Source organism: Oryctolagus cuniculus, chromosome 7 (genome assembly GCF_964237555.1).
Source record: "Oryctolagus cuniculus chromosome 7, mOryCun1.1, whole genome shotgun sequence".
NCBI lineage: Eukaryota > Metazoa > Chordata > Mammalia > Lagomorpha > Leporidae > Oryctolagus > Oryctolagus cuniculus.
Genome location: NC_091438.1, coordinates 9,455,919 through 9,568,832, shown reverse-complemented (window position 1 = coordinate 9,568,832; position 112,914 = coordinate 9,455,919). Strand labels below are relative to the sequence as shown.

At 46.4% G+C, this 112,914-nt stretch overlaps 1 protein-coding gene across 5 annotated transcripts; it reads left to right on the top strand.

The window, feature by feature from the left end:
• The first annotated feature begins 8,418 nt into the window (after positions 1-8,418).
• Positions 8,419-92,304, top strand: DYNC2I1 (dynein 2 intermediate chain 1). Of its 5 annotated transcripts, none has more exons than XM_002715015.5 (25): positions 8,419-8,629; positions 12,525-12,578; positions 13,335-13,800; positions 17,645-17,736; positions 20,621-20,911; positions 26,302-26,357; positions 27,622-27,676; positions 32,485-32,550; positions 38,989-39,066; positions 39,554-39,770; positions 44,580-44,682; positions 51,052-51,181; positions 52,363-52,474; positions 53,854-53,942; positions 65,271-65,400; positions 66,786-66,958; positions 68,285-68,447; positions 72,365-72,478; positions 72,569-72,630; positions 74,019-74,070; positions 77,263-77,323; positions 81,604-81,703; positions 81,875-82,006; positions 85,693-85,916; positions 91,686-92,304. In XM_002715015.5, the coding sequence occupies exons 1-25, from the start codon at positions 8,615-8,617 to the stop codon at positions 91,882-91,884; spliced, it is 3,234 nt and encodes a 1,077-aa protein (XP_002715061.2). In that variant the 5' UTR covers positions 8,419-8,614; the 3' UTR covers positions 91,885-92,304. The 5 variants fall into 5 exon arrangements, 4 of the variants coding, with proteins under 4 accessions (XP_002715061.2, XP_051712997.2, XP_069933309.1 ...); XM_051857037.2 differs by lacking the exon at positions 91,686-92,304 and adding an exon at positions 86,471-86,690; XM_070077208.1 differs by lacking the exons at positions 8,419-8,629; positions 12,525-12,578; positions 13,335-13,800 and adding an exon at positions 17,152-17,320.
• The last annotated feature ends 20,610 nt before the right edge of the window (positions 92,305-112,914 follow it).

The window sequence follows — 112,914 nt, the reverse complement described above, 5'->3', positions numbered from 1 at the left end:
ATAAAATTGATAAACAACAGTTACTGAGTGCTTAGTTTGTGCTAGGTACTTTACATAAGGACTCATCTAATCCCCACAGCCCCTCTACAGAGTGATTCTCTTTTTATAGAAGAAACTGAAGCATACAGTGCTGAGGTTCACACGGCTCCTGAGAGGCTGAGCAGGGACAATTGGACACCACAGCCAGTATTAGGCAAGCTTATGAGCCTGCCACTTGGTGTGAAGATATTATTTAATACTGTAGGTAGTGCGCCGGCCGCAGCGCGCCGGCCACGGCGGCCATTGGAGGGTGAACCAACGGCAAAGGAAGACCTTTCTCTCTGTCTCTCTCTCTCACTGTCCACTCTGCCTGTCAAAAAATAAAAAATAAATAAATAAAAAATACTGTAGCTAGGCCTGGTGCACTACCTGTATATGCAGGCATTATGCTAACATAACTCTGTGATGACAAAACCTATAGGAGATGGGGGAGGAGGAAGAAGGAGTTATGTAATAAACTGCTCATTATTGTGAAAAATAGGTCTAAACTAACCTAAATCATAATCTAGTAGATAGTCTGGTGGGGGAGTTAGAAATTAATTGTCACCATGATCTAAAATAGGATACGGGAGAACAACAAATGAGTCAGATATGGACCCTGAGTAAGAGGACGGTTGATAGCGGTAACAGTGCTGGGCCAACAAGAGGGAATGAGTGTGAGCTGGATTGGATGCCTTGCTCTGGCTCCCGACTTCAGCTTTCTGCCCGTGCAGACCCTGGGAGGCAGCAAGTGATGGCTGAAGTATCTGGGTCCCTGTAACCCAAGGGGGAGACCCAGATTGAACTTCTGGTTCCTAACTTTGACTGTTGGCCTAACTTTGGCTTTTGTGGGAATTTAGGGACTGAGTCAATCGATGGGGTTCTTTGTGTCTCTTTGTCAAATAAATAAGAAAGTAATAGGGGCTGGTGTTGTGGCACAGTGGCTTGAGAAGTTGGCACGCCGTATCTACGTGCAGGTTTGAGACGCGGCTGTTGTGCTTTGGATCCAGCTCCCTGCTAATGCACCTAAGAACACAGTGGGAGAAGGCCTCTCCTGCTCTGTCATTCTGCCTTTCAAATGAGTAAAAACATATAAATTGAGCAAATAAAGCCCTTAAACGTCCTTTCTACTAAGAAAAAGAGGTTTCAGCCATCTATATAGGTAAACTTGTTCCATTTTCCAGATCCAGCTAGTGAATTCTGAATTTTAAGACCTGAGGCATAAATTTTAAAGAGAAAACTTTGAAATCTGTTTTTACCTGTGTATTTGTGACTGTCTATACATGTGCATGTTAAGTGTGTGATATTTTTCTACCATGGTTATAAGAGCTGCATTTTTAATTGTCTTAGAGAAAAGTGCATGCTCATAAATGAATACACGTACGTTTCCTAAAAGTGTGTAGTAATTAACCCAATGCTTTTTTTGTTCAAGTGACCCAGATAATTTTTTTGATAAGCTGGTTTTCATTTTGTTAATGGAACCAAAATGGAGATGTTGTCAGAATGGTTAGCATGTATTTTTGTCTGGGTTTGCTATCTGCTCTCCAGGCAGCGTTATATTTATCTCTGTGAGATGTTTAAGATCATAAAAGTGTATGTTTGGCCCAAGAACAATTATGCAGATGACAGTGCAATGCAGCGTCTATTGCTTCCTATGTATCAAGTACAGCAACTTAACTTCTAGGGTTTTTCTTTGACAAAGAAACAACCTGAAATGATGACTATGTTTGTCTATACCTCAGTTTTTGTAAGTCATCTAAATGTAATTGTTAAAAAAATTAGGTAGCTGGCGCCGCAGCTCAATAGGCTAATCCTCCACCTTGCGGTGCCGGCACACCGGGTTCTAGTCCCGGTCGGGGTGCCGGATTCTGTCCCAGTTGCCCCTCTTCCAGGCCAGCTCTCTGCTGTGGCCCGGGAGTGCAGTGGAGGATGGCCCAAGTACTTGGGCCCTGCACCCCATGGGAGACCAGGAGGAAGCACCTGGCTCCTGCCTTCGGATCAGTGCAGTGCGCCGGCCGTGGCGGCCATTGGAGGGTGAACCAACAGAAGGAAGACCTTTCTCTCTGTCTCTCTCACTATCCACTCTGCCTGTCAAAAAAAAAAAAAAAATAGGTATATGAAAAATGGGATAACACAAGTGGACTTTTCATGTGAATTTTAAAAATTATATCACGTTAAGTAATGGATACTTGTGAGATGTCTGAGTCATTCCTAAGTAAGTTAAAATAATGAAACACATTTGTATTTTGAGGAAACGTGTGTTGATGTTTGTGTTAATCTATAGAATACTGGTTCATATTGTGAAGAGTTAAATTCTTCTTTACTTAAAGACTTGTTTATTTGAAAGGCAGAGTTACAGAAGGAGGGAGAAACAAAGACAGAGATCTTTCATCTGCTGGTTCACTCACCAGATGGCCTGGCTGGGCCAGGTCAAAGCCAGGGGCTTCTTCTGGGTCTCTCACATGGGTTGTAGGTCACCAAGCACTGGGCCATTTTCCACTGCTTTTCCCCGGCTATTCACAGAGAGCTGGATTGGAAGCGGAGCAGCTGGGATTTGAACTGGCTGTATGGGATGCCGGCATCACACTCAGAGGCATTACCTGCTATTACCACAATGTTGACTAAATTCTAATATATGACTAAAACTACTAAACAGAATGGAAACAGTTCTGTATACAAAGAGTATAAGAACAGTAAGACACATTTTTGATAAGAGACTATAAGACATAATTTTTTTTAGAAAAATAACAATTTTGTTTAAATTCGGTTTGGTATAGGTTTTTTCTTTTTCTTAAGATTTTATTGACTTATTTGAGAGGTAGAGTTACAGTCAGTGAGAGGGACAGAGAGAAAGGTCTTCCATCCACTGATTCGCTCCCCAAATGGCCGCAGTGGCTGGAAGTGGGCCGATCTAGAGCCAGGAACCTCTTCCTGATCTCCCCTGCAGGTGCAGGGGCCCAAGCACTTGGGCTATCTTCCACTGCTTTCCCAGGACACAAAAAAGAGCTGGATCGGAAGAGGAGCAGCTGGGACTAGAACAGGTGCCCATATGGGGTGCCATATGGATTAGCCTACAGTGCCGGCCCCTAGGTTTTTTTAAAAATTGGAGCATTCATACAGTAATATAAAACCATGATTTAATGTTCTTTATTTAAATCAATAAGCTTCTCCTGAAATATTGATCTGCTACTAAAATTTATAAAAGCCTTGATTTTAAATTCTGAAGCCTGTTTTTATAATGGCCCATCATTTTATGAAGTATAGCTTTTCCTGTCTTATTGAATCCATTTAACGCGTGATTCTCAGCCTCAACTTATTAGTCAGCTCCTGTTAGCTTCTTTTCTTCATTTCTGACTCTGCTATTGTGGTCTGATGCTAAAAATGTTTGCCTTTAAAGGCCTTGCATGAATTGATTCTATACTTGGCTTCTCTTGGTGTACTTGAGTTTTTCCATATAACTGAGTATGTCATGTGCTTTTACTGTTTCCAAGTCCTGCATCCCCCTGCTGCAGATACTGGTTTTCTTGTTTTGCATCTTCTATGATGGGATATTCACCCATAACCTTGGACACATGCTCTTACGGTGCCTAATTCATATTCAAATATCCTTTCATTAGGGTTAGCTTCCAGCTTATCTGAACAGGTTTCCCACAAAAAGAAATCACACTACAGAAAACTTTTCTTTACCTTTTGGTAATTGACCTAGAAAATGAACGTTTTATACTTTATCAAGATAATTTCTTCCATCTTTTTAATTTGATACTTAGGAAAACTGAGACTCAAGAGTTTTTTTGTTTTTTTTTTGTTTTTTTTTTTTTTTTTAAACATCGATTTGCAGGGCCTTTGCTATGGAGTAGCTGGTAAAGCTGCCGTCTGCAGTGCCAGCATCCCATATGGGTGCCAGCAAGTACTGGCTGCTCCACTTCTGATCCAGCTCTCTGCTATGGCCTGGGAAAGCAGTAGAAGATGGCCCAAGTTCTTGCGCCCCTGCACCCACATGGGAGACCCGGAGAAAGCTCTTGGCTCCTGGCCTCATATCGGCACCATTGTGGCCAACTGAGGAGTGAATCAGCAGATGGAAGACCTCTTCTCTCTCTCTCTCTCTCTCTCTCTCTCCTTTCTCTGTGTAACTCTGTCTTTCAAATAAAAATAAATAATCTTTTAAAAAATTTTTATTATTATTTTTGACAGATGAGTTAGGGAGAGAGAGAGAGAGAAAGGTCTTCCTTCTGTTGGTTCACCCCCCCAAATGGCCGCTACAGCCCACGCTGTGTTGATCTGAAGCCAGGACCTCTCCCATGCGGGTCCAGGGCCCAAGCACTTGGGCCATCCTCCACTGCACTCCCAGGCCACAGCAGAGAGCTGGCCTGGAAGAGGAGCAACCGGGACTAGAACCCAGCGCCCATATGGGAAGCCAGGAGGATTAACCAAGTGAGCCATGGTGCTGGCCCAAAATAGCTAAATCTTTAAAAAATATATAGACATTGATTTGCTTTTAAAATATTTTAATCACTTGATAACTATGGTTAAATAACTTGTTAAATGAATGAATATTATTTCACAAGCATTTTTTAAAAAAGATTTATTTATTTGAAAGGCAGAGTTACAGAGAGAGAGGGGGAGATTTTCTGTCTACTGGTTCACTCCCCAAATGGTGGTAATGGCTGGAACTAGGCTGATCAAAAGCCAGGAACCAGTAGCTTCTTCCGGGTCTCCCACGTGGGTGTAGGGGCCCAAGGACTTGGGTCTTCTGCTGCTTTCCCAGGTGCATTTGCTGGGAGCTGGATCAGAAGTGGAGCTGCTGGCACTGGAACTGGCACCCAGATGGGATGTCGCTGCCACAGGTGGTTCTTTACTCACTATGCTACAGAGCTGGCCTTGATCAAGCACTTTTGTTTTTAGATTATTTATTTATTAGAAAGTCAGAGTTACACAGAGAGAGAAGGAAAGGCAGAGAGAGAGAGAGGTCCTCCATCCACTGGCCCATTCCCCATTTGGCTGTAACAGCTGGAGCAGCTGGAACTTGAACCGGAGCCCCAGTGGGATGCTTCACCCACTATACCACAGCACCCGCCCCTTGATCAAGTATGTTATTTTTGTCTTATTTGTGAACTTTCTATTTATATATTTGTTTTTTACATTTAAAAATTTATTTCTTTATTTCCCTCTCCCCAAATAAGACATTTATTTAAAGAATACAAACTTCGTGCATTTCATAAATACACCTTTAGGAAAATAGTGATTCTTCCCACCATACCCTCCCTCCCACTCACTCTTCCCACCTCTCCTCCTCCTTCCTCTCCCATTCCCAATCCCATTCTCCACTAGGATCTATTTTTGACCAACTTTATATACAGAAGACCAACTCTGTACTGAGTTCAACAATTTGCATGAATGCAAAACAAAACAAAACAAACTGTTCCTCAACAGTTGAGACAAGGGCTGTTCAAAGTCATCGCATCCTGAAGTTTATTTCACTTTAACTTTTTTTAGAAACTTAACTAACTTTAAAGAAGCACCCAAGAATTATAAGTCCTTTGCAAGCACTTAGACTTAATTATAATACAACTCAACTAACTCTGTCCTCAAAGGACAGAGGTCCTGCATGGGAAGTTAGTGCACACTGACTCCTGTTGTTAATTTAACAATTAACACTCTTATGTGTGATGTCAGTGATAACCCGAGGCTCTTGACATGAGCTGCCTAGGCTATGGAAGCCTTTTGAGTCCACAAACTCCGTCAGTATTTGGACAGGGCCATAAGCAAAGCGGAAATTCTCTCCTCCCTTCAGAGAAAAGCACCTCCTTCTTTTGAGCAAGCATTTTAAGCATTTGATATTTGGCAAACTTCACAAAAGCAAATTCTAAATTATGTCTTTTTGACCACAAACTTTGGACATTTCCAAGGGCTCCTGAAAATGCAAAGCAATATTAAACTAGGAGTATTTGATATATTGATGTATATGAGAAAAAGTGTCAACTAGGAAATGATGGTTAGTGTCCAGCATTGTGGCACAGCAGGTTAAGTTGCTGTTTGCAACTTTGCCAGCATCTCTTATCAGTTTGCTGGTTCAAGTCCCAGCTGTTCCTTGCTAGTGTGACTGGGAAGGCAGTGGATGATGGCCCAAGCACTTGGGCCTCTGCTACCCATGGGGGAAACTGAAGTGAAGTTCCTGGTTCCTGGCTTCAGCCTGGCCCAGACCTGGCTGTTACGGCCACTGAGGGAGTGAGTCAGTAGATGGAAGATCTCTTTGTCTTTCCCTTTCTTTTTGTTGCTCTTTCAATTAAATACATATCATTTTTTTTAAAAAAAAAATGAGATTTAATTGTTGCATGTTATATCTGTGTGAATGTATTATTAACATGGATTCCAAGATTGTATGAGGTTCCTAGAAATCTAGTATGTCTTGGTTTATGTTATAATTTATAAATGTTAAGACTGTATGCTGCAAAATAATGAAATATACTTGTCAATTCATATGAATTCTCATCACTTTTTTTTAAAAGATTTTTTATTTATTTATGACAGGTAGAGTTACAGTCAGTGAGAGAGAGAGAGAGACAGAGAGAAAGGTCTTCCTTTGCCGTTGGTTCACCCTCCAATGGCCGCTGCGGCTGGCGCACCGCGCTGATCCGAAAGCAGGAGCCAGGTGCTTCTCCTGGTCTCCCATGGGGTGCAGGGCCCAAGCACTTGGGCCATCCTCCACTGCACTCCCTGGCCACAGCAGAGAGCTGGCCTGGAAGAGGGGCAACCGGGACAGAATCCGGCACCCCGACCAGGACTAGCACCCAGTGTGCCGGCTCCACAAGGTGGAGGATTAGCCTAGTGAGCTGCGGCGCTGGCCTTTTTTTTTTTTTTTCCTTTGGCAATTAGCTATTGTCCAACATTGTTACTTCACAAAAAAGACTGACGTGTACTCTTAAGTTTCAGATAACTTCAGGATCACATCGTTGAACTGGGTAAAAATCTCCAGATCTCAAATGGAAAATGAGACTTGTAACACGGATGGCTTCATCAAGCAGAATAAGAGTTAGCAATACAAGACTGGAGTGATAAAGGATTACAATTTTTTGACTTTTTTGTTTAAATCATAGCTCATTCTTTTAGTTTTCCAGATTTAAGAGAACTTTTAAGTTTTCGACAATTTGGTGAAGTCTACCTTTTGGAATAGAATGCAAACATTTACATTTCTCCCAACCCGATCTCATCAGAAAGCTCACAGTGGCGTTTCCTTAATTTTATGGCAGTATCGTTATTTGCACGAGTTCAGTAAGAATCTCTTCTTCTAACTGGACACAACTGAAAATACTACGTTACAAGGGTTTGCCTAAAATGTTATTTTCTTCAGATATGACTAGACCACTTCAAAGGACTGAGTTACCGATTTAATGAAGTCCACAGGTGCACCCCGGACAATGTGACCGTTACCCTTGCCTACCCACTTCTCGGCCTTGCGGAAATTATAACGCAACGCTCCCCTTCGTTCCATGAAGTTCATGCTTGAGCCATCCTCTGCCAGGAGCCCTCCTCCCCCTCAGCTCCCGCGGCCACCAGGGCACTCCATAGTTCTGCACAGGACAGCCTACCTCGGACTAAGCTTTCTTAGCATCCAGGGATCCAGACGACTGGATCAATCAGAAATGCGTCTGACATCAGCCATTAAAACAGGCGGATGTGAGCAGAGGTCACAAATGGCTGCCCTTTGGGTCAGAGCCCCGGGAAAGGCAGGAATTAGGGAGTGGGGCCAATGCGCAGCCTCAACAGTCTTTGTGGACTGGGTGGAACCACAGGGACCTCAGCAGGCGGCCCTCACTTGCTCCTGCGGCACCTGTGATGACCGGCAGGCCCTTGTGCCCACGGGCTTGCACCGATCATCTCTGCGCGAGACAACTGCACACACCGCACAGCCGCGGTTCTTCTCTGGGAGGCAATCAGTAGCCGGGCCCTGGATCCGCCAGCATCGCAACTCCTTTGAGGGCCCTGAATAAATGCCTTCTGCCGCAGCCTATTTTTCTTTAAGATCTGTTGGCACTTTCGTGTTTTTAATCTCTAAATAAATGTGACGCAGAATAACTCTTGATATTTCGTTTCTCTTGTCCAGATACTCTGATTCCTTATGGGGTTTGCAAAGTGCAAACTCTTGCATACACGTAACGGTCGTTTTTTCTGTTTCTTTCTCCCTGGAGGGCCAAGTGAGGGCAAAGAGGCGCGGCCCTCGCAGCGACTAACGAAAACACCTACCTCTCCACTCACTGCGGCTGATGCCTAATTTGACACCATTCCGGTGTGCGCAGGCGCACTGAGAGCGGCCGCAGGGCTTGACGGATAGCGGTCGCTCGGCTCTCTGCTCTTCCTGCCTGCCTCAGCTTGGGCGTGGGTACGCGCAGGCGTACAGGGAGCGGCCGCGGGGCATGCCGGGTAGCTGTCGCTAGGCTCGCGGCTACTGCTGCCTGCCGGTTGCTAGGAGTCGAGGACGCAGGCCACGCAGCAGGCCCCTGGCCGGCCGAGGGGGCAGGCGCCAGCCAGGTGGTCTCCGGGGTGGCCGGAGCCTGGCCGGGGCCCCGGGTACTCCGGCCGCCCGGGCCTGCGAGGAGCTATGGAGCCTGGAAGGGTCAGTGCAGGCCGGGATCCGGGAGCGGGGAGGTGGGTGCCGGCCCTCACCTGCGGCCGGCTCGGCATGGCGGACATTCTCGGACTCCCGCGGGGTTCCCGGGCCAGCCGAGCGCGGCCTTCGCGCCTGCAGGCTTCGTGGGGGCTCGAGCGGTTCCCTGTCGGGAGCCGGGGCCGCGGGGCGGGGAGCTCGGAGGTCTGAGGCGCTGGGATTGGAGGGGTCGGAACGCAGCACTCGGGGGCCGCCTCTTAGTCTCCTCCGCCCCGCCCGAGCGGGCAGCCCCCTTCTCTCCGTCTTGGCTCTCGCCCGACGCGGGGGAAACTGAGGCAGGGCTAAGCAGTGTGTGTAGTAGGCGCCGGGAGCGCAGCTCGTGTCTGGTTTTCCGGCTCCAAACAGTATTGAACGGCACACAGAATAGCTTTTTAGGCTGTAGGACGATAACGACTGGTAGCCGGCTTTTACTCCTTGTCCGGTACCGGTAGGAGCCGGCCGCATGCGACTCCTGAGCTGTGTGGCTGATGTGACCGAGGAACAGAATTGCAATTTTTTTTTATACATTGCATACCTTTCCTCCCATTATTTTCCTTGTTTACCTTTATAATAAATAACATTTACTTTGTATTTAGAGAATGTTCCATGATACTCTCATCTGAGCTGGTGTTTTGTGTTCTTGCATCAACCGTAGGAGGCATCTTTAACTCCTCTTAGTTAAGTTCAGGGAGTGACGCTGCTCCCCACCTCTCGTTAAGCCCCACCCGAGCTCTGTCATCCTCTCTCATCATTCCCTTGACATTTCTGTAAGTCGTTCTGTACCTCAAGCCTTCCGTGATGTGTTCACAAGTGGATGCGTCGGCATTGTGTAAGTAGTGCCTACTGCAGAACCGAACAGGTGGAGATGCAGCCCCGACTCATTCTGCCTAGAGAACGGTGTCCCTGGGGCCGGATTCAAATAGATCATCTACTTTTACATTCAGTTAATGTAGTACACTGTGGTTTACTTTGTGCTTGGACTATGTCTTCCTTTTTTTTTTTTTTTTTTTTTTTTTTTTTTTTTTTTAGATTTACTTATTTATTTGAAAGGCACAGTTACAGAGAGGTAGAGGCAGAGAGAGAGAAAGAGAGAGAGGGAAGTCGGTCTTCCATCCGCTGGTTCACTCTCCAGATGGCCGCAACTGCCGGAGCTGTGCTGATCCAAAGTCAGGAGCGTCCTCTGGGTCTCCCACATGGGTGCAGGGGCCCACGGACTTGGTCCATCTTGTACTGCTTTCCCAGGCCATAGCAGAGAACTGGATTGGAAGTGGAGCAGCCGGGACTAGAACCGGTGCCCATATGGGATGCTGGCACTGCAGACTGGAGCTTTAACCTGCTGCGTCACAGCTCTGGTCCTGGACTATGTCTGTCTGTCTGTCTTTCAAGATTTATTTATTTATTTAGAGAGAGATAGAGCCAGAGCCAGAACTAGAACGAGAGAGAGAGAGAGAGGGAGGTAGAGGTCTTCCATCCGCTGGTTCACTCCCCAATTAGCCGCAACAGTCAGAACTGCGCTGATCTGGAGCCAGGAGCTTCTTCCAGGTCTTCCACGTGGGTGCAGGGGCCCAGGACTCGGGCCATCCTCTACTGCTTTCCCAGGCCATAGCAGAGAGCTGGGTAGGAAGTAGAGCAGCCAGGTCTTGAACTGGCACACATATGGAATGCCGGCACTGCAGGTGGCGGCTTTACTGGCTATGCAACAGTGCCAGTCCCATATGTTTCTCTTAAAGACTTTTTATTTTTTGACAGGCAGAGTGGACAGTGAGAGAGAGAAAGAGAGAAAGGTCTTCCTTTGCCATTGGTTCACCCTCCAATGGCCGCCGCGGCTGGCGCGCTGCGGCCGGCGCACCACGCTGATCCGATGGCAGGAGCCAGGTGCTTCTCCTGGTCTCCCATGGGGTGCAGGGCCCAAGGACTTGGGCCATCCTCCACTGCACTCCTGGGCCACAGCAGAGAGCTGGACTGGAAGAGGGGCAACTGGGACAGAACCGGTGCCCCAAGCAAGACTAGAACCCGGTGTGCCGGCGCTGCAGGCGGAGGATTAGCCTAGTGAGCTCTGGTGCTGGCCTCTTAAAGACTCTTTGATCTTCTACTTGTTTCTATTTGCTGCCTTTTGCGCAAAAAAGAATATATACTCTCTTACACCTTCTCACTATATATTCTAGTTTATTCATCAGTCATCTTACCTGTTTAATGAAGTCCACTTTGAAAAACCTCTTCCCAGAGCTTGCCTTCTCCCTTCTCTTCTCACCAGAACTGTTTGTTTTCTGGATCAGGGCAGAACTGTTGTCTGCAAGCTCGTTTACATTGTATTTCTGAGTTAGGCTTGCTGTGTCTGGGCCTACTGGGTTTTTTTAAAAATCTCCCTCTCCTGCCCTCGAGTATTTTCATGCCTTTTTCTTTATTTCTTTTTAAAAGACTTACTTATTTTTTTTGAAAGGCAAAGTGACAGAGATATAGAATGACGGAAAGATCTTCTATCCACTGGTTCACTCCCCAAATAGCTGTATCGGCTGGAGTTGGTCCTGTCTGAAGCCAGGAGCCAGGAACCTCTTCTGGGTCTCCCATGTGGGTACAGGGGCACAAGGACTTGGGCCATCTTCCACTGCTTTCCCAGGCCATAGCAGAGAGCTGGATTGGAAGTGGAGCAGCCGGGACTCAAACCAGTGCTCCATGGGATTCTGGCACTGCAGGCGTCGGCTTTACCCACTACGCCACAGCACCAGCCCTGCATTTTTTTTTGTTAGATACTAAACCATTGGTAACATGTAAGTTTGTTATTACTGAGATGTTTATTATTCATAGGTAGAAAAATGGAAAATCTTATGTATGTGTATTAAGGTTATCTTTAGGTTTGAAAAATTCCTTAAGCTTTAAATTTGATATGAATATGAACTAACGATACTGACTTGGCGTGGTACAGTGCTATTTCGTTCTATTTTTATAGAGGCCGGGTGGCCTCTCCAAGAGTTGATGAGCGCTAATCCACTTGTTGGGACTCTCAGCATGAACGTACATTCTGACCCCCGCAGCAAGAGGCTTGACCAGACTCCAGCATGCCTTCCAGCAGCCTAGGCTGGGTCTCTGGGACACCCCAGCCCCTCTTTGAACTCCTTGTTTGGAGAAACTCAGGGCTGCCAAAATAATTTACTGTGTGTCCTAGCCAACACCTGAGGATAGGCCTCTAACTTTGCTTTCCGAGGGTATTAGCTAAAAAGGCTGAATGGGAACCCTTCTCTTGGCTGAGATGTCTGTGTGTCTCCGACAACTCAGGCGTGTTTCCCAAGGGCCTCGGGGCCATTGTTCAGAGACGTGCTCATCAGGCGCAGTGGGCCTGTGTCTCCCATTGTCCACGGGGGCAGACTCCTAATTCCAGGAATTGTCAGCTAGAAGACAGAGCTCGTGCAGTCCCATTGACACTGATCAGCCTTTATAATCTTCGGGTTGCGTTTTCCCCTGGCTGCCTCCCTCCATTCTCTCTCTAAAATATCTAGACACCTCCGTGCCATTTGGAATGGAGCTTAGCTCTTTCCCCCACTGCCACTGTTACTGAATACAATCTGTGTTTACCACTGTAATGCGCAGCTTTCTTCATCTTTGACATCCTCCCCACATTTCTGTCAGGCAACTCTGGAGTGGACTGGTCAGCGTTTCACCTACAAAACAGACTCAGTGCTGTCGGAATCTTAGGCATCCACGTGCTTCGACATAGCATTTTATTCCAGTAGGTAGACAGATATTTTCTAACCTACCAAGAAGTAGTTACCATTGGTTTAAAGAGGGTAGTGGAAAAGCAGCCAACTGGAGCACACAGAATCAGTTATTTTAAACTTCAAAAATTCTTACTTTGTATTTTTCCTTTTAGAGAAGAACCAAAGATGATACTTGGAAAGCGGATGATCTCAGAAGACAGCTTTGGGTAATGCCTTCTAAAGCTTTAAGCTGAGATGTGTTTGGAGCCTGTGTGATTTCCTTGGACATTCACAACTTGGGTTCCCTGTGGCTGATTTCAGATATGCCTTTGACTGAAAGATGATGCCCTGTGGTTAGTACCTCAGGAACTGGGGTGGGATAGGGCCAGGGGCAGGGCAGGATGTGTTCCGTTTGTTAGGCCAGCCTGGCAACCCCACTGGGTCCCTGGGCCCTGTGCTGCTCCAGGTGTTTGTGTGTGTTTCCTCATTCATGGAAGCAGTGGCAAGGAGGTGGAAGAGAGGCTTGGGGACTGAGGTCATGTCCTCAGCTCCTGAGAGTTTTATAATGAGGGTCTTTGTTCCGTGTATAGAACCCTATCTCAGTTTTATAATGAGGGTCTTTGTTCTGTGGATAGAACCCAGGTAGTTCCTATCTCAGCAAGCTTAAAAACACTCTCGCATCTTTTTCTTTCTAATCTACATGGTGTTTTAGATTTGATTTGCCAATAAATGTGCAGGTCCCTGCCACCCAGCAGGCAGTTGGAGAAATGCTGGTTCTCACTTCAGTCACTTTAGTATTCTAGGAACACTCACCCGGGCCCCTACCCATCCTGCTAGGATTGGAAAGCTGTTGAATCCAGTGTGTTTTTAAGGTCCCTACGATGAGTATGATGATTCTCATATTCAGATGTCAAAAACGTAAGGGAAATGTGCCTTTCTGGTCAAAGAGGATTCTTTTTTTTTTGTTTTTCCTGTTGTTTTAGGCTGTGCAATCAGGTGCTTCCAAGGAAGAAAGGAAACACAAAGAGAAGAAGCTGCACCGGGAGTCTGAGACGGACCTTCCTGAGCACAAAGAGCATAAGTACAGGGATCCAGAGCGGGAGGCGAAGTACAGAGAACGGCTGACCGAGAGAGAGGCCCACGCCTCCAGGGAGCACCCTCGCGGGGAGAGGGACAGAGAGAAACAGAGGGAGAGGAAGAAGGACGCCAGAGATCGGGACAAGGAAAGGTCGAGAGAGAAGTACCGAGAGCAGGAGGCAGAGAAGGCTCACAGCAGGGGCAAGGACAGAGACAAGGACAAGGACAAGGACAGGAGGGCGAGGAAGGACGAGCTCCGGCAGACCGCTGCCCACCACAACCTCCTGGGCCGCGAGGCCCGCGAGGCCCGCGAGGCCCGCGAGGCCCGCGAGCGACAGCTTCTGGAGAGAGCAGAGAGGAAGGTCCGCTCAGGTGCGTCCCCCTCGTCTCGGGCGAGTGTGCTCCTGTCGAGGTGCCGCATGCCCATTTGTTAAAACCTTTTGTTAGGAGTGTTTCTTTTTATTTTTTAAGGATTAATTTGTTTATTTGAAAAGCAGAGCTACAGGGATGGAGGGGTGAGAGGGGGAAGAAAGAAAGAGATCAATCTTCCGTCTGCTGGGTCACTCCCCAAATGGCCGAGAGGACGGGGCTGGGCCAGGTGGAAGCCAGGAGCCAGCAGCTTCATCCAGGTCTCCCATGTGGGTGCAGGAGCCAAGCACTTGGGCCATCTTCTGCTGCTTTCCCAGGTGCATTAGCAGGGAGCTGGATTGGAAGTAGAGCAACCAGGGCTCCAACTGGTGCCCATACGGGGTCCCAGTGCTGCAGGTGGTGGTTTTTTTAATAAATCTTTTATTTATTTATTTATTTTTGACAGGCAGAGTGGACAGTGAGAGACAGAGAGAAAGGTCTTCCTTTTCCGTTGGTTCACCCCCCAATGGCCGCTGCAGCCAGTGCACTGTGTTCATCTGAAGGCAGGAGCCAGGTGCTTCCTCCTGGTCTCCCATGGGGTGCAGGGCCCAAGCACTTGGGCCATCCTCCACTGCACTCCTGGGCCACAGCAGAGAGCTGGCCTGGAAGAGGAGCAACCGGGACAGAATCCAGTGCCCCAACCAGGACTAGAATCTGGGGTGCCGGCGCCGCAGGCGGAGGATTAGCCTGGTGAGCTGCGGCGCCGGCCATGCAGGTGGTGGTTTAACCCGCCATGCCAGTCATTCTGTTTTCCCTGACATTTTTGTGAGTGGTTTAGCATTGTATTTGAAGTTACAGGTCCCTCTTCTGTGTGTCTATGTGTGTTGGGGTGTGTACTGTTTACTGTTCTTTTCTTTTTGATCTTTTTAAAACTTAGTCAATAAGGGTAGTAATAATTTCCTCATTTGCTAGAGTTTTACTGTTGGAAAGTATTTTAGGTTCATATTAATACATCTTAATTCTATTGTAAATAAGCAGAAATCATGTTCTTTGGTAGGAAGTATTCCTTACAAATGCCGGTTTTCTTTTAAGCAACGTTTAGATATTGTTTATGTAAATTCTGAGGTAAAGGTAATGGGCTTCTCCCCACCCCAAATGGAAGTTTCTTGATGATTTATTAGTTGTACAGACAGTGTACTCTTCTTATAAAAAAAGAGGCAACTTACGTGAAAAAATAGATTAGCAGAATATATCTTATAGTTATATAAGTTACATATATAACTTATAGTTAGCAGTAGTAACTCAGAATCAGCATAAGGGGTAGAGGAACTAGCTATGAAGTTATCTTACTAATGCCTCTCATTATTATTTTGGTGTTCTTGGTCCTTATTTCTAATAACATACTTTGTCCTCAGGTCGCTCTCTGTTGTCGCTGCTTGCCCTTGCCTTTTCAGTACGGTATTTAAATGAGTTATGTTAGGAAGGCAGATTGTATACTTGGGTTTGGTGAAGTTGTTTCCGTCATCGCGGATTGGCCTCTCGCATTTCTTTCTCCTCCTGCTTCTCCCTGTCTTACACGTGACCTTGCTCTGGGCCGTGGTCCTTGGAGCACTTCACAGCTGGCTGTCTCCCTCACTGGCTGGATCCAGTCTTGTAGTATTCAGTACCCTCTATCTATTCCAGATTTCCACATTCCCGCAGTGGGCCTCATCCCTGAACCCCGTGCGTCTACCTGCCTGTATTTGCTGTTGCTTAGGTTCTGTGAGTTGTGTCCCCGCTGCACTTCGGATCACTCTGCCGGACGCGGCTCCACCACCGCCCTCTCGTTTCTGGTGGCAGTTGCGTCCTTCTGTTCCGGAGTCAGGAAACCTGGAATCACCCTGACACATGCTTCTCTCCAGTCTCTTGGAGAATATGTGGTTCTACCTTCCAAATACGCTAGACCCTGACCCTCCCCGGCCTGTGTCCCTGGCTCCTAGCACGGTGGCTAGTGCTCCTGAAGATGTTTGTCTTAGTCATCTCTGAAAGTTTAATTTTGCCCCTTTTTGAAAGAATTTATTTTATTTATTTGAAAAACAGTTAGTGGGAGACACACACACACACACACAGAGACTTTCCCATCTGCTGGTTCACTCCCCACATGAACACAGTGGCCTGCAGTGGGCCAGGCTGAAGCCAGGAAGCTGGCATTCCATGTGAGTATACTATGTGGATGGCAGGGGCCCAAGCACTTCCACTCCCAGGTGTGTTACCAGGGAGCTGGATCTGAAGTGGAGCATCCTGGAGTCTAACTGGTACTCACATGAGATGCTGGTGATGCAGGCAGTGGCTTAATCTCTTACATCACGACACCAGCTCCTGCCTTTATTTATTTATTTATTTTTTAAGATTTATTTATTTATTTGAGAGTCAAAGTTACACAGAGAGAGAGAGAGAGAGAGAGGCAAAGAGAGTAAGAGAGAGGTCTTCCATTCGCTGGTTCACTCCCCAGTTGGCCGCAGTGGCCAGAGCTGTGCCGATTTGAAGCCAGGAGCCAGGAGCTTCCCTTGGGTCTCCCATGTGAGTCAAGAGGCCCAAGGACTTGGGCCACTTTCCACAACTTTCCCAGGCTATAGCAGAGAGCTGGATTGGAAGTGGAGCAGCCGGGACTTGAACTGGTGCCCACATGAGATGCTGGCACTGCAGACGGTGGCGCCACCTGCTATGCCAAGTGCTGGCCCCGCCCTAATTTGCTTTATAAGGTTTTATTTGAAAGGCAGAGTTACAGAGAGAAAAGGAGAGAGGGAGAGGGAGAGAGAGGGAGCACATACTCTTCCACCTGCTGGTTCACTCCCGAAAAGGATACAGTGACTGGCACTGGACCAGGCCAAAGCCAGGAGCCAGGAGCCAGGAACTCCATCCAGGTCTCCCACGTGGGTGGCAGGGATCTAGGCACTTGTGCCATCTTCTACTGCTGTCCCAGGTACATTAGCAGGGGGCTGGATCTATGGTGGACCAGCTAGGACTCAAACTGGTGCTCATTTGGGATGCCAGCATCACCGTTGGTGGTTTAACCTGCTGCGCCACAATGCCAGCTCCCGCCCTTATCTTTTAAAGTCAGTTTTCATAGCTGGGAGGCAGATGCCTTTTTTATCTGCAGTTTCAGAAGAGAAGATCCAGGTTTGCTTGCTCAGTGGTGCTTTGGGCGACGTCAGTAACTGTATGACTGTTTGGCCCACCCCTTCCTTCCCTGGGCCTCACTGCCAAGTTGTGCTGGGCGTTGGCTCAACACGCCCTGCCCCCAGGCACTGATCCTTCATGCTAGTGTGTGTGGGCTGTGCCTGCCTAACTTCCTTTTAGTTCGGGGACCTCTTGCCTCTTTTGTCTTCCCGGCATTGGGGGAGCCATCAGGCTGTGGGGGCCGGGCTAGTTCCTCAGCACCTCCATGAGGGCAGACGTATCCTCGGAGCGTCAAAGCTGGCTAGCATGTTTGGCCATCTGGGTGAAAGTCTCTCCTCAAACTGGGCTCTGCTTTCCCCTTTTACTGATACGTGGAAATCATGAGGTCAGTGTGTATCTGGGCTGGGGCTCCTCTTGAATGTCTCATGGAAGTGAGACATTTGCCTGGTTGCCAACTAGCAAACTGGGAGAGGGGAAGAATTCTGTCTGAGCCTTGGATTGCCATTTTGATCTCCCTCTTTGTTCCATTGTAGGTTTAGATGCTAGAACTTCCCCTCGAATTTGGAGAGTGTGTTTTATTCAAGAATATCTAAAAATACATGTTAATAAATGTTAATAAATGGAGGTGCAGTAAAGTCTGCATCAGGATGTTAGAATATCTGCTTTATGGCTAACATTTGGGAGTGTTAAAAATGTTTTATTTTTGTAGTAAGTAAAGTAAGAATTGAAGAGAAAGAACGGAGAGAAGAAGACTGTGAAAGAGCAGAAGATGAGAGAGAGAGGAGATACCGAGAGAGAAAGGTACCAAACCAGGCCAGCACGGGGCGTTCAGTGCTGCAGGGGAGGGCGGCTGAGGGCCGGGAGGGACGTTACTGGAAGCATTTGTGGAAAATTTCATACCTGAGGGTTCCAGGCCTGGAAACGTTTCAGGCTCTATGCATTACCAGTCTTTCCTCCTCGTGATTGCGTGTTTCTCTGGGTTCCAGGGTAGTGCGTCATTATTTTAGAAAATTTAGAACACACAGATAAATAGCAAGTAAACAAAGGCTGTCTGATCTCCACTCAGGTAATTAATTATTGATAATGTTTGTATTGATCATGTATGTATCTTACCAGGTTTTTTGTTTATATGTACAAACATGTATGCACATACACCCATACTCATATGTTTGTAGATATGTGTGTGTATGAGGGGACTTTCAAAAAGTTTGTGGAAAAATTGATTCTTAAGAGATGTTTATTTTGGCATAAACAATTTTTCAAGTCTGTGCATATTTTTTTTCCCCACAAACTTTTGGAAAACTCCTCATCAGAGGATAATTCCCCATGTCCTAAGTAGCTACTGGGCATTATTTTCATTTTCAGTCTTTGCTAATTTGAGAAGACAATGGCATTTCTGCACGTTTTCTTAAAAGGATGTACTGCCTTTCTGTTAGTTACTTATTGTGTACATTTTGTGTCTTACTGATTTGTAAGAGTCCTTAAAGGTTAACTCACAGCTAGTCTTTTTTTTAAGATTTATTTTATTTATTTGAAAGAGTTACAGAGAGAGATAGAGAAAGAGAGAGGTCTTCCTTTTGCTGGTTCACTCCTCAGATAGCCACAACAGCCGGAGCTGCGCCGATCTGAAGCCAGGAACTGGGAGCTTCTTCTGGGTCTCCTATGTGGGTGCAGGGGCCCAAGCACTTGGGCCATCTTCTACTGCTTTCTCAGGCCACACAGAGAACTGGATAGGAAGAGGAGCAGCCAGGACTAGAACCAGCGCCCATATGGGATGCTGGCTCTTCAGGCCAGGTCTTTAACCCGCTGTGCCACAGTGCTGGCCCCACAGCTAGTCTTTTATAGCATTGTTTTGTTTTGCTTTGAATTTGGTTTATGTGACCTTTAGTCAACTTGTTGTTGTGGAACTTTTGAGCCCCCTTTCCCCATAGGGAAACATCTGTTTTGTTTTTTTAAGATTTGTTTATTTGAAAGTTATTTGAAAGGCAGAGTCTCTCACACACACACACACACACACACACACACAGAAGGAGGGACCTTCCATCTGCTGATCTGCTGATTAACCATTGCACACACCCCCAAGCCCCTAGAACACACACACAGTCTTACAGTAATCATGCTGTAAAAGGCCAAGGCCAGGAGCCCAGAACTCCGTCTTTATCTTCCAGGGAGGTGGTGGGGACCCAAGTACTTGGGCTGTAACCTGCTGCCTTTCAGGCCCATTGATAGGAAGCTGGGTTAGCAGCAGAGTAGCCAGGACTTGCGCCAGGTCCTCCCACATGGATGCAGGTGTCCTAGGGGCAGCGTGGCCTGCTGTCCTGCAATGCCCACCCCCACGTGTTTATCTGTGTGGTCATCTGAAGTTTGATTTGGGTCTTTAACATTTGTTTTAAGGCTGAAATCTTTTTTTTTTAAAGATTTTATTTATTTATTTGACAGGTAGAGTTACAGTGAGAGAGATAGAGAGAGAGAGAGAGGTCTTCCTTCCATTGGTTCACCCCCCAAATGGCCGCTACGGCTGGTGCGCTGCGTCGATCTGAAGGCAGGAGCCGGGAGCTTCTTCCTGGTCTCCCATGTGGGTGCAGGGGCCCAAGCACTCGGGCCATCTTCTGCTTTCCCAGGCTATAGCAGAGAGCTGGATCGGAAGAGGGGCAGCCGAGACTAGAACCGGAGCCCATATAGGATGCCAGTGCCGCAGGCAGAGGATTAACCTAGTGCGCCGCGGCGTCGGCTCCAGCTGAAATCTTTTATTATCTTGGAGTTTATTTTGGTGAGCGACACAGGACGTAATCTCACTCTACATGGGAGCAGTTTGGTCAGGGAGATGTTCAGTGTGTTTGTCTTCAGGGTGGGTATCCTGGCACAGGTGAGAGTCAGGGTCTGTGGGAGGAGGGAAGGGGCCGCAGAGTGCAGCGATGAGCAGAAAGCTGTGGACTAGGAGTCTGCTCCCCCTGGTTGAGGTTGAGCTGAGAAGACCCTCTGTGAAGGATCAGGTCAGGCACACTTTGGGGTCTGGCGGCACGTTGGCTGTGCCCCTGGAACTGCGTCTGAGCCAAGAATATTCTGTCCTGATAACTTGGCATACAGTTCCTGAGGAACGTCACCAGTTGCTCACTGAGCGCCGCTCTGATCTTGGGGGATACAGAAGTGACCGAATGGTGGTCCCTGTTTCAAAGATCTCTATGTGGGTCGGACTGATAGAGTGGTGTGATGCATCTTTGTGAGAGAGGTAGCAGCGTGTGGGTGGTCAGTGAAGAGACCGTCTAGGGAGGTCACAGAGATTCCGTAGGGAAGATCTTCAGGGCCAGCGGAGCTCAGGATGTGGGCGGCAGGACGAGACTTGCAGGAGTCGGGAGAGGCTGGACTCTGATGCCGTATCTGCCTCCTGAGGAACTTGAACGTTGTCCTCCATACCTCAGTGAGGTCAGCTGGGCCGTGGTGTCTTTCTGATATTGTGTAGGCTTGAGTCATCAGAAGCATCAGCCGTAGAACAATGGTGTGAATAGGTTCTTTTGCTTTCCAAAAGGACAGCAGATTAAGTTGTTAGGACAACCCCTAACCTCGGGAGAGAGAAGAGGGCAGTATTAGTTGTGTGGTTTTCTCTGCATTTGTCATACTGTGTACATAAGGTAGACTGCTCTTGTTTCATGTGTTCATTCGTTTTTCAATATTTTGCATTTCAAAGTTGCAGTATGGTGACAGTAAAGACAATCCTCTTAAGTATTGGCTTTATAAAGAAGAAGGCGAGAGAAGACACAAGAAGGCAAGAGAACCAGATCGAGAAAAGAAACACCGGGAGAAAAGAGAGAAACATTCAAAGGAAAAAAGTAGTTCGTTCTTTGAGAAAGAAGGAGAAGAAAGACATAAAGAAAGACGACATAAAGAAAGCTCTCATTTTGATGATGAGAGGCACCGAAGTAACGTGGATAAAAAAGAAAGATCGTTGAAAGAGGAACACAAGAAAAGAGAATCCAAGGTATGAGTTTCCGATGCTTGCTTGCCTTCTGGTCATCCTCAGATCAGCATTCTTAGAGAAGAGTCGTAGCTGCATGTGGCCTGATGACGTTACTGTTTGTTATCTGATGCCTGTCATCTTGGGAAAAACGTAATTCAAGTCTCTGATTAGTATATGTATGGAGATTACTGAACTTACAAGAAACGAAGGCAAACTTTGGATTTTATGATGAATGTACTTTTTTTTTTTTTTTTAAGATTTATTTATTTGAAAGAGTTACACAGAGAGAGAAGGAGAGGCAGAGAGAGAGAGAGAGAGAGAGAGAGAGAGGCCTTCCATCCACTGGTTCACTCCCCAATTGGCCACAACAGCCAGAGCTGCACCAGTTTGAAGCTAGGAACCAGGAGCTTCCTCTGGGTTTCCCACGCGGGTGCAGGGGCCCAAGGACTTGGGCCATCCTTCATGGTCTTCCTAGGCCACAGCAGAGAGCTGGATCAGAAGTGGAACAGCCAGGACTCGAACCAGTGGCCAGGTGGAATGCTGGCACTGCAGGGAGTGGCTTTGCCCACTACACCACAGCGCCGGCCCCAATGAGTGTACTTTTTTTTTTTTAAAGGTTTATTTATTTTATTTGAAAGACTTAGACAGAGAGAGGTCTTCCATCCGCTGGTTCACTCCTCAATTTGCCGCAATGGCCAGAGCTGCGCCAATCCAGAGCCAGGAGCTTCTTCCAGGTCTCCCACGTGGGTGTAGGGGCCGAAGGACTTGGGCCATCTTCTACTGCTTACTCAGGCCATGGCAGAGAGCTCGATGGGGAGTGGAGCAGCTGGGTCTCAAACTGGCGCCCATATCGGATGTCGGTACTGCAGGCGCCGGCTTTAGCTGCTACACCACAGCGCCAGCCCCTAGGAATGTACTTTTAACTTATATTTGAGAACCTGTTATAAAATTTTGAGATTTAGCATTATAAAGGTAGCTGATGTTATTTAAAAATTTATTTATTTTAGAGATATACACACTCACACACGGTCAGATATTCACACAGGGAAGCAAAGAACTGACTAGCTCATTTCTCAGGTGCCTGCAGTGAGCAGGGCTGGACCAGGAGCTGGGAACTCAGTCTGAGTTTCCCACGTGGGTGGCAGGAACTCAGACACTTGAGCCGTCACTGCATCAGCTGGAGACTGAAGTCAGGAGCTGGAGCCAGATACTAAACCCGGGTCCTCTGAGATAGGACAGACGTGTCTTTACAGTGTCTTAATGGAAAGGCAAAAAGCCTGGCCCTGATATTTTACAGTGGAGACTAAGTGAGCAGCCAAGTAATCAGTGTTCAGCCAGAGTTGGTAGTGTAAGTGTACAGCAAACCAAACAAAACAGACCAAAAATATAAAACACTGGCTGCAAAGGATCTAATCTCTCCGTCGGTATTAATTTAATTACTGTACATGCTTAATATTTTCTTAGACTCATTTTAGTATCTTGTTCTGATGTGTACTTTTTGCTGCTCTTTACAGAATCTGTAGCTAGTATGGTTTTATTCTATTATTTCTTAGTGGGATCAGGGGGTCAGGGGCTGACTGAGGCTGAGAGAGATTCACACCTTCAAGGGCAAGATGGGGTTTTAGCCAAAGCCCAGGACTTGGCCTGCTGATGCAAGTATACATAGCTGAAGCCTACTGTATGCACATGTGTTTGTTGTAGGAACCAAAAGCCTTGGATTAAAACCAGGACCATTTAAGCTGAGAAACAGTTGAGTTAAGAGTAGGTTACTGGGGCAGGTTTTGTGGTACGGTGGGGTAAGCCACTTCTTGTCAGAGTGTTTGTTCTGGCTCCTCCCCTTCCTATCCAGCTTCCTGCTAATTCTCTTGGGAGGTACCAGATGGCTCAAGTATCTGGATTTCTGCCACACACATGGATGACCCAGGTGGAGCCCCAGGCTCCTGGCTTTGACCTGGCCCAGCCCTGGCTGTTGTGAGCATTTGGGGAGTGAACAGAGGATGGGATCTCTCTCTCACTCGCTTTCTCTCTGCCTTTGAAGTAAACTTATGAAAAAGGAATAGATTGCTGCCTGGTCTCATGTCACCAGTTTGCTCTTTTCACTGTCCTGTGGCATGAATCCGCGTCCTTTCTCCCCATTGTCTTCACCCTGGTGCCTTTCTTAGAGCTGTGTTGAAACCCACCGTCGCCTACCGCCCCTGCCTTCCTTTTGGAGCTAAATGGTGGTTATGTTTCTTAGCAGTCACAACACAGTCTCAAATTTTCCATGTGTGTATGTGCTGTCTAAGGCCCATGCACTTCCTCTCCAATCAGTCACTTGGAATGTGTGCATTCCTGGCCGTGGACTGGTTAGAAAGCTCGGTGAGACGCTAGTGGACAAACAGATCCCCAAGGACAGGTATGCATTTTTTATTTTTTAAAAGCTCTTCTCTAGATCACAACTTTTTCATTGCTTTTTTCTCTGACATTTTATTATGAACATTTTGAGCATGAAGTTGACAGAATTTTACAATAGACACCCTTATACTCTCCACTTGGATTCTGCCACTAACATTATATAGAACTTGCTGTTGTCCATTCCATAGGCCAGGCTCAGTTACTAGAAATGATATGCTTAGATTGCATTTGTTTAGTCCCTGTCTCTGAAACATCTTTCTGGATATCTTTTTTTTTTTTTTTTTTTTTAAGATTTATTTTCATTATTTGAAAGAGTTAGAGAGAGAGGGAAAAAGAGAGAGAGAGAGAGAGAGAGAGAGAGAGATCGATCTTCCATCTGCTGGTTCACTCCCCAAATGGCCACAAATGCTAGGGCTTGGTCAGACTGAAGCTGGGAACCAGGAGCAGCTCTGAGTCTTCCCAGATGGGTGCAGTAGCCCAAGTACTTGGGTCATCTTCTTTCTTATTTTTTAAAGATTTATTTATTTAGTTGAAAGTCAGAGTTACACAGAGAGAGAGGCAGAGGGAGAGAGAGGTCCTCCATCCGATGGTTCATTCCCCAGATGGCCACAACGGCTGGAGCTGCGTCAATCCGAAGCCAGGAGCCAGGAGCCTCCTCCAGGTCTTCCACGTGGGTGCAGGGGCCCAAGGACCTGGGCCATCTTCCACTGCCCTCCCAGGCCATAGCAGAGAGCTGGACTGGAAGTGGAGCAGCTGGGTCTTGAACTGGCGCCCATATGGGATGCCGGCACTGTAGACCAGGACTGTTATCCCACTGTACCACAGCACCATGGGCCATCGTCTGCTGCTAGCAGGGAGCTAGAAGAGAAGTGGGGCAGCCGGGACTTCAATCACTGCCTGCAGTGCCGGCATCCCACATAGGTGCCAGTTGGAGTGCTGGCTGCTCCACTGCCGATCTAGCTTCCTGCTAATGTGCCTTGGAAAGCAGTGGAGGATGACCCAAATGCCTAAGCCCCTGTGCCTATGTGGGAGACTTGGAAGAAGCTCCTGGTTCCTGGCTTCAGCTTGGCCCATCCCTGGCCATTGCAACCATTTGGAGAGTGAAGCAGGGGATGGAAGACCCCTCTCTGTCTCTCCTCTCTCTGTAACTCTGCCTCTCAAATAAATAAAACAGATCATAGGAAAAGAGACAAAACCTCTAGACTTTTATTCTAGATTTTGCCCTGTGCAGGCCGTGAGGGTTTAGCAGTGTTACCCATCTCCGTGAGCATTGTAGGTACTGAGATAAGGACTTGAAAGCAGTGGGTAATCCCTGGCCATCACCCATGTCGCCTGCCCACATGCAGCCCCTCGGGCCAGCATTACCCCAGGGCTCTTCCAGTGCTGGCTGCTTGATTCTTACAATTAACTTGGTCACTTTTTTCTTTTTCCTCATTTATGTCTAGTTAACCATTAAATTGTAGTTTTTTCCTACCTAGCTCTTAAGATTTCATTCCTTTTCCCTTCTAATCTCTTTTGTTCAACATATAATTATATTTATTGTCTCAATGATTTTAGAAATATTTTTAAGTACAGGGAAGTATTAGAAATTACAAGTTGCGCATGACCCTGGAGTCAGATAATCCATTTTGGTATTTTGTGTATATATATCCTTGCACTGCTTTTTCTGCACGCGTAAATGAACTTTGTGAAAACGAACGTTGGAATCGTGGTATTCTCTTCTCTTTGTTCTGGGGAATCCTTTTTAATACTAGGATTTTTAATAGCCATCTAGTATTCTGTCCTGTGGTCATAACTTCATTTATTTAGCTAATAACAATATTGAACATTCAGGTTACTAGCATTTTTTGGTATTATAAATTCTGTCATGAATAGGTTGAAAATTTTAATATATCTGATTATTTTCTTAGATTTTTTAAAAATATATATTTATTTCAAAGGCAGAGATGCAGAGAGAGAAGGAGAGAGAGACTGAAAGAGAGATCTTCCATCCACTGGTTCACTCCCCAAATCGCCACAACGGCCAGGGTTGGGCCAGGCCAAATCCAGGAGTTAGGAGCTTCATCTGGGTCTCCCACATGAGTGCTGGGGCCCAAGCACTTGGGCCATCTTCCACTGCTACCCCAGGCCATAGCAGAGAGCTGGGTTGGAAAAGGAACAGCCTGGTCACAAACCAGCACCCATATGTGGTGCCGGTGCTGCAGGACGAAGGATTAGCTCACTATACTACAGCGCCGGCCCCCTAATTTTATTTTTAAAAGTTCAGTTAATTCCAGAGAAGTTTTTTGAAGTTTTTTTTTCTCTGTAGTAACATACATCTGTGAAAAAGCGATATTCTAAATGCTTGAAACTGCAATTTTCAGCAATTTAAGGAACCAGTCATATTTATCCATAAATTATGTGTCGGTTATGTGAAATGGATGACTAGTACATCCATTATTATATATTATTATATGTACTGGGGTAATATATAATCACCATTTTAATATACTTTTATTTATTTTCCTTACATTGCCTAATTTATTAAAAATAGCTGAGGCTAACGCTGTGGCATAGTGGGTAAAGCTGCTGTCTGCAGTGTTGGCATCCCATATGGGCTCTAGTTCTAGTCCTGGTTGCTCCACTTCTGATCCAGCTCTCTGCTATGGTCTGGAAAAGCCCTGGAAGATGGCCCAAGCCCTTGGGCACCTACACCCATGTGGGAGACCCGGAGAATGTTCCTGTCTCCTGGCTTTGAATCAGCGCTGCTCCAGCTGTTACAGCCAATTGGAGAGTGAACCAGTGGATGGAAGGCCTCTCTTTCTCTGTGCCTCTGCCTCTGTAGCTCTGCCTTTAGATAAATCTTTAAAAACAATTTTTTTAAAAAAATATAAAGTAAAATAGTTATTTTTAAAAATGTTTGTAGATGCTATTGCTGAATTTTATATCCATACTTGTTTTATAGAGTTTACTGATTATCCTTAATTTGTTATGATGTATTACTTAATTAGGTTATGGAATTTTTTTCTCTTTGATAGAATGGTGAACATAGAAATCGAGGAACAAATTCAAAAAGAGATGGAACTGGCAGCCAGTAAGGAATCTACATCATTTCTTGATTGTTATATACAGCATAGATCTCATAGAATGCTATAAAAATGAATTTTTCTTTTTTTGCCTAATTATAACTAGTAAATGGGAATAAGTTATAGAAGTATTTAATTTTCTCTAGATTTAACGCCTGCAAGTCTTTTTGTTCATATAAAATTAGAGAATGAGTACTTACTATGGGAAGTAAGACATTTGGGAGTTTCTCACTGTGTGAGAGGTGGTCTTTCCTCTGTCTAGAGGAAAAGTGTCTCCAGGTAGATGGATTAGCTCCTTTCAGAGACTCGAGTAGACCATTCAGGGTCGCGTTCACTGATGCCATATTCTAGCAGCTGCCCCAGCTCAGCATTCACAAATCGTGAGCACCAGGACACTTCAGCTGGGCTGCGGCAGTCACCATGAGAGCAGTTGCTGGGACCGGCCTCGCCTCGAGTCTGGGGTCTGCCTCTCAATTATGCCATTGGGTGGCCTTCCGGTGAAATCTTGGTGATCATGCCTTGTGAAGATTGCAGGCTCGAGTTTATGTGTGAATGCTCATCTTGAACAGAAGCCCTGGATTCAGGTTTTTAGGACAGCTGCATTTTGTGATGATTTTCATAGATTAGGAGAACTCAGCTTTGCTATCTTACCCAAATTTTTACACATTTGAGCAAAAACATCACTTAAACCTGGGTGAGCTTCCTAGATTTTATATTATAAATCTGTTAGGATGTAAAGTAGGCTTTTATTCAGATCTGTATATCTATTAAGCCCCATGTTATATTGAATTACTGTGTCTTATAAGATCTAAAAATTGGGAATCAATTTGAAATTTTGTAAACCTTACTTTAGGTCCCAACTAAAGTGAAATATGATTGAAAAATAGAACATATTTCAAGTTAAATTTTGTTTTAGAAATATAAGTTTTATATGCCACATAAAATGGTATTTGGGATAGATTAATAAAATTATAGACAAACTCTAGAACTCTTAAAGGATAGATTTATGTACACACACAAAAGATTGTTAAAACACAGAATTTCCTCTCTCTGCCGAAGAGGTCTTCTATCTTGCGTTACTGTTGCAATAGTGAAAGTACTGGGAAGTCTTTAGCATTCATAATTCGAATAAAACATGCTTTGCTAACAGATAGCAGTTCTTAATCATAACAAAATATTGATAAGAACTTTTACTAAGAAGAAAAATGTTTCATTTTTCTTAAGGTCATGATTTAAAATTAAATTTTAATGTTGATCATGTTTACTTTCTAGGCATGCAGAGAATTTAGTCAAGAATATTGGAAAAGATAAAGATTCAAGAAGGAAGGTAAGAATCTGCACTGAGGTTGTTCATGCAGTGAGATTAGTCATGTGTCTTACTTTGTGTTTCCTCTTGAAAGCAGAGCTCAAGAAAGGATTTGTTTGCATGTGGTGCGAATGATCTTCCCAGAATGCTTACTAGAGACTCCCTTTATAATAAAAGACTCAGATTGAAAGTGAAAAGATGGGGCCAGCACTGTGGCCTAGCGGGTAAAGCCGCCTGCATCCCAGCATCCCAAGTGAGTGCAGGTTTGAGTTCCAGCTGCTCCTCTTCTGATCAAGCTCTCTGCTGTGGCCAGGGAGTGCAGTGGAGGATGGCCCAAGTGCTTGGGCCCTGCACCCCATGGGAGACCAGGAGAAGCACCTGGCTCCTGGCTTCGGATCAGCACAGATCCAGCCATTGTGGCCATCTGGGGAGTAAACCTGCAGATAGAAGACCTCTCTCTCTCTCTGTCTCTCTCTCTGCCTCTGCCTCTGCCCCTCTCTAACTCTGACTTTCGAATAAATAAATAAATCTTAGAAAAGAGAATGTGAAAAGATGGACAAGGGTAAACCATTGAACAACTGTAAGAGAGTCGGATTGACTGTACTAATACCAGACAAAGCAGATTTTGAGACAGAAAGAGAAACATTTCATAATGATCAAATAATTAGTTCAGCAGGAAATGTGACAGTTGTAAATGAATACATCCCTAACAAGAGAGCCCCCAAGTATAGTACAAGCAGTAAAACCTGACAGAATTGAAGGGAGAAACACAGTTAAAACATTAGAGATTTTCGATGATGGATAGAACAATATTTTATGCTAACATATTAGAGAAGTTAGATGAAAAGAACAAATTCCTGGAAACATAAATTACCAAACCTACTTCAAGAACAAGCTGGGGGCCAGCGCTGTGGCACAACAGGTTAACACCCTGGCCTGAAGCCCGGCATCCCATATGGGTACCGGTTCTATTCCTGGCTGCTCCACTTCTGATCCAGCTCTCTCCTATGGCCTGGGAAAGCAGTGAAGATGGTTCAAGTCCTTGGGCCCCTGCACCCATGTGGGAGACCCGGAGGAAGCTCCTGGCTCCTGGCTTTTGATTGGTGCAGCTACGGCCATTGCAGCCAACTGGGGAGTGAACCAGCGGATAGAAGACCTCTCTCTGTCTCTACCTTTTTCTGTAACTCTGTCTTTCAAATAAATAAAATAAATCTTAAAAAAAAAACAAAACAAAAACAAGCAGTCTAAATAGATTCATAAGTGAGGAAATTTCTGGGGGCCGGTGCTGTGGTGCAGCAGATTAAACCCCTGGCCTGAAGTGCCGGCATCCTATATGGGCACCGGTTCAAGTCCCGACTGCTCCTCTTCCGATCCAGCTCTCTGCTATGGCCTGGGAGAGCAGTGGAGGATGGCCCAAGTCCTTGGGCCCCTGCACTCACGTGGGAGATCCGGAGGAGGCTTCTGGCTCCTGGCATCAGATTGGCGCAGCTCCTGCCATTGCAGCCATCTCGGGGTGAACCAGCGTGGATGGAAGACCTCTTTCTTTGTCTCTATCTCTCTCTGTAACTCTGTCTTTCAGATAAATAAAATAAATCTTTAAAAGAAAATAAGGAAATTTCTTCAGTATTAAGAATCTTCCCACAAAGAAGCCCAGGCTCAGGTGGCTTCTCTGGCAAATTCTTTTGTTTTTAAAGATTGATTTATTTATTAATTATTTGAAATACAGAGTTAGAGAGAGAAGGAGAGAGAGAGAAAGAGAAAGAGAAAGAGAAAGAGAAAGAGAGATCTTCCATCTGCTGGCTCACCCCCTAAATGGCTGCAGCAACCAGGGCTGGGCCAGGCCAAAGTCAGGAGCCAAGAGCTGCTTCCAGGTCTTCCACATGGGTGCAGGGGCCCAAGCATTTGGGTCGTCTTCCGCTGTTTTCCCAGCCACATTATTAGGGAGCTGGATTGGAAGTGGATCAGCCGAGACTTGAACAGGCTCCCATATGGGATGCTGATGCTGCAGGCCGTGGCTTACCCTGGAGTGCCACAGTGTTGGCCCTTCTCTGGCAAATTCTATCAAGTACTTAAAATTTTAAAAAATTAAAAAAAACTTTCACAAATTTATTTGAGAGGCAAAGGGGACTGAAATAGACAGAAACACAGAGAGAGCTCTCATCTGCTGGTTCCTTCCCAAATGTCTACAATGGTTGGAGCTGTGCTGGGACCAAAGCCAGAAACCAGGAATTAAGTGTAGGTATCCCAGAAGGGTGGGCTTGATTACCTGAAGTATTACCAGGGCCTCCCAGTGTCTACATTAGAAGGAAGCTGAAGTCAGCCACCGCAGCTAGGTAGCCAGCCCAGGTACTCCAGTGTAGCGTGCAGTGTCTTAATGCCTAGGCTCAGTGCTTGCTCCCTAAACACTTGTCACTGATAGCAATGTGCACTCGCAATGTCTCTCCTTGCATAGTTATTCTTGTCTTGTAAACTGCCTTGTCTATACGTATGTATGCAGGGTGGGAGTAGTGATGTATGCTGCTGTTTCGCTTAGTGTATCAGCATTTCTCCACACGCTTCTTTTCACTGCCGTCTTCCTAGTTATCACAAGAATAGTCTTCCTAGTGATTATGCAATAACTATAAAATGTTACATTGTAGAGTTCGTATCAAACCATATTTTTAGTTCCTTTTGTGGTTATTTCAGGTAACGTGGCGAGATTATTTGTCTTCTGAATTATTTCTGAAGAATAATTATTTCTTTGCAGTTACCTAAAACCCGTCATATTTAACAATTAGATGCCGTAGTTTTATGTAACTTTATTCCACATACATATGCAAACACATAATTTTATATAAATTAGTTCTTATGGCATGTATTGTTTTGATGTGGCTATGATCATTGAATTTTGGGGGATGCTGGTTGGGTCAACTACTGTCTGGCTAAAGCTATACCCCTTACCATAGGAAAATGTTAGCCTTACAAATATTTCTCCTCATTATCTTTTACAATCACATATTGATATGCATGTATGTATATATTATATATAATATATATTATATATTAAAATTTATTTATTTGAAAGGTTGAGCAGTTGAGAGGGAGGGAGAAACAGAGAGAAGACCCCTTCCATCCACTGGTTCACTGCCCACATGCCTATAACAGCCAGAACTGGGACAGGCCAAAGCCAGGAGCCAGGAGCTTCACCCCGGTCTCCCATGGGAGGCCATGACTCAAGCACTTGGGCTATCTTCCACTGCTTTCCCAGGCATGTTAGCAGGAAGCTGGAGCAGAAGCAGAGTGGCTGGGATCAGAATCAGTGCACCAGCATGGGAGGCCGGCAAGTGGCTGCCCAGCGTGCGCGTGCTCGTCCCAATATGTTTATTTTTCTTTTATTGTTTACATATTCACACATACACACATAAACACACATACTGTGCAGCCCACTGTTCTTCCCCAGTTGGTTGTGGAAATCTATTTACCCCTCTTTTTTGGAAAAAAAAATTTTTTATTTTTATTCAAAAGGCAGAGAGACAGAGATCTTCCATCTGCGGGTTTACTCTCCAAGTGCCTGCAGCAGCCGGGTGCCCAGCATTTGACCTGGGTCTCCCATGTAGGTGGTAGTGACTGAAGTGCTTAAGCTGTGATCTCCCACCTCCCAGGGTGTACGTGAGCTGGATACTGGATCAGAAGTAGAATAGCCACAACTCCAAGCAGGCCCTCCAGTATGGGATGCAGTGTTCCAAACAGTGACTTAACCGTTGTGCTGAACATCACCTCACATTCTTTTTGTGGATGAATTTCTTGAACTGAAGTTGTGGAATTAGTGAATGAAAATGTATCTATTTTTTATGCTTTTTCTCATGTCTCCCAATATTTTTTCTCTAAAATTCAGATTAGTATTGTTTACTAGAATTATTATGTGAGCCACATTTTAAATTATAAGTTTTCTAGTAGTCACATTAGGGAAGTAAAAAAAAAAAAACCACTAATTTTAGTAACATATGTAATCCAGTGCTCCTAAAGTAGTATTCTTTCAACATGTAATCAGTATGAAAAATCACCAATGAGATATTTTATACTTTTTTTTTTTTTGCCACAAAAGTGAAATGTGTGATGGTTTTGTTCCCAGAAACATTTCAGAAGTGATTTTGAAACTTAGCTTTTTTTTTGGCTTATGACTAGTCTCATATATATTTTTTTAAATTAAATTTATTTATTGGAGAGAGAATGAGAGAATGTGTGCCCATTTGTTGGTTCATTCCCCAAATGTCCACAATGGCCAAGACTGGGCCTGGCTGAGGGTGGGAGTGTGGAACTAGATCCAGGTCTTCCATAAGGGTGCTGGGAACCCAGCTACTTGTGACATTTGGTCATATATTTTATAGTCTCAACACTGAATTTATGTTGCTTCAATTCTTCAGAACATGGATAGCCTACTATGTGCCACGAAAGTTCTTTGGACACATAGTAAATTCTTTTTATTTTCTTCATGAATAATACATTTACTGTCACCAGTTTCATATACTGAATAGTTTGGGTAAGTGTCATACCTTCCTTGTATGAGTAACAATAGGTAACATTTATCAGGATTTTCCTATCTCAAGCATTGTTTTATCCACTCCTTTCACTGGTACCATTGTAATCTAATTTTTCAGGTATGACTATGGCACAGAGTTTAAGCTAATCTCCCTAGTCACATAGTTCATACACCACAAAGCTAGGACCAGGTTCCCAGAGTTTGAGCTTTGCTGTCTGTGCGCTGAAGTGCAAGGGTGGCACCTGCGTGGGAGGAGCTGGGATGGCATCGTGTTACTCCCTGGACTGATGGTGGCTTTCCTCTCCTGAAGCATGGCCACGAGGAAGCCTCATTGATGTGGAAGCTGTCTCAGAGGCAAGAAAGTGAAGAAACTGTGGTAAGCAGTGTGTCCGTATACACGTGGCAGTCTGTCCGGACATGTACTGTGCCTCCTGCTTCCTTGCCTTCGTGTTACCATGTTATTGGTGTAACTCTTATTCCTTTCAGACATCAGGGCGTTAATATAAAGGATGCATGAGATTTGCATGTGAAATTTTATTTTCTCTTGTTTGAAAGTCTGGTCCTGTTGAAGGCAGTCTCGGTCGTGGGGCAAGAGGTAGCCAGACTGCTGTTTGCAGCCTCAGTGTTCTTTGTGGAAGGGTGAGGGAGAGGTTTTGGAAAGATGTTTGCGGGGAAGAGGATTAGGTCGGGCGAACAGCCAGCCTTCTCACTGTGGCTCTGCCTTCAAATGGGAGAAGACTGGGAAAATCTGAAGAAAGAGAAGTCACAAAAGACATGATTCAGGCCATTGTTGGGAGAAACAGAGAAGCTCACATAATTTTCAGAAACGTGAAATCAGAGAGATCAAGGAACCACGGTACCCTGCTCTCCGCCCCCCGCCGTATCGCCCCTTCACCTAGCTGAGTGCCTGGCGCGTGGAGTGTGCTGCCATGTTTACTGAGTGGGTGAGTTGCAGTTTCAAAATGCTGGCCAGACACAGGATGTGGTATAGAGTCCCGATCATCCTGAGTTTGAACATGAATATAAAGTGTGATGTTTACTAGTTTTTGTTTAAGACTCCTGTGGTAGCTAAGATATGGAGCGAACCTAGGTGTCTCCATACGTGGATGAACAGATGGACAAAAATGTGGATGTTATACACAATGGAATATATTCAGTAACAACAACAAAATGAAATCCTATCATTTATGGCAAAAAGGGTGGAACCAGAGGACATTCTGTTAAGTGAAATAGGCCAGACACAGAAGACAGATACCACATGTTCTCTCTTGCTCATACATGGAAACTGCCAAAGTGGATTCAGACAAGTAGAGAGTAGAATGGTGGTCCCTCGAGGCTACCAGGGGACTAGTGGTGGGAGGGATGGAGGAGGTTGTCTCAGGGGTACCAATACACAAATAGGAGTGCAGGTTCCGGTCTTCTCAGCACAGGAGGTGATGGTCGGTCCCAACAGCTTATTGTATGATTTATAAAGAACTAGAAGAGAGAGATCTTGAATGTTCCCAGCACAGAGAAATGATACATGTTTAAGGAGATAGAAATACTAATTACTTTGACTTGTTCATTATACATATTGCATTATAGTGTATCACATAAATGTTACATTTCAATAAAAAGATTTCTTTACAGGTGAAAGTATATAACATTTGTTTTTGTTTTTCTTATCAGTAGATATTATTTGTACAACAAATACAGTATTTTCATTCAATGTAATGTGTCATGACTTGATAGAAAAGTATGCCAAAAGAATTTGCATTAATTTTTTTTAAGATTTATTTATTTATTTGAAAGGCAGAGTTATGGAGAGGCAGAGACAGAGAGAGAGAGAGAGAGAGAGAGAGAGAGAGAAGTCTTCTATCCGTTGATTGACTCCCTAGGTTGCTGCAATGGCTAGAGCTGCACCAATACAAAGCCAGGAGCCAGGAGCTTCCTCTGGGTCTCTCACACGAATTTGCTGGGGGCCCAAGGACTTGGGCCATCTTCCACTGTTTTCCCAGGCTACAGCTGGATTGAGAGCTGGATTGGAAGCGGAGCAGCTGGGACTCGAACTGGTGCCCTAATAGGATGTCGGCACTGCAAGCAGTGGCTTTACCTGCTACGCCACACTGTCAGCCCCCCTTTGATTTGTATTTTATGACATGTTTAAAGAACATTTCTAAATTTACAACAAGACTGAGAGAAAGGTACATTTCTCTTGTTCCACTTTGTCCTCACTCATGCATAGCTTCTCCCATTATCAGTATCCCTCATTAGACTGATACTCTTTGTTTCAGTTGAAAAACATAAATTGACACATCATCACTCAAAGTCCGTGGTTTGCATTAGGATTTACTTTTTGGTGTTGTAGATTCTATGGTTTTGGACAAGTGTATAATGGCGTGAATTACTAGGAAATGAATCTAGCTTTAGCACTAATGTTCCTTCGTCAGCAAGAGGAGCATATGTTGGAAGTGATGGTAATAAAATCATACTTGCAAGTTTGGGTCCAGATGAGGAGAGTGCTTATCGTATTTAAGGAGAACACAGTGGGTGCAAGTGTCTGAATGTGTTCTAGCCATGATTTTCAATGTAGTTTCAGTTTTGCTGAATTGGTTAAGCTAGGATTATAGGAATGTAAAATTGTGACCCACATTCTCATTTTCTCTGCTTATGTGTTTCTTGCTGGAATGCAGGGTAAAGCACCTTCGCATAGCAAAGATGACTCAAAACTGTGCTCTTTTTCTTTTATCTTTTATTTAATAAATTTCCAAAGTACAGCTTTTGGATTACAGTGGCTTTTTCCCCCCATAACCTCCCTCCCACCCGCAAAAACTGTTCTTTTGCAGTTACCGCTGCCTCTTTTTCTTTGCTCCATTCCCTAGTGTTTTTTTTTTTTTTTCAAGATTTATTAATTTTGTGAAAGAGCAGCAGAGGAGGGAGGGAGAGCCTTTTGTCCACTGGCTCATCCCAGTTGGCTGTAGTAGCTGGGGCCGAGCCAGCCCAAAGGCAGTAGCCAGAAACTCCATCCAGGTCTCCCTTTGTGGGTGGCAGGGGCCCAAGTACTTTGGCCATCTTCCTGTGTTTTCCTGGGCGCGTTAGCAGGAAGCTGGATTGGAAGCAGAGCAAGTGGGACTTGTGCTTTGAAATGAATGCCGGTTGCTGGTGTTGTGAGTGGCAGTTTAAACCACTGCAGCGCAACACCAACCCCACAATTTAAAAATAATATTTTATTTGAGAAAGTATGTGGGGGGTGGGGAGAGAAAGAAAGAAAGCCAAGAAAATGAAGGAAAGAAAGAAAAGAAAAGAAACAGAGCTCCTTTCTAGTGGTTCCCTCCCCGTATGCTACCAGTAGCCTAGGCTGGGGCTGGAGCCCGGAGCAGGCAAGCAGTACAGCCCCTCTGTGTGAGCGGCAGGAGCCCCATGACTTGAGCTGTCACCGGTGCTTCCTAGGGTCAGCCTTGGCAAGAAGCTGGGATCGGGAGCTGGAGCTGCACTCCAGGGTCGGGTGCAGGCGTCCTAACCGCTGGGCTGGTTGCCAGCTGCCCTGTATCTGAATTCCTGACCTACACTGTTGTCTTGTTCTCTGAAGAACGTACGGCCTGGCAGAGCAGAGTCTGTTTTCCCTCTTCCCGTTAAGTGCACGTCACCACCCCAGATTCTCGTGGTGGCCTCTGCACGACTACTGCTCAGTGTTCTGCCAGCCTCCTGGTCCTTGGTTTGGTGTCCAACAGACACCAAATTTGGGGAGATTTCCAGTCATTGCTTGAGACTTCTCTTTTGTTCCTTTCTCTGTTGTTCCTCTGATACTCCCGTTACACACGTGTTACCCCTTTTGTAGGAATCGCACAGTTTTGGTCCGTTTTGTCCTCTTTAAGGCTTTGTTCATTCACTTGCGTTTCCGTTCTGAAGGTTTCAGCCGAGATACCCTCACGCTCGGAGGTTTTTCTCCCTCAGCTGTCCCTGAGCTGCTTCTTCCCGTTCTGCTCCTGAGCCCGTCAAAGGCACTCCTCGTTTGTGTTGCAGTGTCTTTGATCCCTGACTTGAGGTTATTCCCTGTAGTCTCTCTCTCTCTATCGATCTGTTATTGTGTGCTGTCCATACACTCCTGGTCTCATATTCCGGTATCTTTGCCGTGTCAGGAACTCATGCTGCGGCTGTCTCTTCAAGCTGGACGTTGTCCCTTTCAGTGTGCCCTGTAGTGTTTTCTCGGTAGCGGGCTATGTTGTCACGGGCAACAGGAGGTGGGTGGTGAGGTGTGGGGGAGGGGAAGCACTGTCGTCCTGCCTGCGTCTCCTAGTAGTGTGTTTCTTGGTCCCCTCGTGCCCCCCAGAAGCACAAGGGGCTTCCCTCCTGCAGTCACGTATAAAGTTCACAAGCACGTGCCGTGCATCCGTGATTGGGCCCCCGGCATTTTCAGCTCTCGGTCTTGCCTGCCCTGGGCCACACCTGCTGAGCAGTTTCAGCTGAGGTTTTCCTGCACTGGCGCTGGCTCCAGCAGCAGGGACTCCCTGCACTTTGCCTGCTGTCTCTCCACGCTTGGGGGCAGCAGTTTGCGCTGCGCCTGCTCCTCTCTTACAGATCCTAGTCAAGTCTTGTGTATTTCTTCATTTTATTTCCTAAGCTGTTCGCCCATGAAACTAGAAACTGAAAGTCTCAAAAAAAGTACACTGAGGGCTGGCGCTGTGGTGTAATGGGAAAAGCTGCTTCCTGCAGTGCCAGCATCCCATGTGGACACGGTTTAAGTCTCTGCTGCCCCACTTCTGATCCAGCTCTCTGCTTTGGCCTGGGAAAGCAGTGGAAGATGACCCAAGTCCTTGGGCCCCTGCACCCATGTGGGAGAACCAGAAGAAGCTCCTGGCTCCTGGTTTTAGATCAGCACAGCTTCACCTTTGTGGCCGTCTGGGGAGTGAACCACTGGATGAAGACTCTCTCTCTCTCTCTCTCTCTGCCTCTGCCTCTATGTAACTCTGCCTTTCAAATAAATAAATAAATAAATCTTAAAAAAAAAAAAAAAAAACCTTGTAGGTCCATTTTTCCTGCAAAGTATTTGCTCACAGTAAAACTTCACCTTCCACCCTCCCGTAGCAAGGTGTCCTTGGCCATCCTCGTAGATACGTAGGCGTACAGGAACTTCTCATGCTGGAAGGTCAGAATTGAATATCCAGACGTGAGTGACACCACAGCTGCTTGGTGGTATAATCGATTGATGGTGTTGCTTACTGCCGTCAGTTTGGTGCTGGAGACGAGCATTCCCCTCCTAGGTGACAGATGGTGCAGCCGAGCGCTCCGCCAGCCTCCTGCCTGAGTCCCAGGCCTGCGCGTGCATCTTCTGCCCCTCGCCCTCGCTATGTTCAGGCCGCCCTGACTTCCCTCTTCCCTCCGCCCCCTCTGAGTGTGCTCGCGCTCTCACGTCCATGTGTTGGCTGATGACACTGGTGTAGTCCAGGTTCTGAATATGGAAGCCCGGGAGAGCAGGATCATTTTCCCTTCTTCCCCTTAAGTCCAAGTCACCCTTGTTACAGCTTCTTGTGGCGGCCGCTCCACTCTCCTTGTTCTAGTCCTTCCCTCTGTGTTCCGTGTCCGTCTTTCTTCAGGAACCAGAATGATCCCATGGTGGGGTTCTTGCCTCCTGCGGATGGACATGCGGGTTCTGTGAGCGGTCTGTGGCGTGTTCTGATGGTCTGCAGGAGGGACGGGGTGTTCAGGTCCACGTGCGGGTTCTGTGACCTGTCTGTGGCGTGTTCTGATGGTCTGCAGGAGGGGTGGGTTCTGTGAGTGGTCTGTGGCCTGTTCTGATGGTTTGCAGGAGGGGTGGGTTCTGTGAGTGGTCTGTGGCGTGTTCTGATGGTCTGCAGGAGGGGTGGGGTGTTCAGGTCCCTTTCCTAGAAGGGTGCTTGTGAACCCCCCGTGAGTCCAGGGACACAGGAGGGATAGCAGATGCTGACCTGAGGGTGACAGTCGTGACAGGAGGGGAAGGGGCCAGGAGACACGTGGGAGCCGACTGTCAGGTTGGCATGGGCAGGGCAGAGCCTGGAGGATTCCTGGGGTTTGGGTAGGTGGATGATACCAGTACGTAGGAAGTGGAAGAGCAGATGTAAATAAAGGGAGGGACAGCTTTTGAGGGAAAGCCTGAATTCTCCAGATGTTTACTGCATTTCTGCCATCCTCTTAGCCTGGAAACCTGCACCCATATTTCTACTCCGTTTCCCTGACAAACTCTCACCTAGCAGACCAAGATGGTGTGCAGCCTCCCACCCCTCCAGGCCTGGCCCAGCATGCGCGCCTCCATCTTACCCCCTGGTGGAGTGGAAGGTGATTAGCCCGGTGCTCTCTGACCCAGTGCCTGGCAGGATCTGGGCAGCCTGTCCGTGGAAAGGAAGGGGCCGTGGTGCCGTGAGACTTCTCAGTCAACGTTTCCATCCTTTGGGAGGTCTGACAGTTCAGGCGGGACTGGGCTGACTGTGGTTCTTGAGCATGCGTTTCTGTGTATGTGTTCCTAACACTGCAGATGAAACCATCAGTAGGGAATGCATTCATGGGTGAGAAATGGATTGCTGCACACTTAGATTTCTGTGTATAACACATTATTTTTGCTCCTCAAAATTATAGTTTTCTTAAAAGGCTGTTTGTTAACCATTTTCTTCTTTTAGTCATATCTGTAAATTAACAAAGGTATTTCTTGCAAGAATTCAGTTAGCCTTTGTTGGTTTTATAAATACTTATATTTTAAAATTTTCAAAGTCAAGTGAATCTCAGAAAGCATATAGTTTCCCAGCCTATTTACAAATTTCAAGTTTATGATTGATTTTTTTTCATGCTTTATTTTTACCTCTAGGAAATTGAAAAAGAAGACATTGATTTAGAAAATACTGAAGCTGATGAGTATACACCCAGTTTTGAAGGTGATTTTGAAGTATGTATAAAAGTTAAAGTTTTTCTGCTTAAACATAATTCATTCTTAAAAGTTAGCATATGTGAAGTATTATAGCTTTTTTCTCTCTTAATATTTTTAATATCCAGTATCTGACTAGATTTGCTTTAGGTCTGTCTGTAACTTTTGAAAAATTGACTGTACTTATGGAAATGCTTACTAATATGATATAAATAAGGGACTTTAAAATTTAGTCCATTTTTATGTGTACAGCATTCAAATATGTGTGTGTGTAACTGTATGCAAATAAACACTTTTCAGATTCTTGGCACAGCGGTTGTATATTGTGCAGTTCATTTTTAGAGAAATAAGTGCAGTTTATAGAACTATATAATTCAATGATATTAAAATCAGTGAACTATAAAAGTCTGTCTTAGCCATAATAAGGACTCTATTTTAAATTAGAAATTGTAATGTTTTCTTCAGTACAAGTGCTACTTAAAGTGTTCCAAAAATGTTGTTATTATAGGACTATGAAGATGACTTTGAGGTTTGTGATGGAGATGACGATAGTAATAATGAGACTGAATCAAAAGAAAACATCGAAGAACTTCCTCCGGCCCGCAAAAAGGAAATCCAAGAAATTCAGAAAGCCATTAATGCAGAAAATGAAAGGGTTGGCGAGTTGTCCTTGAAACTGTCTCAGAAGCAAGGTCGAGTGGATTGTACCAGGGAGTCCAGGGCAGGTAAATGATGGTGTCCATGCTCATATGTCTGTGTAGGACCTGTTACAGACAGGGTCCCTGTAATCAGGTGGGCAGATAAGTAGCATTTTGTCCATTGGGGTGATGCTGTGCCCTTTTGATCTGTGAGACGTTGAAGAGCCTTGAATCATGTGGGTGTTAGGGACCGTCTAATGGAAGAAGTTTCTCTCTGGCACCCGAGGCCTGAGGGTGGCCGTGAGCACGTGTCAGGTGCCCGTCAGTGTGCAGTGTACTCATTTTTCCAACGTAATCAGTTCTTGCTCAGTCTGTGAGTGTAAGCTCTTGTTTTCCCGATTGGCCTGAGTTTTCACTAAGGGAGCAGTCGTGGTTACCAGCAGGAGACTCAGAGATGCCAGCAAATGAGAGTCATTGTGAGCAGGCCGCAGACCGAGGGGGCAGCATGGCCGTGAAGGCTCAGCAGCGCGGCTCGGCAACGCTGGTCACGAAGAACGTTTCTCACTGAGCCTTTTGTCCCCCCAGAGGTTTTGGTTAGGAGTTTAGAAATACGTTTCAACCCCCAGATCTTGGCATCTGGGTATGATAAGTTACTTGTGCGAATAGAACAGGAAACAGTCGAATGATGCATAACAACATTTTGATCAGTGACATATTGAATGTACGACGGTGGCACCGTAATTCTGTCACTTAGTGATGCATTGTTGAGGTTGTAGCTGTCACGTTTGTGTCAGTGCACTCTCTGATGTCTGCCCAGAGATGAAATCGCCTGAAGAGGCAGTTCTTAGAATACGTCTTCATCACTGAGTGACGATGGCTGTGACTGTTTTAGAGTGACTGAAGGAAAAACAGCTAAAAAAACCTAGCACTGAAAGTAAAATAAAATAATAGTATAGGGGTACACTACTTTTATTCATCTAGTAAAATAATGATGAAAACAATGAATCACGATTAGTAATTATGAGTGTAATGTAACTGCAGGAGGAGCACCAACAGGGAGATCAGTATTCTGATTTTGTGTCTGCTACAGAGGTAGTGAAACCCCATGGCAAGCGCTGAATTTAGACTATTCTGTAAACTTACAGCTGAAAGCCTCTGAAGCCAGGGGTGCCTGTCCTGGCAGCGTTAAGGATCTGCCTTCGTTTTGTCTGTATTGTGTTCATTAGCCTGTCCTGGGCAGGTGTCCAGGCCTGGCTGCCTGCCTCTGCTGTGGAGGAGCATGTGCAGAGGAGTGTGCAGCAGGATGTCAGGACCGCGTTCCGGTCCTGCCGGAGCTCAGAAGTTGCTGAGAAGGTGGCGTCTGGGTGCACAGGTTCAGCTGCCACCTGCGACTCCCGCATCGTGTACTCGAGAGCTGGTGTGCGTCCCGGCTGCCTCACTTCCCATCCAGCTCCCTGCAGATGCACCAGCGAAGGCAGCAGAAGGTGGCCAAAGTGCACGGGCCCCTGGCACCGTGTGGGAGACCTGGATGGAGCTCCTGGCTCCTGGTTTTGCCTGGCCCAGCTCAAGCCATTGCAGCCATTTGGGGAGTGGACCAGTGGATAGAAGATGTCTCTCTTCCTTCTGTAACTCTGCTTTTCAAATACTTATACACATACATTAAGTCTTTTTTTAAAAGTTTATTACTTTAAAAAAAGTTTTTAAAGTCTGAGATGTGAGCAAGATGTTTTTTAAAGTTCTCAATTTTCTTAGCAGATCTGTTTAGTTCATCAAATTATTGCTGAAGAGGTTATGATCACATGAGTGACTTTAATATTGTGTTCCTGTGCTGGATTGTATTTCATAATTTTGTCCTTTTAATGTCTGCAATTCTAAACCCTTTGACAAGTTTTAGTAATATCTAGGTTGCTAGTTCTGCTTCAGTTTCCTTTTCATCATCTTCCTTTTCTTCTTGAGATGACTCAGCAAATTTTTTTGTTTGAAAGGCAAAGGTACAGAGAGAGAGAGAGAAAGATATTGAGGGAGATCTTCATCCATGGATTCACTCTCCAGATGGCTACAGTGGCTGGGCTGGACCAGGTGAAAGCCAGGAGCCCCTAACTCCATCCAGGTCTCCCCCGGGGTGCAGGGGCCCAAGCACTTGAGCCATCTTCTCTGTCTTCCCAGGCGCACTAGCAGGAACTGGATTGGAAGTGCAGAAGTTCAGATTCCAGCTGGCACTCCTACGGGGTGCTGGTGATACAGGTAGCAACTTAACCTGTTGCACTTCAACACCAGACCCAGCAAATTCTTTAACTTCCTCATTGGCTAACACTTCCTGATGGCCTTCAATAGGTTGTCCACTTCTCTGTCACCCCTGTTGACAGACTTTTTCCCACCAGCTTGTCTTGCTGCACACAGGGTTTTCCTGACTTCTCTGTCAGTCCCCAGCAGCCTTTAAAACTCAATTATACTCTTTAAGTTCTTCCAGTAGGAATTTAGTTTCTGATTTTCATTTATCCATTGAAGCTTTGATGAATGGCATTGCATCAGCCGTAGAGAATATTCCAGCACTGTTTTGTGTTTAAATTGAAATCTGCATCAAGTGTTGATCCAATGTGATGAGATACAAGTATGTGTATGTGTCCATGACAAATCAAACAGGGTCCTGGTCATGGAGCTGCAACAGTGGGGTAAAAATGCAACCTTGACGTTTTTATTCTCATAGCAGATAGTTTCAGGATGGCCAGGTGCAGTGACTTTTATTAAGAAGACTTTAAATCCTAACCCTTCTAAGCAGTACTTGCTTCTAGGATAAAGTATTGACGAAACCATTCCATCAACAAGATGGCTGTCATTCTTGATTTGTGATTATGTCGCCAGGACACAGTGAAATAATCACGTTGGTGTTTCTGAGAGTGGTGTGTCCTTCACTCAGTACCCTGTGCCTGGCTTTATCATACGCCCTGTGGGGTTACCACATGTTTTATGCTCTCATTGCCTCTTTTGCAGTTTTGTGAATTTTTTTTTGCACTTTGGTGGGTTCTGTTTTGCATCTTCTTCCAGTGCAGTTAAAGACCAGCTTTGGATGGCATTCTCCTTAACCAGCTTGTTCAGTCTGTTAGAAGTGTGGCAGCAGCTTCCGCACTGAGATAGCCTCTCCAGGAATTGTTATATTTTTAGTCCATCCCTGTTCCTGAGTCTGTTGTAACCATCCCTCACTTGCAGTCAATGGCTTGCAGTCACTTCTTTCTGGGCATCTCTCACTGACGTCATACGTACGCTCAGTTCTGTTCTGTTCTTTTCTTTCTTTTTTTTTTTTTGACAGGCAGAGTTAGACAGTGGGAGAGAGAGACAGAGAGAAAGGTCTTCCTTCCATTGGTTCACCCCCTAAATGGCCGCTATGGTCGGTGAGCTGCGCTGATCCGAAGCCAGGAAGCAGGTGCTTCCTCCTGGTCTCCCATGGGGTGCAGGGCCCAAGGACTTGGGCCATCCTCCACTGCACTCCCTGGCCACAGCAGAGAGCTGGCCTGGAAGAGGGGCAACCAGGACAGAATCCGGCGCCCCAACCAGGACTAGAACCCGGTGTGCCGGCGCCGCAGGCGGAGGATTAGCTTAGTGAGCCGCGGCGCCGGCCTGCTCAGTTCTTTCTGCTGTGTGTTGCTGTCCATGTCCATGCCTACACACAAATTTAATGCCTTCTCCGTATTAACTAAGCTCTTACCATGTACTGTGGGTATAATTTTCGCAGTTTGAGGAGTCACAGCAAAACCAGCAGTTTTTTTTTCTTCACAATTTCATGGGTAGACTTGTTCCTACTGTAGATCCGAGCAGCCTCAGCATATGATTTTTTCCCCTTGTAAGGCATGTTCACCTTTTCACTTACAGGAAGGACGTTATCACTTCTCTTTGGCCTGTCTGAATTGCCAGCACTTCTATTCTTGCACTTCGGGGCTGTTACTAAGGAAAATAAAGGTTCCTGGAACACAAGCACTGTGATGCCAGGATGGTTGATCTGATAAAATGGCTGCCAAGTCTTTAATGTTGGCGGGTGGGTATACAGAGTGGGTACACTGGACAAAGGGATGAGTCACATAGTGGGAAGGGTAGGACAGGGTGGCACAAGATTTTATCACACAACTCAGAGCAGCCTAAAATTTAAAGCTAATGAATTGTTTCTCGAATTTCCATCTAATAATGAAAGATTTCAGCTGACCATGGGTACTGAAACTATGTAAAACAACTATAGGTAAGGGAGGTCTACTATATATATATATATATAATCTTTTATATTTTGGGGATAGTGGAGGAACCTATGACTGAGTTGGATCTGTCTTAAGTATTTTTAAAGGGGCTCGCCCCTCTGCCTGCAGTGCTGGGATCCCATATGGGCACCAGTTCTAGTACCGGCTGCTCCTTTTCTGATCCAGCTCTCTCCTATGGCCTGGGAAAGCAGTAGAAGATGGCCCAAGTGCTTGGGCTCCTACAGTCGTGTGGGAGACACGGAGGAAGCTTCTGACTCCTGGCTTCAGATCAACCAATGTCTGGCCTTTGTGGCCATTTGGGGAGTAAACCAGCAGATGGAAGACCTTTTTCTCTTGTCTCTCCATCTCTCTGTAACTCTACCTTTCAAATAAATACAATCTTTAAAAAACTATTTTTAAAAGCTAGAGTAGTGTGATTGTACATACAGTAGATGATCAGTAAAATTTGCTTTGTTGCCTGAAAGTTTTAGATGAATTAAACAGGACAAACCTCTTAAATGTGCTTGACAGATGTTTAGCATTGCTGTCATTAGTTTCGGGTAAAGAACTTGTGGAATGTCATTGTTACATATTCTTCTGTCTTATTCTTGTCTTTTTTTCCTTGAAAGAAATACTTCAGTATCACCTAATTAGCTCTTTTCCCCTGGTACAGATGGGAATAATTCTCCTTCCAGAGCCCCTGTTTGTGGAATTTTTGTGGATTTTGCAACAGCCTCACACCGCCAGAAGAGTAGGACTCAGGCCCTTAAGCAAAAGTAGGTATTTTGGGAAGTTTGCCAAAGGATTATGGAATTGTAATACAGTTTGCTTCAGTGTACTTAAAAAAAAAGCTTTTTCTTTTCTTTATTTAAAAAAACTTTTAAAGGTTTTTATTTATTTATTTCAAAGGCAGAGTTACAGAGAGGCAGAGAGAGAGGGAGGTCGTGTATCCGCTGGTTCACTCCCCAAATAGCCGCAAGGCCAGAACTGGGCTGATCCAAAGCCAGGAGCCAGGAGCTTCTTCTGGGTTTCCCACGTGGGTGCAGGGGCCCAAGGACTTGGGCCATCTTCTACTGCTTTCCCTGGCCATAGCAGAGAGCTGGATTGGAAGTGGAGCAGCCGAGAGTCAAACTGGTGCTCATATAGGATACTGGCACTGCAGGTGGAGGTTTAACCCAGTACTCCACAGTGCCAGCCCACTCTGTTTTCTCTGTTGGCTGTTTAGGTGTATCCTTTAATTTGTGCCACATTTATCTTTGCGTTTAGATATTAGGCTGGTAGTGCGAGTATGTGTACTGGTGTCTTAGATGTTTGACATCTGATGTTTGTTGTTAAATTTGTGGCTGGCTATTGAGGAGTTACCCTGGGAGTCTGTTTTGGCTGAGGCGGAATCACAGTCGCACTTCACTAAGCTGGGGGCCAGAAACCCCCAAGGGGACAGTAAGTGTGGCTCTTGTAACGTGGCTTCTCAGTTGGCATTGTTGTCACTGAAGGCCAGTTAATGTCAGTCCTGCTGTATCCTTGTGAGTTCAGTATCACTGCATCTGTGTCTCACTTGACGAAGCTAAGGAAATTAGAAATGATTAAGAATACTCGTATTAGATAATACTTGAGTTGAGTGCTTTTGTATTTTTTTTTAAAGATTTTATTTATTTGAGAGGCAGAGTTATAGACACAAAGGGGAGAAAGAGAGAAAGGTCTTCCATCTGCTGATTCACTCCCCAGATGGCCACAGCAGCCAGAGCTCCGCTGATCCAAAGCCAGGAGCCAGAAGCTTCTTCCAGGTCTCCCACACGGGTGCAGGGGCCCAAGGACTTGGGCCATCTTCTACTGCTTTCCCAGGCCATAGCAGAGAGCTGGATGGGAACTGGAGCAGCAGGGAATTGAACCGGTGCCCATATGTGATGCTGGCACTGCAGGCAGTGGCATTACCTGCTATGCCACAGCACCTGCTCCACTTAGGTATTTTATGTGTGTAGCTTGGAGTGCTGCTTTATGTGTATTACCTCAGATTCCTTAGCAGCCCCATTTTAGAGATAAGAAAGAAAAGGCTCAAGGTCAAAATGTAGTGACTGGTAAAGTTGAGGTTTTTCTTTTTTTAAGATTTATTTATTCATTTGAAAGAGTTAGAGAGAGAGACAGAGAGAGAGCATCTGTCTGCTGGTTCACTCCCCAAATGGCCACAATGGCCAGGGTGGAGCTGAGCTGAAGTCAGGATCCTGAAGCTTATTACCAGTCTCCCACATGGGTGCAGCGGCCCAAGCACTTTGGCCATCTTCTGCTTCTTTTCCCAGGCCATTGGCGGGGGGCTAGATTAGAAGTGGAGCAGCCAGGACATGAACTGGCATCCATAATGGGATACTAGCATTGCAGGTGGTAGCTTTACCTGCTGTGCCACAACGCCATCCCCTAGAATTGAGTTTTGAACCTAGGACTGCCAGACATCAAGGTCCAAGCTTCTAATTACTGTAAATTTAGAATTTTATACAAGATATTTTTAAGCCAAGGGTTTCTTGTGCTAAACTCAAATATTTTTAAGGCTTAAATGAAAAAAAAACAAAAAAAACCAAAAAAAAACTCTATACCTTCCAGCTCACTGAATGGCCTTGGTAAATAGTGTGTAAATATTTGCTAAAGGAACAATAAACCATTACTGATAAAATTAACAGTTTTCACAGGATTTTTGTTGGCCTTATATTTTGGGCATCCTATTGAAGCAGTAAAACTAAAGTTCTCTTTTGTTGTTTGTTTTTTAAACCTGATTCTGAGAAAATTGCATAACAGAATGCTTAACAGGATGCTCTTTTTTATTTTATTTTCTTAAAGATTTATTTTACTTTTTTGAAAAATAGAGTTACAGAGAGAGAGGGGGAGAGACAGAAGTCTTCCAACCTCCGGTTCACTCCCCAGATGGCCACAACGGCCAGAGCTGCGCTGATCCGAGGCCAGGAGCCAGGAGCTTCCTCCAGGTCTCCCACGCAGGTGCAGGGATCCTAGCACTTGGGCCACCCTCCACTGCTTTTCCAGGCCACAGCAGAGAGCTGGATCGGAAGTGGAGCAGCTGGGTCTCGAACCAGCACTCATATGGGATGCTGGTGCTGCAGGCCATGGCTTTAACCCACTGTGCCATAGCGCCGGCCCCCAGAATGCTCTTTTTTTTTCTAATTATTTTTTTATTTGAAAGAATTAAAAGAGTAATTAAATGGGGCCAGCACTGTGGCATAGCCTGTAAAGCTGCTGCCTGCAGTGCCGGCATCCCATATGGCCGCTGTTTAGAGTCCCGGCTGTTCCACTTCTGATCCAGCTCTCTGCTGTGGCCTGAGAAAGCAATGGAAGATGGCCCAAGTCTTTGGGCCCCTGCATCCTAGTGGGAGACCTAGAGAAAGCTCCTGGCTCCTGGCTCTTGGCTTTGGATCAGCACAGTTCTGGCCATTGCAGCCATCTGTGGAGTGAACCATTGAATAGAAGACACCTATCTCTCTCCTCTCTCTCTCTCTCTCTCTCTCTCTCTCTCTCTCTGCCTCTCTGCCTCTCTGCCTCTCTGCCTCTCTGTAACTCTGACTTTCAAATAAATTACTTAACAGCATAGCACAAAAATTGAAGGAAATGAAGGGGGATACTTAGTTGTTGTAAGGTCCTGACAGAAAGAGGTAAAAGTACTTAAGGGAGATTTTAATAGGGTAGGAATGCATGTTAATATATGTAGGGTACTTATTAAAAGGTTAAAAGGTACTGGAAAAATCTCATAACTAACAGCCCGTACTGTTAAACTACCTAGCTAACAAACTGTACCTAACATAACATTGAAAATTACACTTGGGGCCGGCATTGTGGTGTAGGGGATTAAGCTGCCAATGCAGTAAATTATTCCATATGGGTGCTGGTTTGAGTCCCGCCTACTCCACTTCCAGTCAAGCTACCTGCTGATGCACCTGGGAAAGCAGCAGAAGATTGACCCAGGCACTTAGGCCCCTGTACCCATGTGGGAGAAGTGGATGAAGCTCCTGGCTCCTGGCTTTGGCCTGGTCCAGCTCTGGCTGTTGCAGCCATTCTGGGAGTGAACCAGTGGAAAGAAGATCTCTCTCTCTTTCTCAGTCTCTCCTCTCTAACCTTGCCTTTCAAGTAAATAAATAAATAAGTAAATAAATCTTAACAAAAGAAAAACTTATACCTAACACTGTTTTAGAAATATATATTGTTTTATTTATTTGAAAGAGTGACAGGGAGAGAGGGAAGGAGGGAGGGAGAGAGAGAGAGAGAGAGAAAGAGATTTCCCATCCACTGATCACAATCCCCAAATACCTGCAACAGCTAAGGCTGGACTAGGCTGAAGCCAGGAACCTAGAATTCCATCCTGGTCTCCCACATGGGTGGTTGGGGCCCAAGTACTTGGGCCATCTTCTGCTGTCTTCCCAGGCAAGTTAACGGGAAGCTGAATGGGAAGCGAAGTAACCAAGACTTGAGCTGGCGCTTTGATACGGATGCTGACGTTGCAAACAGCGGCTTAACCTGCTGCTCCACGTGTTGGCGCCTGCCATGTTCTTTTCAGTCCATATTCTTTTCTTAGCAAAAGGTCATATGATGCTGGGATTGAAACAGTACAGAATATGTTTTCTTACCACAGTGGAATTATGCTGAAAACTTTAATAAGCAGATAATTAGGAAATTCCCCAAAGTTTGAAAATTAAGCATTATAGTTTTTAATAAACTGTGAGTCAAAGAAGAAATCAGGAGGGGAATTACAAACTATTTTTAACAATGATAATAAAAACCAACATGCTCAGTACCGTGCCTGTGGGATGCAGCTGAAGCTAAACCTAGAGACGCCTATCAGAATATGAAGAGGCTGTAAATCGTGATGTGAGCATCCGTCTCAAGAGGTTTGTCAAAGAGACACAAATGGTACGTTAAAGGAGTTAGTTAGCAGGAGCAGAATTTTGTAAAATTGAAAACAGTTTTAATAAATCCAGCAAAACCAAAATTGTTAGCAAAGATTTGTAAAGTTTCCTTTCCTATCTGGAATGAGGCATTTGGATGTGTGCTGCTTTCTTTCTGTTCAACATTGTACACGGTTCTAGCTACAATTAGGCAAGAAAAACAAATTAATCTCACAAATAGTAATAATGTAAAATTGAAACTGTCCATTGCAGTGTGTTTCTGCATAGATGTGAGTCTAGAGCTGTGAGTCACTAGAATTTATGAATAAATGTGACGAATGACAGCAAGGGTACTGGGCAAAAGGGTGATATGCAGCAGTCAGCGGTGTCTCTGTGTATTACTGAATTGTCACCATTTACAGCAGGACTAGGATGAATGTAATGGAGTACATGTAAAAACCTCAGTACAGAGAATTTAACAGATACGACTGAAATTTAACAGATATGACTGAAATTTAACAGATATGACTAAAATTTAATAGATATGACTGAAATTTAACAGATACGACTGAAATTTAACAGATATGACTGAAATTTAACAGATATGACTAAAATTTAATAGATATGACTGAAATTTAACAGATATGACTGAAATTCAGGGAAACCCAAATAAGGGGTAGAGATCATGTTCTTGAAAGGAAGGTCTCACAGTGGCAGTGGTGTTGGTTCCTCCCACCGAAGTGTGGGTTCCGCACCGTCGCGTTCGGAGTCTCAGCAGAGCGGGGGTTCTCACAGCTTAGAGTGCTGCTTCTAGAACTCCTGGAGATACAGAGGGTCAGGACTAGCACATCCTGAGGCAGAGAACAGAGCTAAGGCCTTGCGCTCAGCTATGAAGGTTTCTTGTAAAGCACAGGGAGTAAGCTGTGTTACTGCACGGGGAGAGAGGAGCAGACCAGTGCACAGACCGGGCAGTTCAGGAGCAGACACGTGCGTGTGATCACCTGACTCGTACGTTGCTAGTGCAGCGTGGTGGGGGAGGGGTGGTCTTTTCCGTGGAAGACTCTGGAACAATTAGATGCATGTGTGGAAACAGAGGAACCTGTGCCCCCTGCTTGTACCCCACATAGTCGGGGAGGGTGGTGAGAGACCAGGGAAGGTATAGGGTTCTTTTGTGGGTGCCGTGTGCTTGAAGGATTTTTTTAGAGACAGAAGATTGGGGGCAATAAGTTGGAAAGATAGGACATGGTGGCCAGAGAGTAAGATTCTGGACGCGTGATCGTACTTGGAAGGAAGGACAGGAGGACGCGAGGGGAGAGCAGATCACGTTGTTAGGTAGCAGGGTGTTGGGAGGAGCGTTCGCGTGTTCAGTGTGTGTTTATGAGCACCAGTAGTGCGGAAGTTAGAGTAAATGACAGCAAGAGAAGTCTGCCCGTGAGGAACGCGTATTCTGCTGGGGGCGATGGCCGATGACTATCACACGGGTTGAGCCCAGGGCATGCTAAAGAGAGGGTGTCTGGAGGAGAAGGAGAAACCAGCACGGGGTGCAGCAGACCGGTCTGTGAGCAAGAGGAAGCTGAGAGGATGTGGCGTTTCGGAAGGCGTGGGCCTGTGTTTCAGAGTCCTGTGGGAGACAGAGGTCGGCTGTGAACTCAGGAACGAGTGTGACCGACCTGCTCGTGCCACACAGAGGTCGTCCCTCCAGCCCCGACAGGGCAGTGAGTGATATGAGCTGCCGCTCTTGAAAATCCCAGTGGGAAAGAGGCACAGATACACACGCCTGGTCCAGCTGGGGGCACGCTTGGTCTCATAGATATTTCAACAGCTGTTTTTAAAAAGGAGAGGGGAGAAAGAGAGAGAGATTGTGATTCATCTCCCATTCTCTGGTTCTTTCCCCAAATGGCCACCAACAGCTAGGGCTGGACCAAGCCAAAGCCAAGGCCCTGGAACTCCAGCCAGAGCTCCCATGTAGTCAGCGGGGGCCCAAGCCCTTGAGCCATCACCTGCAGCCTGCTGGATCGGAAGTGGAGGAGCCAGTACTCCAACTCACACTTCAGTATGGGAAGTGGGTGTCCCATGTGGCGGCTTAGCCCACCACATCACAGCACCTGTCCCTGTGCACCAAGTATTGAATACCTCAGGCTCACAGTCAAGCACAAGCTGAGTCTTGCTCGTGGCTGACGTCCAGCCGTAATGCTTCCCTGCTCTTGCTGACTTTCTTATGTGTATTACTCACTTTCATTTTTGTCTTATTTCCATTTTCTTTTAAAGGACACGGAGTACAAAGCTGCTTCGGCTTATTGACTTAGATTTTTCCTTCACTTTCTCTCTCTTGGATCTACCACCAGTAAATGAATATGACATGTATATCAGAAACTTTGGGAAAAAAAATACCAAGCAGGTTAGTACAAGTTGTTTTAAGCAAGTGGCTAAATGTAAGTAACTTGTAAGTCTGTGCCTTCCAGTGTCTTGTTGCAGAATGTTAGGATTTGGGACTGGTCAGTGAAGGATATAGGTACTCATATCTGGGTAGACTGTGCAATGTAAGGTTTAGAGAAAGTCCTTGGGGAGCGTGGAGGAGTGGCCCATTTGTAATGGGTTGCAGGTGGTGGCACAAGGTTTGAACTTGTGAGTACAGCCTTGTTAGTGCAAATGTTTTATTTAAAGTCATGCAGAGTGTCAAGTTTGGATTAGTTTCTTGGCGTTCAGGTGACAACGTAACGTTGATTCTTGCGTAGATAAAACCCTTACCGTTCATGAGCCTTCAGTAATGCTGCCTGAACTCCCCGTAACTGGACCTCTTTAACACTCAAGCTTCTCTGTGTATTCTGTCTTCTTGTGCCTCCCTCCTCCTCTCTGTCCGGAACTTCTGTGTCAGTCTGCAGTGCCCAAGGCCCATTCTCTGTGTGGATCTTTCCCAAATGACCTCACACAGAATTCTCTGTTTTAATCCATACTCAGTGCAATACATCCCACATAATAATAGTCAAACTGAACATCAAGGTTATAAAACTTTAGAAGTCAGTCAACATAGCTTGTGTTTTTCTTATGTCCTTGATCATGGTACCGTCTATTTTAACATTATGTATTTGGACCATACTCTTTTAGAGCAAAGTCATGGCATAGAACTGAAGAAACAAACTTTTAATCCTTGCTTATTGACAAATTCACTCTGACTCAGTGTAAATTTTCTAACTTCTTTGCTTGTGTGTCTTCATTTCACAGCAGTTGGCAACAAAATTGTCCTTATTGAAACATGCTGCTTTTTGAAATAAAGAAACTATATTTGGTTTTGCAAAGCCAGTACATTCTGGGTAGGCTAGGTATTGGAGTTCTGAAAGTCAGGTTAAATTGTTTGATGTGGTTGTTTGAAAATCAGGCCTATACATTTCAAATGTTTAAGACACAAGCAGTTTTTGCATGATTATTAGATATGCCATTATACCTGTTTTGGACATAAGCAAGAAGGACAGGCATTGTTAACTTAAAAAAATTAAATTATTTTAATTTTCAATAATGATAGATTGCTCTGATACTTAGACTAAATGTTAATTCTAATTCTAACATGCCTTTGTTTTTTAGGCATATGTTCAGTATAATGAAGATAATGTTGAAAGAGATATTCAAACTGAAGAAATAGAGACCAAGGAAGTGTGGACCCAGCATCCAGGAGAGAGTGCTATTGTGTCTGGAGGTAACATCATTTTGCTCTTCAGTGTTGAATGTGATGTGGGAATGAATACCATATATTGTTTTGAAGAAGTAACATTATAGCAACTGAACTACAAGGTGATTAAATCTGCTTGTGGAGACCAGTCAGGGTCCTTTTGTTCCTAATCATAGAGGGAAGGATTTCACATTCCAAACAGCCACTTGAACTGGACTTCAGGGATACACTCTGCTCTTAAGTTGAGGAGAGTCTGTTCCCACCAATATAGAATCTTTATGTTTCAAAGTGCAGTTTGCAGGTATGTTCCATAGACACTGGTTGAAGATCCCTGGGACACATGGTTTCTTGTAGGTATACTGCAACTGTTTACATGTTACGTATCTTGCTGGTTGATTGTTTTTCTTGAGGAACTCTCTGTATGGAGGGAAATGATATTAACTTGGTTTCCTCAGATAAGCCTCACCTTAAGGAATTACCTAAACGTAACACTTACATAATAGTTAAATTGAATCTTTTAACTCTTTTTCTTAATACATTTAAATAGAGTTCTGTTTACAGACCTCCAATAAAACAAAATGTAGGTTTTTTTTTTTTTAAGATTTTTAAATTTCATTTGAAAGTCAGAGTTACACATAAAGGAGAGGCAGAGAGAGAGAGGTCCTCCCTTCACTGGTTCACTCCCCAATTGGTTGTAATGGTCAGAGCTGTGCCAGTCTGAAGCCAGGAGCCTGGAGCTTCCTCCAGGTCTCCCATGTGGGTGCAGAGGCCCAAGGACCCAAGGACTATTCCCATTCTTTTTGTTTTACAAAGATCTATTTTCAGTTAACTTTTTACCCGTAAGATTAACCCTACAGTAAGTAAAGACGCTAATAATTAGTATGAAGATAAATAAACTCTTCCTCAATAGTCAAGACAAGGGCTGTTCAAAATCATTGCATCTCAAAGTGTCAATTTTACTCCTATAGATTACCTTTTAGGTACTCTGTTAGTTACCACAGTTCAGGGAGAACATACGGTATTTGTTTTTTGGGGAGGTGACTTATTTTACTAAGTATAATGGTTTCCAGTTCCACCCATTTTGTTGCAAACGACAGGACTTCATTTTTTAACCGCTGTGTCGTACTCCATAGTGTGTATATACCATGATTTCTTTATCCAGTCACCAGCTGATGGACATCTGTGTTGAATCCATGTCTTAGCTGTTGTGAACCGAGCTGCATGTTTTTTGAGGGGAAAAATCAGTTGTAGGTGAGAGAATATGATGCAAAGTTTTCTGACTTTTCCATCTAGGACTTTGAATGTTCATCTGTAACACCTCTTTGAACTCTTAAGATGTGTTTGCATGATTATTTTAGAGTCAATTTAGTAGATGTTATATAACCTTTTTTTTTTTTCCCCTTTAGGTAGTGAAAAAAGAGATATTTCTGATGCTGCAGTTGTACCAAAGATTGATACTCCAAGGTTATCTAGTTTTCTCCGTGCAGCTTGTCAGGTATATTCTACATTGTGTGTTCTAGTCTGTGTGTAAGTGGTTAAAGTTTTATTATACATAGAAACGTAAGAACGGGGCCTGTGCTGTGGCATAACGGGTTAAGTTGCTGCCCACAACGCTGGCATCCCAAATGGGCACTGGTTCAAGTCTTATTTGCTCTACTTCTGAGACAGCCTCCTGCTGATGGCCTAGGAAAGCAGCGGAGGATGGCCCAAGTGCCCTGCCCCCACGTGGGAGATGCAGATGATCAGGGGAGTGAACCAGCAGATGGAAGATCTCTGTCTCTTCTCTCTTTTTCTCTGTCTCTCCTTCCCTTTCTCTCTCTCTGACTTTCAAATAAATAAAATCTTAAAAAAAAAAAAAAAGCATAGGGGCTGCTGAAATCTTGGAGCCTTTTATAGCTTAGATAAGGAGCAGCTACTCATTTTCAGTTTCTTTTTCCCTACAAATGTCAGTGATATTTTCATTAAGCTCTTGTACGCAAAATGATACTCAGAAATGTTTATCACTAAAATACTAAGTATGTATTTGGATTCTAGTACATTCTTTTTTTTTGACAGGCAGAGTGGACAGTGAGAGAGAGAGACAGAGAGAAAGGTCTTCCTTTTGCCGTTGGTTCACCCTCCAATGGCCGCCATGGCCGGCGCACCGCGGCCGGCGCACCGCACTGATCCGAAGCCAGGAGCCAGGTGCTTCTCCTGGTCTCCCATGGGGTGCAGGGCCCAAGTACTTGGGCCATCCTCCACTGCACTCCCTGGCCATAGCAGAGAGCTGGCCCGGAAGAGGGGCAACCGGGACAGAATCCGGCGCCCCGACCGGGACTAGAACCCGGTGTGCTGGCGCCGCTAGGTGGAGGATTAGCCTAGTGAGCCACGGCGCCAGCCATCTAGTGCATTCTATACTTTAACATTAGTTTCTTATATTTTAAAATAACTATAGACTAAGACCTAGACATACTAGTTGATAAGACAAACATAAATATTGTGTATTTGTATAATAAACTCACGATTTCTTTTTAGATTTGTTTTTAAAGATTTTTTTTTATTTATTTGAAAGTCAGGGTTACAGAGAGAGAAACACAGAGAAAGAGAGAGTTCTTCATCTGCTGGTTCACTCTCCAAGTGACCACAGCAGCCTGGGCTGAGCCAGGCCAGAGCCAGGAGCCAGGAGCTTCATCCAGGTCTCCCACATGGGCAGCAGGGGCCCAAGCACTTGGGCCATCTCCCACTGCTTTTCCCAGGCCATAAGTAGGGAGCTGGATTGGAAATGGAGCAGCCTGGACTTGAACGCATTTTCATATGGGAAGTCCATATTGCAGGCAATGGTTTTAGCAACTGTGCCACAATGCCAGCCCCTAGATTTTAATTTTTTAAAGATTTATTTATTTATTTATTTGAATGGCAGAGTTACAGAGAGAGGGAGATAGAGCGAGTTTCTCCATCTACTTGTTCTCTTCTCAAATGACCCTAAGGGATGGGGCTGGGCCAAGCCAAAACCAAGAGCCTGGAACTCTGGGCTGCAGGGGCCCAGGCGCTTGAGCCATCTGCTGCTTTCACAGACTGAATAGCAGGGAGCTGGATAAGAAGTGGAGCAGCCGGGGCCCAAACAGCCTTCGCATGGCATGCCAGCACTGCAGGCGAGAGCTTGACCACACCACAATGCAAGCTCCAACTCATGACTTCTTAAACCGAGTATGGAAACTTTTCAAAATCCATACAAAGGTAAGGAAGCAGTATCGTGAATTCTCATGTGCTTCAGTATTTCCTGCCTCATGGCCAGTTCATCTCCTCTGACACTGGCCCCCACCACCCCATCACCCACTCATCTTTAATTATGCTGAAACAAATACCAGTCATCATAGCTTTTTCTCCATTAATAGTTCAGTGTGAATTTCTAAAAGAAAAACAACACCAAGAGAATTATTAGTTATAATTTCTAAATGTCAGCAAATATGACGTCAGTATTAAGATTTCATTAGATGGGGGCGGAGCCAAGATGGCGGAATAGTGAGGGCGCGCACCGATAGTCCGGGAAAATTTAGTTTAATAAAAGGGGAGTTACGGTAGCCGCAGAAAATAGAACCAAACAAAAAATTGCAGGGGAAACCCTTCTGAATGGAGCAGGCGTGAATCGGAGGACCTACTGGGAGAACAAGGTCGCCCACCGCAGAAGCCAAGTCGCGGGACCCAGCCGCAGAAGCCCCAGGGTCTGCGCGACAGTGCGCCAAGGAGAGTGCACGCCACACAGAAAACAGCGGGGAGACTTGGGACGCTCAGGGCCCCGAGTCCACACATCGGCGCTGGAAGGGGAGGTGAGCTCAATAACCCCAGACATTGGTGGGGAAACGGGGGTCAGAATCTAGAGGGGGACCGGAAAGTGCAGCAAACTCACTACCGGAAAGAAGGAAAAAAAAAAAGCTTCAGGGTTTCTCTTCCCCCTAACCTTGCAAAGGTTACAAGGCCGGCTTGAAGAATTCCCAAGAGACAAAGAGCAGGCCTCCTCTTTGGATTTACATATCAATGGGGGAGAGTTAAGGAACTGAGTCACTACAATTCAGTAGCCTAGGCAACCCAGTGGGAGTCCAGAGGAGCCAAAGACTGGAAGCTAAATACCATCAATTCTGCACAGCCCTGCCCTGCTGTGTTACTTACCCCCTGAATAAATAAAATAAATAAATAAATAAAAAGAGAGAGATTTACCACGCATAACCTGAGGGTGTCACCTTTGCACACCCTTAACCAGGAAGAACCAGGCAGAGCTCCCAGGCTCAAGCCTCCAAGGCTCCTCCAACAGCAGGCAGTCCACTTAACACGGACACAGTATAAAAAAAAAAAAAAAAAAGAAAGAAAAAAAAGCGCACAGTGACGCAAGAAGAATTAACTATGCCGAGTAACAAACACAGAAATAGAGGGAGCAAGATCAACGATGACACTATGATGCCTCCAAATAAGCAAAACACCCCAAGCCAAGAGTATGAAGATGATGAGATAGAAGAAATGCAAGATACGGATTTCAAAAAATTTATGATAAGAACATTTAGAAGTTTTCAAAAGCAAATCCTTGAACTACAGAAATCCTTAATGGACAAGATTGAAAATCTTTCTCGTGAAAATGAAATTTTAAGGAAGAGTCAAAATGAAACTCAGAAACTAGTAGAACAGGAAAGTGTAATAGTCAAGAGAAATCAAAATGAAATGAAGAGCTCAATAGATCAAATGACAAACACATTAGAAAGCCTTAAAAACAGAATGGGTGAAGCAGAAGAGAGAATATCGGACTTAGAAGATAGAGCACAGGAAAACATACAGTCAAACCAAAGAAAAGAAGAGGAAATTAGAAACCTAAAAAATATTGTTGGGAATCTACAGGATACTATTAAAAAAACCAACATTCGAGTTCTAGGAGTTCCTGAAGGCATGGAGAGAGAGAAAGGATTGGAAGGCCTTTTTAGTGAGATACTAGCAGAGAACTTTCCAGGTTTGGAGAAGGACAGAGATATCCTAGTACAGGAAGCTCATAGAACCCCCAATAAACATGACCAAAAGAGATCCTCACCACGACACGTGGTAATTAAACTTACCACAGTGAAACATAAAGAAAAGATCCTAAAATGTGCAAGAGAGAAACGTCAGATTACTCTCAGAGGATCTCCAATCAGACTCACAGCTGACTTCTCATCAGAAACCCTACAAGCTAGGAGGGAATGGCGAGACATAGCACAGGTGCTAAGAGAGAAAAATTGCCAGCCCAGAATATTATATCCTGCCAAGCTCTCATTTGTGAATGAAGGTGAAATAAAGACCTTTCATAGCAAACAGAAATTGAAAGACTTTGTGGCCACTCGTCCGGCCCTGCAAAAGATACTTAAAGATGTGCTACACTCAGAAACACAGAAACACGGCCATCAATATGAAAGAAGGGAAAGGAAGAACACCTACCAGTAAAAGAGCATGGGAAGCTCAAAGCATATACTAGAAAATATTTCCGGGAAAATGGCAGGGCAAAGTCACTACGTATCAATTGTCACATTGAACATTAATGGTCTGAATTCTTCAGTTAAAAGACACCGTTTGACTGACTGGCTCACAGAACACAACCCAACTATTTGTTGCCTACAAGAAACACATCTCTCTAACAAAGAGGCATGCAGACTGAAAGTGAAAGGTTGGAAAAAGATATTCCATGCCAACAGAAACCAAAAAAAAGCAGGTGTAGCCATATTAATATCAGACAAAATAAACTTTAATACAAAAACTGTTAAGAGAGACAAAGAGGGACACTATATAATGATTAAGGGTTCAATTCAACAGGAAGATGTAACTATTATAAATGTATATGCACCTAATTACAGGGCACCGGTCTATTTAAAAGATATGTTAAGGGACTTAAAGGGAGATTTAGATTCCAATACAATAGTACTGGGGGACTTCAATACTCCACTCTCAGAAATAGACAGATCATCTGGACAGAAGATCAACAAGGAAACAGCAGATTTAATTGACACTATTGCCCAAATGGATCTAACAGATATCTACAGAACTTTCAACCCTACATCTACAGACTTCACATTCTTCTCAGCAGCGCATGGAACCTTCTCTAGGATTGATCACATACTAGGCCATAAAGCAAGTCTCAGCAAATTTAAAAGAATTAGAATCATACCATGCAGCTTCTCAGACCACAGCGGGATGAAGCTGGAAATTAGCAACTCAGGAAACCCCAGAAAGTATGCAAACACATGGAGACTGAACAGCATGCTCCTGAATGAACACTGGGTCATTCAAGAAATCAAAAGAGAAATCAAAAACTTTCTGGAAGTAAATGAAGACAACAACACAACATATCAAAACTTATGGGATACAGCAAAAGCAGTATTGAGAGGCAAATTTATAGCAATAGGTGCCTATATCAAGAAATTGGAAAGGTACCAAATAAATGAGCTTTCAGCGCACCTCAAGGACCTAGAAAAACTGCAGCAAACCAAACCCAAATCTAGTAGGAGAAGAGAAATAATTAAAACCAGAGAAGAAATTAACAGGATTGAATCCAAAAAAACACTACAAAAAATCAGCCAAGCGAGAAGCTGGTTTTTTGAAAAAATAAACAAAATTGACACCCCATTGGCCCAACTAACTAAAAAAAGAAGAGAAAAGACCCAAATCAATAAAATCAGAGATGATAAAGGAAACGTAACAACAGACACCACAGAAATAAAAAGAATCATCAGAAATTACTACAAGGACCTGTATGCCAGCAAACAGGAAAACCTATCAGAAATGGATAGATTCCTGGACACATGCAATCTACCAAAATTGAACCATGAAGACATCGAAAACCTAAATAGACCCATAACTGAAACAGAAATTGAAACAGTAATAAAGGCCCTCCCAACAAAGAAAAGCCCAGGACCAGATGGATTCACTGCTGAATTCTACCAGACATTTAAAGAAGAACTAATCCCATTTCTTCTCAAACTATTCAGAACAATCGAAAAAGAGGGAATCCTCCCAAATTCTTTCTATGAAGCCAGCATCACCTTAATCCCTAAGCCAGAGAAAGATGCAGCACTGAAAGAAAATTACAGACCAATATCCCTGATGAACATAGACGCAAAAATCCTCAATAAAATTCTGGCCAATAGAATACAACAACACATCAGGAAAATCATCCACCCAGACCAAGTGGGATTCATCCCTGGTATGCAGGGATGGTTCAACATTCGCAAATCAATCAATGTGATTCACCACATTAACAGACTGCAGAAGAAAAACCATATGATTATCTCAATTGATGCAGAGAAAGCATTTGATAAAATTCAACACCCTTTCATGATGAAAACTCTAAGCAAATTGGGTATAGAAGGAACATTCCTCAATATAATCAAAGCAATTTATAAAAAACCCACAGCCAGCATCCTATTGAATGGGGAAAAGTTGGAAGCATTTCCACTGAAATCTGGCACCAGGCAGGGATGCCCACTCTCACCACTGCTATTTAACATAGTTCTGGAAGTTTTAGCCAGAGCCATCAGACAAGAAAAAGAAATCAAAGGAATACAAATCAAGAAGGAAGAAGTCAAACTATCCCTCTTTGCAGACGATATGATTCTGTACTTAGAGGATCCAAAGAACTCTACTAAGAGACTATTGGAACTCATAGAGGAGTTTGGCAAAGTGGCAGGATATAAAATCAATGCACAAAAATCAACAGCCTTTGTATACACAAGCAATGCCATGACTGAGAAAGAGCTGCTAAGATCAATCCCATTCACAATAGCTACAAAAACAATCAAATACCTTGGAATAAACTTAACCAAGGACGTTAAAGATCTCTACGATGAAAATTACAAAACCTTAGAGAAAGAAATAGAAGAGGATACCAAAAAATGGAAAAATCTTCCATGCTCATGGATTGGAAGAATCAACATCATCAAAATGTCCATTCTCCCAAAAGCAATTTATAGATTCAATGCAATCCCAATCAAGATACCAAAGACATTCTTCGCAGATCTAGAAAAAATGATGCTGAAATTCATATGGAGGCACAAGAGACCTCGAATAGCTAAAGCAATCTTGTACAACAAAAACAAAGCCGGAGGCATCACAATACCAGATTTCAGGACATACTACAGGGCAGTTGTAATCAAAACAGCATGGTACTGGTACAGAAACAGATGGATAGACCAATGGAACAGAATTGAAACACCAGAAATCAATCCAAACATCTACAGCCAACTTATATTTGATCAAGGATCTAAAACTAATTCCTGGAGCAAGGACAGTCTATTCAATAAATGGTGCTGGGAAAACTGGATTTCCACGTGCAGAAGCATGAAGCAAGACCCCTACCTTACACCTTACACAAAAATCCACTCCACATGGATTAAAGACCTAAATCTACGTCCTGACACCATTAAGTTATTAGAGAACATTGGAGAAACCCTTCAAGATATTGGCACAGGCAAAGAATTTCTGGAAAAGACCCGGGAGGCACAGACAGTCAAAGCCAAAATCAACTATTGGGATTGCATCAAATTGAGAAGTTTCTGTACTGCAAAAGAAACAGTCAGGAGAGTGAAGAGACAACCAACAGAATGGGAAAAAATATTTGCAAACTATGCAACAGATAAAGGGTTAATAACCAGAATCTACAAAGAGATCAAGAAACTCCACAAAAACAAAACCAACAACCCACTTAAGAGATGGGCCAAGGACTTCAATAGACATTTTTCAAAAGAGGAAATCCAAATGGCCAACAGGCACATGAAAAAATGTTCAAGGTCACTAGCAATCAGGGAAATGCAAATCAAAACCACAATGAGGTTTCACCTCACCCCGGTTAGAATGGCTCACATACAGAAATCTACCAACAACAGATGCTGGCGAGGATGTGGGGAAAAAGGGACACTAACCCACTGTTGGTGGGAATGCAAACTGGTCAAGCCACTATGGAAATCAGTCTGGAGATTCCTCAGAAACCTGAATATAACCCTACCGTTCGACCCAGCCATCCCACTCCTTGGAATTTACCCAAAGGAGTTTAAATTGATAAAGAAAAAAGCGGTCTGCACCCTAATGTTTATTGCAGCACAATTCACAATAGCCAAGACCTGGAACCAACCTAAATGCCCATCAATGGTAGACTGGATAAAGAAATTATGGGATATGTATTCTTTAGAATACTATACCGCAGTAAGAAACAACGAAATCCAGTCATTTGCAACAAAATGGAGGAATCTGGAACACATCATGCTGAGTGAAGTAAGCCAGTCCCAAAGGGACAAATACCATATGTTCTCCCTGATCGGTGACAACTGACTGAACACCAAAAAGGAAACCTCCTGAAGTGAAATGGACACTATGAGAAATGGTGACTTGATCAGCATAGCCCTGACTGCTAATGGACAACTTAATACATTATCCCTCATAGTATTTTTTTTTGTCTGTTCTACTTAATATGACTGGTTTAATTCTGTAATTATCACACAGTTATTCTTAAGTGTTGAAAATTAACTGAAATGTGATCCCTGTTAAACATAAAAGTGGGAATAAGAGAGGGAAGAGATGTATAATTTGGGGCATGCTCGGGCCGACTTGCCCCAATTGGTAGAGTTGGAAACATACCAGGGGATTCCAATTCAATCCCATCAAGGTGGCATGTGCCAATGCCATCTCACTATTCCAAGTGATCAATTTCAGTTCACAATTGATCATAATGAAAGGACTAAGAGTCAAAGGGAGCACATAAACAAGTCTAGTATCTGCTAACACTAACCGATAGAATAAATAAAGGGGAGAGTGATCCAACATGGGAAGTGAGATACTCAGCAGACTCATAGAATGGCGGATGTCCTAAATAGCACTCTGGCCTCAGAATCAGCCCTAAAGGCACTCGGATCTGGCTGAAAAGCCCATGAGAGTATTTCAGGCATGGAAAGCCAAGACACTCTGGCAAAAGATCTCTGTGAGTGAGATCCCAGTGGAAGGAACAGGTCTTCAAAGAGGGAGGTGCCTTTCTCTGAAGGGAGGAGAGAACCTCCACTTTGACTATGACCTTGTCTAAACAAGATAAGAGTCGGAGAACTCAAGGGGCTTCCATAGCCTTGGAAACTCATGACTGGTGCATAGGGAGATTACTGATGCCATAAACAGGAGTGTCAATTTGTAAGGTCAACAGCGGGAGTCACTGTGCACTTACTCCTCATGTAGGATCTCTGTCCTTAATGTGCTGTACACTGAGGCTTAATGCTATAACGAGTACTCAAACAGTATATTTCACTTTGTGTTTCTATGGGGGTGCAAACGATTGAAATCTTTGCTTAATGTACACTAAACTGATCTTCTGTAAAAAAAAAAAAAAAAGAAATTATCAATTCCCAACTTGACTCTCACTGGGATTAAACATGACAATAGGTCTGATCTGATTTCATCATCATTTAAAAAAAAATCATCTATTATTTTTCACTTTATGTTTCTGTGTGGGAACAAACTGTTGAAATCCTTACTTAAGGTATACTAAGCTGATCTTCTGTATACTAAGATAATCGAAAATGAATCTTGATGTGAATGGAAGGGGAGAGGGAGTGGGAAAGGGGAGGGTGGTGGGTGGGAGGGACGGTATGGGGGGGAAAGCCATTGTAACCCATGAGTCGTACTTTGGAAATTTATATTCATTAAATAAAAGATAAAAAAAAAAAAAAAAGATTTCATTAGATGTTGTGGGACTGGCGCTGTGAAACAGTGGGTTAAGCTGCCATCTGCAGTGCCAGCATTCCTTACTGGTGCTGGTTCAAGTCCCAACTGCTCCACTTCCAGTCCAGCTCCCTGCTTATGCACCTGGGAAAGCAGCAGAAGATGGCCCAAGTCCTTGGGCCCCTGCACCCGCGTGGGAGACTTGGATGAAGCTCCTGGCTCCTGGCTTCATGTTGGCCCAGCCCTGGCCATTGTGACCATTTCGGGAGTGAACCAGTGGATGGAAGATCTCCCTGTGTGTCTCTGTTTCTCTCTCTATAACTCTGCTTTTCAAGTAAATAATTTAATAAATCTTTTAAAAAACTTACAAGAATAGATTTGTGTCATAAATGTATTTTATAGGTTAAGGATTTAAGGAAAGATCAGCAATAAATATATAGTTGTTAAACCTTGACAGGTTGACCTGGATTCAGCATTTTCAGACTGATCTGAACAGGTGGTGGTGTAGGGATCTGTGGTTTTTGTGATATGATTGTGCTCCCTCACAAATTGTTATTTTTATCAGATTCCATTTAGTCTAAGTACATGGGAACTAGGAAGGGAGGGCATTCGAGTGCAGGGTGAGGTGAAGAGTGGAGATGGGATGGATGGGAATTGAAGTGAGGACAGAAGAGGTCTGGGGCCATCCCTGATCTGTCAGCACCCCTCTGCCTTCTAACCCATCTTCCTAAAACACGGCCCTGTCAGCTCTCACTAAGCATTCCCTCCTTTATGCCTGTCTCGTCATTCTCATGAAATATCCCTAGTCATCTTCATTCCCATGTTGTCATTTCTTACTGAACATTGCCTTACACCCGACCTTTTTAAATTTTTTTAAGATTGATTGATTGATTTGACTGAGTTAGATGGGGCCGGCGCTGTCATGCAGTGGGTTAAAACCCTGGCCTAAAGCGCTGGCATCCCCTATGGGCGCCGGTTCTAGTCTTGGCTGCTCCTCTTCCAATCCAGCTCTCTGCTATGGCCTGGGATAGCAGGAGATGGCCCAAATCCTTGGGCCCCTGCACTCACAAGGGAGACCCGGAAGAAGCTCCTGGCTCCTGGCTTCGGATTGGCACAGCTTTTGTCATTTGGGGAGTGAACCAGCAGGTGGAAAGACCTCTCTCTGTCTCTACCTCTCTTTCTGTAACTCTGTCTCTCAAATAAAAATAAATAAATCTTCAAATATATATATAAAATATATATATATAAATTTATATATAATATATATATATATGAAAGGCAGAGTTAGAAACAGAGATCTTCCATTCACTGGTTCACTCCCCAGATGGGTGCAATGGCCAGCACTGGACCAGGCTGAAGCCGGGATCTTCATCCTGACCTCCCACATGGGTGCAAGCACTTGGGCCATCTTCTTCTGCTTTCCCAGGCCATTAGCAGGCAGGTGGATCTGAAGTGGAGTAGCAGGACTCGAACTAACAACTAAGTGGGGTGCTGGTGTTGAAGGTGGCAGCTTAACCTTGCTGTGTCCCAGTGCCGGCCCCTTCTGACTTCTCACAGCCACTTTGACTTCCCACTCCCTCACTTCCTCGCTCCCAGCCTGACGTTGCTCACCCGATGTTCCCTGGCTTCCTGACACTCGTCCTGTCAGGTATCACCAGACACCGTGTGCCTGCTGCATGCTCAGTCTCTGCCCGTCCCCTGTCAGATCCTGAAGATGCTCCTCCTAGAGTGAACCATTGATTTATCGCACAGGCTGGGCCGTTACCAAAGCCCAGGGAGAGAGGTCGTGTGCACCGCGTCTCTTCAGGCTGCCTCGCACACATGCGTGTGTTGAGTACTCAGCCTTTGTCCTTACCCTGTGATTTTCATTATTCAGTGAATAAAATGGTATGCGAGGTCAAGTAATGGCCCTCCTGTGGAGTTTATTTGACTTTTCCCATTGGTTTCTGCTATTGTGTGAAATGACCTTGGAGTTTCCTTTTTATTTATTATGTGGTGGGGCCAAATACTTATTTGTGGAGATGGATAAAATGAGAAGATATTCTTAAAATTATAGTACATTTTATATGTGTATATATGTGTACACACAAACACACGTCTCTGTTTTTTAACTAGACTCCTGATTGGTTTTTCAAAGGTGATTTCCGTTCTACTGGAAGAGGATCGTTTGGCAGCTGAGCCCAGCTGGAATCTCAGGGCTCAAGACCACACGCTGCACTTCAGTGACAGCTCCTCTCAGCTGAATACTCAGCTGCCGTTCCTTCAGAGTAAGAGACCGTCCTTGAATGCGGCGTTGCATTTAACTGCTAACACGTATGCTGAGTAGCGACCTGTACTTTTACATTCTACTTTCATGTGATGGGATTTTTCATATACAAAAGAAAGACTCAGTTTCTACAGAATGTGAAAGTGGTTAAATTTATTGTTCTTAAATGTTTATGTTAAATTTATGGTTAACAGCTTTCATAAAATGATTAGAAGAGGGGCACACAGTAATTTAAATAAATGAGGATGTTTAACAGTTTTTTGTATTATTATATTATTTTTTAAAGTTTTTAAAAAAAATTTTATTTATTATTTGAGAGGCAGAGACACACAGAGATAAATAGAGAGACAGAGAGAGAGAGCAATCTCCCTTCTAGTGGTTCACTCCCCAAATGCCTGTAGCAGCCAGGGTTGGGGCAGCTGAAGCTGAGAGCCAGGGACTCAACCTGGGTTTCCCTTGTGAGTGCAGGAATCCAGGAATCGAGTCATCCCCTGTTGCTTCCCAGGGAGTATTTCAGCAGGAAGCGAGAATCAGGAGTGGAGCCAGGACCCAAACCCAGGGACCCTCACATGGGATGTGGCCATCCCAAGTGGTATCTTAACTGCTAGGCCAAATGCTCACCTCCCATATTTGCTTAAATCCTTATTTCTTTTTCTTTCCAGTTATTCTCCTTTTTTATTTATTGAAATAGCATAGAGGAAACAGTTGGAGCAGCATGAGAGTTTGGGTCAGAGTTGCATTAGTTTAGATATCGTGTAAGATGCCCAGCACTTACCATAGATACGCTTCAAGTTTTACGTTGATGTTGGATACAGAACAGAAAATGCTAAATAAATGAAGCGCATAATATCAAACATAAGATATAATTGCATAAGATATAGTTGCTTACATGGTTGAAACGAGTTACATTTGCAAGACTGAATTTAGATTTCTTAAGCTGTTAGCCTCCTTGCCTTGAACAACGTGCTCGTGAGGTGGCATCAGGCTTTGCAGGTCCTGGTCTGTGTGAGGAGGTGACAGGATTCAGGGAAGCCCGGCAATTGCTCTCTCTTCAGTAGGTTACGGTATAAATGTGCTCAAGGGCAGGTGTGAAACCAGAACCGTTGGTGCCATTGGTCTTGGTGTGAATAGCTAGTAGGTAGAGGCAAGTGGCCTGTCCTGGACTGCACTGTACCACGTTTGAAGGAGTTCTCTTTAGTGAAACCATAAGATCAGCTTCGACATAATGTTTAGGTACAGGCTACGGCCATTTATCAGATCCCAAATTTGAGAGACCATGTATGTTTCTTTATTAAACTGAAATTCACTTGGATATTCTGAAGTGTGTTAATTTAACATGGGTTCTGGCAAATCACTGAAATGCAAAAATATTCTTCTTGTCCCCAGATCGAAAAGTATCCGGCTTGCATGCCTCTCAAGTTCAGAGGCAGACGGTCGTCTCCGTTCATGACTTACCTGAAAAGGAGTTCGTCCATCCACTGGACGGAAGATACATCCTCTGCGTGTGGGATATTTGGCAGCCATCAGGGCCCCAGAAGGTTCTGATATGTGAGTCCAAGGTAAGCTGAGGGAGTTGCCTGTTTGATCATCTGAAGGGTCGTGGACTCTGAAGCTGCAGAGGAGAGAGGGAGCAGGGACAGTGAGGGAGAATGCGAACTTAGAGCATTCCTTTCTCACAGCCACGCCCAGCTCTGTTGCAGGGGTGACAAGACTCGTGTTTTGACAATAGAAATTCCTAGTTCAAAGGACCAACTCAGACTGAGAGGCCCAGAATTATTGTTGGGCAGCCTCTGTGGTCCACTGAAAATTAGGTAACGGCTATCGTTTTAGGCTCAGTGAAAATACTTGGCCACCCTGGACATGGCTGTGGGAATCCTTGCACTATTTGGATCCTTCTTAGTGTTGCTGAGGTTTCTTAAAATAGTTGGAAATGCTTTTGTCCTCAGAGTCCTCCCTCAGTTTCATGCATCCGCCTCATTGTTGATGCCTGGCTTTGTGCCTGTGCAGGTCCAGTGGGAGACCTGCCCTTTTTTGTTTGCTCCCTTTTTGACAGGGGACATACATGAGGTCATCCCCCAGATACCCGTGGGAGATTGCTTCCAGGACTCCTGTGGGTCCCCCAATCTGAGGATACTCAGATCCCTTGTATAAAGTACACAGTGTTTGTATATAGCTTACACAATCCTCCTATGTACTTTTAGTCATCTTCATAGTATAATACCTCATACAATATAAATATGTAATTGGTTATTCCTTATTGTTTATAGAATAACAAGAAAAATGTCTGTGCATGGTTAGTACAGACACAGTTGTTTTTGGAATATTTTCCATCCATGATTGATTGAACCGTGGATGTGCGGAACAGGGATACGGATGGCCAGCTCTATTTGTATTTTCCTATTTATAAATTTCTTGCCCTCAAAGACACTGATTTCCACCAGTTATTGAGAATAATTTTTGTCGATGTAGGGGACTTGAGAATTGCAACTTTTTGCAATGCAATGTAAATAGAATAACAAAGTATATAATTGCCATTTTTGAGGTCCAGGTAACTGAGTTCAGTTGAAGGGGTCACTCCATACTTGTTATGTGCCCCTATGTGTGCTAAGCATCTTTTGTGTCAGTTATTACAATCTTATGAGCTAGTTTTGTTATCCCTATTTTCCATTTAAAGAAACTGACACTCAGACAAATGAAATTTTTATGTGCAGAAAAAAAAGTACATAGACTAGTTACTACGCGTCACAGCTTCCTGGTGTGAAAGGTTTTATAGTGACACCTATGTAAAATAAAAAAGCGCCCGATGCCGGAGTCAGTAAAGTTAACTTCTGGGAATGTGGTTTTCATGTTTTTGGCCATCACTTTCCTGTGTGCCTGTTTTTCAGGTCACTTGTTGCTGCTTTAGCCCTGTTAAAGCATTTTTGCTGTTTGCTGGCACAGCGCATGGCTCAGTAGTTGTGTGGGATTTAAGAGAAGATTCGAGGATACATCATTATGTGAAGCTGAGCGATTGCTTTTGGACCTTCAGGACAGCAACGTTTTCTACTGGTCAGTGTCATGTGTGTGCTGGTGATGTGTCTCCTAGCAAAGCCATGGCAGATCTGAAGACTGGGCTTTTACACTTATTCACCTTTGTTCATTCAGCTGATCTCAGGGCATGGGATCTGACGCATGGGCGAAAGAGACAAATAGAAAAAACCAAAATCCATTCAAGGAATGCTTATCTGGTAGCCAGCAATGATTGGAATTTTTTTTTTCTTATTAAGTCTGTAGCAACCAAAAAATCCTCCAAAAAATAACTTTTAATCCCAAGTTAGCCCAAAGTGTGTTACGTGTGTGCTCCTATGGCATAGTTAACTAGTACTTGAAATAGTCACCTCTTGGGGGATGAAAGAAACCAGAACAGTGAGACCACCTGGGACCCGCAATCTGACTCCGGTGAACAGTTGGTGCCATGCTGTACCACAGCCACCATAGTAGGTAATAAGTAAGCATTTCCTCTGTTTGAGGACTTTGCCTAAGTGCTTTGTGTATATCCTAATTTAAATTTCTCATGTAGTCCTGTGTTACAGATCCTCAGGAATGAAATATTTGTCCAGGGTCAGACTGACTCCATGGGCCAGGCCTGCACACATCCCCAGTTTTATGACTTATGCTGTGCTGTGACACCTTACCTTTTGTGACCAGCTGTAGGGGCTGGAATCCTGCTGACCGAATGCATACTTTCTGTCTCTGACTGGGGTCCCCCCTCCCCCCCCCCCGTTCCTGCTCACAAGCCCACCACACAACAATGACTCTTGATTTTTCTCTCTCTCCTTTCCCATAGGCTGCTGATCTGTTTTCTGACCCTATAGTCTGCCTTACTCCAGGGGTCAAATAAAAGGAATCTTATAGTTAGGGGAATGCAGTTGCATGTTGCAGAATTTCATTCCTGTGCCGGATTCTGTCCCGGTTGTTCCTCTTCCAGGCCAGCTCTCTGCTGTGGCCCGGGAGGGCAGTGGAGGATGGCCCAAGTGCTTGGGCCCTGCACCCGCATGGGAGACCAGGAAGAAGCACCTGGCTCCTGGCTTTGGATTGGTGCAGTGTGCCTGCCGTGGCGGCCATTTAGGGGGTGAACCAATGGAAGGAAGACCTTTCTCTCTGTCTCTCTCTCTGTCCACTCTACCTGTCCAAAAAAAAAAAAACTAATCATAAACTCATAAACAAAAAAAGCATGTAATAGTACCTTGTATTTTTAACTTCCATTCCCTAATGAATATTTTTCCCAATCTGTGGTCTCCTTCCTCTTAACTGTTTCAAATAGAAAGTTTTACATTTAATAAAATTCAGTTTATCTTTTTTATGATCATACTTTTAGAGTCACAAATAAGCAATCTTTGCTTAGCTGAAAATTATAAAGCTTTTCTCCTGTTTTCTTCTAGTTTTATGGTTTTAGGTTTCTAGTTAATTTTGTGCATGGTGAGAGGTATTGGGTGAGATTCATTCTTTTTGTATATGGATATCCAGTTATTTAATAATATTGTGTGTGGAAACTTTCATTCTTGAGAGATAGTATGGAGGACATACAAGTGGAGTGTCAGGGTCTCAAGCCCTAGGCTGGCCCCTGACCAGCAGGGACCACTACAGACACTCCCCAACAAGGCGAACGGGAGAGGTAAGGTCGACGGGTGAAGAACAAACACAGCAAGCACCTGTGAATTCTGTCGAAGCAGGAACTACTTTATTGAGGAAGTGTGCAGGCTTATAAAGCTTACGAAAGACATGCGCAGCAGGGGAGCCAATCAGTGAAAAGGTCACGCAGGCGTGGGTGGAGCACGCACAGGGGCACCTTAAGCAAAGTATAGGGATCACGCACTGTGCACGTGTCCAGGACCAAAGCAGACCTATCCCTGCCGGTGGTCTGATCTTACGTGGCTTAACCCCAGCAGCCGCAGACACGCCCCTCGAACATCCGCCAGGCGCCATGTTGTAATGGAGATTGTAGGCAGTGCCCAACAGTAGAGGTTTATAGTTCCTTTTTCTTTCTGATTTTCTGTTGTTCTATATCTGACTTCCACAGTTTCTATTGAGAAGTCAAATATTAATCTGTTATTTTTTCCCTTGCTTAAAAAAGCACTTGTTTTTCTTACTGCTCTGTGCATGTGGCTTCCCGCAACTTGATTACGATTCTGTCTCAGCGTGGTTTCTCCTGTACATCCTTCTCTCCCTCCTAACTCCTGGCACCCACTTACCTTTTACTGTTTCCTTACTTTTGCCTTTTTCTGCATGCCATCTAGTTGGAATCACGTAGTATTTTCATTGCCTTCTTTCACTTAGTAATGGGCAGTTAAGGTTCTTCCATTTCTTTTCATGCCTTGATATCTCACTCTAAAGTTTATTTTGTTTTATATTCTTTAAAATTCTGCTTAGTGAACAGTATTCCACTGCATGGATGTGCCTCCATTTACTTACTTATTTATTCATTCATTCACGTGTTGAAGGACAGCTTTGTTGCTCGCCGTGATGAGTAATTTCCAAGCTGTGACATTTGTGTGTGTGTTTAAGACTTATTTGTTTATTTGAAAAGCAGAGTGATAGGGAGAAAGAGAGAGAGGAAGAGAGACAGACAGATACCAATATCGATCTCCCACGCACTGGTTCATTCCCCAAATGCCTGCCATAGCTGGGCTGGACCAGGCCGGAGCCAGGAGCCAGGAACCTGCATCTGGGTCTCTCCAGTGTGTGGCAGAACCAAAGTACTCGCACTACCATCTGCTGCCTCCCGGTCTCACGAGCAGGAAGCTTGATTGGAAGTAGAGGCAGGACTCCATCCGGGGCTCTCTGATGCGGGATACAGGCAGTTTGATATGGGATGCCAGATTCCCAGGAGGAGGCTTTACCTCTTGTGCCACAACACTTGCCCCCTCAATTTCTTTCAGAAAAGATTTGACTTAATTTGGAATGTTGAGTTTTGCTAGAGTTCTGCTTTGTGGTTGTCTTTTGAGGGGGATGAGACTTTTCATCAGTTGGAATGCTTTGACTTGTATTTTCTGTTTTCTTACTATAGTTGCTTTGTATGGAGTTTGCTGGGTTTTTTTCCCTACTCCTAGACATTTTCTAGACAAATATTCTAATTTGTAAAATGTGTTTCTTTAATGGAAAGTGTTGCTTGTGGTGATGGTGGGTGGGGCTGGTGTGTCTTTTAGCTTTGGGTTTTTTTTGTTTGTTTTTGACAGGCAGAGTTAGACAGTGAGAGACAGAGACAGAGACAGAGAAAGGCCTTCCTTCTGTTGGTTCACCCCCAAAATGGCCCTACGGCCGGAGCTGGGCCAATCTGAAGCCACGAGCCAGGTGCTTGCTCCTGGTCTCCCATGTGGGTGCAGGGCCCAAGCACCTGGGCCATCCTCCACTGCACTCCCTGGCCACAGCCAAGAGCTGGACTGGAAGAGGGGCAACCGGGACAGAATCCGGTGCCCTGACCGGGACTAGAACCCGGGGTGCCGGTGCCGCAGGCGGAGGATTAGCCTAGTGAGCCGCGGCGCCAGCTAGCTTTGGTTTATAAGAGCCTGGGTTTCTCTCTTGCTCCCTGGTGTCCCTGGCACTGCCCTGTCTCCAGTGGCACCTTCCTTTTCTGTTGGCCTCCTTCCTAAGCTGCGTCACTTCCTGTGGTCCCTTCACTTCCCTGTAGCTGTCGAGAGCCCGCGGGATCCGGCTCAGCGTTAGAGCCTGTCTTTCTGAGGGCGCTGGCGCTGGGATTTGTTTGTCTTCTTCCAAGCACTTTGAAGTCCATGGTCTCTGCTTGCTGGGAATGCTGAGGGTGTCACTTTACGTGTGGTCCATGTTGGTCTTGTGGTTTTCTGGGGGGACCTATGGGGAGATTTGGATCTCTCAGGCCCAGAAGCACCTCCATGTTTGTCCATGCAAGCATCCCTTGTATATCTCTGATTTGCTGCTGACTTGTGGGTGCTGTGGGTTTTAATCTCCAGATGGAATCCTTCTATCAGTAAACCATCGGAGTCCCATTCAAGCAGTGGAACCGATCTCGACGTCTGCTTGCAAGAAGCAGAGCTTTGTGCTTTCACCCTTTTCTACTCAAGAAGGTACCGAGCCCTCATTTTCTTTGTATCCTTAAATGAGCCGCTGGGTTTGTGGTTTCCTTGTTTAAACTTTTTCTTTGTCCTCTTTGTTAGAAAGACCAGGTGTGTCCTTCCACATGGCTTCCTTGGATGAGAGTGGCGTGCTCAACGTGTGGGTAAGTGCGAGCCCAGGGCCCTGTGCAGCAGGAATGAGGAGGTCTGGGGAGGGGCCAGGGCAGTAGTAGGGCAGCAGTATGGGACCTGCCCTGGGCAAGTCAGGAGCAAGCCTGGGTTTCCTAGCTCTGGGAGAGGAGGTGTGGAGTGTCATGCGCAGCAGGTTTGGGGCCCAGCCTGACTCCTCAATATGGATATGTGGTTTGGCAATTGGAACAAAATGTCCAGAACTACAGGAAGGCCTCAGGACTCATCCTAGAGCGTGAACGGAAGTTTGGCTGCCAATGAAGTTCCTGAGCATAGAGATATGAAAGAGTAGCATTTAAAATATTGTCCCTACAAAAAAAATGACCTAAATGAAAGATCTCTACGAGTGAGATCCTGGGGGAAAGAAGGGACCATCAAAGGAGGTACCTTTCTCTGAAGGGAGGAGAGAACTTCCACTTTGACTATGACCTTGTCTAAAGAAAGATAGGAGTCGGCGAACTCAAAAGGCTTCCATAGCCTTGGCAGCTCATGACAAGAGTCTCGGGTGATTACTGATGTCATAAATAAGAGTGTCAATTGTTAAATCAAAAACAGGAGTCATTGTGCACTTACTCCCCATGTAGGACCTCTGTCCTTAATGTGTTGTACTATGAGAATTAACTGTAAAACTAGTCTTCAAACAGTACTTTATACTTTGTGTGTCTGTGTGGGTGCAAACTGTTGAAATCTTTACTTAGTATGGAGTTGATCTTCTATATATAAAGATAATTAAAAATGAATCTTAATGAGGAATGGGATGGGACAGTTTGGGGGTAGGAGGGCAGGTATGGGGGAAAGAACTACTATAATCCAAAAATTGTATTTATGAAATTTATATTTATTAAATAAAAGCTTTCTTAAAAAATCGTCACTAAGCCCCAAAATAAAATATTGTCCCTAAAGTTCATGGTTGAGGATAGGTTTTTGGTGTAACAGTTAAGAAGCCCCTTGGGATTTCTGGATCCCATACCCGAGCGCCTGGTTCATGTCCTGGTTCTGCTCCTGATTCCAGCTTCCTGCTAATGTACTTCCTGGGTGGCAGCAGGTGATAACTGAAGTAACTGGGTTCCTGCCACCCATGTAGGAAACCTAGCTTGAGTTCTGGACTCCTGGATTTAACCTGGCACAACCCTGGCTGTTGTGGGCCAGTGTATGGGAAGTCTGTAACTCTCCATCTCTCTCTATCTCTCTGCTTTTCAAATAATAAATTAAAAATTAAAACATAATGATCCATCTCTTTTCTGGAGCAGTTATATTTTTAGCAGCTAATACAGCATGCTATCTTAATTAGAGCTATGCTTTGCTTAGATTGTTTCATGATTACAAAACATATCAATATTCATTTTCAATATTTTGTTTTTAGGTGGTTGTTGAATTACCAAAGGCAGACATCGCAGGTTCAATAAGTGATTTAGGTAATTAAAAAAAATTAATTTTAGTTGATGTTTTCTAAAATTAGTAGAAATTAAAAATACCAGTAACTGCTTTGAAAAATCTGTAATCAGCTGCCTGAAAAATAAATGCTAAAGTTGTGTGTGATATAATCTTACGAGTTATTCACTAAGCACCTCAGTTAACATGAGTAATCAAAGGGTAATCTGTTTTATTTTAGCGAGTTCTGTTTGCAGCTGCGTATCACTGTATTTTACTTATGAGAGTGCCTTTTCTAGTAGTCACCAGGTGTCCACGGCCTTGGGTCTTCATTTTGGGTCTGTGGTGTAAGTGCACTGCAGGAACCTTCCTCAGGTCATAGAATTGGCTGAGGACCAGTACACTCTTGTCTGGGTGCAGCAGAAGTGACCCGGAGGAACAGTAACCAGATCCCCACAGTTTGCTGTTGCTGATGCTGTGCAGTATGGTTTTCAGCCTTAGTTCCAAAAAGAACTCAGAAATCATGGAGTAATTCTGTCTTGTTGCATTCTGTCGTCTAGCTTAGCCCATGTTTTATACTCGACTTTCTCATTGCTTTATTAGCCTCTGACCTCTCATTTCTAATGACAAGCCTCCCCACTTGTTTGTATCGAGAGTGTGTCTCCAGGTGGATCTTGCAAAAAGTACATGACAGGATTAATACTGACTTTATTCCCAACTTCTTGAAATAAGGCAAGAGGGACACTTTGTTATCTGTGGAGCAGGTGCTGTGTGCTTCATATCCAAATGTCAGTGATAAAGTTCAGTATAGACTGTAATGAAAACGAGCCCTCCTCAAATAGCATCCTTCCTGCTTGCTTTGCAACCATCGCTCGAAGGATGCTGGCACCTGAGAGCTGCAGAAGCCTTTGAGGTTTCCTAGGCCCGCCTCTGTGTGCACGAGTCATTGAAGCTGATCACAGTGAGGCCAGGCTGAGAACTGACCCCGGCTTCTCATCCAGGCTTATTCCCCGAACACCCAGATTTCTCTTAACCCTGAGGACTCACCCAGAGGCTGATCATGCTAGTCACTTGTTACATGGCCAAGGCAATTTCCCAGCAATTAGGGATAATGCTAAGGAGTTTAAGGAGTCTGTCCACAGTTAATAAACCTGGCTGTGGAGAAATGTATTTCATTGTTAAATGTTGCTATATAAAAACACGTTTTGGGGCAGGTGTTTGGTTCAGTGGTTACGCCACCACTTGGATGAGCACATCTCTTATCAGAGTGCCTGGGTTTGAGTTCCCAGTTCCATTCTCGACCCAAACTTGCTGCTAATAATGTGCACCCTGCGAGGCAGCAGATGATGGGTCAAGTGCTAGGTCCCTGCTATCCACGTAGGAGACCTGGATTAAATTCCCAGCTTCTGACTTTGGCCTTGCTTAGCTGTTGTGGGCATTTGGGGAGTGAACCAGTAGATAGCTCTCTCTCTGTCTCTCTGCTTAGCGAATAAAATGAATAAATAAAAATAAAAAAAACCCACAAACATCTTGTGTCTGCTAAACTACTTACCAGAGCTTCGGTGATGTTCTAGCCTTGTCTTTAGGAAAGGAGAGAAGGTCACACAGCAAGCGGATGAAGGTGATTCCGTGCTCACTGGTGTATGTTGGGGTTCATTCCTTTATGAATGTTCTGTGCACAAGCTGGTCAGTCCCAGGTGCCTGGGAAACGCTGTTGGAGAGGTGACGACTGCTGCTGTAAGTGCTGGAACAGAGGAGGCCAGTCACGAGACTTCCTACGGCAGGTAGACGTGAGCTGAGATTCTAGGTTGAGGGCAGTCTCCGATTTGTGAATAGCTGCTTGAGCATTCTTGCATTAGAGTTAAAATTGTGACAAGTAACGTGCAGTATAATCACAGTCGCTCTTTCCAACTGCAAATTGAATTTATTTCTGTGTACTTTATGATTTAAAAGCTTTTTTTTTTTTTAATTTGTTTTGCACCCCAGATGCCTAGGGTAGCCTGTGTCTGGGGTCAAAGCCCTGAGCCAGGAAGCCAGTCCAGTTCACATGGGTGGCAGGAGCCCAGTCCCTGGAGCCACCACTGCTGCCTTTCAGGGCCTGCGTTAGCAGGAAGCTGCAGTTAGAGGCACAGCTGGATGTTGAACCCAAGGACTCTGATCTGGGATGTGGGTGTCCATGGGCCGGTGTGGTGGTCTAGCAGTGAAGTCTCCACCAGTTTGCCAGCGTCCCATATGGGTGCCGGTGCGGCATCCTAACCAGTGTCTTAACCTCTAGTTCAAATGCCTGCTGCTTTATCCATATACTTAAAAAATTTATTTACGTTTATGTATCTGCTGGTTTAATCCCCAAATGCATGCAACAGCTAGGGCTGGGCCGGGCTGAAACCAGCAGCCTGGAATTCAGTCTGGTTCTCCCATTTGGGTGGCAGTGACCCAAGCACAGGATCATCACCTGCTGCCTCCCAGGGTGTGCGTTAGCAGGAATCTGGCAGTGGAAGCAGAAGCAGAACTCAAACCCAGGCACTCAGCATGGGAGGCGGGTGGCCCAGGCAGCACCTAACTGCTGCACCAAATGCTTGCCCCTGTTTATACGTTTAATCCTACTCCCAATGTTCGAGGCACTTCCTTGGCCCAAATTGGGGCTCTAGTGTATAGGAATTTCCACTTTTCCTTCTGCAATAATTTTATTTTAAAGTGGGATTGATGTTGAGCATAAAGGGAAGAGGCGAAGCTGGTCAGTGATCACGAGTTACCACGGTGGTGTGGACGTTGTAGGGAGGTGCAAGGAAGGAGAAATAAAGTCAGGCCTTAGAACTGTAGCCTTTTTGTTTGAGAGAAGGAAGTTAAAGGGGCTGATGCTGCAACAAGTGGAGCTAGAGGAGCCCGGAGACCTCTGTCCACTTGCTGCAGGGCCTGAAGCTTTCAAAGGGGGGCTTTGAAGTGGTGAGGAGGGAGGTGCGGAGGGCCCAGCCCTTGCGCTGGTGAGTTTAAGGGTGAGTCATTCACACATATGTCTGCATGAATAAGGGTGAACTGCCCTCGTTTCAACAGATCTGAAGCTGAGCTCTTAACCTGAGGCAGTGTGTGAACGTCCCTCAGAATTAGGAAGGAAATACTGTTTGTTGATTTCTGTTTTGATACTGTTTCCTAACACGTATTTAAGAAATAAAAAATGATTCCAGGCAACTGTAATGAGCTTTCGTTAAAAAGTGCCCTTACTTCTGGTCTGTGTTTAGGTCTGATTCCTGGAGGGAGGATAAAGTTGGTGCACAGTGCTACGATCCAGCTGGGCGACAGGTGAGGCTGCTGCTTTGAGCTCAGATGCTCGCTCCGTCGTCTCTCAGAGAGAGAGACGTAACGTTTAACTGCACAGACAATGAATGCAAAGTTGTCAGTGAAGACACATTTTCTCACACTGCTGTTTAGTCAGTTCGTTATTCATGAGTTACTGTGATAAATATAACTTCCAGGTACAGAGCTACCGTTTTACTTTGATGAAAAATTTCCTGTCTTATGAGTTGATACTCTTTGGCCATTTTTAATCCACTTGTAATGCTTGAGTAAGGCTTCAGGAACTAGAAACCTTAATAGAAAATTTTTTTGTTTCTGTTCCTGTTTTTCCACAGAAATTTAGATTTGGATTACTGGGGGAGTGAGCCAGTGCATGGGGGCTTTCTGTCTGTCTGTCTTTGTCTTTCACTAATTTCAAATTAGTTAAATAAAAACTTAACAAATCTAGATTTTTACTTTTACTCATATCACTTAAAATGACATCTATGTTCTTAATAAATACACAAATATCACTTGTGATATTACATATTCTGTGTTAATTTATTTCCTAAAGATATCTTTTCTTGCCATTTATTGCACTCAGGCTAAAATTTTTGAAAAAATTTTTGAGCCTGGTTCCTCCATCACACAAAATGCCTCTGGGTTATGTTAATGAATTCATGGACATTAAAGCTGATTTAAAACATAACTCTGAAAGTAACCAGTGTATTTTAAAAAGCCATCTAATGTGTGAGAGGTCATGGAAAATGCATACTATGAAAAATATTTTGCGTCAAAATATGCTTATCTTCTGCTTCTATTTTTCTGTGAACTTTTTGAAGTACTTTTGTGTTACAGAGTCAGGCACACTTGATTTCTAAGCAGCTCTGTGTGGTTCCCTTGATGAATTTCTTTTAAGACTTTTTGTCTTTCTTAATAGTCTTTCTCACTTCCTAGCATGTATTCTATTTATTTTTTTTTAATGATAGATTTCTCCTAGACTTAATTAGGTGCTCTTTGAAGGGAAGTGTCTAATGTACCTGATGTCATGTTTTCTCCATAAAACCTCCTGAGAGTAATGCGTGGTAATCAGACTTGATACAGCCGTGCTGCGTATATTCTGCTCCAAGAGTAGCATCTTCCCCCTGTAGCTCTGTTAAGGAGGCAGACAGGTGAACACAGCAACTATTGCAGGTGGAGGTCCTGCTTCCAGAGGGAGGAGACTGTGGGATGGAGTTTAGTGTGGGGACGTTTCCTAGGGAATTCCTGGAACCAGCACCTGGACAAGGGAGGGCAGGAGGCAGACTGGTCCAGGAATCCTCCCAGGACAGTCTCCGGCCCTGGGGACTTGGAGCCGGAATGGCTTTTCAGAATCGCTATTGCCAGGCCCTCAGACCCGCTTTCCCGTCAGTCCTTGGAGGTGGGCGTCCTTGGGAGGGTGTGTCACTTGGATGAAGTTGCTCGTGTAACTGCCTGCCTGCAGCGCCCCACCTCTGCGCCAACAAGCTCTCCACGGAAAGCGGTGTTCAGTGCACATCTGCTCATCCGTTGTGGTTGTAACACACAGCATGCAGTACTTGTTGGGGCAGCCACAGGGCCTGTGGGAGCTCAAAAGAGGGAATAGTTGGCCGGCGCTGCGGCTCACTAGGCTAATCCTCCGCCTAGCGGCGCCGGCATACCGGGTTCTAGTCCCGGTCAGGGCGCCGGATTCTGTCCCGGTTGCCCCTCTTCCAGGCCAGCTCTCTGCTGTGGCCAGGGAGTGCAGTGGAGGATGGCCCAGGTGCTTGGGCCCTGCACCCCATGGGAGACCAGGAAAAGCACCTGGCTCCTGCCATCGGATCAGCGCGGTGCGCCGGCCGCGGCGGCCATTGGAGGGTGAACCAACGGAAAAGGAAGACCTTTCTCTCTGTCTCTCTCTCTCACTGTCCACTCTGCCTGTCCAAAAAAAAAAAAAAAAAAAAGGGAATAGTTTAGGGGATGGTGTGAAATGGTGACTTTGTGGCGAGGTGATCAGTGAGCCATGCCTTTAAAAGGTGCATGGTAGGTAGACTTAGGAATGCGTTCTGGCCCAGAGGCAGGAAGGTGCATGGCGCATTTGGAAATGCCAGTGAGTCTGACGTTGAGAGAGATGGGGATGAGTCAGTGGCCAAGACCCTGATGCGGCTGTTTGCTGTGCTGAGGAGTTGAGAAATTACCATGCAGGTGATAGGGAGTTATTGCACGATTTTAAGCAAAGAAAGGACATGTCTAACTTGAGTTTCAGAATGATAGACTTGGAGCAGGGTGAGCTGGCAGCAGAGGGAAGGAGGCTGGATCAGGGAGATGGTGTGCGAGGCTGTTGTGCTGATCCCTGAGGCAGACGGAGCAGCTGCGGGCCCTCTCCCGTTACAGGTGCATGTATGCCTAAAGAAAAAAATAAAGCCAGATGCAGCTTTTGAAAAAGTCTAAATCTATTTAAATGCCAGAAACAAGGAGAGAACCTAAGTTGGTGTAATAAACTTTTTTAAAAACAGGATTTATTTTATTTATTTGAAAGAGTTACAGAGAGAGGTAGAGACAGAGAGAGAGGTCTTCCGTCTGCTGGTTCACTCCCCAGATGACCACAACGGCTGGAGCTGAGCCGGTCTGAAGCCAGGAGCCTCTTCCGGATCTCCCATGTGGGTGCAGCGGCCCAAGGATTTGGGCCATCTTCTACTGCTTTCCCAGGCCACAGCAGAGAGCTGGATCAGAAGAGGAGCAGCTGGGACTCAAACCGGCACCCATTTGGGATGCTGGCACTTCAGGCCAGGGCTTTAACCTGTTGCGCCACAGCGCCAGCCCCTAAACTTTTTTTTTTTTTTTTTTTAAAGATATATTTATTGGCCGGCGCCGTGGCTCACTTGGCTAATGCTCCGCCTGGGGCTCTGGCACCCAGGGTTCTAGTCCCGGTTGGGGTGCTGGATTCTGTCCCGGTTGCTCCTCTTCCAGGCCAGCTCTCTGCTGTAGCCCAGAAGGGCAGCGGAGGATGGCCCAAGTGCTTGGGTCCCTGCACCCACATGGGAGACCGAGAGGAAGTACCCGGCTCCTGGCTTCAGATCAGCATAGTGCCAGCCGTGGCGGCCATTGGGGGAGTAAACCAATGGAAGGAAGACCTTTCTCTCTGTCTCTCTCTCACTGTCTATAACTCTCTCTCTGTCTCTCTCACTGTCTAACTCTGCCTGGCCAAAAAAAAAAAAAAGCTAGATTATTTATTTGAAAGTCAAGAGTTACACAGAGAGAAACAGAGAGAGAGAGAGAGAGAGAGAAAGAGGCGTCTTCCATCCACTGGTTCACTCCCCAATTGGCCACAACAGCCAGAGCTGCACAGGTCCAAAGCCAGGAGCCTAGAGCTTCCTACATGGGTGCAGGGGCCCAAGAACTTGGGCCATCTTGTTCTGCTCTCGCAAGCCATAGCAAAGAGCTGGATTGGAAGTGGAGCAGCTGGGACTTGAACTGGTGCCTATATGGGATGCCAGCACTGCAAGCGGCAGTTCTACCTGCTGCACTACAGCGCCAGCCCCAGTAATAAACTTTTAAGCTGATGTGCAATGGCCTGGAAGCTGAGTTATTTGGCCCAGGCTCTTTGGCCTCTACTGTGTGTCTAGGGCTCACGCCCCATACAGGACCAGGTGATGTATAGGCAGGATCTGGAGCAGACCCTTGAACAGGACCCTGGCACTCACTGCCCCCTCAGTGTGAGAGAAATTCAGAAAGCATTATCCTCAGCTGAGAGAGGGCAGGGGAACTTGGAGCACCTTGAAATCCCAGGCAGTGTGTGGGTGTAAACTGAGAGGTTGACATCCAGATTCTAGACCACTGATATCAGTGGGCTCAGAGTTAAAGCACAGAGAACACTGGTGGGTAGGGACACTTGTACAAGCTGGAGCTCCCAGGATTCCCATAAGTAGTCTGCTGAAAACGAGTTCACAAACAAAAACCATAAAACCTACACGCATGAAAAACAGTCCCCATAGTGCTACAAATAGGGTTAGCCCACAACTATATGGTCTAAAGACGTTCCTAAAAATGAAACTATTATCCTGAAATCTTAAATGTAATGAGTTAGTCATAGCTGAACAAAGACTTGGTGATAGGATGACAGCTGAAGAATTTACCAAGAATGCGGTAACAGAAAAAGTAAATAACAAACAGTGGAATGACCCAGAAGACAATCACGTGGCCTGTTGCACATTTGAGTTTGTGTGGTAGTGCTGAGTACGTGTGCAGTGTCATCACTGTCCCTAAGGTTTTACAAGAATTCATTGTTCATCTTGCTTTTGTGTTTTCAGTCTTTGCCCTAGAAGCAGTGAATTTTGGGGAAACACACAAACACTGAATATTAAATTTCTGCCTTCCGATCCAAGTCACTTTATTGTTGGCACAGACCTGGTGAGTAGTACTGTGAATTGCATTCTGTTACTCCTTCTTCTTTTCCAGTCACCTGATATGTCTTAATTTACCATTAACTTAGTACTTGCTTTTATTATGATTATTTTAATAATGAAAGCTTTATCCAACCCTATACTTAATATTTTTCTTTAATCATCATCTTATTACTAGGGTCTTATAAGCCATGGCTCAAGACAAGATTTGAAAGTATCTCCCAGGTTGTTCAAGTCTCAGCAGTGTGGAATAAGACCAGTAAAAGTTAATGTGATTGATTTTTCACCATTTGGAGAACCAATATTCCTGGTAAGAAAGTCTATTTTTTACAACAACAATTCTTTTTAACAGTGTTATTTGCCTACTTGGGCAGCTTAACATGTCCTTTGGAAAATTTGAAAAGTTGATCATGTACTAGGCCACAAACTTACTTATTAGGCCTTGGTGGTCTAAAAAGGAGAAACATGACATTAATAATAGAAATTTTTAAGACTAGAACCCACCTAGAAATTTACTTCTTAAGGAGTACTTTATTCAGTTGAAAACTATTTAGATTTTAACAGAGTATCAAATCTTGATACAACCAAAAATGTGTCAAGAAATTCTTAGTGCAGGAATTTTTGCCTTATGGACTTCTATTATTTAACCAAACATAATCACAGTCAACGTTCCGTGTCTGTAACTCCCAGAGAAAGTGTAGAGGTAGCCTTGCAGTGGGACACCCGTCTACAGGCTGCACGGGTATACTGCAGGGAACGTGTGGTGGAGTGTAGAGTCCTTAATCCCCTCTCCTCCAGGACCTGGTGACAACACAGCTCATCCCAACTCTAATTGACTTTGTAGGTCACTCAGGATGTGGGTTAGGCGGGGAGAAGGCAAAAACATGTTAGAACTTTAGATGATTAAATCTGGCAGTTAACTATTTTTTTTTTTTTTTTTTTTTGGACAGGCAGAGTGGACAGTGAGAGAGAGAGACAGAGAGAAAGGTCTTCCTTTGCCGTTGGTTCACCCTCCAATGGCCGCCGCGGCCGGCGCGCTACGGCCGGCGCACCGCGCTGATCCGATGGCAGGAGCCAGGAGCCAGGTGCTTTTCCTGGTCTCCCATGGGGTGCAGGGCCCAAGCACTTGGGCCATCCTCCACTGCACTCCCTGGCCACAGCAGAGGGCTGGCCTGGAAGAGGGGCAACCGGGACAGAATCCGGCGCCCCGACCGGGACTAGAACCCGGTGTGCCGGCGCCGCTAGGCGGAGGATTAGCCTAGTGAGCCGCGGCGCCGGCCTAAATCTGGCCGTTAACTATTAAGTGTTACGCCAGGATCAAGGCATGCATAGCTCAGCTCTCCCTTTCTCTCTCTAGTCCTTACAAACTTCTCTGTGCTTGAGATTGAGGGGAAAGATTTTCTTTATTTGTACTACAGTTACAGCACTTAAAGTATGTTATAAATTATATTTCTATGTCAGCATCTCTGCCAACGTTAAGATTGTTGAAGGCAGAGATTGTATGTTGTTCATCTTTATTTTTCCCAAGGTTATACTTGGCTGTGCAGTGCAGTGGCTACATGTGGCTGGCTGTTGGGCATTTGGCCAGAGTCGAGGTGTGCTGTAGGTATAAATCTACAGTAAATTGTCTGTTTTATGAAGGTGCATAAAAGAGCAGTGATGTTCCCCAGAAAGACTTGTGTGTATCCTGGCCTTGGGCCTAGAGCTGGTCCTAAGTGCAGAGCAGCTCTGGCTCCACAGGCTCTGGTTGCAGTGGGATGGGGCAGCCTCTGGAAGGTCCCCTCCCGCTTCACTGCTGCGTGAGGCACTGACCTGCATCTTTGGTCCTGGGAGGTTTGCTTGTGTCTGATGTTGCACACCTGATCCTTCGCTTTCTAAGAATCTTTTTATTTTTTTTTTTAATTTTTTTTTAAAATTTTTTGACAGGCAGAGTTAGACAATGAGAGAGAGAGAGACAGAGAGAAAGGTCTTCCTTCCGTTGGTTCACCCCACAATGGCTGCTGCGGCCAACGCACCGCGCTGATCCGAAGGCAGGAGCCAGGTACTTCTCCTGGTCTCCCATGGGGTGCAGGGCCCAAGAACTTGGGCCATCCTCCACTGCACTCCCAGGCCACAGCAGAGAGCTGGCCTGGAAGAGGGGCAACCGGGACAGAATCCGGCGCCCTGACTGGGACTAGAACCCGGTGTGCCGGCGCCGCTAGGCGGAGGATTAACCTATTGAGCCGAGGCGCTGGCCGTGTTCATATGTTTTAACTGAGAGGAGAAAGTTGTATGATTTTCCACTCCAGCATAGTTAAATGAGATGTTCTTATTCTAAAACCAAGAGCACTCTCTCATGTTGCCAGCATGATCGTAATCACCAGGAAGTCAGCACTGAAAAGATCCCGTTATCTAATGTACAGACCTCACTGAGTTCTCGTAGTGTCCTATATAAGCCAAATAGCATCCTGGGGCATACATCCCAGCTACTCTGTCACCTCCGTCTTTTTTGATCTGAGTTTCTCAGTCTTTTGTGACCTTGACGTTTTTGGAGGGCATTGGCCAGTTTTTTTGTAGAATGCTCCCCAGTGTGAGCTTGCCTGATGTTACCGTCATGATTACCTGCAGGCTTTACCCGTTAGCTGGAGTGGCTCAGAAGTGACATGTGTGCTGGGAGGGCCTGATGATACTGATTGATCCAGTCACTGATGGTGCTCATTCTGACCACGGGTGGGGGCCTCCTCCTCCGTGGCTCTCCTGCCAGCCCTTCCTAGTGACCATGTGTCTTAAATGGGGACACAAGTGGACACTGTGACTGCCGGAGACTCATGTTCACCCGCTCACTGAATCATCCATTGCTGCTGCTCGCCTGACGCTGTCACTGTGTGGCTGGCAAATGCTGATCTCTAATCCTGTCGTTCGTTCTCCATTTCCCGGTTGGCTTTCTGCTACTAGGGAGAGCGTCCCCTCTTCCCTGTGGATGTATGTGTGTTTTCATTTATCACGGGAATTTGCACATGTGGCCTTTTGTTTCACACAACGGGCTGTACTCATTTACTGTCAGTGTTTATTTTGCTACTCAAATTGTCCTCCCGGTTAGGCCAGTAGATATCTTTTTTTTTTTTTTTTTTTTTTTTTTTTTAAGATTTATTTATTTACTTGAAAGAGTTAAGCAGAGAGAAAGAGAGAGAGAGAGAGAGGTGTCTTCCATCCTCTGGTTCACTTCCCAGTTGTTTGACACAGCTGAAGCTGCACTGGTCTGAAGCCAGGAGCCAGGAGCTTCTTCTTGATCTCCCATGTGGGTGCAGGGGCCCAAGGACTTGGCCATCTTCTGCTGCTTTCCCAGGCCATAGCAGAGAGCTGGATTGGGAGTGGAGCAGCCGGGAATCGAACCAGCGCCCACATGGGATGCTGGCACTATTGACAATGGCTTTACCCACCACGCCACAGCGCCGGCCCCCATAGGTATCCTTTAAGCAGGCACCTATGTTCTTTTGATATAATTCTGTGAGCCCTTCCATTGCTTCCTGGTGCAAGCTCTAGAACTGGCCATTTCTCTAGGGAGTTCTGTCATCATTGGAGGAAAGTGTCCAGAAACCCACACCTGCACAGTAAGAAGTGGTCAGTGTGCTGAAGTCCAAACAGTGAGGCAGGACATCTATCCATACCTGCTTTTACCCAAGCTACAGGTCACAAGCAGAAATCTACCCCCATCTCTCACTCCATGTTAACTCGTAGGCTGCCTCTGACACTGATAGATTATTGATAATATACCTGTTTATTTGCTCATCGTAGAATATGCAGAGCCTCCATGCCTCTGTGACAAGAAACCCAAGTGGGTTCCGTATTGAGGATTCTTTCTGTGCTTGGAGTCAGAAAGTACGCTGTTGCCATACTGTGTTCAGAAATCAGTGGGCTGAGCTCTTGTTCCTCTCCCTTTGTGGTTATGTTATTTATTTGGAATGTAGGTTTTCAAATTTGTTTGTTTGTATTTCATCTTCGAATTTGCCCCCCCAGGCTGGTTGCTCAGATGGAAGCATCAGGCTGCACCAGCTGACCTCCGAGCACCCCCTTGCGCAGTGGGACAACAGCACCGACGGACGCGCTGTCACCGGCCTGCAGTGGTCCCCAAGCAGGCCTGCTGTGTTCCTGGTCCAGGATGAGGCATCCAGGGTTTATATCTGGGACCTCCTCGAGAGTGATCTGGGCCCTGTGGCCAGGCAGTCCATCTCCCCAGACGGGTAAGCAGTGCACTCAGGACGCCCCACATCACTGCAGCTGGATCCTAGGCAGGGGTGTTGCTGAGGATTTAGTTAAACTTCTACTTTAAAAAACTTAACTGGCACATAGTAAGTGTGCATATTTATGGAGTACTTATTTAATTTATGCATAAAGCCACTGCATTTTAAAATGTGGCTATTTAAATTTAATTAATCAGAGGTACTTGAGAAAGTTCAAGGAAAATGGAATGAAAGGGTCAGTTTATTTGGGTGCAGAAAAATTTTTAAATCCATGTATACTTTTTTCACAGGAAAGTTAATGGAAAATGTGTATTGTGAAAATATAATTGATGGACTTATATCAAGACATTATCACCCAGAATCCAATTTGCATTAGGGTGTACTCTTGGTGTTGTACATTTACATAATATTTTAAAGTGCTTTTAAGGTTTTTATTTTATGTGAAAGGCAGAGAGAGACAGACACAGAGAGCTCCTGTCCATTGGTTCCCTCCTCACATGCCTCCAACATTTTGGGGCTGGGCCACGCTGAAGCCAGGAACCGGGTCATTGCAGGTCTCACATGGGCAGCAGTGACCAAGTATTTGAGCCGTCACCTGCAGCCTCCCACGGTGCAGATGAGCAGGAGGGTGGAATCAGAAGCAGAGTCGGAACTTGAACCCAGGCACTCCAGTAGGGACACGGACGTCCCAGGTGATGGCTTAACTGCTGCACCAAATGCCCACTGCTGGGCAATATTTTGAAAACCACTTTAAAATGCGGTTATTTTATGTTTATCCCAAAATAGTCTAATGAATTAAAGATTTGTAATATACTGTTTCCCCATTGTCATGATTCTGTAAGTAAAAGGAAAGTTTTTGTAAGCTTCTTGGTTATATTCATGTGCCAGTTTTATAAATTCAGCATGTCTGTGATATACAGAGTATTCCTTCTGGTATCAAAAACAGAATAGTATGTGAGAATAAGTAATTCACGTAGTTTCACACTGTTGAACCATTTCAGAGTCAAATCATCTCAGCATCCCTGCCGTGGCCTTTCCATCAATTCATGTGAAATTCACTAATGTGAATTTAAGACATTAAATGTGAATTAATGAGTCTTTATCTTTGTTGTCTTTTTTCAAAGTAGAAATATTTATAGAAGCTTTCATTACGAAGGGTTCTCTCTGGTATGAGTTTGTCTGTTCACCTGTGTTTTTTCTTGAGACTTTACATTTCTCAAAACTTCCTCTCCGGGGAAGAAAAGGAACTCCCAAATATAACCCCAAATCCCGTTTGTAAAGGTAAGAGGAAGATAGAAAGCCAGATAATAGTTTGATCGACTGTTAGGAATACACTGATAAGGTGTGAAAAAATACTGAGGGTTGGATTTATGTAATTCAAATGCTAGGCATACTGACATTATTCTAATTGTTAGAAAAAAATACACCAAAAAAGTTCATCCTGTGGATACATGTACACTCATAGTGCATCTGTAGTTTATTTTCCGGAAAGTCTGCCTGTCCATTGTTTAGTAAATAAATACCGAATTTATTGAGCTCCAGCTGTGTACCTGGCACTGCTCTAGACCCTGGGTATAACACGGAGCCAGTCAGGACTGCCCCCACTTCCTGGTTAGCCAAGATGGGTGATACATAAGACAAGGAACGCAGAAGATGTGTTAGAATGTATGCGATGTTGAGAATTAAAATAGTAAGGGGCCAGGAGTGGGGGCAGTAGGCTGTTGGGGAAGATGGTCCTGTTGAGAGGGGGCATTTGGGCAAAGACATAGGAGATGAATACCAGGGGCCTGCCTGGGCAGGAGAGCAGGCAAACCAGTCCCACGATGGACTGCGCTGGTGTGGGGAGGCCGCGGTTGCCCGTGGGACAGGGACACTGGCTGAGTGGGATGAGAGTTGTGGGAGGTGAGCAGAACAATGACGAGTCCTGTTTGATCAGGTCCAGATGCACTGTTCAGAATATGTTTGCGCACGTTAGCTGGATAAGGAGCCCTCCTCCGTGGAGCCTCGTCTTGCATCGCACCATGTGTGCTGGGGACCGTGGTTGCAGTCTAAGAACCTGACGACTCTTGCCCTGGCGAGGGCCCTCTCTGCCGTGTCCCGTGCCAGTGCTGGACACGCGAGGGACCGCCCGTCCTTGTGTCTGCTTCTCGGGAGCTTGCGGGAGGGAGGTGGCAGTTGAGCAGCTTGTTTGCAGCTGTGTTTCAGTTAGAAAAAAGTAGGAGCCAGTGCTGTGGTACAGTGGCCAGCATTGTGGCACAGCAGGGTTAAGCCCTCACCTGAGATGCCATGTCCTGTATGAGCACCAGTTCCAGTCCCAGCTGCTCCACTTCTGATCCAGCTCTCTGCTGTGGCCTGGGAAAGCAGTGGAGGATGGCCCAAGTCCTTGGGCCCCTGCATCCACATGGGAGACCTGGATGGAATTCCCAGCTCCTGGGTTCGACTTGGTGCTGCCTTGGCCATCGTGGCCATTTTGGGGGAGCTCGCTCTCTCTCCCTTTCTCTGTATCGCTGTAACTCTGTCATTCAAGCAACCAAATCAATCTTTTTTTTTTTTTTTTAAATAATGTTACATAGAAAGTTCTGAATTGTTTTTCTCTAGCTCTAAAGAAAATCAGACCAAGAGGAGTGCAATAGAGTTTGACAGGAGTTTAGATTAAATAGAGGAAGGATTTACCACTTTTAGAGTTTTTTAGGCTGAAATTCATGATAACCACCTTCCTGTTCTGCAGTCACTCATTGAAAGCAGACAGCTCCTCTCTAGGGCTTCTTGGGGCCAGCCCAGGAGCTGTTGTAATCGGTTTGGCAAACAAATGTTAAACCTAGGCTTTGGTTTTCATATTTTGCCCTGCTTCCCTGATTCTGTCCAACTCAAATCTTGAAGATATTTCAAAAAATTCTCCAATGATAGCACTAATTCCCCAATGGTAGTGTTTAAAAAAACATTTATAGAGATAGTTTATCAATGAACTACATTCTGTTCCTCACCCCACTCCTCCAGTCCTTATTCCAGGGATACCTTTTAGGATTATCATCCATTCTAATTTTTTTTAAGCTTTTGTTTGGTGAATACAATTTTCATAGATTCAACTTTGGGAATACAGTGGTTTTACCCCCCATACCCACCCTCCCTCACCTACTCCCATTCCACCTCTTACTCCCTCTCCCATCGCATTTTTCATTAAGATTCATTTTTAATTATCTTTATATACAGAAGACTAATCTATACTAAGTAAAGATTTCAACAGTTTGCAAACACACAGACATACAAAGTATAAAGTACTGTTTGAAGACTAGTTTTACAGTTAATTCTCATAGTGCAACTCATTAAGGACAGAGGTCCTACATGGAAAGTAAGTGCACAGTGACTCCTGTTGTTGATTGAACAATTGACACTATTATTTATGACATCAGTGATCACCCAAGGCTCTTGACATGAGCTGCCAAGAAAACTATGGAAGCCTCTTGAGTCCACAAACTCCGTCAGTATTTAGGGCCATAAGGAAACTAGAAGTTCTCTCCTCCTTTCAGAGAACAGTACCTCCTTCTTTTTTTTTTTATTTATTTATTTATTTATTTATTTTTTTTTTGACAGGCAGAGTGGACAGTGAGAGAGAGAGACAGAGAGAAAGGTCTTCCTTTGCCGTTGGTTCACCCTCCAATGGCCGCCGCGGCCGGCGCGCTGCGGCCGGCGCACCGCGCTGATCCGATGGCAGGAGCCAGGAGCCAGGTGCTTTTCCTGGTCTCCCATGGGGTGCGGGGCCCAAGCACCTGGGCCATCCTCCACTGCACTCCCTGGCCACAGCAGAGGGCTGGCCTGGAAGAGGGGCAACCGGGACAGAATCCGGCGCCCCGACCGGGACTAGAACCCGGTGTGCCGGCGCCGCTAGGCGGAGGATTAGCCTAGTGAGCCGCGGCGCCGGCCCAGTACCTCCTTCTTTGATGGCCCCTTCTTTCCACTGGGGTCTCACTCACCAAGATCTTTCATATAGGATAATTTTTGCCACAGTGTCTTGGCTTTCCATGCCTGCATTGCTCTCATGGGCTTTTTAGCCACATCCGAATGCCTTAAGGGCTGATTCTGAGGTCAGAGTGTCATCCATTCTTGATGTTTCCAGGTCTGTGGCAGTTAAACTCTACCTGTATTTTACATGACTGATCAAACAGCAATACTGAAATGTTAAACAGTGTAAGTTCTAATGACTTGTCATGGTCTGCCCCTGTTGTGTTCTTGCGAGGAATTAGTTCTTACACCTGCCCTTGTTCCTCGTAATGCTGTAACTTCTCTCTAGCAAGAGCTCCTGGTGGCTGTTCAGTGAACACTTCAGAGGCACATTGTCAAGCCCCAAGTGCATTTCTCTGAGTGCTCAGGTGGGTTCCCCCAGTGCAACTCTGGCTTCGCCTTGGCCACCCATGTGCTAGGGAATGCTATGGTGACAGCAGAGGCTCCTGTCCGTGTGCTCTGAGGGCTCATACCATGGGAGTCTGGCTGCCCTGGGTATTTGGATTACAGAGACAGCATTTACTTCATGTTAGTAGACAGAGCTGTTGGGCCACACAAGGGGGATTCGTTCTAGCCCTCTGCTGCCTGCTGGTGAGAGCTCAGTGTGTCCTGCTTCCAGTCATGTGCCCCACTGAAACGGTGCAGCACTGTGTAGTGCCAGACCCTGGCTGCTGATCACTAGGGAGTAAGACAAGGGGGAGGGGCCATGTTGAGGAAGGCGCTAGGTTAAACCCGATGATTCAGGCTGTGACTGAGACATTCCTGGGGTGCTGTGGGAGTCCTGGGGGGGGGGGCGGGGGGCTGACCCAGATGTGCTGCAGTCAGGGGGTCCTGGGAGATTTCTCCAGGTGATGGCACTGATAGATGGGAGTGTGCTGGACAAAGCTGGATAGGAGGAGTCTCTGAGGCACTGGGAGAGGAAGCCAGTCCCCAAGCTGCAGGTGCCTGGAGCGGGGAAGGAGGGAGGGTGGGGAGAGCTGGATTTGTAGAGGTTCTGGGCCAGCGCAGGCTGGCGGAGGCCTTCTGGAAGACTGAATGCTTTCCTGCGGGCAGCAGGATGGGATTTAAGTGGGGGCAGCACAAACACTGCGTGTGTGTTTCAAGTCTGTCAGCTGTGGGGAGGGAATAAGATTCAGGATGGGCAGTGGGGATGATCTCACGGTGGGGATGTCCTGTGGGAGGAGACAGAGGTGTTGGCCCAGCCCTAGGTCTCTTGCACGGGCACTTGATGGATGGATGAAGGAGGTGACCAGCGGTCAGCGGGTGGCCTCGGCTGTAGATGCAGATTTCTGAGCACTGACACTGAGCTGCTGGCCGTCTCCTCTGGGGAGGCAGTGAGGAGACCAAGGACGAGGCACCAGGAAACCTCATGCTGGGGCCCCACGTCAGGGACGCAGCTGTCCGAGGCTCTGGGGTTGGGCAAGACCTGCCGAGGTCACTCTTGAGCTGAGCAGAGAGGAGGCACATTGAGAGCGTCCTCCCACCTGCGTGAGGCTGCTGCAGAGTTCCCGGCCTGCCTGGGGTAACACGTGCTCATCAGTCACTTCGTCAAGTCAGCGGCCCCGTAGAGGTCTAAGGTGCAGAAATACACTCTCTGTAGATTTTCACATTTTATTTCTGGTCTCACTTTTCATTTTGACTGTTGCCCTTTTTTATTTCTCTCCCATTTCACCCTCCCTTTGCAAGATGGATTTGTGGGAGACTCGGAAGGAACAGGAAGTCTCACACACGTGCACCAACTTCTCTGTTTATGCCCCTTCTCGCCCGCAGGCTGGTGGCCATGGCCGTCATGGGGGAGCCGGAGAAGGCCAGCAGCAGCTTCTTGGCCCTGGTGCTGGCCAGGGCCTCCGGCACCATTGACGTTCAGTACTTGAAGAGGCAGTGGACAACCCCAGAGGAGGACGAGCCTGGCCGGCTGCGTCTGCTTTTACAGGAAACCGTGTGGAAAAAAGGAAGATTACAGATCTAACAGTGTTGTTGACAGGACGTGTTTATGTAATGACCCAAATTTAAGAGACAAAATTATAAGGTGGATAATTTTACATCTGTGTGCATGTGTATTTCTGTATATGGACCCTGTATATTCTGTACATAATTTACTTCACAAGAATGTTGCTTTGATATTCCCCATAAATAAATTGCTATTTTTGAACAGAAACAAATGAACATCATAGTGTATACGAAATTTCAAAGGAAATACAGTCATGTCCAGTGTGTGCTGTTCTGACAATATTTCTAGTGAATTTTAGAACAGATTTAATGCTGGCACATTACTGGATTTCTAAACAGTCCACCATGATGAAAATGTGTTTTAATGAGCTATTTTCTTAATTGTTCATAGAATGATATATATATATGTGTGTCTACATTAAAAGGCATGATTCCATGATCGCATTATTTCTCATTAGAGTGCTCAGACACATTTTTTACAATGCATTAGTATTAAAAATTGTCTTCTATAGAAGTACTACGGGTAAAGAAATCCTCTTGAATCTTGTAATTGAATATATGAATCGATGGTGCTTTTATAGCAACATGCCTGGGGCTAGGTGATCTGTAGGAGTGGAAATTCTCACAGTTGTGGAAGCTGAAGTCCACTAGCGACACATGGGCAGGGTCTGCGTCCAGGAGGGTCCGTTGTTGCTGTGTCCTCGCAAGGCAGGAGCTGGAAGAGCAGAAGTGCGCAGGACACTGCTTCAGCCTCCTGGAAGACCACTGATCTGTCGTGGGAGCTGTGCTTCACAGAGGACCCCACTCTTGGTACTGCCCTTGGGGGAATTTCACTTCCAGCCTAGGAGCTTTGCAGGGACACATGCACGGGGTCGGGGAATTCCGGGTGCGATCACAGGAAAGCCAGGAGCGCTGCTGTGAGGATACCTCCTGCGCTTCTCTTGATGGGTCTGTGAGGGTACAGACAGGCGTGTTTACATCCCCTCACTGCCTCAGAGGATCGTCTCCACTTACCCGGCTGGACCTGGAGAGTCCTAGAGCTGGAGGGATCTGAGAGGCCACTGCCCACGTAACCCCGATGCTGTGGGGACAGCCCACGTCTCCCGATGCTGTGGGGACAGACCACATCTCCTGGATGCTGTGGGTACAGCCCACATCTCCTGAAGCTGTGGGTACAGCCCATATCTCCCCTGATGCTGTGGGTACAGCCCACGTCTCCCCTGATGCTGTGGGTACAGTCCACGTCTCCCCTGATGCTGTGTGTACAGCCCACGTCTCCTGATGCTGTGGGTACAGCCCACATCTCCCCTGATGCTGTGGGTACAGCCCACGTCTCCCTGATGCTGTGGGTACAGCCCACGTCTCCTGATGCTGTGGGTACAGCCTACATCTCCTGATGCTGTGGTGACAGTCCACGTCTCCTGATGCTGTGGGTACAGCCCACGTCTCCCCTGATGCTGTGGGGACAGCCCACGTCTCCTGATATTGTGGGTACAGCCCACATCTTCCCCGATGCTATGGGTACAGCCCACGTCTCCTGATGCTGTGGGTACAGCCTACGTCTCCTGATGCTGTGGGGACAGTCCACGTCTCCTGATGCTGTGGGTACTGCCCACGTCTCCTGATGCTGTGGTTACTGCCCACGTCTCCCCGATGCTGTGGGTACAGCCCATGTCTCCTGAAGCTGTGGGTACAGCCCACGTCTCCCCTGATTCTGTGGGTACAGTCCACGTCTCCTGAAGCTGTGGGTACAGCCCACGTCTCCCCTGATTCTGTGGGTACAGCCCACGTCTCCTGAAGCTGTGGGTACAGCCCACGTCTCCCCTGATTCTGTGGGTACAGCCCACGTCCCCCTGATGCTGTGGGTACATCCCGCGTCTCCCCTGATGCTGTGGGGACAGCCCACGTCTCCCCTGATGCTGTGGGGACAGCCCACGTCTCCCCGATGCTGTGGGGACAGCCCACGTCTCCCCTGATTCTGTGGGTACAGCCCATGTCTCCTGATGCTGTGGGTACAGCCTACGCCTCCTGATGCTGTGGTGACAGTCCACGTCTCCTGATGCTGTGGGGACAGCCCACGTCTCCTGATGCTGTGGGTAAAGCCCACGTCTCCCCTGATGCTGTGGGGACAGCCCACGTCTCCTGATATTGTGGGTACAGCTCACATCTTCCCCGATGCTCTGGGGACAGCCCACGTCTCCTGATGCTGTGGGTAAAGCCCACGTCTCCCCTGATGCTGTGGGGACAGCCCACGTCTCCTGATATTGTGGGTACAGCTCACATCTTCCCCGATGCTCTGGGTACAGCCCACGTCTCCTGATGCTGTGGGTACAGCCTACGTCTCCTGATGCTGTGGGGACAGCCCACGTCTCCCCTGATGCTGTGGGGACAGCCCACGTCTCCTGATATTGTGGGTACAGCCCACATCTTCCCCGATGCTCTGGGTACAGCCCACGTCTCCTGATGCTGTGGGTACAGCCTACGTCTCCTGATGCTGTGGGGACAGTCCACGTCTCCTGATGCTGTGGGTACTGCCCACGTCTCCTGATGCTGTGGTTACTGCCCACGTCTCCCCGATGCTGTGGGTACAGCCCATGTCTCCTGAAGCTGTGGGTACAGCCCACGTCTCCCCTGATTCTGTGGGTACAGTCCACGTCTCCTGAAGCTGTGGGTACAGCCCACGTCTCCCCTGATTCTGTGGGTACAGCCCACGTCTCCTGAAGCTGTGGGTACAGCCCACGTCTCCCCTGATTCTGTGGGGACAGCCCACGTCTCCGCTGATTCTGTGGGTACAGCCCATGTCTCCTGATGCTGTGGGTACAGCCTACGTCTCCTGATGCTGTGGTGACAGTCCACGTCTCCTGATGCTGTGGGTACAGCCCATGTCTCCCCGATGCTGTGGGTACAGCCCACGTCTCCCCTGATTCTGTGGGTACAGCCCACGTCTCCTGAAGCTGTGGGTACAGCCCACGTCTCCCCTGATTCTGTGGGTACAGCCCACGTCCCCCTGATGCTGTGGGTACATCCCGCGTCTCCCCTGATGCTGTGGGGACAGCCCACGTCTCCCCTGATGCTGTGGGGACAGCCCACGTCTCCCCAATGCTGTGGGGACAGCCCACGTCTCCCCGATGCTGTGGGTACTGCCCACGTCTCCCCTGATGCTGTGGGTACAGCCCATGTCTCCTGATGCTGTGGGTACAGCCTACATCTCCTGATGCTGTGGGTACAGACCACGTCTCCTGATGCTGTGGGGACAGCCCACGTCTCCTGATGTTGTGGGTACAGCCCACATCTTCCCCGATGCTGTGGGTACAGTCCACGTCTCCTGATGCTGTTGGTACAGCCTACGTCTCCTGATGCTGTGGGGACAGTCCACGTCTCCTGATTCTGTGGGTACTGCCCACGTCTCCTGATGCTGTGGGGACAGTCCACGTCTCCTGATGCTGTGGTTACTGCCCACGTCTCCCCGATGCTGTGGGTACAGCCCACATCTCCCCTGATGCTGTGGGTACAGTCCACGTCTCCCCTGATGCTGTGGGTACAGCCCACGTCTCCTGATGTTGTGGGTATAGCCCACATCTCCCCGATGATCTGGGTACTGCCCACATCTCCCCGATGCTGTGGGTACAGCCCACGTCTCCCCTGACGCTGTGGGTATAGTCCACGTCTCCTCTGATGCTGTGGGGACAGTCCACGTCTCCCTGATGCTGTGGTGACAGTCCACGTCTCCTGATGCTGTGGGTACAACCCACGTCTCCCCGATGCTGTGGGTACAGACCACGTCTCCTGATGCTGTGGGTACAGACCACGTCTCCTGATGCTGTGGTTACTGCCCACGTCTCCCCGATGCTGTGGGTACAGCCCACATCTCCCCTGATGCTGTGGGTACAGCCCACGTCTCCCTGATGCTGTGGGTACAGTCCACGTCTCCCCTGATGCTGTGTGTATAGCCCACGTCTCCTGATGTTGTGGGTATAGCCCACATCTCCCCGATGATCTGGGTACTGCCCACATCTCCCCGATGCTGTGGGTACAGCCCACGTCTCCCCTGATGCTGTGGGTATAGTCCACGTCTCCCCTGATGCTGTGGGGACAGTCCACGTCTCCCCGATGCTCTGGGTACAGCCCACGTCTCCTGATGCTGTGGGTACAGCCCATGTCTCCTGATGCTGTGGGTACAGCCCACATCTCCCCGATGCTGTGGGTACAGCCCACGTCTCCTGATGCTGTGGGTACAGCCCACGTCTCCTGATGCTCTGGGTACTGCCCACGTCTCCCTGATGCTCTGGGTACTGCTCACGCTTCCCTGCAGGGTGGGACTGTGCTCTCTGAACTTCTGAGATGCTCTCCTTCCAGTCACCTGAGTAGCCCCGGAACCTTTACTTCTGTTCTTACACTGATTTTTTTTTTTAAAATAACTTATTTATTTGAGAGGTAGAATTACAGATAGAGAGAAGGAGAGACAGAGAGAGGTCTTCCATCTGCTGGTTTACTCCTCAAGTGGCTGCAACAGCTGGAGCTATGTAATCCAAAGCCAGGAGCCAAGGGCTTCCTCCGGGTCTCCCATGTGGGTGCAGGGGCCCAAGCACTTGGGCCATCTTCTACTGCTCTCCCAGGCCACAGCAGAGAGCTGGATCGGAAGAGGAGAAGCAGGGACCAGCACTGGTGCCCATATGGAGGCTTAACCGCAGGTAGAGTCTTAACCTGCTGTGCTACAGCTCCAGCCCCTCTCACGCTGATTTAAATTATCAAAAATTGTACGTTTGTTACGACAGTTGACATGGGGCCAGCGTTGTGCACAGAGCAGGTTTAGCTGCCACTTGAGACACCGTCATCCCGTGTTAGAGTGCTGGTTTGAGTCCTGGCTCCTGTGCTGGTGATCCAGCTCCCTGCTAATGTTCCTGGGCAGGCAGCCGATGATGCAAGTGCTTGGGCCTCTGCCACCGAAGTGGGAGACCCCGGTGGAATTCCTGGTTACTGGCTCTTTGCTGGCCCACGTCTGGCTGTTGCAGCCATCTGACAAGTGAAGCAGTAGATGGAAGATCTGCCTCTAATTTCCCTTTCTCTGTCACTCTGCCTTTCAAATACAATTTTTAAGAAAAAAAAAAAAAACACAAAGCAATTGAAGCAGAATAGTATCCCCTGTGGCCTTCCCTTCCCCATCCATCCTGTCCAGAGGCTCAGCGTTGTGTGTGCTTTTAGAACTTTCCAGGCATGTAGACATGCACACACATACATGTGGACATCCGTGTACACAGTTTTGCCATGATCCCTAATGAAGACAACAGTATCTTTCGGGGGTTGGCTTTACTCTGTCGTACTGGCCACTGAATCCCCATACCTTCCACAGTGCCTGGCATATACACAGGGTCTTCAAGAAGACTGTGGAAAATGTGTTTTTCAGAAGAGCTCTGCATGGTTTTTTTGTTTTTTTTTTGTTTGTTTGTTTTGTTTTGTGTTTTTGTTTGTTTGTTTGTTTGTTTTTTAATTTATTTTTTTGACAGGCAGAGTGGACAGTGAGAGAGAGAGACAGAGAGAAAGGTCTTCCTTTGCCATTGGTTCACCCTCCAATGGCTGCCGCGGTCGGCGTGCTGCGGCCGGCGCATCGCGCTGATCCAAAGGCAGGAGCCAGGTACTTCTCTTGGTCTCCCATGGGGTGCAGGGCCCAAGAACTTGGGCCATCCTCCACTGCACTCCCTGGCCACAGCAGAGAGCTGGCCTGGAAGAGGGGCAACCGGGACAGAATCCGGCGCCCCGACCGGGACTAGAACCCGGTGTGCCAGTGCCGCAAGGCGGAGGATTAGCCTAGTGAGCCGCAGCGCCGGCGTCTGCATGGGTTTCAAAACATGTTTGCATCAAGACACACTCGTCCTAGCTTGCGATACATGTCTGAAGTGGCTCTAGCTTGAGGTTCTAAGAAGGACACACGTCAGAACCACATGAGTTCTGCCACAGTTTTGAAGCAAGAGCAGACATTGAATTGCCGGTGAAGACTGGAGGAAGGATGGTGACATCGTGGATGCTTTGCACAGCTTATGGAGACACTGCTCCAGACAAGTCATCAACTTACAAATGGTCAAGTTGTTTTAAGGAGGGAGAAGTAAAGCCCACCCTGGGAGACCACCCACAGCAACTTGCAGAGAAAAAATGTTTGTGCCCTGATTGAAGAGGACCTGTGATTAACAGCAGAAACAGTAACCAATACCCTAGACATCTCACTTGATTCAGCTTATACAAGGCTGAAAATTTAAAAGGCACAATTAAACCCTCTGCCCAGTGGTGCCAAACTGTTGCTCCCAGATCCGCTCAGGCAAGAGCGGAAGTTTCAGTGGAAATTTTCAACAAGTGGGATCAAGGTCTTGCATGATTCTTTGCAAGAATTGGAACAGGAGATGAAATACAGCTTGGCTGGTACAACCGTGAAGACAAAACACAGCCAAAGCACTGATTGTGAAGAGTGAATGGAAGTTAAACAAGAGCCAAGGGCATGGTAACAGTTTTTTGGGATACCCAAAGCATTTTGCTTGATGACTTTCTGTAGGGCCAAAGAACCAATAATATGTGCTTATTAGAAGAGCTTTTTGGGGGCCTGCACTGTGGCATAGTGGTTAAAGCTGCTGTCTGCAGTGCCGGCATCCAGTTTGAGTCCTGGCTGCTCTACTTCCGATCCAGCTCTCTGCTGTGGTCTGGGAAAGCAGTAGAAGATGGCCCAAGTGCTTGGGCCCCTGCACCCACATGGGAGACCTGCAAGAAGCTCCTGGCTCCTGGCTTCGGATCGGCCCAGTTCCGGCAGTTGCGGCCATTTGGGGAGTGAACCAGCAGATGGAAGACTCCTCTCTCTCTCTCTCTCTCTCTCTCTCTCTCTCTCTCTCTGCCTCTGCCTTTCAAATAAATAAAATAAAATAAAATCTTTTTGTAAAAAAAGAATAAGAGCAGTTTGACAAAAGTTTGCAAAAACTTTAGCAGAAAAGTGCCCGAGTCAGCGAAGCCTGCACCACAGAAATGCCCCTGCTCCTTCCTCTCTTCAAGGGGGGTTTTGGAGGAGTTTCAGGAGAAGGCCATCAGGCATTCAGTACACAGCCCTGATCTGGATCTTTCAGACTACTGTTTGTTTCCGATTCTTAAAAAATTCCTGAAAGGCCATCCAGTTTTCCTCAGTTAGAAATATTAAAAAGACTGCATGGACATGGTTCAAAAACCAGGATCCTCAGTTCTTTTGGGTGAACTGAATGGATGTAATCATTGCTAACAAAAATTTGTTGAGTTTCATGGAGGTTACATTGAGAGAGTTTTTAAATATATATATATATATATGTAAAGATTTATGTATCTGAGAGGCGGAGTTAGAGAGAGAGGGAGAAACAGAGAAATTTTCCTTTTGGTTCACTCCTCAGATGGCTATGATGGCTGGGGCTGCGCAAGGCTGAAAAGCCAGGAGCCCAGACCTCCATCCAGGTCTCCCATGTAGGTAACAAGGACTGGAATATGTGGGCCATCTTCCACTGGCTTCCCAGGCTTAGTAGCAGGGAACTGGATCAGAGGTGGAGCAGCCAGAACTAGAACTGGCACTCATATGGGATACCAGTGTTGTAGGCAGCAGCTTAATTTGCTGTCCCATAATTGTGGTCCCCATTTTTATTTTTTAGTCATAAACTTTTTCAGGTCACCTCAGTCAGATAGGTGTGTACCCAGTCTTTGTTAAGTAAATGACCAGAGTTCGGTTCATTTTCTCTCACGTGTCAACCCCATCAGAAAGGATAAGTGGGATGAGTACGCGTGTTCTTCATGAATCCATCCTGGCTGTTTCTCATTCGCAGCCTGCTTGGTAACTGCCATAGAACACTTTTTTTTTTTTTTTTTTGACAGGCAGAGTGGACAGTGAGAGAGACAGAGAGAAAGGTCTTCCTTTGCCGTTGGTTCACCCTCCAATGGCTGCTGCGGCCAGCGCACCATGCTGATCTGAAGCCAGGAGCCAGGTGCTTCTCCTGGTCTCCCATGGGGTGCAGGGCCCAAGCACCTGGGCCATCCTCCACTGCACTCCCAGGCCACAGCAGAGAGCTGGCGTGGAAGAGGGGCAACCGGGACAGAATCCAACGCCCCAACCAGGACTAGAACCCAAGGTGCTGTCGCCGCAGGTGGAGGATTAGCAAAGTGAGCCGTGGCACCGCTAGAACACTTAAATGAATGGTGTCATTTGTAGGTTTTGGGATTTTGGATTACACTTATTTTAAATTATTTGTTCCTCTTTTTCTTTGGACTTCTTCCCATGTTTTAGCATCTGTGAATACTCAGATGTTATTCACAGTAGTTCCACAGAAATATTCGTTTGTTTTTGCATTGACTCTTGTTACTCAAGGGGAAATTTGGGTTTCAGTATTTGGAATTGCTCAGCAAGGTATTTTGGTTTGCTTCAGTTGATAATGCCCCAGTCACAGTGATGCATCATCTAGAATTACTTATAATGGAACAGCATCTGAGAACTCCGTTGCATCCCCCTAGGTCTTTTTTCTTTTTTCTTTTTTTTGGACAGGCGGAGTTAGATAGTGAGAGAAAAAGAGACAGAGAGAAAGGTCTTCCTTCTGTTGGTTCACCCCCCAAATGGCTGCTATGGCCAGCGCTGCACTGATCTGAAGCCAGGAGCCAGGTGCTTCTTCCTGGTCTCCCATGCGGGTGCAGGGCCCAAGCACTTGGGCCATCCTCCACTGCCTTCCCGGGCCACAGCAGAGAGCTGGACTGGAAGAGGGGCAACCGGGACAGAATCCGGGTGCCAGGGCTGCAGGTGGAGGATTGGCCTAGTGAGCCTTGGCACTGGCCTCCCCCTAGGTTTTGATGAAGGTGAAGATTAGAACTCTAAATTGCAAATGGGGTTCATTGCAGCATTTCAAAGTCCCCTCTTACCCCATTGTTAGATGCTCAAGTGAATTTTCCATCACAGGGAGGTGTGATGGGTGAGAGGAGGAGCTGGAGCAGTCTCAGACTGCCTTGCAAACCTGGCAAAAGCGGATGTGTCCCAGTGGGGACACTTTGCATTCTGAGTTAAGTGTGGCACTCACCAAGCAGAAGCTATGAAGTAGGACCATGGAATTGGCCTTCTGTGCAGGTTCCCTTCTTTCTCTGTGTTCCTAATCCTTGGCTAGAGTCTGAAGGTACCCAATCCTATTTGCAGGTTCTTTCTCTTCCTAAACAGGGAAGAGATTGTTGTTGTCGGGGGCCTACAAGGCCAAGCGAGCTCCTTTTTAAAGCAGGGATTATGTGTGAGGGTGTAGGAATGAGCACCGTGGGCCCCGTCTTTCCTGGGATGAGACTGTGAGGGCTTGAGCCTTTTGGATTTTTCCCTGTGGCGATCACATTTCTATATGGATCACAAAACATCTCTGACTGTAGAACTCTGAGAAAGAAGGAAACTTTGATGACCTTGCAGAGTGGAGGCTGCACAGGCCAACAAGTGGCCGGGAAAGGTGTCCACCCAACAGCCAGCACCATAGCGGGAAACATGCTCAGGACTCCGCCCCCGTGCCAGTACCTGGCCATAGGTCACAGGGGAAACTTGTCATCGCACAGGCAGCTTTTGAGTTATTTTAGATGGAAGCGGGTCACCCCGTGTGTCTCTGCAGATGTCCGTCTCTCTGAGACTGGCCGCGTTGGTCCCCGCACCCTGATGGGTTTCAGGCACGTGTGTCCCCAGGGCCCTGGTGTGTGCGCCTTGAGGGTTCGTGGTTACCCCATGCCCAGCAGCCACTCCTTCCCTAATGGTAACTTGAATGGAGCTGTGACAGACTCGTTCCCTCGCTTTGTGTTTGTGCAGGACAGAAACCAGGGAGCAGACGGCAGCGTTCAGCATCTTGGAAGTAGCATGAAACATTACAAGGTCAACCACATGGGGGCAGCCATGTCCAAGGCCTGTCTGGTCCCAAGTCCTCCATGCCCTCACTTCATTTCAGTTCATGGCCTGTGGGAACATTGCAAAGTCAAACATACTTGCAAGAAGCAATGAGATTATAAAAACTCTCTTTTGAAAACACCACAATAATCCAATCTTTCCCCTCTTCATGGGGAGGGATACATTTGATCAAAGGAACAAAATCACTTATTTTTCTAGAAGGTTGTCTATTTTTGATAGGCATTGAAGTGAACTACTTGAGAACCCACAAATTGGGTGAAATCCTAGCCTGTTATTTTAGGTTTCTCATTCACCAAGACGTTCACAACAAACACTCACTCAATAAGGACAGGCATTACAAATGACCACATTGGCCATGTAGACGTGATGGGACAGGGACTTCAGGACAAGTCGTCCAGTTTGCTGAGGGGGTGGACAGGTCCTGGGACCTTCTCCCTAACAAAGGAGAGCTGTGTGGACTCTGAATCACAGTTCACAGAACTTACGCACATCACACAACACAGCAATAGCTTTGAGTAAGCCAAGGTCTTTTGTCCAGCGGTGACTGACTACTTCACCTCTCTAAGCGCAGGGAGTTCTTGCTGTTAAGAAAAAAAGTATGGCTGCTAAGGACGGATACCTAGGAGGGGGTGGCCCTGCGGTATCTGAGCCTGGGAGGGGGAGCCGTGATGATGCGGGAAGTGTGAGTGTGTAGCTGTCCTGACCTGTGGGGACTGTCTGGGTTACACGGTGGTTTCTCCGGAAGCAAGCCATGGGAGTGGGAAGGCAAGCACACAGATCAGCAGCCTCCAAACAGAAGCAACCCCTAGGAGATTACAAAGATACCGTGAGAAATCATTTGAGGGGCAGGTGTTCAGGCAGCGGGAGAGCCACCGCTGGGGGCACCTGCTTCCCCGGTGGAGCGCTTAGTTTGAGTCTTGGCTCCGCTCTCCATTCTGGCTTCTTGCTAGTGCACACACTGGGAGGCAGCAGATGATGCTTCAAGGGGTTGGGTCCCTGCCACTCACAATGGGAGACCTGCATTGAATTCTTGGCTCCTGGCTTAGTCCTGGCTATTACAGGCATTTAGGGGAGTGAACCAGTGGGTGGGAAGATCTCTGTCTATACCTCTCTTTCAAATAAGTTAAAATAGTTTTGAAGTATTATAGTTCAACTGCTAGCTGTAATGACAATGTCCTCAAATTATTGGAATGCACCACCTATTTGTCATGAAGCCAAAGCTGCATTTTTTTTTTTAAGAAAAAAAGATTTATTTAGTTGAAAGAGCAACAGAGAGGGAGACGAGAGAGAGAGAGAGAACGAGTCTTCCATCCTCTGCTTCACTCCCTAAATGGCCGCAACAGCTGGCCGGCCAGCCTGAAGCCAGGAATTCCATCTGGATCTCCCACATGTGGGACAAGAGCCCAAGTATTTCAGCCATCTTCTGCATATCCAGGAAGCTGGATTAGAAGTGGAGCAGAGGCCGGCGCCGCGGCTCACTAGGCTAATCCTCCGCCTGCGGCGCCGGCACACCGGGTTCTAGTCCCGGTTGGGGCGCCGGATTCTGTCCCGGTTGCCCCTCTTCCAGGCCAGCTCTCTGCTGTGGCCAGGGAGTGCAGTGGAGGATGGCCCAGGTGCTTGGGCCCTGCACCCCATGGGAGACCAGGAGAAGCACCTGGCTCCTGCCATCGGATCAGCGCGGTGCGCTGGCCGCAGCGCGCTGACCGTGGCGGCCATTGGAGGGTGAACCAACGGCAAAAGGAAGACCTTTCTCTCTCTCTCTCTCACTGTCCACTCTGCCTGTCAAAAAAAAAAAAAAAAAAAAGAGAGAGAGAGAGAGAGAAGTGGAGCAGCCGGGACTTGAACTGGCATTCATGGGGGATGCTGATTTTGCAAGAGAAGCCCAGCTGCTGTGCCACAAACAGCAGCCCCCCAAGCTGCTCTGGTCTGGATGATGTGTCCCCCCCCCCCCAAGAATTAATACTCTGAACCTTTACCCCCAAGGTGATGACAACAAAGGTGGTGCTTTGGGGAGGGCCCCACCTCATGAATGGGGTTAGTGACCGTGGGACGTAGGCCCACGCACATCTTTCCAGCACATAATGCACCAGGTATGGAGAAAGGACCCTCAGAAGCCACGGTATTTGCTGTCACCTTGACCTCGGGCTCCTAGAGTCTGGAATGGTGAGAAATCAACCTCTGTTGTTTACCCACAGTGGTATTTTGTTATGGCAGCCCATGCAGACAGACACGGGCTTTGTTTTTTTTCCCTTAAAGATTTATTTATTTTATGTGAAAGAGTTACAGAGGGGCAGAGGCAGAGGCAGAGAGAGAGAGGTCGGTCTTCCATCCACTGGTTCACTCCCCAATTGGCCGCAACGGCCGGAGCTGAGCTGGTCCGAAGCCAAGATCCAGGAGCTTCTTCCAGGTCTCCCACGTGGGTGTAGGGGCCCAAGGACTTGGACCATCTTCTAGTGCTTTCCCAGGCCACAGCAGAGAGCTGGATCGGAAGTGGAGCAGCCAGGACTTGAACCGGTGTCCATATGGGATGTTGGCACTGCAGGCAACGACTTCACCCTCTACACCACAGCACTGGCCCCAAAACAGGCTCTTTTTAAACCCTATTTTTAATCTCTTGGGCTTAAATTCCCAAGGCTGAATCCATGTCAGCTGTGAGAATGCAGCCCCAGAGCTGTGTGCTATGCACTGTGTGAGGAGGACCAGGAGGAAGCAACCTTCCCTGAGGCTGGGATGCGTCCTCTCCTCTCTGCTGCAGGGGACAGTGCAAGCCTGAAGCCACCTGCTCGGCCGCAGGTGCTGCTCCAGGACAGAGAGGCAGGAGGAGAAAGGACAGATTGCGGAGAGCGCACACCAGCCGCCTTTCTCTGCATGGTTAATCCCTCCCAGTCCGTGCTGCTGCCAGCGGCAAGCTGGGTCCAGGTTCTCTTCAACACAAGAAAGAATTTGAAGATGAGAGGTAGGTAAAAGCCAGCAGAGAAGCAAGATTTATTTGCATACGAAATAAAAGTACGCCCTCCAAATGGAGTCGGAGTTTCATGGAAGCTGCGGGTTTCCACTGCAGGGAGGGATGGGGTGGGGTGGGGGGGCTCTGGTGCAGCTGGGGCTGCGGGGTGGGGCTGGCCACCTCCCTCAGATCCTCCTGCTGTCTGCCTCTTTGCCTACATCACTCTCTGGGAGGTCCTTCTATGCTTTCCTTGAGCCAACTTCACTTCCGAAGAAAAGTGTGGCATAAAATTAGGGAGAGCATGGTTTTTGTTTTCGGGAGTAGGAAACAGGAACAGTTGGCTGGGTTTTGTGCATTGCTCAGAGCCTGTTTAACAGCCTGGAAGCTGAGCGGGTAGGACAGGCTGCCGCCTCCTGGGAGGTCGGGGACCACTGCAGTCTTACACAGCGAACAGGTGCGAGTGATGGCTCCCACCTGTGATCCACGTGCTTCCCAGGGTTCCTAGCCCGGCACCTGGCAGGCAGCATCGTCAGAGGGTAGACTGTTCGAAGGCTAAGCGCGTATGTGATTTAGGATAAGTGCTTTTCTGCCTCAGTTTACTCTGTCAAATGGAAATAAATAGTATTTCCCTGACATCTGTTGACATGTTAAAGGATTTAAAAATAAGCCCCTTTTCCTCCCTGCTGATGTTTGGAATCAAGTATGTGAAAACAGACACAAGAGTCAGACATCTAGTCAAATGTTCACTTTGCCTAGATGAAGCTGTCTGAGAGTGCGACTTTTGGCCACAGCCCACGAGGCTCGCTGGCTCTTTAGCCTGGAATTAGAGATCTTGACCAATGCCAGCCGCCCAGGAGCAGGTCCCCATCACAGCGGAGACGTGTGGAATGCCTACTTCCTGCTCACAGGTGCCACTCAAGAGGGGCTAGGGTTGTGTAGCTCTGCCCACCCACTGCCAAGTTAAACAGTGCTTCACTCAACAGATGGCGCCTGGGACCGGGGCTTTCGATGTCAGGGACAGGGACGCGTGTATTTTCATGTCATATACGGGCCTGGAGCTCGCTTCTCAGACTCAGGCTGCAGATTGAAGTCACTGGGAGCATTTAGAAGATGCCATAGTGGCATAGCTTCAGTTGGTGCCTCTGCTGGGACAGGGTGGTGGTGGTTTTGTTTTTTAAACATTTTAAATTAATTATTTATTTTGAAACAGGAGAGCGAGCGAGCGAGAGAGGGAGAGAGATCTTCCATCACAGTTTCACTCCCCAGATGGCCACAACAGCTGGGGCTAGGCCAGGCTGCAGCCAGGAGCCATGTGGTTGTGGCTGGTGTGGGGTCCCCCAGGCAGGACCTTCCTGCAGGCTATCCCTTGCGCCCATCTCCTGGAGTTGGTCTGGGAAGCTACACCACAGCGTGTTTCTCCAAGCTTATCATAAACCCAACACAGTTGCCAGGGCCTCTCGTTTTGGGGAGATGGATGTGTTTACCCGGATGTGGAAGCGTTGCATGGTACCCCAGACAAATGTACGATTCCCTGTGTGTCAGCTATAAAGCAAAATACAATATAAAAAGCCAGCTTTGCTTCCTGCTTTAAACGCCCAGCGTGGGCTCTGTGGCGTGCAGCTGAGATCTTTGGCCACACAAGGCCACTAGGCACCGCTTGCTCTGCTGGAGGTGGCCGCGACAGCTGCTCTGCAGGCATCGTGCCCTTTATTCCCCACGGAGCGGGATTGTCGTCTGTGGGCTGGAATAGAGGCTCCAGGGAGCAGGGGGCTTGTTGGCCTCATTCACTGTCAAAGCCCCAACCCTCCAATAAATAAATGTGGAGCAGGGTGTTCAATACACATTTCTTGAATGAGTCTCTGAATGACTGTTTTGCAAAGGTAATTTTATCGGCATTGTTGCTTCCATATGAATGCAGGATGGTGAAAATGTTTGGCTCTCCATGTGTCTTTTTTCTTTACTGAATGGATTAAAGTATCTGAAGACAATTCAAAGAAAACAATCCATGTTGTGATGTTTTACAAGGCCGCAGTGCCTTTCGGGAGCTACGGTGGAGAAGGCACCCAGCGCTGGCTCATCCCTTGTCTCCATCTGCCCCGTGCTGCAGCCAGGACCAGGCCTGGGCAGACCTCCACTCGAAGACGTCCACTCGGAGGAGAGACATTAGCACTGCGATGCAAAGCTCATCCCTCGGCGTGCAGATAAAACACTGTCATTCTGAAGCCTTCCTCATCTCTCACGACACCGTATCGTCCCCTTTTACTTAGCACTTCTTGCATTACAGCTGGTCACTTGCACTTCTGCCTTGCTAGGGTTTGCATGCTGTTCACATCTTGGGAGCGTGGGCCCCAGGGCGGCAGTGTTGGGAGATGTTGTGGGACCTTTAAGAGGTGGGGCCCGGGGGGAGGGCCTTGCACCTGTTCGGCATGTGTCAGTCAAAGGAATGCTGTCCTGATCTGAAGCCAGGAGCTTCTTCTAGGTCTCCTGCATGGGCAGGGGCCCAAGCACCTGGGCCATCTTCTGCTGCTTCCCAGGCCATAGCAGAGAGCTGGATCAGAAGAAGAGCAGCTGGGACTAGAATTGGTACCCATATAGGATACTGGTGCCATAGGCGGAGGATTAGACCACCACACCACACGCAGTCCCCATAAAGTGAGTTTCTTATGTACAGCTTGTAGTTGGATCTCATTTCTATTAATTTTCCAGTTTATATCTTTTGATTAGGAAATTTAACCTAATTAATAAGAACTTTTTGCTGCCATTTTGTTAATGTTTTATGGTCATGCCTGGTCATTTTGTATATACTTTGTTCTTTCCTGCCTCTCTCCTTATCTGTTTTCGTTGTGTGGTGGTTTTCTGTGGTACTGTTTCCATTCTTTTCCTTTTTCATTTGTGTGTCTCTTTTCCCACTAAGTTTTAGTATTTTTCCTATTTTTTTTTTTTTTGCAGGAAAGTAGTTATCCTCCATTCATATCCACATGAAAACTGCCTTAAGCATTTCTTGTTAAGACCAGTCTAGTGGTGATGCATTGCTTCATATTTTAGTCATTCAGGAAAGACTATTTAGCCTTTATTCATTTCTTTTTTTAAAAAAAAAAAAGGATTTATTGGGGCCAGTGTTGTGGTGTAGCAGGTAAAGCCATTGCCCGCCATGCCAGCATCTCCTATGGATGCCAATTCAAGTCCTGGGTGCTCCACAAACCCAGCTCCCTGCTAATGTGCCTGGGAAAGCAGCAGAGGATGACCCTGGAGCCTGGGCCCCTGCACCCATGTGGGAGACCTGGAAGAAGCTCCTGGCAGCACAGGTGGCTGCTCTACCCACTACCTGACCCCTGTAGTTCATTTCTGAAAGGTAACTCTGCTGGATACACTGTTCTTGGCTGGCAGGGTTTTTTTTTTCTTTCTTTCAGTCTCTAAGTTTTCTTCTAGGAAATCTACTGTTAGTTGAATTTGGATTCCTTTACTTGTGAGTGGACACTTGACTCTTGCTGTTTTGAGAATTCTCTTTGACTTCTGATGTGTTGACTACAATGTGCTTTGGAGAAAGTCTTCCTTTCGTTGACCTACAGGGAGTCTTTTAACTTCCTGGACTTAAATATCCATAGCCCTCTTGGGCAGTTTTCAGCTAGTACTGCATTACATAGGTTGTCAGTGCCTGTTCCAGTCTCTTCTCCTTTGGGAACCCCATAATTTATGAAAAAAAAAAAGTGCTTAATGATGGCCCATTAGTCTCACAGGTTTTAAAATTCTTTTCTATTTTTCTGACTGGGTTAATTAAAAAGACCTGTCTTCGGCCGGCGCTGCGGCTCACTAGGCTAATCCTCCGCCTTGCGGCGCCGGCACACCAGGTTCTAGTCCTGGTCGGGGCGCTGGATTCTGTCCCGGTTGCCCCTCTTCCAGGCCAGCTCTCTGCTGTGGCCAGGGAGTGCAGTGGAGGATGGCCCAGGTGCTTGGGCCCTGCACCCCATGGGAGACCAGGAGAAGCACCTGGCTCCTGCCATCGGATCAGCGCGGTGTGCCAGCCGCAGAGCCATTGGAGGGTGAACCAATGGCAAAGGAAGACCTTTCTCTCTGTCTCTCCCTCTCACTGTCCACTCTGCCTGTAAAAAAACAAAACAAAACAAAACAAAACAAAAACCTGTCTTCGAGTTCAGAAATTCTTTAGTTTTTTGGAAAAGTTCTCCATTGTTCTTTTTATTTCATTAATTGACTTTTTTCCACATTAAAATATTTTTGGTCTTTTTTAGTGATTTCTGCCTCTGTTGAACTTGTCATTCGGGTCATAAATTGTTTTCTTCACTTTGTTCAATTATCTGTATTCTCTAACATCTCCCTCAGTTTCCTTAGGGTCATTAATTTTAATTCATTTTAGGCATTTCATTGTTTCCTTTATGTTAGGGTCTGTTGCCAGAAATTGTTGTATTCCTTTGGAGAAATCATGGTATGTTTGTTTGTTTGTTTTTTTGTTTGTTTTTTGACAGGCAGAGTGGACAGTGAGAGAGACAGAGAGAAAGGTCTTCCTTTGTCGTTGGTTCACCCTCCAATGGCTGCCGTGGCCGGGGCATGGCGCTGATCCAAAGGCAGGAGCCAGGTGCTTCTCCTGGTCTCCCATGGGGTGCAGGGCCCAAGCACTTGGGCCATCCTCCACTGCACTCCCTGGCCACAGCAGAGAGCTGGCCTGGAAGAGAGGCAACCAGGATAGAATCCAGCCCCCCGACCGGGACTAGAACCCGGTGTGCGGGCGCCGCAAGGCGGAGGATTAGCCTAGTGAGCCGCGGCACCAGCCTGAATCATGATTCCTTGTTTTCACAGCTGCTTGGGTCCCTGTGTTGATGTCTGTGCATCTGCTGTGGCAGTTGCTGCTTTTAATTTCTTGGAGTAGCTTTCACAGGGGACTACGTTCTTGCTTAGATGAGGCGTAGATTGCCATTTGGGTAGATGCTTTGGCTTTGGTTCTGTGTACATCCCTTCAGCTGATGTAATCACATCAGCAGTGTATTTGGGGGTCCCAACAGTCTGTACTGCAGGTGTTTACAGAGCTCGTGTTGTGACGTGACAGTGGATGTGGGATGTTAAAGGTACATGACCAGTAGCCAGCGCCGCGGCTCAATAGGCTAATCCTCCACCTAGCGGCGCCAGCACACCGGGTTCTAGTCCCGGTCGGGGCGCTGGATTCTGTCCTGGTTGCCCCTCTTCCAGGCCAGCTCTCTGCTGTGGCCAGGGAGTGCAGTGGAGGATGGCCCAAGTGCTTGGGCCCTGCACCCCATGGGAGACCAGGAGAAGCACCTGGCTCCTGCCTTTGGATCGGCTGTAGCAGCCACTTGGGGGGTGAACCAGCAGAAGGAAGACCTTTCTCTCTGTCTCTAACTCTGCCTGTAAAAAAAAAAAAAAAAAAAAAGAATGCTATTTTAATGACCTGGTAGGACATGGGCTTCCTGAGGTCATAGACGGGCCATCAAGGTATTTCTTAGTATCTGCGGTGGTCACAACATACTTTCCTAAGTGGCTCATTAAAGATTTTCTTAAACTGAGGTAAAACGAACTGACCCAATCTCTATGAATTCATCTAGATTGTTTACTTACAGTCATTAGAATAAAATAATTCCCTTAAATAAGCTGGTATTATTTAAAGACTGTGAGATTATATGATTTTTGCTCATAATTGTACTTAGATAAAAGTATTTATCAAGTATGTTTAAAACATGATGCTTTAAAAAACAGAGTGATGGGGCCGGTGCTGAGGCAAAGCAGGTAAAGCCACCACCTGCGGTGCCAGCAGGCCACCTGGGCGCTGGTTCAAGTCCCGGCTGCTCCATTTCTGATCCAGCTCCCTGCTATGGCCTGAGACAGCAGTAGAGGATGGCCCAAGTCCTTGGGCTCCTGCACCCACGTGGGAGACCTGGACAAAACTCCTGGTTCCTACCTTTGGATTGGCCCAGCTCCAGCTGTTGTAGCCATTTGGGGAGTGAACCAGTGGATGGGATCTCTTTCTCTCTCTCTCTGTGCCTCTGCTTTGCTGTAACTCTGCCTTTCAAATACATCAGTAAATCTTTAAAATAAATAAATAAAAAGCAGAGTGGCACAGAAAGAGGGAGAGCCAGAGATAGAGACAGATCTTCCATTCACTGCTTTACTCCCTAAATGGTTGCAATGGCCATAGCAAGGCCGGTCTGAATCCAGGAGCCTGGAACTTCATCTGAGTCTCCCACGTGGGTGCAGGTGCGCAGGTGCTTGCTCTATAATCCACTGCTTTCCCAGGCACATTAGCAGGAAGCTGGATTGGAAATGGAGCAGCCAGGACTTGAACTGGTGCTCCAATGACGGCATGCCAGGCTCACAAGCAGCAGCTTAACCCATTGTCTCAATGCTGGCTGCTCACTGGATACGTATGAAGAGCAGGGTGTATCCATTTGTAACAGCAGGGCATGCGGGGCAGGCCTTCGGCCTTGGGGTGGAGACACCGCTGGGGCGTACTGAGCCACATGGCAGCGCTTGCCTTTGAGTGCCAGCTCTGCTCTCAGGTGCTTTCTGCCGCTGAGCATCCTGGAAGCAACAGGGATGGCTCAGGGAGTTGGGCTCTGGTCACGTGGACTGAGCTCCCAGCTCCCAGTTTTGGTCTGGTCCTGCCCTGGCTGTTGCAGGCGTTTGGAGAGTGAACCAGCAGATGGGAGTTCAGGCTGACTCTCAGATTCCAAAATGAAACAAAAACCACGACACGCATAGTGCATCTGTTAATGGTGTGAAATTCAGCTCCCCCTTTCTTTTTTATTTATTATTATTATTTGACAGGTAGAGTTATAGACAGTGAGAGAGAGACAGAGAGAAAGGTCTTCCTTCCGTTGGTTCACCCCTCAAATGGTCACTATGGCCGGCGCACTGTGCTGATCCGAAGCCAGGAGCCAGGTGCTTCCTCCTGGTCTCCCATGCGGGTGCAGGGCCCAAGCACTTGGGCCATCCTCCACTGCACTCCCGGGACACAGCAGAGAGCTAGACTGGAAGAGGAGCAGCCAGGACTAGAACCCGGCGTCCATATGGGATGCCGGCACTGCAGGCGGAAGATTAACCAAGTGAGCCACGGCGCCGGCCCCAACACCCCATTTCTTATATGGGTTGTTATTAGAGGTAGGTTTTGGCCCATCTTTGTGAGAAGTGGTCACTGACCAACAATACCCTGTCCTGGCTCTCCTCCAAAGCCTGGGAAAAAAGCTCCACCTACCTCTTAGGTCTTCAGGCAGCCTTCTCTCACTTAAGAGGAGGGGAGTTGTTTTGTGTTGCTAATGTCCCCTATTCTAATAGGAGATTAAGTTCTTGTGTGCTGGCTGGTGTTTTGGGATGATCTTAGAAGATGGGTTGAGTACGAAGAGTCTGGTCATTGAATGTGTGTCCCTTAGGATGCACTGGAGAGGTGTATTGAAATGTCAGGTCTCCTCTCGGGAAGGAGGTCGTCAGTACCTCTGGGGGCACCATCAGTCACGGTGGAAGCATCTTTCCTAGAACAAAACCCCTTCACATGCCTGGTGTGCCGCAGTATCCCCATGATGCTCTCCCCTACGCATGGCTCATTCTCTGCAGCCGTCCCCTCTGAGCCGCCTGTCCAGAGTGTTGGTGGGTTTGCACAGGTGAGCTGTGCACCTGCACCTGCACTCCTGCTGGTCCACACCGAGATTTCAGTCTGAGCTGGACGAGCAGAGCTGCTCACAGCTGAGCTAATTGGCCCCGGACACGGGACAATCCTCTCTTCATTCTTTTTAAAAAATTTTTAAATTTATTTGAAAGAGTTACAGAGAGGAAAGGCAGAGAGAGAGAGAGAGAGAGAGTCAGAGAGAGAGAGAGAGAGGCAGAGAGAGAGAGAGAGGCAGAGAGAGAGAGGGAGGCAGAGAGAGAGAGAGAGGGAGGCAGAGAGAGAGAGAGAGGCAGAAAGAGAGAGAGAGGCAGAGAGAGAGAGAGAGGGAGGCAGAGAGAGAGAGGGAGGCAGAGAGAGAGAGAGAGGCAGAAAGAGAGAGAGAGGCAGAGAGAGAGAGAGGGAGGCAGAGAGAGAGAGGGAGGCAGAGAGAGAGAGGGAGGCAGAGAGAGAGAGAGGCAGAAAGAGAGAGAGAGGCAGAGAGAGAGAGGGAAGGAGGCAGAGAGAGATAGGGAGGCAGAGAGAGAGAGAGGGAGGCAGAGAGAGAGGCAGAAAGAGAGAGAGAGGCAGAGAGAGAGAGAGG

Coding starts and splice junctions, on each gene's coding strand:
- DYNC2I1 (XM_002715015.5), top strand. Junction 13,801..17,644: donor AGAGAGGAAGGTCCGCTCAG/GTGCGTCCCCCT, acceptor TTATTTTTGTAG/TAAGTAAAGTAAGAATTGAA. Junction 72,479..72,568: donor ACCCTTTTCTACTCAAGAAG/GTACCGAGCCCT, acceptor CCTCTTTGTTAG/AAAGACCAGGTGTGTCCTTC.